At 44.4% G+C, this 125,840-nt stretch overlaps 7 protein-coding genes across 11 annotated transcripts; 4 read left to right on the forward strand and 3 right to left on the reverse strand.

Moving 5' to 3' along the window:
• The first annotated feature begins 14,392 nt into the window (after positions 1-14,392).
• LOC106652492 (protocadherin-like wing polarity protein stan) lies at positions 14,393-36,912 on the forward strand. The gene is made up of 21 exons (XM_014371484.1): positions 14,393-14,408; positions 23,302-23,557; positions 23,947-24,221; positions 24,707-25,046; positions 25,128-25,517; positions 25,609-26,103; positions 26,173-27,244; positions 27,322-27,813; positions 27,886-30,412; positions 30,509-30,833; positions 30,910-31,484; positions 32,575-32,938; positions 33,023-33,238; positions 33,310-33,882; positions 33,962-34,391; positions 34,467-34,677; positions 34,768-35,139; positions 35,218-35,547; positions 35,714-35,996; positions 36,146-36,152; positions 36,240-36,912. Exons 1-21 carry the CDS (start codon positions 14,393-14,395, stop codon positions 36,249-36,251), a joined length of 9,561 nt encoding a protein of 3,186 aa, XP_014226970.1. The 3' UTR covers positions 36,252-36,912.
• A 1,503-nt stretch (positions 36,913-38,415) lies between these two features.
• LOC106652596 (dedicator of cytokinesis protein 3) lies at positions 38,416-95,092 on the reverse strand. Its single transcript, XM_014371645.2, has 19 exons — positions 94,039-95,092; positions 82,523-82,606; positions 82,084-82,277; positions 81,687-81,835; positions 46,236-46,320; positions 45,275-45,736; positions 44,895-45,194; positions 44,579-44,783; positions 44,309-44,491; positions 43,959-44,224; positions 42,850-43,877; positions 42,302-42,724; positions 41,714-41,876; positions 40,698-41,135; positions 40,469-40,610; positions 40,063-40,397; positions 39,637-39,977; positions 38,745-39,558; positions 38,416-38,666 (listed from the first exon to the last, which is right to left on the reverse strand). The coding sequence occupies exons 1-19, from the start codon at positions 94,076-94,078 to the stop codon at positions 38,481-38,483; spliced, it is 5,838 nt and encodes a 1,945-aa protein (XP_014227131.1). The 5' UTR covers positions 94,079-95,092; the 3' UTR covers positions 38,416-38,480.
• LOC106652597 (innexin inx3) lies at positions 67,809-81,501 on the forward strand. 2 transcript variants are annotated; one of them, XM_014371647.2, is made up of 5 exons: positions 67,809-68,061; positions 77,097-77,277; positions 77,818-78,245; positions 78,504-78,899; positions 78,992-81,501. In XM_014371647.2, the coding sequence occupies exons 2-5, from the start codon at positions 77,115-77,117 to the stop codon at positions 79,214-79,216; spliced, it is 1,212 nt and encodes a 403-aa protein (XP_014227133.1). In that variant the 5' UTR covers positions 67,809-68,061; positions 77,097-77,114; the 3' UTR covers positions 79,217-81,501. The 2 variants fall into 2 exon arrangements, with proteins under 2 accessions (XP_014227133.1, XP_014227134.1); XM_014371648.2 differs by lacking the exon at positions 67,809-68,061 and adding an exon at positions 76,049-76,123.
• Positions 95,093-95,400: 308 nt separating the features above from the next.
• Positions 95,401-105,306, forward strand: LOC106652386 (flexible cuticle protein 12-like). Of its 4 annotated transcripts, none has more exons than XM_023459676.1 (3): positions 95,401-95,813; positions 104,528-104,780; positions 104,896-105,306. In XM_023459676.1, the coding sequence occupies exons 2-3, from the start codon at positions 104,772-104,774 to the stop codon at positions 105,304-105,306; spliced, it is 420 nt and encodes a 139-aa protein (XP_023315444.1). In that variant the 5' UTR covers positions 95,401-95,813; positions 104,528-104,771. The 4 variants fall into 4 exon arrangements, with proteins under 4 accessions (XP_023315444.1, XP_014226800.1, XP_023315445.1 ...); XM_014371314.1 differs by having other exon boundaries at positions 104,531-104,780; XM_023459677.1 differs by having other exon boundaries at positions 95,401-95,733; positions 104,531-104,780.
• LOC106652612 (dihydrolipoyl dehydrogenase, mitochondrial) lies at positions 95,935-99,348 on the reverse strand. Its single transcript, XM_014371672.2, has 7 exons — positions 99,077-99,348; positions 98,138-98,426; positions 97,691-98,057; positions 97,262-97,606; positions 97,069-97,160; positions 96,669-96,994; positions 95,935-96,573 (listed from the first exon to the last, which is right to left on the reverse strand). The coding sequence occupies exons 1-7, from the start codon at positions 99,116-99,118 to the stop codon at positions 96,508-96,510; spliced, it is 1,527 nt and encodes a 508-aa protein (XP_014227158.1). The 5' UTR covers positions 99,119-99,348; the 3' UTR covers positions 95,935-96,507.
• Positions 99,739-101,291, reverse strand: LOC106652385 (guanine nucleotide-binding protein-like 3 homolog). The gene is made up of 4 exons (XM_014371313.2): positions 101,273-101,291; positions 101,076-101,174; positions 100,400-100,993; positions 99,739-100,311 (listed from the first exon to the last, which is right to left on the reverse strand). The coding sequence occupies exons 1-4, from the start codon at positions 101,289-101,291 to the stop codon at positions 99,806-99,808; spliced, it is 1,218 nt and encodes a 405-aa protein (XP_014226799.1). The 3' UTR covers positions 99,739-99,805.
• A 2,086-nt stretch (positions 105,307-107,392) lies between the features above and the next one.
• LOC106652613 (chymotrypsin-2-like) lies at positions 107,393-108,937 on the forward strand. Its single transcript, XM_014371673.1, has 7 exons — positions 107,393-107,485; positions 107,574-107,629; positions 107,739-107,830; positions 107,902-108,043; positions 108,108-108,224; positions 108,302-108,451; positions 108,533-108,937. The coding sequence occupies exons 1-7, from the start codon at positions 107,425-107,427 to the stop codon at positions 108,686-108,688; spliced, it is 774 nt and encodes a 257-aa protein (XP_014227159.1). The 5' UTR covers positions 107,393-107,424; the 3' UTR covers positions 108,689-108,937.
• The last annotated feature ends 16,903 nt before the right edge of the window (positions 108,938-125,840 follow it).

The raw sequence follows: 125,840 nt of genomic DNA on the forward strand, positions 1-125,840 counted from the left end.
GCGCAGTATATACCTTAGACTTCCGGCGTCGCTCGTATATAGACTCGGCATGGAGCAGAGGCGGCAGCATGGCTCGCAGCAGCAGCAGCATAGCGTGTATATACGCGCGGCGAATCAATATTTGGAGGGTAAAAGCGGCAGCAGCACACCCCCACGATACATGAGTCACTCACCCCTGCACGATGTCGTGTCCCCCGCTCACATGTATACGGACAGCGTCTAGCTGTGTGTACGTGTATAGAGTGTATGTGCGTGCCGCCACCATTGCACACACGCTGCTATACATGTACTATATAGTCCCATACGCTTCCCCTCTATTGTTCTTCGCGCTCTAATGCGCGCAACGTAGCGTTTCTTCTTGCCGCCGACGCCGTCGCCGTGGCTGCTATTGCTGCTGCTGCTGCTGCTACTTCTCTGTGTACTCTGCAATTTGCCGGGAAAGAACGAGAGAGATAGAGAGAGATGGAAAGAGAGAGCGCAAGTGAATACGGGATGCTGGGTTGTTACATGCTTTTTTCGCGCGCCTTGTACTCGTCTAAAAACGAGAAAAACAAAAATAGTCGCAGCTAGACGACTCTCAAGACTACTCTGCAACGCCAGAGTCAACGCATTTCTCTCTATTTTTCGAGTAAACCAACGTATTTCACGACGACTCCACCGCGCGCCTTTATTATAATACTACTTTTTTCTTCAAAAGATATACGTACATTCAGCCCCGACTCGGGCTCGCGGGCGAACGAACAAAAAGTAAATTTGAAAATTGCCAGCTCCGTTGAGCAAAAGCGACGAGCCTCGGAGCACTTTGTACGTCGTACTCGAGTAGCTCGTATACTAGGATTTGTTTAGCGTAGGTAAGAGCATTAGCGGAAGACCCGCGCGCGGTGCGCCAAGCTGAAGAAGTGCGGGCGATGAGCCGGCGAACGAGGCGTCTGCTCGTTCCAAGTTCAAGTAGTCGTGCGATATATATAATTCGAAGCGATTGCGCCGCCCTTGCTCGAGCTCGAGCGCAACGCACAACGTCTTAGCGGTCACGCCATCGAGCAAAATCCCCATCTTAGCTTAATTGCTCGCTAACAAGATGTGTGTAAGTGTTTGTGCGCGCGCGCCACGTGCAACAGCCGAGCCGCGACAATCTTGCAACTTTGCTCGAGTGTGCAAAACGATCGCTTCGAAGCTTTAATAGTACCTCGTGTGTGCGATCGAGGCCGAAAGTCGAAGAGTTTTCGATGGCATCTCTCAAGATGTTGGCAGCTTTTTGTGCCAAGCTCGAATGACTGCTCGAAGGCTCCCTTTTTCACCGAGACACGGCAGTCCTGTATCCAGGTGAGCTGCAAATTCCTTGCAAAATTATTCCTTGCTCTGTGCAACGGCAGCAGCATCAACAGCACCGAGCTTCGACGTTAATGCCTCTGACGGTCATGATTTATGCATAAGCGCGCCTTTTTTCGCAGCAACGCTCCAATGCAAGCGAAAAAAATTTGTTGCTTTTCGAGTCTGGCTTCGAGCTGAGAACGAAGAGGATAAGGACTAAATGAGAACGTATATCGCAGACTCGCAGCCGTACGCACGAGAAAGAGAGTGAGAGGAAGCAAGAAAAGCTGTATATTATTTGAAAAGTTTCTTCCATTGGGAGGGCAGAAAAACTTGTTCGTGTCTACGATTCACGTACCTATTGCTGAAAGTTCAATCGACGAGCTATTTCTTCGGTCCGTCAGAAAAGCCTGTTTAGTTTACGAGGATATTTAATGAATACACAAGCGACTAAAATTAACGCGCGCATCTGTTGTATACGAAGCAAAGCAAAGTGTATGGTGTGCAACTTCGCTTACATAGACTACATGCAGGTTTTTACTATATGCTATTTCTGTGCACTCGTCGTAAAACTTTGCTTTATTGTGTATGGACTATAACCATAGGTGACCGCTTCAAATAATGTAGCCATTGACCTATCGATTATCAACAAGTCTAGTTTAATCTTGGCGCATTTGTATGAATAATAAAGCAAACGCATCTTTTATCGACCCATAGAGCTTTGCTGATAGACAAAAAGCTCACTATTGCTACGTATCGAGTAATGAAGCTACGTCGATAAAAATTATGTGCTCGCTTGAAAAAGCACATCTGACAACTAACTCGAAATATTGCAGATTTGTTTAAACCTCGAAGAATAATCCTGGCAAGTTTCGTAAAAACGAAAGTTTTCGCACTCGGTACGCGGAACCCCAGCTCGAACGATGTGTCATGTTTCGCAATTGTTTTTACAAGTAACCAAATCGTTAGCTTTTATGAAAGGAGAGATGGCATATACGCGTAGCTTTTTTTCTCCACTCGTGCAGATACATTTATTAGGGCTCGGTAGGAGTTCGCGCATGCTTATATTATGTGACGCAATTTTCAGGGGCACAAAGCTCTCCATGGAGATAAGTCTGTTTGCTTTTACGGCGCGCGGGGTTGCGTTATCGCGCACCATTGGCTGTTGCCGAAGAGAAGTTTTTTTTCATCCTCTTCCTCAACATCTCAACACTTTTCATATCTCGCGTCGTATACAAATTATTGATCATTAAAAGTGAAGATCGAGGTGAAAATGGGTAATGCACGGCGGGCGCAGCTTTGGCCTCGGGCCGAGGTCATCGCCGACAGGAGGGGACGATTTCTCTATCCTCCCGCGCTGACTATGGTATATAGCTCGGGAACGGATGATTCAACCAAACGCACGTATATAGAGGTATATATATAGTTAGTGTAGCGGCGAGTGCGCGGGCGGGGAGCGGCAAAGGGCTCGACGCGTGTGCGGTGAACGAACGGGTGAGTCACTCTAGCGCGTGCAGAAAGAGAGAGAGAGAGAGAAAGCTGAGTATCGAGGGTGAGCAGTGCAGGGGTTTCGCGCTCGAGCCCGAGGGAACAAGCAGTGATGCGGATTCATGGCACGAGGGTTGGTTTTGCCTTGCCACCATACTATACGCTACGCTATACTCTGCGTCGTGGCTATGTCGCTGTTGCTGCTGCCCGAGCTTATTCTGCGCTTGTGTATAACGTACGCAATGCAACTTATATACATGCGATTGATCACGCGACTACCTCTGCTGCTGCTGCAGCCCCACCGCGAGAGCTTCAATAACATCGTGTTTTTTCACCTCTCCGATTGATCCAACGAAAGATGAAATGACGTATACCTGCGACGAGATATTCTGCAACACGATAATGCGGTGTCCAACGGTGTATAAAAACATCGTTCGCCGCTGCAATATGTAACGTGTCGTGCCTCGAGGAACTTTATTAAAATTTTTCGCGATGAAGAGCTCTACTATACAAATATAGTGGCGCGGTGGATTAGAAGGGAAAAAAATGCAAATATGACGCGGTGGCACGCTTAGCCGAGCTCCGATATAGCTGCGCGAAAGATGCCTGCGGGCTCTCAAGGAGCCGCGCGTCTCGCGCGTGACGAGAATACTAATACATTTTTCTCACGCGCGTTTCCCTGCATCCAGCACATACGTGTGTGGCTATATATATATTCCAGAACCAGCGTATTTATGTGTCGTGTGTTTTTATTATATTGCACATATTCGGGCTTGTCTAGACGCGCGTCTAGATCTGCTCGTACGTACACGCGAGCTTTGAATGGGGCTTTAAGGGGAAAATAAATACTGCATTCTGTAAAGCTCGGGCTGTGTACAAATCTATATGGCTCGTAGCGATATTCCAGCCGTCCGCACGCATCGGAACGCGTCGAATTTATAGCGCAAACTCGTTTCGATGCTCGACTCATCACTCGGAACGCGCGAGCAGTGTTTGCTAATAGGTAAATTATCGTCTTGGAGAGAAAAAAAAGCTCTAATACGTCGGGTGTAGATACGCGCGGCTTAACTAGTTTTTACAGCCGCCGAGCGTATCAGCGTGTACGTTTATACGGGGCGCGCGAAACCCATGCAAATGGGTCACTTAACTGTTTTTACTGCTGCCTGCCACGAGAAATGCGCGCTGTATACGTATGCACTCACCACACAATATTTGCCAGCCATAATTGCTTGCTTTTACTTTTTTCGTCTTCGTCGTCGTTGTCGTCGTCGTCGTCGTCGTCGTCACCGCATCTGAGAGCGGGAGCTTAGCGGCAAAAATTTCATGGAAACGTTGCATACGTGTCTCGTTAATTGCTATATTATAATTTTGTCTAACGGACTTTGCGTTGACGTTTACACTAGTACACTGCCTGCCTGCCTGCCTATTCGACATGAATAACAACGATGATAATTTAAACGTAGCTATCATCAATATTCAAAACAAATCAGTTGGATGAGTTTACTTTTTTTTTTAATCATTTGTTCACCCTTGCAATGCAAACAAACTCGTAGCTGGAAAGGACTCGCGCGCGTAAACACCAAAGAATCGACTCATGCTTCGCAGTCAATAGCTACACGCCTAACAAATCAAGCTGCACCGACTAAATTCGCGTTAATTAAAAGCTCGCTTATTTGAATAACGGTGAAAAAGGGAAAAGGGACGAAAGAGAAAAAGAGAGAGAGAAAAAAAAGGGAAGAGAAACAGAACGATGTACCTTGCTACATCTGCTATTGCCTGGCCGCTATCGTGTCCAAGCACGAACATAATTAATCAAGCAATTACTATGGCCTAAAAAGTATCTCTCGCGTTAATTAACCTTACGGAGAAACAGAGAAGAAGGTAGACTGACTGAAGGGAGCAAGGACATCGCGCGTACCCGATCTGAGCTCAGCTGCAACGCCTCCTTTTTTTCACCTTGTCAATTTCAGAGATCTCTACGATCAATTGTTATTATTGTGTTTGTCTCGACTTTTTTCCTCTTCAATGGGTATCTCGTTTCCTTTCGAATGGCAACTTCATTCACTTCGATAAAACTTTAGAAAAGTTTAAGTGAATCAAGAGATACGGTAGCCCTTTGTTATTCGCTCATCTTAGATTAAGCGCGGTGGTAACTTGAGAGTTACATTTCATGATGTACTTTGTTTATCATTCAAATCAATTTAATAACTTACTCAAAAATGAATTTATTTTCTTTGTTGCAGGTGGGTTCAAAGTTATAATTCAACTTCTGGCGAGTTAATGTAGGCAACAATATGCGAGTGTAAGCGTAGATAAAAAAATGTTTTGCTTGCAAATGCGATTATTTTGTAATTTATTGGACAGCAGCCCCTCTCAATATATAATAATTATCTTTCTTGAGTTCCTCTTGAGTCAGACACAAGGGTATACCGTAAAGGGGATGCTTGCTGTTTGCAGTGGTGGTAAGACCCCACCTAAGATCAGAATAAATCTTCATGTCTATGCATGTTTAACCGTAATGGTTATTTATTTGCGTTTTAGAATTCTGCCTTGGATTGCAAAAATATATAATTAATCTTGATGATGTTTTTATGTATAAAGCATTTTAATAACTTTACTTTTACGCCAGTTATAAAAAGTTTCATCATGATCAAGTAAATGAACTTTCTTCGAGTCATCTTTTCATTTAGATTTTATATTCTTATTGTTTAAACCAACTTTTTGAAAAATATACGCATTTTTTATGTGCTCGTAAATCAAATGAAAATGTAGTAGCAATTCAGAAAAAGATAATGTTTACAAGTTGCTTCACTCAGACAAATTGCAGAATGCCGCCTCGTACTTCATTTAATTTGATAACTCGCGCAATCAAATATATCTTGCGAAAAGGCCAACTTTTAATTCGCTGAATTAAAATTCGCCAGATCGCGATGTTTTTGCGTGTATAATACAATTGGCGCACTCGGAGATTAAAAAGTAAATTTTCAGCCTTTCTCGAGAGTCTCGCTCGCGATATGAGCTGCCGAAATGAAGAGATAAACACACGCGCGCGCGTCCAAGTGCATACCGTTGGCTCTTTCGCTCGGATAATTACTAAGAACGGGTTGAAAAGTATACGTACGGTTTCGCGATCTTTTTTTTCCATTTATTACTGCTTTTTTCGTAAAGCACAGGTGGGGATTATGTCATTTGCTTGGCTTCGATAAAAAAAGAGGAGAGAATATGGTGCTCCTGACGCGAGAATTCTAATTATTGCGTTCTTTCTTTTTTTTCTCTCGCTCGATCAATCAAAGTTATAGCGATGCGGCGACATTTTTTACCCTTCAGAGGGTAATAAATCAAGCTCGCGTATATGCAAGTATCAATTTTGTTTTTTCAATGGTCGGCTCTGACGATTGTCAAGTATTTCATAAACGAGAGAGAGAGAGAAAGAGAGAGAGAGTCGAGCAAGTTTAAGAGTATACTTTTCGTCCTCTGATTACATTATTATTAAAAGACTCGCGCGTCATTCGTCCCCATAGCGATCTCTAGTCTGCGGATTTATGATTTATGAAGCGCCGCGCGATGCAGTTCAGCGCAGCCGTGGCAAAAAAAGCATCAAACTGCGACGCGTATACGTAATGCGGTGAGTATATAAATGCCTGCGCGCGAGTATGCCGGTGTATCATCCCTGCTGTACGTGTATCGAGTGTAATAATCCAGTAAATTGCAAGAGCACAATCGGAGCAACTACGTACAGTTATAAACCTATTACACCTGTGAATTCGAAGTAGCAGCAGCGGCAGCAGCAACAGCGGAGTAATCGAGTTTCCAGCCTGGCTGTCCCGTGATTTATGACTCTCATGGTTCGCCGGCAGCAGATCGCAATTGTAGATTCGATATTTCAATCGTCATACACATCTCATTTTATTTTATTCAATCACAGCACTCGCTCTCGGCTCATCGTCTTACATACGTATATTTTCGAGCATATACTCCGCTCCAATGTGGCTAACGCGCAATTTTGTTCGAAATCTATTCTACTTTCTTATCTTCGTGGTTCGAGGCTTCCAGCTCGAAGCCTAGCACGAAATCCCCGGGAAAATGAATCAAAAGCTTCTTGTCTCCTTGTATACGCCCGCAGCTAATCCATTTATAGACCACCATTGGTCGCAATTTCCTTAAAAGCAGCAAACGTATGGGGACTGCGTACACATTGGCTCTAACTAAGTTTATACATGGCCGTATAGCCGCTCGCTCGAGTATTTCTTTGGCTATATCATACGGAAAATCAATAAGGTTGTGTGTTGGTAGCGTATGTAAATACAACCTCGAGCACCCCGCAAAGCTCGTGCCTCTCTTTTTTTTGGGAAATTTACATGGCACTCCGTCTTCAGACATCGAACAATGACTCATTTCGGCACAAACTTGGGTTATGATTCAACATATTTTATTCAAATTCACCCTCTTCCTTTGTGAGTGCCATTTATGCCTCGTCTTGTTTCTTGTTTTACGAAATGATATATTATCTCTGCGATGGTAAAAAATGAAATTGCTCGTTGATCGCTATGTTTGTATACAAGCAACGAAACATATGTACACTCTGGTATTTATATAATTATCGTAAAAAACATAGATTATCTCGTAGACACGTAAAATTTACATTGAGAAAAGAGTATAGTGTAATATTTTTCCATACTTCTTCGAGCAAGGAATGTTCAGAAAATTCATTTATTACCAATTTACTTTTTCATATTTGTTTTATTTGAACGCGTGCCATTGCAACAATCGATAAAATATTAGTCAATTTTATAAGATTGGCTGGAGTACGGTAAATAGGCAGACATGGGGTTTTAGCAGTTGAACGTTGCAATTAGTAAATGTATCTTGGCTTCTAAAAATAAATATCAGCGTGTAATTATCATCCTATCCAATCAATTCTCTGAGTTTAACGTAAGATTTATTTGCCGAGACGCGTAGACGCGCGCGAGCGATAATATAAATACGGCAAGCTGTGCGCGTAATTCGGTGGATAATAAATTTTATTAGAAATTTCCCGCTGATAAGGGACGCGGGAGAGAAAGAAGAGATTAAATTACGGCTGCTGCGGAAATCGGCACTTTCAAGTACACGCACGCGCATTAAGTACGGAAAAATATTGTGCATTTCGCTCTCGTCGGACGTATCGCTCGAGGATTAATTGCCAATTACACAAATCTCTCTCTCTCTCTCTCTCTCTCTCTCTTCTCGTGAAACGTGTATCGAAATTGACGGGAATGTTCGACTGGATGACATGACTCATCAGCATGCGCGGCCAAATGCAAACACCGTATAGAGTAGCTGTAACCGTTTACGCGTAAAAAAAAGCTGTTGATTTTAGCTTAGTTGGAAAAAATAAATGAGTTTCCATACTTTTTTGAGAAAAAATAATATTGATAAATGATACGGATAATTATGAATAAGGACTGCTCTTCTATCGTAAAGTATATTATGAACAGTGTACGATGGATATGAAAAGGTTCTTCCGCGAACTGTGCATTAAAATATTACTCAAAAACAGTTAGAGAATAAATTGACTTGATTGATTCCTGAAATTCTAGAAAGCAAAGAAATAAACTATCGCAGTAAATTGCGCTTGCAGAAATGAATTACACGAGAGGCAGCGAGTTTTTAATTCAATTGTCATGACTCGTGTAAGAAAATATGAAACGTACAGCATAGGAAGAAAATTCCTGCATTAAAGTTGCGGAGAATCTGCATATTAAAAATAATAAATGATTTACAGATGTAAACGAGCAGACGCAGGCGCGAGGAAATAAGTGAAAAGGTTTGCCGAGTCCGCGCGCGCGCGCGCGTAGAATATAAGCGAGCTGCGAATATGAGGACACCAACAGCGCGATTGCAGCCAGCTTCCAATTAAGATATCACACACCGACACACGAAACGACATTATATAGCTGTGTGTCGGCGGTGGCGTCGGCGTCGGGCGGCAGTATTTAGCAAATTCGATGGCGGCGTCGAAGGTTCGTACGTAGCGGCTCCAAAGGCGCGCGCGCGCGTAAACACGAAGAGAGCCGAGCCTGCCGAAGTGCCGATCCGTGCGCGAGGACAAGTCTCTCGAGCTCCATGCCCAGGCCAACATACGTGTGTGTAACGTACACTGTGTATAGCATCAACCTGCCGCAGATCTGCTTCCGTGGCTGCACACGGTTGCCCCTGTGGTGGGCAGTGGGCACACACATACCCACACACACAGAGGCCAGATCGGCAAACAAAAAGAGAGAAAACAAAAGAGCGCAACAACGTTAATTTACGCGAGTTGGAAAAAAAGGACGTCGCGATCGCGTCGAGCGTTAAATGCGTGTAGTTGTGTGTATATGTGGCGAGCGAGCTGCGGATGGCTGTGCGCGTGAGTGGCGGCGAGTCGCGCGCGCCTAAAACTCGTTTTGCCAAGTGCAGGCAGCAGCAGCAGCAGCTTATATGCAGAGCGCGAGAGGAGAGAGAGAGCCCGAGTGAGTGAGGGAGAAAGAGAGAAAGAGAGAGAAAGAGAGAGAGATGGAAGAGTTGGTAGCTGGAGGGAAAAACAGGTTCTATAAAATTGAGCGTTCTTCCGTGAAACTCTTATCTCTGGAGGAGCATCGCGGCCTGTGCACGCACTGCTCGAGTCTGCACCACTGCTGCTGCTGCGTGAGTTGTATGTATGTATGTATCGCTCGGTTTATATGCACAGAGGCGCGTATGTATGTATTATACACTACTCGACACTCGGCAGGAATGTACTTGACTTTGCGACTTTTTCCAACTCGATCTCGTGAGCAGTTCTCTCTCTCTCTCTCTTCCTCTGCAGCTCTATAATACGCAATGAGCGCGCGCGCCCGAGCTTTTTTAATGTTTACAAAGGTGCGATGGAGATTAATGTAGGTTTTGAATCCGCGCGCGCGTACTCCGTATCGCGGAGCTTATATATAAACATCCAACCGAGCGAGCGAGATGGAGCAAAGAGAGCTGAAAGAAGAGCCCCAGACGCGTATTACATACATACGTAATATATATCGCATACAGCAGTGCGAGCGAGCGCCTCCTTTGTGGGTGGGAAAGACCTAAATGCTTTCCTTCTTCCTTTGGCTTGTTCAAGCTCGATACAGTGCGCGTCCTATGCCGCATGGGTTTCCGGGCGAAGGATTTCTCTCTTTTTTTCTCTCATTCTCTCTCTCTCTCTCTCTTTCTACTCCGAGAGCACACGATGATGCCGTTTGTTATTGTAATGGGTAGGCTCGCTCTCGCTCTTTGATTCCGATCGCGATCGGGTCTTGCTGATTTTTTGCCTCGAGTCACGCTGCTGCTGCTCTTACTACGGCCACCGCCGCCGCCGCCTCGGCCCTCCTGCGCGCATCCACCACCAGACAACAAACACACATATATTAATGAATTGAATGCCTAAAAAAGACAGAACCGACTCATGCTGAAATATCATACTTATTCGATGAGCTTTTATGTTTTTTTGATTTATCGTCTCGCGGGAGTAGCTCGCATACATACATACAATATGTATACGCAGTCCTTCGTCTCTTAGTACTCTGCCGAAACTCCGCCGCGACTCGTAATAGCTACGACTAAAAATACGAAAATCCTTTCAAACGTTTAAAGTCAATTGCGTAATCGGTAGCTCGCTCGACGAAAAAACTCGTTTCAACCTCGGGCCCATTCCGGTCCCTCCTCCTTTTTTTTAGATCCAGTCGGCAGATTTTGTATACTCATATACTCGTCGAAACATCAAAACTTTGAAATCTCACATTTTTCATTCTCTTTATGCGACTGTTTAGCTATCCCTAATCTCGCGCAAAAGGAGAAATTTCGCGTTGACGAGTTTTTAAATGATGCGAATGGCATGTGTTAGCGATAAACGCGTTAAAATTAAATTTCAAAAAGGCCGTAAAATGAACCGGGTAAGAGTCGAAATATCCCAGGAAGCCTTTCAAGTAAGTAAAAGGCGCGCGCCCGATCGTATCGATATCACCTTTGGCACGCTCGAGCGGTTTCACCCAAAAGAGAGAGGTCGGAGCGAATATGAAATAAAAATTCGGAATCGCCTCCGACTGCATCAACGGCGGCGGCAGCTCGCGCGCGCGCACACACAAAATCGCTCGAGATCATGCGGCTGCGGGGTGAAACGAAATAATGACGCCCAAGCGCACGGTGAGTTAGTTTCGGTGGGCGAGGGGGGCGCAGTTTTGTCTAATAACATATTAGCACCGGCGGGCTATACGAAACATTTTAAAAGCTTCTTCATCCTCTCGATGCTCTGAGCTGAATAGATTGTGCCAACCTATAATTTTACATATATATCCTAAGAGGATTAATTGCACTGGCTCGACCTTCGTCTGGGGCCACGTATATGAAAGATCGCTTCATACGGCGCTGCGGCTAAATTATCTCAATAGCGTGACATAGCAGCTTGCAGCGGGTGTACTGCAACTATTATCCGATCGAAGCTGCTTGTATATAAACAACACACAAGACTTGTGATAAGTCGCGCTTATACATATTACGGCCGTCGGAAATGATTCAAGCGTAGTAGCTGTAGCAATGATTATTTTAGTAAATTAATTCATCCGCGAAAGTCAAATTCGCGTGTAGGAAAATGTTGGCTCATCGGTAGGGAAAAACACGAGCGTTGAAAATAAATCATCGGGAGAGCTTTATCCCTTGTAACTCGGCGAGCTGCGACCGATCGTTCGAAATGCAATATTATTGCAGTGTAGCCGAGCCGCAGCGTTGCATTGCACATGTAGCATGGGTTTTCACCATCATTAATTATGTGGTGCTCGCGGACACCCACCGCGTCGAGTCGCGTCTATGCCATGACCAAGCTCGATTGCCAATAAAATCGATCTTCACAATTATCACGATTGATTGCGGTAACGTCTGCTGCAGAGTAAATCCGATATACTCTCTTCTCGCTCATAAGCTATATAATAATTATAACCTTTGAGCGTGAAAAATGCGCAAACTTCGTGACATTACACAAGGCGTACACGCTCTCGAATCATTTAAATGTATATTTTCAAAGAGAAACGATTGGAGCATCGGAGTTGAAAATAAAACGGCGATAGAGGCACGAAGAAGAAAAAAAGTTGGCGCATCGATGCGAGCCCTAGAGCTGCTCGCGCCAAGTCACTATATATGTATAAAAGGCAATTTACATATCTCGCTGGCTATGCACATTTCCCTTCGGCAGGCTGAGCAGCGCGAGGGTAATCCACCTTTTTTCCGCGTGCAGCTTCCATCGAGAGAGAGACGATCGTCCTCTTCTTGGCGTACAGATATGTATACTCGGCGTGTCTGAAAATCCTACAGCCACTCTTATACCGAACGCGTTGCGAACGATATCGAGAAAGCCGACGGGCGGCAGCCCGAATAGATACAAGAGATCCGACTAATTTTTTCCCCGTGCGTTTTTTTTTCGCTCCATTCCATTTGACTCTGTCGGAGTGCGTGGGTGTGCGCGCATTGTCGAGGGGATACAAAAAGTTGGCTCAATCTTCATCAGGTTTCTCGGTGGTGGCACATAGGCGCGAGAGCCAAGAGAGAAGAGAGAGAGGAGGAAAGTCAAGACCCGTGTCAACTCCTGCTGTTCTCTCGACACCGAGACGTGAAACTGAAGACGAGCTTACGTACGGGATATATACGGCGCGCGCTTTTCGCTGCCTACGTGCGCTCTCGAGTGCGTCGTGTATCTCTCGTGCCAGAAGCGAAAAAAAAGCGAATCGAGACAGGGTGAAAGGGTTACACGCGCAGCTGGCATATTTAATTTCGCCGCGTTACTCAGACGCTAAACCTGGACTGGAATTCCTCTTTATTAAATAGGCTCTTATTAAGCTGTTAGCGTAATTGAGGCTACGTGAAAACTTGCATATGGAAATTGACCATCGAGAAAGCCGTGCGGAGCCCGAATACCTTATAGTCCTGGCCTAATCCGCGTACAGTTAGTATAACAAGTTTTATCGCACCGAGAGATCGTAAAAACGCTCGCTAGTCACTTACACTGGTAGAATTCATAAATTCGAATGGCATTCCGGATCGTGGCAGTAGCAGCAGCAGCAGCAGCTGCATCAAACTGCATCAAACACGTGCTCTATGCGCAACAGCTAGCAACCATATGCACACGCGCGTTTATAATACGATCGGCACGTATATCCTGCGCGAAATATTATCATCCGGCGTCCGAGTCTGCTCTCGGTCTGCAATTAAGTCATAAATGCGTTTACGCGAAACTTCTGCAGCTCGTAAAGCGCCCACCGTGTGCTGCTAGTTGTAGTAGTAGTAGTAGTTGGCTTACGCGTACTGCGCTGCAACACGTAGCGCAGTGGGCCGCTCCGCGTCCGCGATAAATAACATATTCTCCGTTACGTAAGAAGTGCGCACGGCCACGAGGAATCTTCTCCTGCCTGCACCGAGATCGGCCACGATCCGACAGATCATCGCGCGGTGAGCTGCTCTTTCCTCTCGTTAGATACAGCCCGAGACTCCCCTTCCTGGACAATAGCCTGTTTATCGGGAATTTTCTGCCCTATCATCAAGTACGGGCTCGCGCGCGCCCGCCTATACGTACAGCTCGATACCTGCGCAAATCCTACACGCTAAACCTATATAAGCTCGTGCACGCGCCTATATAACTGATTTTTCCTCCTGCGAGCCGAGGTATATACTTATACGTATCCGTATACCTACGTATATGTTGAGGATTTCGCTGCTTCTCTCTTTCTCTCTCTCTGATCTCCACGCTCGACGTCAGACGTCCCTCTTTTTCAGCCCAGAAGAAAATTGATTTTCTTTTTTCAATGCTCGCACACACAACACGCGCCAGTAGAGCTTTTATTTTCATTGCCGAGCGAAACCTCGCGCGACTAGACAATTTCGAGTCGTAAAGTAAATTGTAAAGAAGCGTGAGTAACCGTAAGGAATAAAATGCCAGAGCCAATAAACTTTTACGTCTTAATAATTTAATTACGCGCCAACTTGTACATGAATCCTCAATAATAATATCATTGCAAGCGACGCTGGTGGGTAATATCAATATTCGTTTGGCACGGCCGATCGCGTGAATAAATGAACGAACGGAGTCGTTGGAAAGTACTCTAATGGCTCACTCCTCTGCGATTGGTTTTTTTCGCCCCCTGACTCGACAGAGGAAAAGCGAATAATCGGTTATTTATGACGCGATGGGAAAGCATTTGACGCTTTTCTCCATTTCGCCCGATGGGACACGGCTCCATTAATCTTCACACGCGTGCGGTATATAAATGCGCTATATAGGTATGCTATGTAGGTACGCGTGGTTTAGAGTCCTGGGAACATGCCACGGTGTAGCACGAAGCGGCGGCGTTGGTAATGGGAAAGAAAAATTGTGTCTCCGCAAAAACACGCGTCTTGGCGTACACGAAGAAACATACCGCAGCAGCGCCGGCCGGCTTCGAAGTTGGGCTCTCTTTTTCTCTCTCTTTCTCTTTCTCTCTCCGGGCTGAGTCGCATCTAATCCAGCCTCCGTTCAATTCCACCGCAACACCCACCACGATATCCATTATTAAAGCGACTCTCGAGGTCCCTCGCTTCGATGGTATATACGTTATGTATACCCATGAGCGCCGCGAGACTCGAAGGATGCCCGAGCTCCAGCAGCAGCTTATGTGCCTCGGCCATATAGATGTGTACCTCTATGTATGTTGCTCGTGCAGTCTGCATTTCAAATAAGTACGTTGCGAGGCGGCCTCTTGCGCTCGGCTCTCTTTTCGCATATAATAGCCAAACAGTGCGCGCGCGCGCGAGTCGGGACCGGAGGGCAAGAAGCAGCAGCAGCAACGTACACAACACAACGCACACGCTATACACTGCACATTATATAGCCGAACGCAGCGGGCATTAAAGTTGCAACGGACGGACGTTGCCTTTCTTCCTTCGTTCGTTCGCTCGGCTCGGCTCATCCTTTTTTCCCTGCGCGTCTTTTTTGCACGCGAAAAGTAACTCCCTTTGTTCGGAGCGAATTTCGGGGCCCTTGCCGAGGAACGAGGAGCATCCAGAGCGCACGAGTCGCGCGATATAGCCCAAGGAACACGACGTATAATGCACTCTGCGGCCGACTCGCGCAGCTCGCGTAGAGAATACGAGGCGCAAAGTTTTATTTACGAGGCTCGCTCGCTTACCGTTGCGTTTCTTTCGCGAAGGGCCCGCGTTCAAAAAGTCCGCGAGTCCAGAAAGTGCACCGCAGCGCCGATCCAGACCAACCCGCGAGGCTTTATTTACGATAATTACGATTCGTTACGACTCTAAGCTTCGGCTGTGCTTCCTATACCTCGTCTATACACACAGAATCGCGATAGTGCAAAAATATGGCTTCGTTTTTCGAAGGTGCACAGCGATACTTTAGCGTTTCGCCAGTACGACGGTGTAATATACTTGGCTATTTGATAGTTGCTATCGCAAAACTGCCAAGAGATTCGAATGTTGGTACACTCGAAAAATATCGTACATATACTTTTTTGAGAAAGCTTAGTTGATATATTAAACGATACAAAAAATGATTATCGAATAAGCTGTATGTAGCAGATATTTCCGTTTAACATGTGTTTCCTCCACATGTTTTTTTATGCGCGACGGCCGTGCACAACGAACGTCTCCATGCGAGCCCTTCGAGCGGGAACACTTGTTCGTCTCGAACGCGTAGAACACTATTGTGTGCAACATTTTCAGTCGTGGGCAAGTTTCGAATATGTATATGAAAGGGAAAAAATTATGAAAGCCATAATGCGGGCGAAAAGGGAGAGAGAGAGAGAGAGAGAGAAAGAGAGGGAAAAAGGTGGCCGAGGATCGACCGCCTAAAAAGCCGACTACCAAAGCTATATAGATAATTGGTAGGACCGGATTCCTTACAACTTGTTGTTCCTCGCGTAATTCTTGGTCGCCGGCCCGCCGCATTCGTAATTAATAGTTTCGTATAAGTTCTCTTCTCTCTGTCTCTCCCTCTGTCTCTCTGCCTCTCTCTCTCTCTCTCTCTTTCGTCGATCCGCATAATATAGGCTATATAGCTCAAGCTCAGAGGGTATTCGCTCCGTCCCGCTTCATATCCACGCTTTAGTTTCTCTCTCTTATACTCTTTTTTCCTCCGCAGCATCTCCTTTGGCATTATTTTTCGCTCTCGTTCTTTTGCCAAGGCTGCTCTGCTCTTCTCTCTCGGCTCTGCTATTCCCCTCTGCCTCTTGCGTTTGTCCAGCTCTTACGTCGGCCGAGTCTGCTTTTTGTTTTTTCGTTTCACTTTTGCCGTGTGCTCTTGCTTTCAGCGATCAACCTGCGCGCACACACGAGCATAGCTGCACCGATCTCGTTTTTTTCCCGTCGATCTGCGGATCGCCGCGATCGTTCACGGATGACTGAATGGTTCGGCTCGCAACTTTGAGAAGGGCTCGAAAATAAGCCGCTTCTGCCGCGCTGCGCACCGGTATGAGATGTTCCGATGAGAGCTCCGCGCGGAGGTGTCAAAAATGCCGATCGGTCTCGATGTTATGATCGCAACGTGTCGTGTAAAGATTTACACGCTCCGTTACTTTCGTGCGACCTTTCGCATTTTTTTGTTTTTCATCGCCCATCCATCGGTGCTACTGCGCGCTGTTTCCCAATCACGCGGTACATTAGTCGGTATTCACCGATGCGTTGCGAGTACAATGTACCGAACATCGTAGCACATGTTACCTTAATAGCAGCACCTATGATCATAATTGCGATATCGGCGCGGCATACACGCTAGAAATAGTTATTGTCCTTCTAACGTCTTCATGTACTTATTGAGTCGCGTCGCCGCCGTCGCCGCCGCGATTAAAGCTGCATACGAGCTGTGTACGCAGCAATGCGGTGCGACGGCTCTTTCTTCCGGTCTTGCTGCAATTATCTCGCAGGCGCGCAGCAGCCCATATTGGTTCCAACATTTTCAACAGTCATTATATCATATACGCAGGCCGATTAAAGGATACATAAGCGCGTGCGCGGGCAAAAAGTAGCCTCATCATATCGATTAATCGTCATATTTTCTTTTTGTAAAGTCGCACTCTATACTTGATCGGCTTTCAACGTGTATAAATGCGCGGCTGCGTTTCTCTTGGCCGCTCTTCGACCATACTCTTTCATTTACTTTCTTTATCGTGCTTACTCTGGCGCGTAATGGCCTTCGGAATAATCATAACTTCTATCTATACACACGTAATGTTGGTACTGAATTTTCTCGTCGACTGGCTAAGAAACCGAGAAATAGGATGAGAAGGCCTGGATGAACACGAGGGATGATGCCTGGCAATCGATAAAATTTTCCTATTCAATGACTAGCTAAAGATAATTCGACGTTAAGGGCAGAACAACGGATTGACAAAAAGCCGTTGACGACCGGTGTAAATATTTACAATTTCGGCTCGTTACAATGCTATTAACAATTTTTCATGTTAATTTTTCAAATAACTGGGCAAGAAAAATATTATAGGCATAATAATGGATTTATCAATTTAATCAAATGATTGTAAAAGACTAAAAATTTGGATTGACTATATTCAGAATTTAATGTCCATAAAAGATTTTAGATTCCCAAGCAAAATCTATGAAAAATTGCGTATATTCCCGTCATTTAATCTAGGATAGTTGACAAGCGTACGGCCAAATGCCCCAGGTAGAAATTAAAGAACTGTGAAACAAGCTATATAGCAACTGCTCAATGAAATTCCTATTCCGAGCGACGTAAAGCCAGGTACGTGTTTCAACCACAGCGTATCGAGGAAGATAAAACTGCTGTTAAGCCTCGAGTTTACACTTCATCGAAGCGGCAATTTTCTTATCTGAATAATCCGGTAAACAGTCCATATTGCACAAGTTCGGGCGCCGACGACCATATTCTCGTTTTTAAGCATTACGCTATTTCGAAGCCGACATGTACATGGCTCGCTTGGCCCTTTAATCCCGTCGTTGAAATGACCTTATGGGGGGAGCAACAAACGTACACGCACTCACACGCTCACGCAGATAACATAAATGAGTTTTGAGCCTACCGAGGGGTGCGTTTTCTATGACAAGCGAATGGCAATATCGATGCGACCAGTCGCACAGCTTCATAATGTTTTCTATGGTTTCGGAATATTATATGGCCAAGCTTTCGTGCGTCCCTTTGATATATAACAACCTTTCTGCTGCCTGTTTAAATAAATTAATCATTTCATCTCTCAATTCACGCATTGAGTTATCAGACTTGACCCAGACAACATATTCACTTAGCATCGCTTATTGATAATGGTAAATTTACGACTCTTTATGCCCATAAAACTGTACACGTGTAAGTTGCTATGATTTATTGAGATATGTAAGTAGTTCCATCTAAATTTAGCACGCCAAAGTTTGCCGCACAACATACAGGTAGTACACACAGGAGTACGTTTCAAGCTGTGAACGCATCGAGCAGCGGGCCGTTACCCGCTTACACACATTATATGCATCTATGGCGATAGACAAAGCGAACGATGTTGTAGAGGCTGCTCTTTCATAATTATCATATTATTCGCAGACGCGAGCAAGCCACGACGTTGTTTTTGTGAAAAGAAGAACAAGTCGCGGAATATGTTAAGCCCCCCGAGGCACATTAAGCTTATAATAATATCTCCCACGCATGCGGCTTGTCCCGGGCTTTAATAATGCTCGCTGCACACCTCGTGTGTGTGTGTGTGTATCTTCTCCATTTTCCACAATTAAGACATAAAGAGCGCGATTTACGAGCGGAGGCTACTACTTCGGGCTGACGCCGAGAAAGAGCTCGACGTACGTATAGTAGCGTACGTGTTCCGTTAAAATCCCCTTTCGCGCGCACAACTCGCAGCAGCCGCAGCAGCAATAAAATGCACAATATAGTAATATTAAGGAAATCAAAAATGAAAAACTCGTCGCGCGCCTTTCCGTGAAGTCGGCTTACAAACGCTATACATAGCACACCGGTGCTCGCGCCTGTACACTTGCGTATATATTCTCTGCATACATATTGCCAAGAAATTCTTTGTTTTCATAACACGTTGTTTGCTCGCGCACACGTATAGTTTTCTTCTACTTCGCACCCCATGGTAAAAAACAACATCTCGTATATATACATGCAGAACCTGGCAGATAAATATTACTTAGCCGCGAATGTAATATGTATCGCGGTGTAATGTACTGGCGTACACGCGCAATATAGATATAACGTATGTGTATAAACGGAATCTAATGCGTGAAAGACTAAAAAGGAGTTTAAAATAGCACTAGGTGTTGTGCTGCTGCTGCTGCTATGCTCTCTTGCGAGAGACTTGAGCAAAGAAAGAGAGGCAGAAAGAGGCCGTAGATAAGGGCGAGTCACGATGGCCTAACGGTATCGTAAAACAGAGCGGTATACAGCAGACCGACGAGAGAGAGACAGAGTTGCTATAGGTACATCGCTGAGGGTGGGACGCAAAGCAGATATAATTAAAGCGGCGCAAGGATATTCAGAAGCGAAGCAAGAGAGAGAGAATGAGAAGCTCATCGGGTTTGCATGTGTATATAATACAGAGCTCGAGCGTACATATACACATAAGCGGAGGAATGCGACGTGCACATTGCGAACCGTGGCGTGTGTATAGCTCGTAATTAATGTAAGGGCGAAAAAGAATACGCTCGAGCTTTTCGAGCTGCGGAAAATGCGAACGGGAGGCTGCGCGCAGCAATTGATGTAATCAAGCTATCCAGAGGATTACCCATTCAGAAATTTCATTCCAGCCTCGTTACAAGATCAATGACAAGATTACATTTAAATGTGTAATCAAATAAGATAATTAATCACACAAAGCAACTGCTGTCAATCCATGGAAATTCCTGTACAATAACCCGGAGAAAAATAAGAAACTTTCAAGCTTCACCACTAGGTGCCAGTCGATTTTCATTTGCGCCATTGACGTTTTGCAAAATAGAAATAAAGTACTCGAGCTATGCGCGTAAACTCAATTATTCCTGCCGCGGCTCGATTTAATTCGATTCAAACTGGTTGCTATTCTTCTACACATAGCAATATGGAACTTATGAAATGCGACATGATGGAATGAAAATAACGAAGACCAAAAACTTAATTGTATCTATCGGGAACTGCCCCTTTGATACGCGATGAAAAAAAAGACGAAGCTTCAGAAACAACATTCCAAAATTTAATCCATCAAGATATAGCCGAGCAGCAGCATCAGAGAGTAAACTACGGAAGACGGCGAACATTCAACTCGTTAAGATAGTAATAGAGACTACAATTAAAGAAAAGAAATCGAGAGATACGTGTGTGCTCGCGTATCTATGCGCGTATATTTATACACACGATGCGGGGCAAAAAGGAAAGGGAGTAGATTGCAGATTTAGTTGCAGCCGCAGCCTAGTAGCAGTAGCACCAGAACCGGATACCCCGTCCGCGTGACGTCATAAAGAGCTCGATGCGCTGCTACCGCTCGCTCTCTCGTATTGGAGCGATGCGTCGACCAACGACGAAAAAAAAACAACAACAGAGTACAGGATATATTATAATACATAGGAAGAGGCCGATCTCTCGAAAAATGAGAGCAATCGCGCGTAATGACAGTATAGATTGATTATTTAAATTCTAGGTAATTACAAACTTATACGCAATAACAGAGCACGACGTTTAATCAACGTCTATATAGGTGCGCGGACGCACATGCAAGCGCCCGAGCGAGCGACAGCAGAGCCGAGCGCGAAAATCTTCGAATCAATCAGACTCGATACAATCGGTAATTTTCTTCAAAAATCTTCGCTCGGCCTTATTGGTCGAACGTACAACCTCGTACCTACAAGGCGAACGACAAGAGAGAGAGAGAGAAGAGGTCTCGTACAGCAGAAGCCGAGTAATAACGAAACTTGATTGATTTACTCGAGCCCGTGTATGAAGCATCGATGAAGTGAAAATTATCAATTCCTTCGTTTAATAATTCATCGGGCAGCGATGCAGTACCCGCAATTATTACTCCAGGCACACCAAGTATTCGCGTATACATACGAAGAGGCATGTGAACAGCCGCAGCTTCTCGGTTCATTCCAACGTCGCCACTTTGACTCTGTGCACAGCTTCGACGGTCTCGCGGTTTCTTTCATTTCTCCATGATGACGACGGTGACGGTGTGGTTTTGTCGGTGCCAAATGACACTAATTCAACGCCGGGCGCAATCTCACACTTTATGCCCGGCGATCTAATTGATAAACAGCGCTGGCAAAATGAAAGAAACATTTTACTCTTGTGAAAAAATACTGCACCCATGTTGATGCTGCTGATGCTGCCGTTGGTTGCCACCACGGCTCATGATGTTGCCCCGAGGGCCTTCGGGGGTATATACTGTATAGGACGTCGGTGTACTTTGCGGAGCGAGTAAATGGTGTAATACAGTCTGTATTGTATATAAGAAGAAAAAAATGTTAATTTGCATTTGCGATTTATCGCGTGTATTTTTCTTCTTGCGTATGCATGCCATACAGGCGGCACGCGGGAGCGAAGAAAGAAAGAGCTCCAAGAGAGAGAGAGAGAGAAAGAGAGAACACGGAACCGCGAGCTCCCGCGTATAATGCCCATGTGTGTATGTGTACGCCCGCGTGCATACGTCGTCTAGATACTCTATAATATTTTAAGCTACTGCCACATTAGATTTTTCTTTATGTACGCACCCGAGTATATATGCATATACTCGTTCAATATGTATACTTGACCATATAGCTTATCTCATCCGCGTAAGAGGGACGTATACGCGTGTGTGTATATATTTAAAGCGTATAACATACAAGGTAAAAAAGCTACTACGGCAGAAAACAAGTCTTTCGTTTTTTACGCGTCCGCTCGCGAGTCACATTTCATGCGCTCTCGTTGTTTTTCAGTCACGCGAGAGCATATAATATCGAAAGTCTTGTGTTTACTTGTCGAGCGCTGCGCGCACATATAAAGAAACGCTTTATGACAAAAAATTGTGTAAAGCAACGTCGGCAGTTGGGCCGTCGCTTTATAATCGTCGATAAATTTTGAAAAATGAATTTTCAGCTCGGCTAAACGTTATCATTATCTAACACGCGAGCCTCATTAAGTACTCTCTCGGTCTCTCGTTCGCCTGCTCTCTCGATACAATATTGTTTCCACCGCGAAACGTTTTTTGCAACGCGCACATAGTTGGAAAGCCATACACGTCCATCGTAAATTAAAGTATTACGACCATAATTATTCAGGGGAAATGGATAGGAGCATACGGACGGGCTATGGCGCAATATATTTATAGTAAACGTGCGTGTTTGACGCTTCTCTACGTTCATTGATGGTTGCACAAACGACGCGATTGTTATATTCATAATTTGTCCGTAGTTAAATTTATTAAATCGAAGCGGCTGGAAGCTCGTTCGTCTACTTCACTCTCCTCTCTCTCTTTTCTCTCTCGGCTGCACTGCGCATATCTGCTCGTTAAAAGCAGTTGTTCGTCTCCCTTTTTCCGTGCGATCTTTGAGCACATGGCTCGCGGCGAAACTGCACTTTTATTCGAGCTTTTTATCCTGGGGAGGGAGAGCAGCAACGTTTCGATTCGACGAGAGGAGCGAGTGAGAGAGAGGCTATAAGCGTTTGGCATTGAAGCAGCTTTGAGCTTTTGACGAATGAAAATACTGCGCGCGGGTTGTTTGAGCGAAGCTTTTTTAATTACGCCACATGCTTGTCTCGGCAAAGCACCGGCGTTAATTGCTTTTAGCCCAAGCTGCAAGCTCGCGAGCTTAAGCGGGTGCATCGCGTTACGATTGAAATGTCGGCACGAGTGCAACCTGCTGTCAATGGAATTCGACCCAATGGACAAATTTTTTCCTATCGTTATGACATAACTGTTTAGTTAAAAAAAAAGTAAAGAAGCCTTTTGACCGATGCATGTACTTATCGCGTGGTTTATATCGAAAATTACATAGAGAAACAAAGTTGCCTGCGGAGACTTGGCACATGAAATTACCACTAATTATATCGTGTACGGTTGTTCAGGGCGAAAAATAAAATATAACTCGGCGTGTAAAGTCTACATGACACTGCACGCACGCGCACGCGCGCGGTATGCCGTGAATAGCAATTTTTCCTTCGCACGCTCGGACATTTTCCACTAATGCTGGCGAGCAAAGATTAAAGGCCTATAGGTAGATGCATACACAGATGTAACATATGCAATGTATGCAAAAAGTACACAGCTCCGTGCTCTAATCGCAACTATAATGGCTCCTCCTTCTTTGATTTCAGGGCGTAGCGCACAAGCCGAGTGCCACACACCACGTGCAGAGCGCGAGTCTCGGTGCGCACGTATCTCGATGGCCCCGAGGGTCGAGTCGACGTCGTTGCTGAACAGCAGCAGCAGCAGCGGTAGAAGAAACGCAACGAGGACGAGGCTGCACCGCTGCTGAGTCCGATGGGCTCGTGGTGCCCAGGATGCCCGCGAGTCCTGCTGCTGCTTACGTTGCTGCTGCTGGGACTCGCGGGCTTGGCCTCTGCTTACTTGGCCGTGCTCTCGTCCGACCTGCCGCCCGGCACCGTCGTGTTCGAGGCCGGCGTGCCGCATCTCGGCGGCAAGAGGAGATACAGCGCGTCCCAGGACAGGACGGCGTGGTTCGCGCTCAGACTGCTCAAGGTTCATCCGCACACCGGTCGAGTTACCTTGGCCAAGAGTCTCAACTGCGATGGGCTCCAATATCCCAGGTAAGTGGCGCTAACTGATTGAGATGTTCGTCCAAAATTATAGCTATCTATTATTTTTTTTTCGAACAAAGCTCGATGATTTGAACATTTTAATTGAAAAATATCATAAGCTCGTTGCGAGATCAATTTTGATTCGATAGAAAAATGTCCAGTCATCCAGAGCGTCTTTGAGTAAAGTAGATTCGTGACTAAACAATAGCGCGAACGGGCATTCGTAATAGATGCAATAAATTTCTCCGCGCGATCGGCAAAAAACACACGAGCGAGATGCGCTTGCGCGGGCGCGCGCAAGTCATGCAACGTAAAGCGCGCGCACTTATCGTCCTTCCAAGATCTCGCTGCGCGGCCGCGTAATTATGATTGCACGTACATTACCAACTGTCCTGCAGGCTGTTCACGTTCTACATCGACTCGACGAGTACGCGGCTGGGCCGAGTGACCATCGACTATTACAGTCTGCCGCTGCGCATCCTCGTCACCGGCTGCGGAGGCGAGAACGTCGATCTGGCCGCCACCAAGGGATGGATGGCCGAGACCCTGGCCTCCTACGCCATGCCCAGCACCGACAAGTTCACCCAGGTCTGTCTCAGGACGTCGCAGCTGGTAGCCGCGCTCAGGGACTTTCTGCCCCACACGGCCCTCGAGCAGTGCGAGACTAGATGGGGTCAGTATACTCGCGGCATAATGCACAGCACGTGTATACACTCACACACACACACATATATTTATGTATAGTACTATACACAACGCGCGCACATGCTACAGTAAAGTAATAATATAGTTCTGCAGCATGAGACTTTTACGTCGTTTCCGGGTTCAGTATTCTCTATACGATATAATTTGCTCTCATACAGGCCGCGTGACTCTTTACGTCCGATGATGTGTAGCTTATCCAAGTGCACGCAAGTAGTATATGGCTCGAGGCCTTTACTATTTTATCAGCGCGCTTATGCCTCTTATGGCCCCGCAGCCGAGTCATTCTAGCATTCACCTTTAGAGCACAAAGACAATTGTACGACGGGCCAATTTAAATTATTTTTTCTTCAACGTCTAAAAGTAGTCTTTGCGGAGGTTACACACGCTCACATGAATAAAACTAGCGAGCCAACGTCGATACGAATTGTACATTCATTTTTCACGCTATTGCAGGAGGAGTCGCGGATCCGCGTTTTTTGATCGAAGGTGCCGCGGGAGACTTGGTCTCGGCCTCGGAACAATGCCTGGTCGATCCTTTGTGGAAGATATCGGTATCGATGCAGCTGCGATGCGCCACGACGTACTTGGCCGACGCGGAGCATCGCCTGAAGATCGTTTTCCATCACCAGCAACTCGACGACTCGGATCTGGGCCGCAGAGTCAGACGCGAGCTTCGAAATCAGTCGCCGTTTTTCGAGCAAGCGCTCTACGTCGCAGCGGTGGAAGAAGAGAGGGAACCAGGAATCGGAGTGACCACGGTCAGAGCGAGAGATCCGGAAGGTGGCGTCGTTCGGTTAGTTACAATTTTTCAAGCGATATTTCTCAGTTTCAACGGGCAAGTGATTAACAACGAATCGTTGACGTTTTTTGTCAGGTACACGATGAGCTCTCTATTGGACTCGCGATCGCAGAATCTCTTCAATCTGGATTCGGCGAGCGGCAAAGTCAGCACGACGGCTCGGCTCGATCGCGAGAACGTGGACGTTCATTACTTTCGAGTTCTCGCGGTGGACGACTCGTTTCCGCCTCGGACCGGAACGACGACGCTTCAGATCAACGTCCTCGACGCCAACGATCACGCGCCGAATTTCGAGTCGCCCGAGTACGAGGCGTCGGTCCACGAGAGCGTGCCTCTGGGCTCGAGCGTGATATCGATCAAGGCCACCGATCAGGACATGGGAAAGAACGCCGAGGTCGAGTACTCGATCGTCTCGACCACCGGTGGCGGTACGACGACCATGCTTGAGGATCAATCTACTTTCAGGTACGCACGGAAAAGCCATGTGGATGCTCGCGACCTAGCTTGATTCTTCGCTGAAGATGTATATTTCAATGCTTGATTGGTTCTTTTTCAGAATCGATACCCGAAGCGGCATAGTAACGACCAGAACGACCCTCGACCGAGAAAAGACGGAAGTGTACACGGTGATAGTCCAGGCGACGGATCTCGCGACTCCCTCGACGAATCGTCAGAGCTCCTCGGCTACGCTGGTCATTCACGTGCTCGACGACAACGACAATTATCCGCAGTTCTCCGAGCGCACCTACACCGTCAACGTGCCCGAGGATCTCGATTACACGATCAATCCGGTGATCGCCGAGATTCGCGCCACCGACGCCGACACCGGCAGCAATTCCGCCATCCGCTACGCCATCATCGGCGGCAACACGCAGAACACCTTTCAGATCGATTCGACGAGCGGAGACGTGATTCTGGTCAAGCCACTGGATTACGAGACCGTGAAGAATTACAAGATCATCGTCAGGGCGCAGGACGGTGGAATGCCGGCCAAGTCAAATACGACGCAACTATTGGTCCGGGTCAAAGACGTCAACGACAACGTGCCTAGGTAAGTAGAGAAATAGTGTTTTACTCGTACGTCAGCGATAGATGTTTAACGATGTAATATCCATTTCAGATTCCACACGTCGCAATTTCAAGAGGCCGTTTCGGAATCGGTGTCCGTGGGTTACTCCGTGCTGCGGGTACAGGCGTACGACGCCGACGAAGGTCCCAACGCACTGATAAGATACAGCATCGGATCTCGCGATCTCAGCGGAGGTTCCACCGAAGACTATCCCGTCGTGGTGAACAACGAAACTGGATGGATTTACACGGTCAGACAACTCGATCGCGAGCAGTGCTCCAAGTACCAATTTATCGTCATAGCCAGCGATTCCGGGGAACCGCCGAAATCCGCCAGTGCCACTGTTCTGCTGACGGTCACGGACGTCAACGACAACGATCCGTACTTCGATCCCAAGAACTACGAGGTGGTCATCGGCGAAGATAATCCGCCAGGCACTCCGGTCACGACGGTTACGGCCACCGATCCCGACGAGGACGCCAGAATACATTACGAAATTTCATCCGGCAACACCAGAGGTCGTTTCTCCATAACGTCGCAAAACGGCCGTGGACTGATCACGATAACTCAGCCGCTGGATTACAAGCAGGAGAAACGATTCGTTCTGACGATAACGGCCTCGGATTCGGGTGGCAGAAGCGATACCGCTTTCGTCTACGTCAACGTGTCCGACGCCAACAACTTCGCGCCTGTGTTCGAGAACGCCCCGTACTCCGTGTCGGTCTTCGAAGACGCTCCCATCGGCACGACGGTTCTGGTCGTTAGCGCCACCGACTCCGACGTCGGTCAAAACGCCCAGATCCTGTACAGTCTGGGCAGCGAGGAGGGCGGCCTGGAAGCCACCGAGTTCGCCATCAATTCGCAAACCGGCGCCATCACGACGACCAAGTTGTTGGACAGAGAGACCATGTCGGGATATCTGCTGACGGTCACGGCCAAGGACGGAGGTGTGCCGCCATTGAGCGACACGACCGACGTCGAGATCTCCGTGACGGACGTCAACGACAATGCGCCGGAATTCGACGCGATGCAGTATCAAGGTTCCGTTAGAGAAGACGTGTTGATTGGCACCAGTGTTCTGCAGATCACGGCTTCGGACGTTGACGTTGGTCTCAATGGAAGAGTGAGTTTCTAACTTTGTCGTTGATTCTCTTTCAGTTTCAAGCGATGCTTATATTTTTATTTATGTGTAATTTGCAGGTTAAATATATGTTGGAAAACGATGGCGACAGCTCGTTCACGATCGACCCAACGACCGGGATAATTCGGACTCATAAGGCGCTCGATCGAGAATCCACCGCGAGATACAATCTCACAGCCTTGGCCATTGACCGTGGATCTCCGGCTCTATCGAGTACCGTTTCCGTCATCATCAAACTCGAGGACGTCAACGACTCACCTCCTGCATTCGAAAAAGATAAAATAACCCTCTATATACCGGAAAACTCTCCGATCGGCTCTACCGTCGGAGAAATTTACGCACACGACCCCGACGAGGGGCCCAATGCGATTGTACAGTATTCTATAATTGGTGGAGACGATGCAAGTAGTTTTCAATTGAACACCCGTCCCGGAGCAGACCGGGCTGAGCTGATATCTCTCGTTGAACTGGATTACGAGTCAACGAAGAAGAAATTTGAACTGGTGGTAAGAGCTACGTCTCCGCCATTGCGTTCAGATGCTATAGTTCAGGTAACGTCTCATTTCTCTAATTCCTTTAGCTTGTTTATCGGAGTAAATGACAATAATCTTGATTTATTGCAGGTTCTTGTTACCGATGTTAATGATAATGCACCAAAGTTGGAAGATTTTCAGATAATCTTTAATAATTATAAAGACTATTTTCCTACCACTGCCATTGGTCGAATACCTGCCTTTGATGCCGATGTAACGGATAAGCTCATTTACACAATATTATCCGGGAACAATGCCAATTTAGTTCACTTGAACAAATCTACGGGAGAAATAACTTTGTCTCCGCAATTGAACACAAATGTGCCTCGAATAGCTACGATGGATGTGTCCGTGACTGATGGAATTAACGAAGTTAAAGCGACCATGACTTTGATGGTCCGATTAGTGACTAATAAAATGTTGTTTAATTCCATAACGGTGAGATTAGATGAAATGACGTTAGATGCCTTCTTGAGTCCACTTTTAGGATACTTTTTGGACGGACTGGCCGCTATCATTCCGTGCCCCAAAGAAAATATTTTCATTTTTAGTATTCAAGAAGATACGGATGTTCAAAGTAAAATTCTAAACGTGAGTTTTTCAGCCCGGCGAGTCGAGCCAGGTTTGCACGACGAGTTTTACAGTTCGCAATTTCTTCAAGAACGAGTTTATTTGAATCGCGGCATTCTTGCTCGATTAGCCAACGTCAAAGTTCTCTCGTTCGAAGACAATCTGTGTGTCAGCGAACCTTGCCTCAATTACGAAGAATGCGTCACCGTTCTGAAGTTTGGAAACGCCTCGGGTTTCGCAAGTAGTAGTAGTGTACTTTTTAGACCAATTTACCCCTTGACAACCTTCACTTGTCAATGCTCGAAAGGATTCACAGGCAGCAGAGAGGCTTACATGTGCGATACCGAAGTCAATTTGTGCTACTCGAATCCGTGTAAAAATGGAGGAACGTGCAGAAGGCGCGAGGGCGATTACACGTGCGAGTGCCTCAGTACCTTTATGGGTAAAAACTGCGAGATATCAATGAAAAAGGATGCCTGCTACGCGAACGTATGCAAAGGAGGATCCACCTGCATCAACAAAGTCAACGGCGGCTTCTTCTGTGAAAATTGCCCAGTGACACCTTTGGAAAACGTCACACCTCTGTGTCAATTAAAGTCGCGCAGTTTCGGACCCATGACGTTCCTTACGTTTCCTTCGCTGAGGCAACGGCATCGGTTCCACCTCAAACTGAAATTCGCCACGGAGTCGTCGGAAGGCTTGCTTCTGTACAACGGACGATACAACGAGAAGCACGACTTCATCGCCCTGGAAATCGTCGAGTCCAAAGTGCAGTTCAGCTTCTCGCTCGGGGACGAGATAACGTCGGCGACCGCCGAAATACCCGGCGGCGTGTCCGACGGCAAGTGGCACGAGGTGCAGGTGTCTTACGTCAATCGATCTGTGATAGTCTCTCTCGACAACTGCGATATCGCGCTGGCTCTGAAGCACGGCGAGCGTCTGGGAGAGAAGTGGTCTTGCGCGAGCAGAAGCGAGCACATTCTGCCGGAGCGTTGCGGCGACATCACCGAGACCTGCCATCGCTTCCTCGACCTGACGGGACCTCTGCAGCTGGGAGGACTACCCTCGATCCCGGCCAACTTTCAAATGCGCAATCGAGACTTTATCGGCTGCATCAGTGATTTTCACGTGGATCACCAATTCGTCGACTTGAATTCCTTCGTGGCCGACAACGGAACTACCTCTGGTTGTCCCGAAAAACGGCCTTTTTGCGCATCCAATCCGTGCCACAACGACGGCATCTGCAGAGAAGTTTACGCTGGCTTCATCTGCGAATGCGTCGAGGGCTTCGGCGGGCCACAATGCGACGACGAAGTGGCCAAACCCTGGCACTTCCGAGGAAACGGTGTGCTCAGCTTCAATCCGTTGCTCAAACCTATACAGCTACCCTGGCTCACCGGATTTAGCGTGAGAACGAGAGATCAATACGCTTTCATCATGACCATTCAAATAGGCCAGAACAGTTCGATCTTGTTCGAAGTCATCGGAGGTAAATTATCGGTGTTGCTGGACGGAGCCGATGTCATAAAATCCTGGGTCGAGATCGCCGATGGAGAATGGCACAGAATCGAGGTGCGCTGGCAGACGGGACAAGTCGAACTCGATATCGACTACAGAAACAGACCGGTCGTTTTGTCGTTGCCGGAAAAGCTACAGGGATTGTACGTCGGCAGAACGCTAATCGGTGGTCCGGATAAATCGTTCATTACCGAACTGCCGTTGTACAGCGGCTGTTTGCAAGACGTGAGAATTGGAAATAATCACACGATTCTTCAACGTCCCATAATCCAGGAAAATGTAGCCTCTGGCTGCTTGAACGATGGAGTATGTCGAACTCAGTGTCCCGATGACTCGACTTGTTTGAAAAAATGGGAATCGAGCGACTGTGTCTGCGATGAAGGTCGAGTCGGCATAGGCTGTGAAAAAATCTGCGACATCAATCCCTGCAGCGAAGCTGGTAAATGCGTCGCTAATGTCAATAGTCCAAAGGGATACGACTGTCAGTGCAAAGCTCCAGAATACTCGGGAGAATACTGCGAAGTCAAAGGTAAATTTGCAGCTTTATATTAGCATAGCTTATGATTCGTATCTATTGTTAATTTTACCTAATTTTTCATTTTTCTTTTTCCCAAAAAATTTGCAGCCGAACAACCATGTCCAGCCACTTGGTGGGGCTCTCCGGTGTGCGGCCCATGTCACTGCGACGAATCGCAAGGATACGATCCGGCGTGTAACAAGACCACCGGCGAGTGCTACTGCAAGGAAAATCATTACCGACCAGTCGGGAGAAACGAGTGCATACCTTGCGAATGCTACTCGACGGGTAGTTACGGGCTCAGATGCGACACTCTCACTGGACAATGTCGATGTAGGGCTGGAGTCATAGGCAGGCAATGCACCGCTTGCCCGAATCCCTACGCCGAAGTGACTCTCAAAGGGTGCGAAGTTGTTTACGATGGATGTCCGAGGTAAAGTTTCGAAATAATACGTGATTTTTCATTTCGCTTCGAGAAATTGCATTTTGTAACGATTATGTTTGTTTAGATCTTATGCCGAAGGACTTTGGTGGCCTCGCACCAAGTTCGGTCAAGTGGCGATAGAACACTGTCCAGGAAGCGCCGAAGGCAAGGCGTCGCGAATGTGCTCCGACAAGCTCAACGGCTGGCAGGACGCCGATCTGTTCAATTGCACGTCGGAGGCATTCATCGATCAGCGATATCAGCTGGCAGCTCTGGAAACGAACGACCTGACGCTGAACACCTACCTGGCCGTAAAAACGGCCATGGAATTGCACCGCGCGGTCAACGCGACTCGCACCATGTACGGCGCTGATCTGCTCGTCGCCGAGTCTTTGCTCACGGCGCTGCTGCGTTACGAGGAGAGCTTGGCCGGTTTGAATCTCACGCACAGCCAAGACAAGGATTACGTGGAGCATCTTGTGGGTATTACGGGCGCCGTTTTGCAAACTAAGTACGCCAGTAATTGGTTGAGAATCGAGAAGCTCACTGGCGATGGCTCCGAAAAAATTATGATGGCCATGGCTGAGTACTTGAAGACGTTGGCGGTTTCCCAGCACGACACTTATACGAGTCCTTTTGAAGTCGTTGATCCAAGAGTTGGTAAGTTTAAATCGATTATTACTTATTTCTCAACCCTGGAAATAATGTTCAACATTTTGTGGCTGGTTTTTGACCAACGAAAAAGAACTTGTTGGATATAAATAAACCATTAAAACTGGACTTATAATTATCAAAAAGTGTAAAGCTTTTTTAAACATTTATGGTTTTATCCTCTACGTTTTTTTCTGTTGTTAATGAGCAAAATAGGATCATTTGAAAATTTTCTTTAACATTAATTGACTTGTTATTGGCGATTGTTCAAATTTTCTTGCAAAAATTGAGTGCGTTACAAATAAGTAGCCCGAAAACGGTAATTCAACTTTTTCAAAAAATTTTGACCAGAATACTTTAAGCTTTCACCGCTAGATGGCGAGTACTTTTATCAGTAAATCTGCAAGCGTCAAAATAAAATAATTGTATAAATCAAAGCACTGTTTCATCATGCACTACAAACCGCACTATGCCTTTGTTACTAACTTTGTTATTTTAAAAGTTGTGGGTATTGGAAAATGGTAAAAAATGTGCATTTTTTCCTCTTTAAGTCTCAATATCTCGGTAAATAATCATTTTACGAAAATTTTACACGAGACACTTTTTGCTTAAAATTGCCCAATGAACACAAACATTAAAATGGGTTTGAAATTTAGAAAAATTTAATTTTCTTCATTTTGCAATATATTTGTTTATAACAAATTTTTGGGTAGTCTGAGCGACTTCCCACCGTGATATTCGGTTTCAGCGGGAAAAAATACATAATAATAACATGGTTTCATCTATCTTTTTCACGTGGCCGATCCGACACCCCGTGGGCTCCAGGGCTAATGAGCATTCTGCATTCATGTATAAGATAAATTCACTAACTTTGTTGGTATTGTGTTGATTGTAATTAGATTCATTCTTAAGTACAAGCATTGATAGTAATGTGGGGATGATGAAACCATCATGAAAATTACAATTTTAATACTATACAGTTTTCTGAAATTTCTTCGGGATATTTCTCCAAAAAGCTCGATGGCGACTTTGTATTTAATTCTCTTAAGGCGTCAGACGAAATTTACTATTAAAATTGAGTATACTATTAAAATTTCAGTGTTAGGCTTGGATATCGTAACTACGGAAAGCTTGTTTGGATATGAAACTGCTGAATACAAAGAAGTGAATAACTTTACCCCGAGACCAACGGCTGCCGATCAAAGAGTCATCTTACCAGACACCTCGAGTTTTCTAGTTTCTCCGCAGCACATGGGTCTTTCGATAAGTTTTCCAAAATACAACAACTACATGCTCGACCCAAGCAAATTCGACCCGTACTCGAAAATTCAAGTGCCTCTCAGTCTGCTTGGAATAAACCCCGTAGATCAGGGTGATCTTAACGTAAAAAACAGTCTAGGAAATCGCAAAGCTGTACTAAGCTACGTGCAATATAAAGAACTTGGACACATATTACCCAAAAGGTTTGTTTGCATCAACTTTGAAAGCTCAACGTTATCTACAACCGGATAGAAGTAAAACTTTTTCAACCATTTTCTTATTCATAGATTCGATGAGTCTGTTACAATACGGTGGGGAGTTGAAGTTGGAATTGCATCGCCAATCGTTACCGTATCTGTCTTAGTGCCATCAGAAACTGGCTACGAAACAATGACAGGAATACCTCTCAAATCACCAGTTCGAGTGCAACTTTGGTTGAGCGAAGACGATGGCTTCAAAACGCGAATAAATCCTCAGTGCGTTCATTGGAGTACGGCTAGAGGGTAAGCCTTCGATCAAATTTTTACCGTAATCTTAACAAATCAACAAAGACTTAAACTTTTGATTATTTCAGAATCGGAGAATGGAGTCGAATAGGATGCACGACGGAAGTGGACGAGGGCGTGACGAATCTTGGAATGATGGTCAACTGCTCTTGCATAAAATTGTCGACTTTTGCCGTACTCACCGACATCATGGATCTGGAATACGTGCCGGAACCGTCGCTGCTCGAGGACGTGACGTCCTACAGCGCCTTCGTCGTGGCGTTGCCATTGCTACTGACGACGATTCTAATATTGGGCTCGATTCGCGGTGGCGAGACCAATTCCAACAACATCCACAAGAACCTGATACTCTGCGTTTTCATGGCTGAGACGTTTTATTTCGTAGCTTTAAAAGCTCGCCATCAGCTGGTTGGAAACGAGTTTCCTTGCAAAATTATAGCAATAGGATTGCACTACTCGTGGTTGAGTACCTTCGCTTGGACTCTGGTGGACTCGATTCACCTCTACCGAATGCTGACCGAGATGAGGGATATCAATCACGGACAGATGGGCTTTTACTATACCATGGGCTATGGAATTCCAGCAATCATCGTCGGACTGACTGTCGGTGTTAGGGCAGATCAGTACGGCAATTTTTACTTGTGAGTACAGTCGCTGTCTATTTTTAGCTAAATCAAAGTTATGACAATCGTGATTGAATTTTCCTAACATTTATTCTAGCTGCTGGTTATCGATTTACGAAAATGTGATATGGGCTCTCATCGGGCCGATCTGTGCAATGGTGTTCGTAAACTTTAGCGTGCTGATATTGTCGGTGCGAGTGGCTTTCACCCTGAAAGATCACGTTATGGGTTTCGGAAATTTGAGGACCCTCCTGTGGTTGGCGGTAGCTTCGTTGCCGCTGCTTGGGACAACTTGGACTTTAGCCGTACTATCTGCGTCGGAAAACTCGCCGACGCTGTCCTACATGCTGAGCATCGCCGTAGTCGTTCACGCGACCTTCAGTCTCGTTGGCTACTGCTTCATCAACGGCAGAGTCCGAAGAAATTTGTACTTGAGTTTGCTCAAGTGCATCGGCAAGAAAGCACCGTTGCTCGATGTCAGCATGGTCAACGGGAGTAGTAGTCAAAATGTCACGAGCGGCATTACTGTAAGTACTGTTTGCCATCAGCGAGTCTCACTCGATGATTCAAAAATCGTTAATTGTGGATACTCGTGATTTCAGCAACGGTCTGGGATTGCGTACTCGTCGACATACGGAGGGACCGACGGAAACTCAAAAAGAGCCAACGTCGGTGTGTCGACGAGCAGCACCACGTCTCGGAGTACCAACAAAACAAGCTCAAGTCCCTACAGAAGTGACAATCAACTGCGCAACACCTCAACCTCGACCAGCAATTACAACAGCGATCGTGGAGCTTTCATGTCTAAGCGAGGCAATAATTCAACTAAGCTCCAACGCTTTGGTACGTCTTTGCTCGATTAAAAAGTAAAATTAGTTTGTACAATTTATCGCTATAACGTAGGATTTCTATACGCAGAAACCACGCAACAGAATCAAAATGAAGAGAGGCAGGAAACGGAATCGGACTCGGACACGACTCCACCAGACGGTAGAATGCGTACTATAGAACTGACCAATTCGCACAGCTCGGACGAAGAAGCCGGCGCGAAGGCCCTGAAAAATGCCGGCGTCAGTACGCAGCAGCAGAAACACATACAGTATCAACCCAACATCCCCGAGGAAGCATCCGGTGAATCCAATAATGCCGCGATAACTACCGAAACCCTCAACGTCTTGCACTGCTCCACTACCGATCTCTTTCCCAATATCAAGCCCATCTATGCGCCCAGATGGAGCTCTCAATTACCGGAAGCCTACTTGCCAGGAAGTAATTGTAAGTTCTCTACTGCAGGCCAAGAATTAATTTAGGAATCAATGTACACAAACTAATAATTATTTTTATCTTCTGCAGTGGACGCTCGAGGTAGCCAATGGTCGGGCGGTACGATGTCGGATAACGAGTTGGCTTCGCAAAAGACAGCCAGTCCGAACCCTCTGACCTACGCCGAACTGAACCTGCAAACGAAATTGCACGGCGACGATAATTTTGCCGAGCAGGACGAAAAGTACGGCGTGGTCGACAAATACATGTACCCGTACTCGCCGCCGGACGAGCTGCCGCCTCCAGTGCCTACGACGATGTCGCCGACCCCCTACATCCTGTCGGATCCCTCGCGGATCTTGAATTCGAGTTTAAGCCATCATTCGCAGATGTCGAATCTCGACGGCTACGGCAGCACCGGCAACGGTTACGGAAGCGGCAGTGGTTACGAGAGATACGGTAGTCTTAAGAGGGGCCAGATGCATAAAATAAATCAAGCCAGTATTGAATACGATAGGTAAGACTATACTTTGATTGCTAAGGAATTGTTTGACGTTTCGCTAATTAATAAATCGCGACGTTACGAACAGGTACGGTAGTCTGAAGCGCGGAGGCAGTCTGCACGGCTCGTATCACGACAGTCTGAACAACGGCCTGGACAGGTTCGGCAGCATAAAGCGCGGCGGGGGCAAAATGACGCCGACGCTGCTCGACGACTGCGCGACCGATTACATAATGCCGATCAGCAGTCGGACTCTCACCGAGTCCCTGAGTCACGATCTTCAGCAGCACAGCAACGAGCTCGCGGCGCTGAGGCAGCTTCAGCTGCAGCAACAGCTGCAGTATGAACACACAATCGACGAGACTGAGTTAGTATGATTCAAATTTAATTTTTACGATGCGAAAATCTCTCGATTTTTTTAACAAATATCATAAATGGTGTTGGTTTGCTAACTGGTTATGACTTTCTTTCTATTCTTGCTTTTGATCTTTCTTTTGGGAATCAAACGACTAACAGGGAAGAGGTAACCATTTTTGCTTAAATTTTTAAACCTTTTATTTGTTACGTTTTTTTGGAATATTAAATAAAACTACGCTCGTTTTCGTTACAGGAAGGATACTAGCAACGCAGAAACGTCCGTATGACAATCTTGTCCTAAATAACAAACAAGCAGAATCAAAGTAACAAAATTTCGTACAAAGTTTTCAAAATGAGATATAGAGAATAAAGAATATTTTAGTAATAGTCATTTTTACACGCAATGATTAGATTATAAGCGTAAGTCAGAAAAGAAACGGTTAGTTAATTAAGATAGCCATGACCGCAATGAGATATATAGTAGCCATATATTGAATCGCAAGTTTGCGTGAGAGTGCCTGTTTACAAATTATATGTGCATGCTATTAAATGTGTTTTCCCACTCTAGTTATTAATACGAAAATGTTTGTAATTATTTGTTGAATAATTTATTATACCCACAGGATATTGTGTCTTAGTCAGTTTAGATGGCAAACATCGAACCTCTCAGACGTCGAACCTAAAGTATATATTATTATGTATGATCTCTTCATTGCTATATTATAACTTCATCTATTGTACTCATGCGTATGATATTGAAAACAATTGTCGTTACTTGTAATTTATGTACTTAACCAGCGCTAGATATCTCTAGACATTTCATACATTCCAGTATGTATTTCATGCATTGTTTTCACCTTATTTTTTTCATCATTATGTAAGTAAAATACGTGTCATTTTCACGTTCTGTGAAAGTATAAAATGCAAATACAAAGAAAATCGTAATAGAGTTTACTGTAATTTACTGTCTAAATAATTTGTATATATATTTATAAAAAATACTTGATAAAATATAAATAATAATTTATACACTCTGATAATTGAAATTGGTTTTATTTTTTATTCAAATATTATCATATAAAGAATATAAAATAGAATTCCTTACGTACGAATGATCAAATCCTCTCATCAAACATCTTGCAAAAAGTTGAATAAGTGGAATTACTCAATCATTTCCTCACCCTTTGATGTTTTGCCTTACTAAGTAAATAGCTGTCTTTTTGATTTGTGCAAATGAGTAAAAACTGTTATTACATTTGTATTGCGTTTAAGGTGCAAAACCATAAATATCATGCACACAACATCATATTATAATTACAATTAGGACTTTTGTCGAACATAAATTTACAATAATTTTACAATTATAATTCATTTAAAAATATCTGGTACACTTAATTCATTCCATTAAAGAAGGAACATTTACATCTACTTTGAGTCGAAATTTGCGTTGAGCTTAACACAATAAAATTAAATTACTTAGTTTTGATCAATAATCGCTACATTTATAGATAGTTGCCAGTATAGAAATTAATTAATTCCTGTACGCTGAAATCAATGATTATCAACAGACCGTTATTTAGTGCGTTTTGATTAATTTCTCTTCACTTTATTCAAAAGTATTTAATCCACGATGAAAAAAAGTGAAATTTTTAAAATCTTCTCACACTCAGTTAAACTAATAGTTATTTTAACTGAAATAATTAAAATTTTTAAAGATTTTACCTTAAAAATATTTTTTAGTTAGTTACTTGATCAGTTTAAAGATGCCTTACAGTTGCCCTGAATTTATGCGTGAATAAATCTTTTTCGCTTAAACAATTTCCATTAAAATTGTTGAGGAACCGATTCACTTAGTCGTATGCTTAATTTTTTTTAAATAAAATTTCAAATTGAATAATATAGTTGTGTAATTCACAATTATAATAATATTAATTATAGGTAAAGATCGAAAATTTTTAACTGTACATGCATTTCGCTTCATCGCGTATTAATACGCGAATCAATCATTGAGACACTTACAAATTCTAAAATACAGTAATATCTGTGACTAGATTAAATGCCAAATATAGCCTCGTCTTATTTTTTACAATTTTATGGAGAATTATCTTGACTCCATCTCACCAATCGCTTACATAAATACTGTTCCAAAGTGGGTCATTGTCATAGCGAAACTCTCAATGCTTTTGATTAGTACAAATTTTAGCGATTAAACTACGAGTAATACAAATTAAGCTCATAGTGGAATGATTGCATTGTTTGGACTCAAAACAAGTATTTAAAATACTTTAAAGAACATTGTTTCCATTTTTTTTTAGTAAAGAAATAACGATAAAGCTCTACCGGAACTTTTAAAAAATATACTTCTGTTCTGATTCGACTTTGAAAAATCATATCATATACAACTTAAATTAATGAAACTGCATCGGTCGCTTAATGTGTAAAAATAAAATTATTTTCTTTCAGACTAGGTTAGAGATGGGAAATAAATTTAAATTTATAAATTTCCATCGGCGTCGGAGCCTATGCTGAGCGACTGCAACTTTGGCACTGAGTAATTATCCGTATGGTGATTAGAATTGTTCGAGGCATTGTGATTCAGCCGATTGGTAACGCGCTCCAATGTCGAGGTAGCTGACTGGCCGTCTTGGTGAGCTTTCGGAGGAATCGGCGGTGGGGTGGTCTGAAAAACAAATTTCAAAATAACGTTTTTGATAATCCTTGACTAGCCACACAAACTGAGCGCGCGTGGGTAACGTACCTCGGATCCAAGCAGTTGATGAGAATTTTGAAAATTATTGGTAATGGTAACGCTGGAAAAGCTCACAGTTGACATACTCATCTGGGAATGGTTGATGAGATTGGAGGGGGAAATGTTCAAAACGTCATTGGATCTGTTACGTGGTTCGAAATCTTCGTAATTGAGATTATTGAGATTCAGCAGATGCGACTGAAAATCCGAAAGGCTGGACAGGGTAGATATGCCGCTGTCCCGAGGATCATGGGATTCGGTCGAGCTCCGATGCTCGTCCTCGCTTCCATTCCACTCTTGGTTTCTTTTTTGGTAGGGCCGTTTTGGTGGTGCGGGTGGTGGTACGATTCCATCACGTTTGTCCGGTGCTGAATAGGCAATCGTCGTGGTAAAAGTACAGCGATGTAAATAATTCACGATAAACCATCGATAATACATACCTCTAGGTGGCAAGGGTGGTGCTGGCTCGTTGCTCGGTTCGCTCCAGGAACTTCTCATGTTGACCGGCTCGGCACCGTCGGCGGTCGGAGTCGACAACGACGTTCGAAGCTGCATCTTCGGGCTCAACGGCTTGCTGTGAGATCTCTGATGAGTCGGTCGAGGAGGAGTGACCGTCGAGCCATTGGTATTGGCGGCGTAGCCGATGGACTTGGGTCGCGACTCGCGTTGCGGTATGGGCGGTGGTGGCTCGCCCTCGAGACGAGTGTAGAAGCAATCGTCGTCGAGGTTTCCGTCGCTCTCGGCTCTGCCCAGACGACTGAAAACTGACTCCAACGTGGAGGGTCGAGGCTTGTCGTGCACCGGAACGGGTGGTAACGGTGAGCTGCGAAGATAAGAATTGCAATGTTACCGATGGATAAACCATCTATATAAAAGGTTCGCGGTTATTATCACAACTCACTTTATAATACTGTCTTGATGAACCAGTCGTTGTCGACTGATGGGTCCGAGACTCTGTTTCAACTGAGTAAATCTTTCAATGAGACGCTTGTGCAGTGGCTGCACTCCTGGCGGGGCTATTCTACCGTGAACCTGAAGGCCGCTCTCCAAAACGTTCATCTGGTCGAAAATGAGATTTTTCAAACGAACGACGTGTGGAATCATCTCTGGATTCTGTCGTGCAAACTCAAGCGTGAGAAAAGCTTCCTGATACTTCGTAATGCCGCCTTGAACATTGGCGTCGATCACGCCCTGCAGTCGCATACTGAATGGATTGATGTTTCGGTGGGGGTCCGCGTCGTACTGAAACGACATAGAAGGGGGTGATGAATTCAAATTACGATTCCGCAACGAGGAAATGCGATGATCCAGTGTCGAGGCAGCTTACCTGAGCGATTAGTCGCCTGAGCTCGCGCTCGACCGTCTGCATAGTCTCGCAGGCGTACTGAACGGGGGCAAGCAGCTCCGAGCGCTTCTCCACCACCTCGAACCATCTGAGGATGCCCGGCAATTTGGACTCGGTCGTCAAGATGGTGCGCTCGATCCACAGGGACTTGAACTCGTTGTCGCGGTCCACTTGGCCTCGGTGCAGCGGTCGATCGAATACGAAACATCGCACGTCATTCACCAGGTAATACGAAACGACTCGTTCGGGAATTTCGAATTGCGCCGAGGCTAAGCTCGAATCCTCGGGGATTGGCTTGACGTTGCAAATCTGAATGTCTGCAATGGTGATGATTAATGAGTTTTTCAAGTGATTGCATACAGACGATCTAAATAAACATGAACTTTACATTGGCCCTCGGAAGAAATGATGCTCTCGTCAGGCGGCGAGTTCTTAGTCAATATTTGAGCACTCGGGAATTCGGTTTGCAAACGTTGAGTAAATGCTCCGATCCTCTCGTACTCCAAGCCCCGATAAATGAATAATTTATTCTGATGAAAAGAAAGCCAATTAAGTTGTCGTAAGGTCAAAGTAATGCACGAGAAAATGATCGATAAAAAACGTCGCATATACAGTACCCTGACGAAAAGCGGAAAACTGAGGCCGTAAAAGCCGACGCGGAAGTACTCGGGCTCGGGGCGCAGCTGCGTGAGTATGTTGTCGAGGAACTTGGCCTGCTCCTTGAGGACGTCGCGCAGCTTGGCGTAGTCGTAGAGCCTCGACTCGTAGAGGACGGCGAGCTCCTTGCACAGGGGTATGCCCTTCTCCCAGCACTTGCCGCGATCGAAGTACTTGATGATCTGGTGGTAGAGTATCTCCTTGCGCTTCCACTCGGGTTGCTGGTCGTGGCCGTACTCGGCCGGAAGGACGTTGGAACTCCAGTTCAGCTGATCCGCGTACAACTTCATCGTGAAGCCCGCCTCGGTGTAATTCTCCGCGGCCAGATGCAGGTCGTGCAGTTTGTAGATGTATCGCAGGTACATCTCCTTGCGGTTGAACTCGTTCTTGTAGAAATTCTGCGGCGAGCAAAACGAAACGATCGTAGAGACAAGAGGAAAAATGGCAAAATTTTATAGAAAAACATTAAGTACGACGAGTTAGCCGATCGGGGATTATAAAGAAGCTAGTTACATCATAGCGCCCAGCCGATTTGAAATCGTAGAAAGTATCTTTGTAGTACTTTTGCACGTAGATTAGAACGATTCCGAAATCCTTGTCCAAAATTTTCTCGCGACTCTCCGTCGACTCGGCCGAGTCTTTTCTGGCGCAGCTGCTGCTGCCATGGCGATTGAGCCGAAGTCTGCGTCTGATCGCGATCTCGCGGGACTTTTTAACGAGGCGCACGCAGAGACTATCCATCGGTGACTATTTCGCACGCATGCACGAGTCGTCGTCGTGACACGAGAGAAAAAAAAGCGAGCGACGTGTAACACAATTTGCGGACGCTGCACAGAGGCTCGGGGGGGTGCTAAACAGCGCGTTTATTTTCCAGTGCTAATTGGGCTTGACGCGCGAGATAGAGGCACGAGCGAGCGGCGTGACACGTGTCGAAATTACTCGAGCGAACGATCGTCGGAAATGAAAATAAACTCACCAGCAGATTGACCGTGCAGGACATGCGTTTGTCTCGGTTTTCATCCCCCTGAATGACGCTTCTGTAATCGAGCAATCTTTCGAGAAGGCGAGTGACTGACGTAATAAACGCTGTACCGCTATCCTTCCAGGTTGGATCTTCCGATTGGACACGATCCAGCAATCTGATTCACACAGTTCGTTAGAATTGCATTATTACTTTTTATCGTGACGTGTACTTTGGTGAAATGTTCAATTACTCATGTTTAGGATTAAATAATAATTTTTAATTCAATTACGTAACTAATTGCATGTATATAAATCTTTTGATACGTGTGTGCTGTGAATTGTGTACGGGGAACTACTTGTAATAATACAAAGGAAACTCAGTCATGTATAGCAATTTTATGAAAAGTACTGTGCATCTAGATTATATCATTAAGTCGTGAGACTTACACGGCGCTGAGGTGTTCCCTAATGAAGCATGAAACAACATATAAAATATACATTTCTAGAGTAACTTGGCTAAACCTTAACACCACCTTACGTCGTTCAATCGTATACAACTATATGATACGCTATACGAAGATTTACGAGCGGAAAAACTTACATCGTGTTGAAGAGCTGCCTGTACTCGTCGTCACCTTTATTCTCGCTAATGAGTATGTCCAGTTTGTCGATGAGCTCGGACTCGACGGACTTGAAGCTGCCCCGGGCCTTCTGCTCGCACTCCATCATGTCGAAGAAGATGTGCAGGGTGGCCTTGCGCAGCTCGCTCTCGGGCACGAGGGTGACCTCGAGGAAGGGCCCGACCATGCTCGGGATGAACTCGAGCTTGCGCTCCTTCAGATGCGACCACATGGACAGTATCTGGAATCCCATGAGCACGCGCATGTCCCCGTACTTCTCCATGATCTTTTCGCGCTTGACCTCGGAAAATTGCTCGAGCTGCAGCGAGGGCTGGGTGAGATAGGCCACGGCCAGATTGAAGTAAGTCGACCAGAGCTGAGAGTCGAAGCTGCCGTGCAGAAATCTGAGAGAAAGAAAAGAGCGGATCGTTTAGCGAGGCGCGAAGCACGCAAGCGGTTCTAACCGGTCGAAATATAGCTTCCGCGTTATCGAACTACGCGATAACACTTACCACACTCGCTCGCTTACCTGAACGCCAGAGGTTGCGCAAGCTCTTGGAGAGCTTTCAAGATGATGTTGTTCGACTGCATCCTAAGAACGAGCCAATCGGGCGGGAAAATCTCCTGGCGAACGAGCTCCCTCAGCACCAGGAACACCCGCAGCAAAAAGTCCTTGAGGGGCTTCCTCTCGCCGCCGATAGTGAGCTCGTCCCAGAGCCTCGTGTAGTGGTACTCGTCGAGCAGCTGCAGCAGTCCCATGAGGCAGGCGACGAGGCAGTTGAGAATCGAGCCGCCGGTATTGATGATGATGAGGATCGACTGGACGAGCACGTCGATTATGGTCAGGCAGAGGGTCTCGACGTCGTGGTGCAGGCAGTTGTTGACCTTGTTGTCGCTGCGCTTGTACATGAAGCTCAGTATCTCGCCGAGTATGTCGGTGCAGGTGCGCAGCTCCTCCCTGCGGGCCAGGTGGATGCGCAGATGCCGGCAGATCATGGTCAGCAGCATGTTGCGGCTCTCGTCGTCCTTGAAGAGCTCGGTGGTCGAGAGACGCTTGATGGCCTCGAGCTTGGCCTGGATGACCTGCGAGGCGGCCTCCCGGGGCACGGCGTCGATCAGCGAGCAGGCCAGGGTCGTCACCTCGATGATGGACAGCACGTCGACGAGCTGCTCGAAGACCGCCGAGATCGAGTGGAGGAGGGCCACCTGGAGCGACAGCACCAGCTCGTAGGGCAGCCCAAGCAGGCCGTTGAGCGCCGCGAACACGCAGTAGATATCCTTGCGGAAGCTGTCCTCGTACTGGCCCGCGGTGGCACGGGCGTACAGCAGACGGCTCTGTATGATGAACTTGAAGATGTACTCGAGGGTGCGGAAGCACTTGAGGATGAACTCCTGCTTCTCCGGGGCCGAGGCCCACTCGATGCAATGCTGGACGCTACTTATCAAGCCCTTGTAGACCAGAGCTGCCGCGAAGTGGTCCGATATGTACGCGTTCATGACCGGCTTGAAGTGCTCGAATTTCGAGTCTTCCAAGTGGATAAATATCGAGATAAGCACCTGCAAAATCATTTCGTCCTTCGTTAAACTAGCGAGTCGCGCTCGAGACTATAGCGTCCCGATCGATTCGATCTTACGCACTTGGAATACGAGACCCGAATGCGCCGTCGAGTTTCCGTCCTCGGTATGAAACATCGCAAAGAGGGCGTCCAGAATGTCTTGCAAGAACTTGACGACTTCCTCGCCGTCTAGCCTCAGCGCCCTGCCCAGGGCCTCGGAAATTTTCTCCGGGTGGGCTTTCCATTGGAGGAGACTCAGAAGATCGACGTTCTGAGTGAGCTTCGTGCTGCAGAGCAGAGTTTGAACGAAGACCGCCTCCTTCGCTGAACGCGTGAACGGCCCCACCCCTGTCGACGCAATTTGCGATGCTCGCTTTACTTTTTATACCACTCGCGACGTAAATTCTATCTATTAGAGAATCAAGAGCCCACCTGGATAATTCGGTTCGCGAGCATTGCTCGGCAGTCCGAGGTAACTGAACGTGTCCAGCTTGCTTCGATCCTCACATTTGTAGATGTAGAGCTCGTGCATGCCGTCCTGGAGGGTAGCGCCCCCAGCCTCCATCAGTCTCACGAAAGCGAAAGCGAATAGCTTCTTGTCGTTCTTTTCTCGTGCTGTCGATTACGAGATGAGTACACAATCATCAGACATACGTGATTTGATTTTCTTTTTAAATATAGAAAAGAAGAGGCGATTCTTACTAGAACAGTGTCGAAATTCGAATCTAATGTGACTGCCGTAAAATTTTTCGATCGGTACGGCCAGCCTGAGAGTTTCGGCCCAAGACGGGCTGTTGTGATGATAAATCACTAGACTTTGATACTCGGAGCTACCCTCGGCCCCTGCGGCTCCAAACAGACATCCTTCCAATGGCGTTCCTTCGGCATCCAGCACAGTCAGGGTTACCTACAAGAGTAGCATAATTATTTATAATCTTACTCACAAAAGAATAAAAGTGGATAGTAAAGTTGAACGCAAAATAGTGTATGAATAGTACAAGACAACACACAGCATTACCTCGATATTTTTACCCGTTGACTTGCCACCACGTTCGAAGTCGCCGCGCTCGAGCTTGAGATACAGGTCGTTGCGAACGTCGCCAGGCATGATGACATCGGAAAAGCCGAGCTTCTTCGTCAAGCAAATGTTCTTGAATAGCAACGGATGATCGCCGTGCACCTGATTGAGCTCGCCGTGCAAAAATTTCAGCGACAGCACGATTCCGTAATTCGGTTGGCCGGGCAACGGCGAGCACTTCTGGCCGCGGATAAGCATCTCGTGTAGTTGGTGGAACTCTTTTTCGTCGCCTTGGCAAACCTGCAAAATTACGAGTAGAATTTGGAGCTCGTCCAGTCCGCTCGATACGTGTCTCACACGACAAAATATATAAAACTCACTTTGAAGGTATACTCCTGATCGTCCGATCGATCTGGCAGCAGAGCCTCCGCCAGCGGCAGTATGCCGACTCCGTGAGGTCGCCTGTAGACGATGCCGCCGCTCTTGTTCTTGCCCGAGTCCGAGTAGAGCATGCGGCCGCAGCGCATCACGTGCACGACCAGGAAGAGGTCCTTGCTGAGGTCGGCGTTGCCCAGATCGGTGAAGATGGTGCAGTTGCTGTGCATCTTCTCGACGTAATTCGAGAAGCCGTCCTTGGAGATGCGCACGAGGAATCGCTCGCTGATGAACTGGCAGCGGCGCGAGTCGTAGAGCGAGAAGTAGCACTCGTTCTCCTCGTTGATGGCGTGGCCGAAGTCGCGCATGCAGAAGTACAGATGATGGGTGAGGATCTTTTTCGGCTCCTTGCGGCGCAGCGTGCCGCGGGCCGACGAGCTCTGGGAGTTTTCCGCGCTCTCGACGTGCTGCAAAAACGTCGCGCGGACAATCGTTTTATTATATCGCTAGCAAAAACTCGATCGAGAGTTGCGCGCCAACTCTATAAAGTAGAAATCATATTTTTCGTGTTTGCGTGTAATATTCGAATTCTAGATCCTGTCAAAGTCACTGAAAAAATCTCATGGTAAATATAAGTCCATCGCCAAAAGTCGCTAAGGTAGCAAACGCTTCTAGCTTTTACCGATCGGTGGTGTCATGCGACAACGATGTCTGATTGAAATTTTCGTTTGTACCCACCACTTACTTGCCTTTTCAAAATGTTCCTATATAGTTTAAATTTAAATATTTTTGACAATATTTTGAAAACATGAAGAATAAATATTTAAATGAACAAAATTAACTCTGATTGATATTGTAAACGCTAGTACAGTATGTAGACAACCTGTCCGTGATGTTCTTTATTACTACACACCAAATATAGTAATTGTGCAGAAAAAAATGTTGAATAATTAAGTTATTACGTACCACTTGATACAAATCAACGACCGACATGGACTCAGGATCAACCATTTGCGCGCCACGGCGAGGCACCAAGTCGAGGCCCAATTTTCTGTAAAAGCACAAAGCAAAACAGTCGGTCAGTTACTGAGATTTAAATTTGCCAAAATTATGAGATTTTTCAAAGGTACATAAAATTCGTATGGCAATAAAAAGTCGGGCAAGCATATCGATAACGGTATTTGGCAAGTTTGTGCTGCGCCCGCATACATATTTCGTGCCTTAGCATAAATGACTTGGAGCGTGGCATTGGCTATTTCATTATCCTGTAAAAACGAGGCGCATACAAGGCGAGAACATGGCATAAAACCAACACACATACACACGCAAACGGCAGGGACTCCCACTCGCGATTGCCGACAGAAATAAAAATCCAAAATGCGATCGCAAAGCAGGAATTTCAGGACGCACGGGGACTGTGTGCGCTCTGCTGGCTGCCTTTTTTTTCTTCTTCTCATTTTTTTTCTCTGTCCAATGTATATAAGCCCGTATGTGTGTTGTGTGTGTGTGTGTGTGCACGCGCTCGCGCATGCCATTTCACATTCAGTTCTCGCGCTCTGAGCGCACGAGGGAACGAATAAATTCTTGCAGGCTCTCGAGAGCTGCGCGACCGAAGGGACGAAGAGGAAGAAGTAAGAAGGAGAAGAAGAAGAGGAAAAAGAAGAAGAAGAAGCCTGAATCATCCGAATGGAAGTCGAGGAGCAAAAAAGGAGTCGTATACCTACGTGTATGCCGCTGCTGCTGCTGCTTCGCTTTACCTCGAATCTTGCGCACATACAATTAAGACGTAATCAGCGCTATGCCATCACTTTTGCCTCTCTCTCCCGTTCTCTCTTTCTCTCTCTCTCTCTCTCTACATCCTGGCCACCGCTGCTCGGACACATTATCCTGCGATTATATTCTCGATATTGTATGCATACTTATGCGTGTATATGTTCTGGGCTAAAGTTAGCTCGGCGCGATGCTGGGCTACCAGCTTGGCTTGTATATGCCTCGGCCGAATGCTCTTGCGCCGCGCGACCCGCAGCCATCTGATGAAATTTCACTCGCTCGAATCATAATACACGAATTATACTTGAAACCTCGACGATTCTTTGATTCGTTCTTTTTTCTTTTTTATTTTAGCATCGATGAAAACCGAGAAGCCATCGTTCATTTTATATTCAATCAATTTCAGCGTCCTATTTGAAATATTACATAAGTCGACTGGCTATTTTTAGCTCCATTCAAAGTCATCCGAAGAAAGTTGAAATACATTTTTCTTTGTAACCAATTGTTGACCCTGCGCTCGAGCAAGCCGAGGATACGAAAAAGGATACTCGTTCTTTTTCAGCTTTAGCCCGTACTTCGTTGCTCGCTCGCGTGCGTATGCATTCAAATGAGTCCGATATAACTCGCTCATTTGAAGCCGGAGAGCACACATAAGCCAGCAAAGAGAGAAGCGGACAAAAAAGTTCTCAAAGAGAAGGAGCAAGTTTCTTTTAAAGGGCCCGTGCGCCTCGTGCGTTGCTGCCCGAGGCTTCGATATATCGGAATGTAGCAGGTGAGTACGTACGGCCAAAGCCGGAGAGCATATTACATCGTATACGTATACGCACCCACACAATGAGTCTACCCCTGTATATAAGTGTGTACAAGGAAAATAATCGATTGAAAGAAAGAGAGACGAGAAAGAGAGGCGAAAAAATTAAAAAAGTGCTCGCGCGCATGTCTGCACGCGAGTTTTTTAATTGACGCGAAGAACCTGAATCGCCGCAGCCGCCACTGTAGCCACCAGCTGGTCGACGGAGCGGCACGAGTTTTTTTCTTCATATTTTCGGCTCCTCGCGCGTGTGCGAGCCTCGGTTCCATCAGCTTCAACCGGAAACAATGGACTGCGCGAAACGTACATGTGCGCCTAAGAAGATGAGATGATGGCGACGAGCCATGCAGTGATTAAATACTCCGATCGTGTGCAACTATATACTCGGTAAGAACAAAAAAGGCAGCAAAGTAGAGGGAAAGATGGACGACTGGATGTTCGTAGCGGCACGTCCTGGACACGATCAGCGACTCAATTTTTTTCCTCGTACGTACTGGCCTTTTTCCAGTTTATACTCGTGCACACTGCCAGCGAAGCCGACTTTAGCTGCGATGACAAAAATCTCTTTATACCTTGAGCTTCCATTGGCAAAATTTCAGCTTACCAAGAGATTATTGAGGACGATACGATTTATCGAAGACTTTGAGCCAAAATAAAAGCAATCGTCAAGCGTTTCGTTCCTTCAATATCGTAATGTATTTATTTCAAATTGTAGCACAATAAACATTTCTCTCGGTAACCTTGAAAAGCTCAAATTGAAATTTCGAGGGGAAAAAATTCCTGCGAATAAATTGTTGATCCTTAGGGCTTGAACGAAGCTGCAATTTTAACGTTTCGAGCTCTCGACGAGAGAGAGAGAGAGAGAGAGAGAGATAATAAAAGCCAGTAAAGATTTAAGCTACCGTCGTTTCACGTGCTTAATCCTCTTTGAGCATCTTACGGCTGCTACCTGTTGTGTGCGTATATTTCTGCGCTATGTGCTGAAAAATACCTAATGGTCTAGAGACTTCCGGTGTTACGAGCCACTGATGCTGCCGCTCTAGGAAAAGATTTCTGAGGACACGTGAGTCAGCTGTGCGAGTATGCGTGAATATAATGAATTTTCGCCATTTAATTTGTCGTTAATTGCAAATAGAATAAGTATAAACAAGCCTCGGACTCGGTGATTCAATTATTCAGCGAATTCATTTGCAGTGAGTTATATGTTTTCAACGACGGCGCATTTTAAAAGGCTTCGAGCATTCTATACCAGTTAAAACTTGAAAAAATATTATAGCTCTGCCGAAGCGAGTCTCCAATAAGCCGAAAAAATTATGGACAGTTTGAAAAATATTTCAACTTCATCGATAATCGATGAACAGGTTAGTACCTGAAAAATTGAAAGAGAAGACTGCACAGCGCATTAGCCGAACAAAAAAAAAGTGAAATTCCCTTTATGGAGAAAAAATAAAAGAAGAAGGAACGCATAACATTGCCTATTCTCTCTTTGACTAAAAGAACCTTCTCTAATTTAAAGCATTGAAAGCAAAGACGAGAGCATTAAAAATGAAAAAAAAAATTAGCGACTCCCACTGGTAAAAAAGTTGAAAATACAAAAGACTTTTTCGTAAGTTTTAAAATATAAAAATAACGCCGATGCACATTGCACGTGTAATATTATTAAAAATTGGAGCAGATCGTTTAAAATTCCAACGGCAGTGCGTTCGAAATTGTGTATAGTTAAATATACATAAGCTCGCGGTGCGAATATGCATCAGGTCGTAGCGGAGAGAAAAATGTGCATCGAAGAGCACGGCAGTCGCACACTCACAAAGAGAGGAACGAGCTTATAATAATGCAAATACAGTCCAGGGCCCAAAGCAGAAAACGTTCGATCCTGGCTCGGCGCAACAAGAGGGAGGGCTGTGTGTAAGCTCGATCTTCTCTCTCAGGCTTCCCACTCTCTCTCTCTCTCTCTCTCTCCACTCCGTATACATGGCATGGGAGGATAAAAGCGGAGTGGGGCGCAGTCAAGCTATATACTTGATGGAATGCAGGTGAGTCCCCTCTCGCGTGCGGTGCGCCTCACACCGCAGCACGCGGAGACAGGTTCAGGCCCCAACTTTTCTCTCTCTCTCTCTCTCATTCTTTCTTACTCTCTATAAGCTCTCATATACTCACACACACTCGTACGATAAGTATTATGTGATCCACTCCTAAGATATTGGAACACGAGTTAAGCGCAGATAAAAAATTAGATTTACTGGGACGATGAGGTGTTCGACTCTGAAGGAATTCCCCATAAACACACTCATATCTAGTATTCGTATAATACAGCTTTCGAAAATCCAAATAATCTTAATAATTCGTTTTGACAACAGCTAAACCAGTTGATGGTATTCAACTGGAATCCGTTAACTGTCGATGTACGAACCATAAAAGTCTCATATAAACCACCGATGTATACGTTTCCGAGCAAAATCGACACCGGCTGAGCTCCCGCTCGATGCATTAATTAATTAATTATTTTTCATCTCGTTTTGTACGAACACAACTTTTCGCAATCGAACGAAATCGCGCACGAATGTCCTCGCGAAAGAATGAACATTCAATTAGCCGCAGAAAACGGCTCGAGTGCGGCAGCGACGATGGCTCAGCCGCGGCGGGATGAAATTTTACGGCTGATCTATCAAAGTCGTGTGCTCGGGTGCGCTCACATACTTCGAGGCCGATGCTCGCGGTGCCAACGGCTTAATTAATGCCCAGGCTTTGGCCGAGTGTGTAATTTTCGTTGATTTTGCGTATGCGCGGGGTCGCCCCGTTGTACAAGCCAAGAGAGCTGCTGCAGTCGAGATGAAAAATTGGCCGAGCTGCCAGGATCACACACAAGCGCAGGCGTCAGCGATTATCGCGGGTCCTATAACGATTCGTATATAAATGATCTCGAGGCTATTGGTCGGGGAGGGCATCGCGATCACGATCCTCGTTGCGAGATAGTTGGCTCGGTAGGTTGGCACTCTTTGGTATATATTATACAGCTCTCGTGCCGACGAGCTCTCTCTCTCTCTCTCCTCGACGCGTACATATAAAAAAATGGAAAATAAGGCGTCGCGAGCTTATTACGTAGGCTATAAGCAGCAGCAGCAGCAGCAAGAGATCGCGGTGAAAAAAGCCATAATCTGCAGGGAGAATGAAACCTGCACGCACACATACGAGATTCAGAAGCTAAAAGAGTGGCGAGTGGAAGAGGAGCTGCTGCAAGTGGTGGTGTCGCGCGGAGAGGAGAGAGTGGGGGCGCATGATCCTCGAGCAGGAGCAATAGCCTCCGCGTAGCAGCCTCCATATAACAACTGTGCACAGGCGGAGGAGCCGAGGAAACTACTGGTCTTACCGTGGCTCTCTCCCTCTCCCTCTTCTTCTTCTTCTGCTTCTTCTTCTTCTTCCTCTGCTTCTTCTTCCTCGCCGCCGTCGTCTCTTGGTTCTTTACTTTAGCCTCGTCGTCATCGTCGTCGGGCAAAAGTATAGAGCGTATAAGGCATATTCGCTGTTGGCGCGCGCGCACGGCCACCAGTCGCGATCCCACGCGCGCCCGTAAGCCAAGTCCGCGCATGCATGTGTGTGCGTGCGCGACGCGAGACAGAGAGAAAGAACGTAATACATGCAAGTGTATACCTATATACAGTCGCATGTACTGCACTCTTTGACTGGGCGCAAGAAAGAGCCTCAGGAGCGGAGGTAGTCGAGTATCAAGTACTTTGTATATTAAGAGTCAATGACATTAAGGGGCGCCCGCGCACCGTACGTGTATATAATATACCCGCGCCAGATAAACATGCAGTGTGCGTCGAGGTGTATATACCTTCCTTGTACGCAGGTATAGAGTCGCTCGAGCCGTGCGCGACTCTTTTTCTCTTTCTCTCTCTTTGGTGGCTCGAGACTCACGCCTTTGGAATTCGGAGCTGCGGAGCCGAGCAAATATAAAAGAGAGGAACCTTTTCGGAGCTTGCTCGGTTGCTGTATAAAGAGGACCGAGCAAAGCGTACATAATAAGTTCGTAACAGGTCTCTATACGACACGATCGTCGACTAGAATCATGCGGCCAATTCGACTTATTCTACTTTCTCCGCTAGCCATCTCTCTCTCTCGCGTATGGGGTCCAGAAATCACGCGGCTTGCCTGTGCGAATTCCTTTCGACCGCTGCCCGAGACACAACAGAACGCGACTGTTAAGATACACGTCACGTCGTCTCTTGCTCAATTAGCCGCAACCGTTCGTACGTTGTAGCAATGTAACTCACGCTCGAGTCTTTTCATTCAATGATCTCGATAATTTGATTAGTATGAGGTAGCTGCGCAATGAGCCAGACGCTACGTTCCAATAAATCTCTTATATACGCTGGTAATTTTTTGTAGTACAAATTTTTGCTGCTTTCTGCACCGTTGCAAGAACAAAGTACGACGAGCGATCGATCGCGCGTAATTTACAACTTTTTTTCAAGTACATATTATAAAAACTTTCTGATAATGAGCCGCTTCGTTGTCTGCGCGATCGATCTCTCTCTTTCTGCATATTATAACAGTGCAACTTGTCGAGCGTAGCAGCAGCCCACAATAGAGCCACTACCGCGCCGATATAACAAGACCGTACTTATAATACCCGCGGAGAAAAGATTACAGTCATAAAGTTCAAAGCTCGAACATATGGTAGGCTACGTGTATCGTAGCGCGACCGCACGTAGGGCTCTGAGCAAGGGCGAAAAACGTAGAGCTTAAAAGCAAAAAAGATGAGAAGCTGCCGTGGTAGTTGGTCTGTGTATACCGATAAAGCACTGCACTGCTCGCTCAGCCGCGGCTCGGCTGACAGTGAAAGGAAAGCTAGACTGCGAGACTCGAGACGGGGCCCCGGTGCACGATTTTATCGACGCGTAATTTTCGCTCAGCTCCGATCGATGAGCGCCTTGTGTATGTGTGTAGCGGAGGAGAGACTAGTTGTATACAGCGATCGCCGCGAGGATTTATTGCTCGGCTAATTGCGAGTCACTTTAAAAGCTCGATAAAGACGATGATCGAAGCGAGTACTTTAATCATCGGGGCATCGATCTTTCAATAAGTTATAACGTGAGAAATTCGTGAGGGAGAGAACGACTTTGACGAGTGACGAGCTTTTTTTATAGTTAAGATTACGAATATTTCATAAATGCGATTAGTTAAAGACTCTCAATTAACAACACGTCAAATCTCGACGCGTTTCAAAACATATGATGGCGAGCGGGGGCCTAGAGTATCTCTATACTCGACGCGCGATCGCGTCGATAAAAGCTCGGCTCGTAAACCCACATTTTTCAAGCTATATAATACGCACAGCAGATGTCTCGACGCATAAAGCTCGCGAGCTAATATGTTTATGGCTTATACGGATTCCCATAAATTAATCGCGCGTTGAGCTTGTTAGAGAGAAGAAGGCACGAGGCACGGTATCGAATACGCGCAAGCTTGCGTGCGTACGCACCTCGTGTACATCTCGCGTGACCGCAGTTGACGATATAACTCGGCTCGACTAAAGCGCAGGCAGATGTGCGCGTCGTTAAATCACTCCTGGTGCTCCGCAGAGAAATATGAGCTTTTGTCCGTTATCGAGACAAAAAAAGCTGAAGAAATAACTAGTCACCCGCGTTCGAGACACTCGAACATCTTGATAACTAATCTTCGTAAGTATAAAACCTGTTCCTATTTCTATCGTTTTTCCAGCTGATTTTTGTTCTGCATTGTCATACAATTAGGAAGTATTGCAATTGCTTTACTTTTCTTTCGCAGTTTCAGTTGATTCATATGAATCTTTTTCAATTTTTATCGAGAATTCTCGATTACACGATGCACCTTTACTTTCGATACCTTCCTCGACAAAACATTTTGACGAGTCCTCTGCGCCGTATCTCCGTTAATGAAAAATTTCTCTTTTTCGGATTCCAAACAGCCATTGACAGAGCCGTACGCGGAGGAGAGCACGTATAAACATGAGCGGAGAATATGTTTTCTCTGTATACATCACATATCTATACACAAACACACACACGCACTATGTAGAATAGAGCTGGAGAGTGGCGAGAGCCGGGGTCATCGACACTCTCTATTCTTGTATCCCTAGCCTTCGCGTACACTATAATATCTGCTTCTTTCTATGCTCTGCCTACTTGCATCACGCCTCTTTGAGTTTTGATTTTCCAGCGAGGGTGATGCTCTGTGTACAAGCTCTGCGGTCGCAGGCCTTTTTTCTCTCTCGCTTTCTGCTTACTTTTTACCTTTTTTTTCCTCTGCACGGGAGCAGTCGGTGGATTTTTGTTCTCCGCCAGCTGCAAGCTGAGCGAGGGAGTATAAATGGACGAGGAGTCATAGATGCGGAAACGAGCCTGTGTGTATCCAAGGCTCGAGAGAATAAGGGTTGCTGTAATGGGAAGCTACCTCTAGTCATTCTGAAAACTCTTTTATGCTTGCAGGATAATTCTGAGCCGGCGAGCATCGAAAATGCGAGTCTTTGTACTTCTCTTAAAAACCCTTACCATGCGCTTACGGCGAGTTTATACAAACTAAGTGAATTTATCGAGTCAGGGTAAACCTTCGTTCGGTGCGAATTCACCTTTTTCTCGGAATAAGCTAAACGGTCGTGACGTCAGCTCTGGGGTTTTCGACGCGTTTGTTAGTAAACTTGATAAGAGCAATCAGACGCACAGGGGATAATTGCGTAAAAAGATTTGCGGCCTCAGTGACGTGCAGCGATATTCAATTATTTGCTTTCTTGCGTATACTCCAGTGACACGGTGCAAGTCTATACGCACGTGCGCGCGATGACGAATAACGCGGTGTACTATCTATTGTGAGTACAGCAGTTCGTACGTATGCGCCTATCTTCGGAAAGCAAGACAGAGAGCCGATATAAAAATCGAGAGCGCAAAGTCGAGCCTCGAGTTCGAGTATATAGAGAGAGAGTAGTACACACGAGTATACAGTCAAAAGCCGCAAATAAAACAAATAAGAGCCACACGGCATACACACATCTTTTATACGTATATATGCAGGAGGAAAGAACGCGAAACCCTTGTCAAGTGATTTACATTCTGTGCTCGGGCTCTAGGTCCCCGCATGCAGTGTATATGCTGGTATATACGTGCGCGAGCGATAGGGAGAAGCCGCCGCGCAACTCTTTCCTTTCTTTCTTTCTTCTTTCTCTCGTTCTCTCTTTCTCATCTCTTTTTCTTGCTTATATATCTGTGTGCGTACTTTTACCACGCATCGATGTCCCGCATCGGTCCGTTGTCGAACAAAAAAAATATATCAAAGTGTAGGTGTTGTATAAAAATATAGGTATATACAGCTGCTCCACGGAACTTTCGGAGAGCGACCGCGTGATTAATGGATCTGCAGAATTGAGATCGTGGCAGCGCGACGACCTATCTCTCTCGTCGGCTGCAGCAGCAGCAGCAGCACCTCTGCCCGCGCGCGCACGAGCTCAGCTAAAAAAAATATATATAACGAATTCGGTAATGTAAAAATCTTTTGTGGGCCGAGGAGCAGCTCGCTCGCTCTCGGATCGTATGACAAAAAAAATACAGCGACATTGCTTTGACGATAATGCGCCGCTGAATTTTTCAGCTTAATTCATTGCATTTTTTGTTGTTTTATTTTCAAACATATCTCTAGTACTTTGACGCAATGTTGGCCTTTTTTCGCTTCGATTAAATGCATTTAAATAAGAATACTTATTTATTCGCTGTATGGGATAGCCTGCTTTGGGTCGCTAACTCATTTTTTATGTCCCTAGATACGTAAATGTCAAGTATTATGACCCAACTTTCGATTAGTGTTGGTTGCAGGTTCAAATTTTACATTTTAGCTATGCAGCGATAATTATTCTATTGGAAAATTCACGTGTGTCAAAAAAACTGTCACCTCCGTGGAATTGAATATCTCGAGCTATGATCATTCTTTTTAACCGCTCGCCCCGTCAAAAGACTCGTTTTTCATGACCAAATTTCGGGTTGCACGGAAAATTTTGTGCGTTTCTTATTTTTCATACTTAGTTGATCAAAGCAGCGATTTGTCACCTCCGTGTGTGTTACCTCCCTAACCGAAAATAGTTAATTTTAAGCATAAAATCGGACATAGTTTTCATAAAACGAAGTCTCAAGGCCCCAGATTCAATGATTATGCATATTTTATGGTTTAAAAAAGGGTAAACTAGTTCACGCCGTTCAATGTGACAAAAAAATTTTCACCATTTTTTCATTTTCTATCTCCAAAAAAGCAGACTTCGGGAGAATCAACCATATATTTCATACTCGCTGCGTGCAGTCCAGTCGTTGCTGCTGCTGACAGGTAAGCGTCTGGAAAAATTTTCAAGTTTCCGATGGAAATGCTCGAGCGTTTCAATGCTCATTTTTGGTCCAAAAAGTTCTTGGGACATAAAAAGACCATATTAGAACTTAACAATGTCATTATATCTATATGACATTTCAATGTAGGAAAGCTGAAGTTATTTCCGATCGAAGTGATGTAATATTTTTTTTCTTTTAGATGCATTTAGATACTTTTACAGGGAGTTGATAATTGGGCGCTTTCGCCTAATAACGGAAAGGCACGTTATCAAAACCACGTTTCAACTTATATACGATTATGTTTACTTTGCCACTTGCAGATTTACAGAAAACGGGTAGTCGCCATCTGGTGGCTGAAATGAGGTATTATCGTATTCCCCTGAACTGATTTTAAAATCTTGAAGAAGCTCAATATTTTTAATCATATCATTGTAACGGAAATTGTTAACAATTTTAAATGTTTCTGGTCATTGGGTCAATATCGATAATCAGAATTTCTATCGGGGGCGTTATTCCGATAATTCAAACGAGAGTGTCGTCGTAAAAGGAATCAAGGAAAATTAAATTTTAATATCTATAACACGAGTACTCGAATTCGGAGGATTACTCCGTCACTTGAAAAAAAGTTATTTTCCGCGTAGTCCACTAATTTTGCGGGATTTGCAGCGTTGTTATTTCCGTCGAGCATTATATTTAATCAGCTCATTCAATAGATCAATCGACGAGTATATTAATTTCAAGCGCAAGTTCAAAAATGTCGATACACCCCGACGCCGTATAACGCTGCATAATCATGAAAATCAATGCCAAATCAACCACATGTTTTTTTTTTTGGAATCTCATTTTGAAGATGTAACAAATCGATTGATATAAGTTTTATGTTGTTCGATGATCTTTTATATTATGTGTAGAGCCTCCTTAAACACATTCCACCATTCTGTTGGACCGCAGACAGAATCGATGTGAACCCAGTATACAGTCAGCAGCGTCGCGATCAAACTTTTGAAAGGCCAGCGTAGTATGGGGGCGTTGCCTTAAATGTGCTTCCTGTGCGCTATTGTAGTGCGACGGGGCCTCCGATTTCACTATGGGACATTTCACTTTTAAGTCGTCTCTGTGCATGGCTCGTGTAGCTTCGACCATGTGTTGTCTAATTTCTGTATAGAGATCTCAGTACGCGTTTCGACCTCGTGGTGTAAGCAGCAAAACTGTCTCATTGATTTTGAAAAGAAAAACAAATATATATTTTTTAAATAATCGGTGCTTGTGTGTCGTGTGTTACGGCGTTCAAAATAATATAATGTCTTCGTCAAGTGGCAAATCCGACGAACAACACGTGGATCATCCAAAATTAGCCGAATTGAAGAGGTTGCGAGAAATGTTCTACTTGAGGGTGAAAAGTCATCGATACCTATTTCTCGATGAATTGCTAATCTCAATAAAAAATTGGACGGAACAACTTCCAAATCTGCGCGACATCTTTACAAAGCAAGAGATGGATTGGCTTCTCGAGGCGAGCATCGATTCGTTTGACCAGCGTCGAGAAATAGTTGACTTCTTCATTCGTTGCGGCTACAAAGACGAGCCCAACTTGGACGAGGACGGTAAGCCAATGCTGCGTCGCACCACGCCAGTACATCAGATAGATCAATACAATATCAAGGTGGCCAATACAAAAATAGTAGCGTTGAAAAATCTTTTCAAAATTTACGACAAATTTGACGTAAATTATATCGACGAGTCGGGCTACAGTCATTTCCATGTGGCCTGCAAGTATGGACTGACCGACGTTGCGAGGAAATTCATCGAGCTCTGTCAGATTGATCTCAATTGCTTCGTAGCGAAAACGGGTGATTTGACGCTGCACGTGGCACTGAAGCACAATCGAACCTATGTAATCGGATTGCTGCTGAGAAGTGGCGCCGATCCGAATCTGGCCAACAGGCTCGGATCGACTGCTTTGCACGTCATTTGTTGGCAAGATACCGGTCATAGTTACTCTATGATGAAGATGTTGTTGGAGATCTGCAACGAAAAACATCTGCCAGTAAAAATCGACGCCCGGGACAATGAGGGCAACACACCGTTGCATTTGGCTCTGTTGCATGGCAGCGGCGGACAGCTGTTAGCTAACTTGCTACTGGAACGTGGCGCCGATCCGAACTCGGTCAACGATAAAGGAGAGACTCCTCTACACATCATTGCCAAGCAAGGCCGCGGAGGAGAGCGATTTTTCCGTGCAATCGGAGACACGCAGAAGGTGCGGATCGACACCCGCGACAATTCGGGTCGAACAGCGCTGGAATGGGCCGCGGCGAGTTGCTGTCCACTGGCCGTTGTGAGTCTTCTGGAGCGTGGCGCCGACGTGTCCTGCTTCGTTTTTCCGACCCCGAGTGACTCTGATAGCTACAGGGACATCAATCGTAGTAGATTACTTGCTGATATTTCTGACTTTAATTCCTACGATCTTTTCTTCAATTCACTTCATGCTCTCGACCGTGGCTGTTCTGTAACTAAACTGGCTGCTACGACTGGCCTGCTGGCCATCGTCGAACTGCTCGAGCCAAGAGTAGGTCACGAACTGGACCTCGGCGACGCCCTGAAAGTCATGGGATTTTTCGACAAGTACAAATTATTTTACGAAAGTGCGGATTTTTCGACCACTGAGGATGTCGACGATTTGGTCGATTCAATATTCGAAGAGATGCCGAAAAAATCCACGTATACGGATTACTTCAAGTTCGCGAGCTCGTACACGTTGAGCCTCGACTACAAGTCTAAGGATGCTTGTGATTTGCGTCTGTGCGAGAAAGTAACGAGAAAATTTTTTCACGACTGGGCTGTGGACTGTTTTATGGAATTGATACACTATCGGCTGCCGTTTGAGTGCTGCGAAAAAATCTTTGAGAATCTGACGAATAAAGATTTATATAATATTTGCTTGGCGGCTAAAGGTCAAACTGATGAGCAAGATAAAATAAATGTAATAAAAAATGCATAAAACGTAATAACGGAAGACCTGTTAGAGCTGGAAAGGCTCCAAAAAGTCTAAAAATTAAATGTTGATATGATAATATAAAATGTAAAAGGAGTGAAAAAGATGATCGGGTATTTGCTTGGCGGCTGCGGGTTAAAACTCGTGATGATGGCAAGAATTATACTTCGAATAATTTTATTTATGTATATGATGTTGCTTCAATGAATAAATAAATAACTGTTCAATGACTTATAAATAAGTTTGAATCCCGGCAAAGTATTATTTTTTCTGATTATAACTATGATACACTTTTTTATCTGCTATTCTTCCAATTGTAATAGATAACCATTATCTAACTTTAATTGAAATAGTTTATGCAATCACGAACTCAGTCAGAGTTACGGTTAACGATTTAAACGAAGTATTTGATAATGTTGATCAATAATATCTTTATTTGCATGATCGGTCTTGGCTAATATTACATTTTAAACTACTTATAAATAAGTTTGAATTCCGGCAATATATATTTTTATTAACAACAATAGAGTTTTAATAGCAACGTTACCGATAAAATATTTATTATAATTTTTCACAAATCAATTATAATTAATATATTGGAATATCGAAATAATCGTCAAAGATGTACTTCTAATTATTTGATACAGTGTGACCTTTATAGATTTTTTAAGTGTTATTTACAACGGCTATGAAGATAATTCATTAAAATCGTCACTACATCTATTGGAGTCGTATGAATAATTTCGCTCGCAGTCTACCAATAATCAACATCGAAGTGTAGTCAAAACGAGTATGGATTTCAAGTCAAACGACGATACAGTCAAGAAGAATACCCAGACCAGCCTTAGGCCATTTGAAGGAACTACAAGCCGATAAAAAAGTAAAACGCAGGGCCTATTACGTACACGACGAAGCCGTACACTCTTATCTCCTTGGGCCCTTATCTCTCTTACTGTGTACATGCACACGCGACGCTGTTATCTCCGTATTCCTCCGCACGGCAGCTGTTCCTATCCTTTGCTCCGAGGCTACGTACGTAAGCGACACCGACGTCGATGAATAGTCGATCGTTTTGACGAGTGCGACTCTATCTATCTATTGCTTATACCATATACTACGTATACGTACGTAAGTACGCCTCGCAGTCGATTATACGCGTATCGCGCGGAATTCCGTCGAGCGTAGCTGCGAAGCTTTCGCCATAGGCGGCGCTAAAGCAAGGGAGCTTTCATGCGGAACTCGACGTATACTCGTCGGCGTTATATACGATACGGCTCGGGCTTCGTTGCCGATACGCTAGGATGAAAACACTCGGCTCGTATTTATGAGACTGTGGCGCGCGACTATGAATATTGCTTATATATGAATTGTATTATATAGTCGCTCCGAACGTATTATTGGAAAAGCGAGTGATATGTGTGCTAGGGGACATAGCTACGAGATCACTTCCTCAATACGTTCGAATGTCCGTGTGTCCGGGTGCGACGTTACATACATATAATAAATAGTTATATTCGCGCGTATACATCGTTGTACGTGCAAACGGCTCTCGACGTGCCGTTGCGTAGCATCCCAAAAGCTTCGAGCCAAATTTTAATTAAGCTCGAATAGCCGGCACATGTTTGAGCCATAAATATATAGCTATACAGAGATGCGTGTATTAATGCAGCTGGATCGTGAATATGTGTACACGTAGTCGAGTATTTATACACATATAAAAGGTCTGCGGGTACTGTCATCGTCGTCGTGCTGCTGCTGCTGCTTTGGTCTGTCGCGCGGACATGGTACATGCGTGCGCGCGCGCCTGGCCCGTAATAGATGTCAGGGTCACTCCTATACACTGCACACGCACACGCACAGCTCGCAGTCAGTCAGCACGCAGTGGCATACATATATGTTTAATACGCACCAGCCACCGACTGCAGCTCGTGCGGCACGTTTATATTATAATACGCGGCACTTGCCGCACGACTCGTCCTCAATTAGGCCGAATAGAAGGCGATTAGACGCGCGCGATTGGGCGCGTTCGCGTACTACGCCGACTTGACGCGGGCGGCTTTTTCTCCATACAATGATCGCGACGATTGCAGCTGCGCGTCGCGGTTTCCGCTCGATTGTTTTTATTCGCGAGCTTTTTTTGTATCGCCCGGATGTACTCGCGATCGACACTATTTTAAGCTCTACACGTAGACTCGTACGTTACGCGATCAAAAAGTGTACATCGGTATTTGTTCGCGAGTAAAGTAATATAACTGAAAAATAACCGAGTTGGCTCTTTTTAAAGTAATATTAAAAAATGCCAGAGAATAATGGAAAAAATTGCTTCGCTCGGTGGCTCGCAGCCCGAGGCGGGGGCTCTATTTAAGCTGCAACGCAAGTAGCGCGCACCACAGAGCAAGAGTACAGCGTTTCGTTTCTTCTGCTGCGACTACGCGTTGAGGCCAATTGCTACGTACAATATACGCTCTCTAGGTACGTAGGTACGGCTCGGGCTGCATTGTAAACAGAGAGCTTTTCTTGACTCATTCTTCTCGACTCTCGGCGTAAAGCAGCAGCGCCACTCGAAATTCTATATTCCCCCTGTTTTTTCGTTTTTTCTTTCTGTCTTGAAAGCCATCCGTCTCCGGCAAGTTAACAAGAGTTAGAGCGTGGCTATGGCCTCAGCCACGTAGTAGTGGTAGTAGTCAAGCTCGAGCTGTACAGAAAGCCGCATCGCTAACATCTCAACTGCGAAGCTGCTCGCGCTACTCGTTTCTGACGAAATTTCGTCTCGCGCCGAGCTCCAGGCGTTAAGCAAGGCGTTAATGATTTCCGACTCGAGTAATGAATTCCCGAGATAAGCTCCATTATGTATCGCGAACAGCTGAGAATCGCTGAATTTAACGCAAAGCTTTGGCTTACATACATGTGAGCCTTGTTCGATCGCGCGTAAATGTATAAATAATGGCAAGTCAATTACGAGTCTCAGCTGCGCCGGTGAACCGCGTCGAGCATGCGGCACACAGGACCCAGACTACGCGCAAATTTGCGCGGCGCAGAATATTTCGCGCGCTCGATCAGGAGCAAGTCTCGATGGATGATTATACGAGTCTTATATACAAACACGATCGAGTGCACGATAAGCCAAAGCCATAGCTGCTTATACACATATAGCCGAGGAGAGATAAAGAGAATGAGAGAGCTGGCGAGAGTGGCCGGATAAAGTCGAATATAAGTACACAGATTGTCGGGAGAATTTCCGATAAAGTGTTCGGAGCTTATATTGGATCCACCGAAAATTGCAGCCTCCCAGATTGGCCGCATTCGGCATTCGCTTCTCTTTTTCTCTCTCTCTCCTTCGCAGCGATCCCTCATGTGTAAGCAACGAATACCAACCCAAGCCAGCGCACACATACAGACACCTTATTATTATAAGCGTCCTAATGTGTCTTCAATAAAATTGCAAATACCGAGCACTTGAGAAAATGGTGAGCTGCTGCTGCTGCTGCTGTTGCTGCGCGTTTATATATAAGTCGAGCTCGAGCTCGAAGGGCGAGCAAGTGCAGTTGCTGTTGCCGCCGCAACATCAATGGTACTGCACTGCTGCAGTTCGCCTCAGCTCGAGGGGATATACAAAAGGTAAAAGCCAAATTGACTTAAAGGCCTGCCGCGTCAAGAGAGTAGCAACTGCTCGGCGATTTGTGAGAGAAAGAGAGAGAGCGAGCAAGAGAACTCATTGCCGAGCTGTATATAGACGCTGCAAAAAGCAATCATGAACAAAAAATCCTCGGGGATGATGTCGGTCGATGTTGGCAGCTGTTGAGACTATAAGCCAGTCGCAGTAGCAATTCCGAAGGAGCCACGAGAGATTTACCAAGATAGAGAGATTAATATACGAAATGCTAGAAACAACATCTGCGGCTCGTGGCTAATTATTCGATGAGGGGGGGAACGAGACAATGTGCGAACGAACTGGAATCGGTGATCGGGACCGGTCTCTCGCGCGCGGCTACGTGACTTTTGCGGCGTCATCGCGGCAGCAGCCCATCTCCTCCTCCTCCACGAGCGATCGCGACAGACAATTTTCGGTTTTTTGAACTTGCGGTCTCGCGTAAGTAGCACATTGTCACGGTGTTTACCGCTACTCGAGCGCGCGAGTATCGCAGGACGTGCGTGGCGAGTTATACGATGCTCGATACAGCATCGATCGGCCCAATCTTCATAATTCAATCGAATGGCTTTTGCACCTTCGGTATACATACATTTTCAAACTGCCCAAAAAGGCAGATCCTCCGAGCGGTGTATAGTATCCCGGTCGTGGCTTTCTTACGTATACTGGCTTTGCTCGTGTGCGTGTGTGTGTATGTGTGTATGTATATGCGTGCGTGCAAGAACTCTTAGAGAAAGAGAGAGAGCTCGAAAGAAGAAAGACGATATGAGTCGTGTATAGTCGTCGTCGTCGTCTTAGCGGTGGCTGTGCGCCGCATGGAACAGGTTCCCCGGCTATATTCACCGAGCTGAAAACCTTGGCTCCTCCAAGACTATACGCATACACACACACACACGTAGAATGTATATTCTCACTGCGGCTCACATACTCCCCCTACTCGGCATGCGAGAACTCGCGAGCTCTCAGCTATACATATATAATACACATGTACAAGTTCTCCGAGCAAACGATCAACTTTGTGCCCCGACACACGACTATTCGTGTACCGTCGACTCGCGTGCGTGTATTTATTATAGCTCTGTCGATAGACATAAAGGAGCGTAAAAGCTGCTGCCGATGCAGTTACTGCCTTTTTACACTAGCTGCTAGTTGTATACCTACTTGCGCACTCCTATCAGTAGCTGCGAGCCACGACTTAAACTTTTCCACAAGGTAACAATGAGAAAGAGAGAGCCAAAAGCTCCTACGGCAAATGCACTACAAACAGTTCTTCTATTGAACTTAATATCGATGCTCGAATAACTATTTTATAGGTCGCGAAGTATGATTATTCTGTAAACAATTTCATCCGAGTCTCAGCATCTCGCATTTCATTATTCCAAACGCAAATCATACGGCTAAACTAAAATACGTCAAAAAACAATTGAATTTCGAAGAACAACGTGAGCTGAGCAAATGCTGAATATGGAATTTCGAAAAACGAAGGGAGAAGACTATATTCGGACGTTAGCAACTCTTTATTTTCTTTTTTTTGTGTCAGCACCACTACGCCCATTGAAAAAGCTAATTTACAAGTAGTAAAAGCTGATGTTGTACTTGAAAATGAAAAAATAATGGCGCTGATAATTGCAGGAGAAAAAAGTGAATTTACGGATTTGTACGCGCGAGTAAACCTGCAAATGCCAGAACGTGTAAATAAGTTTACGACTTGCACAACAAACGTCTGTTCATTGTTCGAAAAGCCATTACGAGCACGCATATTGTGTGTGTGCGTGTGCTTTGGAGACAATTGTTTATCAAATGTAACGAATGGGTGTACGGTGCATCTTTGCCTTCAGGGCCGTAGAGCTCCCTGTCTTGCAAATGAGACGAGCTTCGAGCCATGTTTTTCCCTCGCTTCTTTTTTTGCTCCGAAACTTTTTCACTTGGCTCGCGTGTTATAAGCATCTATCACTTGGCGAGCGGAGCGAGTCTGACAGACGCGAGAGACCGATATATCATGTGAGCTCGCTGAACTCTATACGCGAAGACGCTTTGGTTAATGAGCTGCCAATGTACCGATATACATTGCGGATTGGGACTTTACATCCGAACAAAGTACACACGAAGTAATTGAAGAACGTTTGGGCACACGGCTCGAGAAAAATCAAATTATGCAAAGCCAAGTCAAATTAAATACTCAAACTAAAAGCTTTTTATATGTATTTGATTCTCGGTTGATAATAATCATCGAGTGTAATCGAAAAATGAAGAAAACATCATTGCTAACGATAGTGAGTAATGGGAGAATTATGGAGGTAATTAGAAAATAAACTTAATGAGGTAATGAATCAACATAAATTTCCAGTTTTGGATTCGTTCATCGTTGTTAGGCGGGTCAACGGAGGGACAGTTTCATCGAAGCGGCGCTTAGTCAACCCCGATAACGAATCCCTCTATCTTATCGGTGTCGGGCAAAAAATATAATTAGTACATAATAATTTATAAATACATTTATAAAAATATAGAACTTTTGGAAAGAATATGATAGTGATTAGCTTCGGAGCCTGAATGATCATAAACGTGAAATTACAACTAGCGTGTAAATAGCACACGATCGCGCTCGTTCGCGCGGTGCGTTAGAATTAAAACAACGGTAGTCATCCAGGAGAAAAATAATAAGAGTCGAGGCGCGCAGTGGCTGCTGTGCTTCGTGCTATACACGAATCGCGAGAGTGCGTCAGAAAAAGAGAGAATTAATTGATCATGGGGACAAATCTCGCGGCGTAAGTTTCAATCTGGGTCAGGCGCGCGCCGCGTTCTAAAGCTTACATAATATAATGTTTACGAGTCTCGTTGGTGCGCGCACACGAGCGAGCCTCGTGCATTATTATGTAGGCGCGCTTTATGTCGTATCGGCATGTGTTCGCTGCTGCAGGCGTACGGGCCGAAGAAAATTAACGCACGCGAAGGAGCGCGAAACGATTTTATTATTGTTGTGCTGTTGCAGCAGGGCGTAGCGCAGCAGTCACCGAAGCCAAGCGGATAACCCATTCGACAACTAAGGCGCGAATTTCGAAAAAGAGCCTCGACGCCCTCCTTTTTACTCGAACATGGATAAGTTGGCGGTGCAATCGCTGAAGTTTGCGTGATCGTATGGTCGCAGTTTTGTTACTTTTTACCGCGCTAATTCATATATATGCGGCAGATCGCGTGCAACGAGTCGCTGACTCGTCAACCGCTGTTATCGCTAACAACTTGCCTCTCTCTGTACTCTTTTGAGTACTTTTTATCGTATACCGATCGTTGCCAGCGTTATGGCTAGCAGCAGCAATAACAATTGCACTCACTTAATGTCCCAATATAACGAGATCCACGTGAGCTATCGGGAACAAAGCAGTGCGCGCAAATACAAATTGCACTTGGCTACGCGTCTACACGATCTTAATGTTGACATGTGGACATCATACGCAGAAAACCGCAACAATCGATCGACTCGAGCAGTGACGTTAACGAGGAAAAAGAATATTGCTACTGATCGTTGTTCGCGCCCCGAAAACCAGCGATAACAAATTAATAAAAAGATTGATGCGTCGGTGCATCCGATCTCTTGCCGAACAAGAGAAGCTGCAAAGCTGATATAGAAATCGTTAGGAGAAATTACGTCAGAGGATCGCTCGCGATGTGTATACAGTTTACAGATAGCCGTAGCTTTCTCATGACTCGATGACGACAATGCCCAAGGTATTTAAAATGCTTATCTAATTTTAGATATGTGTACGATCGATGACTTCAATCAAATCAAACAAATTATATGAAGCAATCAAGAAAGCTCGAATCCCCGATGAGATGACTCTCAGTCGTGCCTACTATTGATACAGTCGAAGCCAGCTGCAACGATTTTCCGCGTGGGGAAAAGGACCCACGCGTATAAACGGCGGTAGCGGCTTCCGCGCGAGCCGAAAAAGCCAGGAGCGCTCGAGAAAAGCCGCAGACTGCATCTCGTGCCCCTATATAATATACCATGGTCGCGAACGCGAATCACACGACCGTCGCTGCTGTCGAGCGAAAGGCCGAGACTCGAGTGCAGAAATCGCTGCTCGAGTCCCGTACCTATATAGCCACGGGATAAGCAGAGAGAGACGGGGAAATTGCAGCAGCAGCCGCGAGCTCCTGTGCAGCTGCTATGCGGCTCGCGAGTCCTCGATCATACGTGCTATACTGCACAAAATACCTCGTGTACAGAAAGCAAAGGCGCGGTTGTACGTACACTCGATCGCGAGTCTGTCTGCGTGTGTGTGCAGCCTCGTATACACTCGGGTATTATATTATCTAGCAGCTACGTATCGCGAGATAGGTATAATATCCACGTACTCCTGTCTCGCGTATATAGACGCACACACGGCATATTATATAGTGTGTAGTGTGTACGGCACGCGGAGAGATATGTAGTAGCTCGATACGCCAGTGTATATGTAGTACGGAGCTGCTGCCAGTATAGTAGTAGGCAAAAAGTGGGGCCTTGCGCTCGTGACAGCGCAACAGCAGCAGCTTCGTACGTACGCACTCGCACACATGTGCACGACTCCAGATATGCACACACACATGCAAGCCAAGTAGGGGCAAGCGAGTAGGGGAAGGCGGACCTCGGCAGGCACATAGCCTCGCTGCAGAGCGAGCAACAGGAGTTAGGCCAGCCATAGCCGTAGCATTTCTTCGGGGCCCGTGTGGCAGCACTCGCTTAGATAATACCAAAGTGCCCCTTTTAACCGTATAGTCTCTCTCTCTCTCTCTCTCGCTCTCGCAGGCCTTTCAGCTGCCTGTCTCCTTTTCTATATTTATTCTCTTTCCTTTTCTCACTCGCTCTTGCTCGCTGTCTCTCCCCCTCCCCCCACTTTCCCCCGCTCCGAGTTGTGAGTCCCCTTCTCGAGGCTCCGCGACGGGTTTCCGCCGTCCGATGAAAAGCGCGACTCCGAGCCGAGCAGACAAGCCTGCACATAGAGTCAGTCGTTGAGCAACAGTGTCCGTGAGAGATCATCCTCGATCTTTTTTTTTTTTTTTATCGTCTATTCGTGGTGCGTGTGCGTAAGTTGTCAGTGTGCAGTGTGCGGAGTATCGCAGCGGCAACAGTGGCCTAGCCAAAGAAGTGGCTCGAGGCCCCGCATTCGACGACGTGTTTTTTCACGCGAGAGACGCCGCTAGCTAGCGCGAGCTCTTCGGATTTGATTAGGTTTCAACAGGTAGGCATCGCATCTTCCTCGCCATCTTCACCGCATCATCGTCTCTTACCATTTACACTAAAGACACCACCACAAGCAGAATTCGATAGTCGCGTGTGAACAACAAACTTATCTCTTTCTGTTATATTCGTGCGCGCGAGTTTGTATTATTATCCTCTATGCGATACTGTGTGCACTCCGTAAACAAGGGGCTACCAGGCAGCAGCTAACGCCGATCTCCGTGCAGCTATTTTGGCCGCCGCGCTACGCGTAGGTTAGGGGCACTACGACGCCGCCACGATGCGAGGCAGCAAAAAAAAAAAAAAAAACAAAAAGGAGCAACAGCCGCCTGCAGCTGCCGCATGCAACCGAGCGAAATTACGCTCGATTCGTGGTATACAATACTCAGTGTGCAAGCGACAGCATTTTGTTTACCAATATTGGCGCTTGTCGCGAGCTCAAGGATTCGGATCCGATCGTCGACGCGACTCTCTAGATAAATGAAAATAGAACGAAAAAAAAAGCAACGCCAAAAGTGCCGCGTGTATGTTCGCGCGCGAGAGAGTCGCTCTGTGTGTGCGGCAGTTGTAGGCACTGTGTTTATTGGATAGTCAGGAGCAGATGCGCGCATATGGGTTCGAACGCCGTCTTTCTCTCGGCAGCACACATATATACGCGCTCGATGTGTGTTGCTACTTTGTGGGTGTGTGAGTGTACCTATATACGTAGTGCGTGCCCTGCGCTCTGCACAACCATCGACGTATGTGTGTGTGCATCTGTGTACGGCTGCGCGTGCACGAATGAGTTCGGTATATCGAGATGTCGAGTCCGTTGGAATTTGTGAAAGGCAGCAGCAACAACGGGTGGTCGCTGCTTTGCTCCACGCTCTGCTCTGCTCTGGCCTCTCCGCTCTCACACAACACACACTTCTCTAAGGCATTAAAACCTTCTATACGTTTTGAAATCTAACGGCTGCAAGCACGAGAGAATGATGCAATATAAGCGGCGCGCGTAGAAATATCGATTTTTCGGGACAGGACTTGTTGCGCGAATCGTCACGAGCACGTGTTATCGTCTCGTTGCTACCGTACAGACTCGGATCGATAGCCGACAAGTCAAATTTTGCGCCACAGTAGCCGGTGTATCGTGTACGACATATCGGCTCGTTCCGGTTGAGAAGCTCGATTTTCACAGGCGCTCTTCCGTAAAGACAATGAAACGTAGGTGTCGACGCGTCGAGCTGCGACACAGACTCGAATCGACTCAGATTATAGCACATATCCTCCACAATGCCGTGGCGCGAGTTTCTTACATCGATCGCGGAGTCATCGTCTCGCGCATCCGGTCTCTTAACGAGAAGGAAGGACTCGCGCGCTCCGCAGGATACAGTGCGTCGACCTCGCGGTCAAGTCGACTCGTGCGTACGTTGGCTTATATATATTATATACATGGCATCACGAGCGCATGCATGCGTTTAAATTCAGCGATGCGCGTGGCATCATCGCGAAGCGGTGGTGCGGGTCCAACGCGGCCGATGATAATTTCCAAGCGGAGGCCCTGGCTCGCGCGCCGCGTTCTCGTTTTCTCACGGTCCGATCGTAGCCCGCAGGGCGCGACAGCGCGCACACACAGAACTGCAGAGGAGAGAGAATGAAGCAAAGCTCGCAGCAGAGCATGAACCCGCGTGCTCTTTCTCTTTCTCATTCTCTCTCTCTCTCTCGTTCTCGCTCGCACATACACACGTACACACTCGCCCACTGCAAGGTAAATCCAGCCGCAGCGATGGTAAACAGTGCAGAGGGAGGAGTGAGTGAGCGAGCGAGCGAGAGAGAGAGAAAAAAGAGCGTCCCGATAGGAAAATTGCCTGGGAGAGTGCCTACGTGCGCGCCGCGGAGCAACGGACTCGAGCGTACGCCTACGCCCGCGCCGCCGTCTTTATGCCGATCATTGGTCGGATGCACGCCGAGCGCAGGAGCAGTTATACTTTCTCGAATTTGTCCTTCTCAATGATCGTCATTCAAGTCTATAAAATAGTTCGAGGAATCGACGAATTTCAATTGGCCGACTGACTCTCTCTCTCTCTTTCTTCTCTCGTGCACTACTTAATAATAAAAGCAGCAGCCGAGAATCAGTTGCTCGCCGCCGATTCGATAGCCTTCAATTATCGAGACAATTATTCAGTCGCGCCCATCGCGTTGCGCACGGCATACTTCGCCGCGCGCGCACTTGTGATATGTATAGCTGGAGGAGCTCGCGGCCAGTGCACAGCATATTACAAGGAGTCTGCGTCGTCTCGATTCCCAGATGAGATTCGGAGGCGTTCGATAAGAGCGAGTTTGCCCGTACACATTCATCTTGATTATTATACGTGAAAAAAGCAGCAAGCGAGAGACGGCCTTACGCAGCGATACTCGCTCCCAGTGGATTACTAAATACTCTCGGCGATCGATGCGATGCTGCTCCACGCGCCGCAGACGCTTCTAATCCCGATATACGTGCTTACGCGGACCGTACGTAACGCGTCGGGCTTTATTATATATCCTCGTCGTCGTTTGCATTATGATTGAATAATCACTGGCGAACGCACGAAACGCGATAGTTTCCGCTCGCAGCTCGAAGGGCAAAATCATCTCTCTCGTCATCCCGCTCAGCTGCTGCGGGACAAAGCCGTATTAATATGTAATATAGTGCACGGAATACCCACGTACAATTTGGAGCTCCTTCCTAATCCACACGAATCTATTCAACGCCAGCTGACTAGACTATAATGTACCGCGTTTTTGTATAATAATAAAGACGAAAGCAACAACGGACGAAAGTTCGATAACGAAGCCCGCCTTGTTTGCTATTCGGTGAATGACACCGCGGAGTGACACGCACGATCGGACACGTGTTTATTCCACATGTATCTATTTATTATACGATCATCGCCGTGTGTGTTCTATTCGCGGATCGGCGTTGGGACCCTTCGCCTATATGTACAGCCGAAATATCTGCTGGTAATGCCGAATAAAAATAAACCACCGGACAAAGGAAGACGAACTTTTTAATGGCTATATAGTCGAGTGTGATTAATGTACACAATAATAATGCGATACTACATTATACCTTGCATTAGGCCCGGATGATTGCTGAACGCTTTTTCGGAGTCTTCTCCATAAAAAGCGATAAGTACATCGATTAGAGGCATCTGCCTCGTTCTAAGTGACTCTCTGATATATATTTTCGGAGAGTGGCGAAGCGTGGCGCCGATATCCGCTTATAATGGGGAAAATCTAACGATAGTGTCGTGCTTCTGACGAAAAAGCGAGGAAAAAGTGAAAAAAAGAAAAAGGGCTCCCCGATAAAACAACAACGGCGAGCGAAACACCTTCTTATCTCGCCTCCCGTAGCATCTCGAGACACTTCCAAAGCCCATTATCTTTCCGCTACGTCGAGTTTTCTTCGAAACGGCACCGTATAAATAAAACGATGGCTATATGTGATGCTGCTCTGCTGCGATCGCGAGACATGTACGCGAGGATCGGCTCGGTAATAGAGAGTTGATCGTTGCTTTTATAACGCACAAACGCGTATACAATATATCAACTTGCACATCGCGCGTACTTGCTGCTGCGTTCGGCGCGTTGACATAGTTACTACTTGCAACTGCTTCTTCTGCAGCACTGGCAGCAAGAGTTTTTTCTCTCTATTTCTCTCTCTCTCTCTCTCTCTCTCTCTCTCTCTCTCTCTCTTCAATTACGTAATTTTTCATTGTAAAGTCTGCATTGAGATGCAGTCGATGTATATAAATCTAAAGCCGTGCATTGCATCGTTCCGATGGCATTTTCTCGTTTATTTTCAGTGATTCAACGCTCGAAACGTTTCTCTATTATACGCGGCGGCTCGTTTTTGAAATTCAATGTTTTATCGATGGCTGCTGCCGTTGCCTCGGGATGGCTTCAGTTTCCATAAACCACTTTTTAGTAGGTCATCGTGCTTCGCGCAGTTGGCAGTCCGAGCCGAGGCTCTCTCTCTCGAGTTGTCGTCGGTAGAAAATCATACGTACGCACGCATCTATACATACACTCGTTCTTGCGCGCGTAATTGCAAAGTTGAAAATAATCGTTCTCAATGTCACGAAGATCAGCTTTCAGTCTGCGTGGAAATGAATTTCCATCGCGGACGGATTTTCATATCCCTGCGCGTGTGCAGCTGCGATAATAACGTATCGTGTTTGCCTGTTCTCCGACAGCAGCAGCAGCAGCAGCAGTAGCAGCAGCAGCAGGAGAATATGTATTTATAGCGCACAAACTTCCCTCGCATCTCGAATGATATTACAAAAAACGGAGTTTCTGTACGCTTTTTTTGAATAAATTCGACTACAGTTTTATCTGTACGCGAGTATTGACGTTTGCGATAGTTGAAAGTTGATTTTGTAAGCATGAATATGTGAGAATATTTGAATAACTTATCTAGCTTCTTATTTATAACACCTCTGAACTATCTTTCCCGAGAAAGCAATAACAGTGGTCTATTTATTTTGCTATGTGTATAAAAAACTGTAAAGTAAATACAAAATCTTCTTGGTAGCGCCAATTAGATTAAAACGTATACGTAATGGTTTCTACACGTGAGATCTCGAGAACTTTATTTCGTGAATTCTATTGTACTGAAATTTGGAAACTGCCAACTTTCTATCCACTGTAGGCAAATGTTTCTTCACTCAATTCTTCATTTGAATATATTTCGTATGATGAAATGAATAGCGGTTACTCTTCATTTTTGTGTGAGAAAATGAACCTGATCGAGCTTATTCAAATTTATCAAAAATTTGAATAAGAGAGTATAATAAATTCTACACTCATAGACAAAATTCAAAGTTTTGAGCCTGTATGTATACGAGCTGTTATTTATTTGTTTCGTCTGACTCGAAAATAAGGCTATTCCCCCGCATGCCTGAGCGTCCGTGTATAATTAGGTGTGGTCCTCGAAAAATATTTTGCCCTCGCGCAACGCGTGTGCACGTGCGTGCGGTTTGCAAGGTATACTGCACGTACACACGCAGGCAGGCACGACTGCGGCAATGCTGCTCCGGCTCTTCGACCTTGAAAAGTGCACGCCGCCGCCGTGGCTGTCAAGCGAGAAGGTAGTAGGTATAGGCACACGCTTGGGCTCCCTCGGCCGTCGACTACGTTGCACAGAGCTCTTCCCCTCGTTTTCACGAGAGATTTGTGGGCTTCCGAGCTCGCTGCAGCCCAAGCGTATCTTCATTAGCTCGCTTGGCTTTGAAATTGAACGGGCGATAGCTTTAGACGCGAGCAATTGTTCCTCCTAAACGCGCGCGACTGTTACGCGCATACCGTTCCGCAGCATCATCATCGCATCGAGACGCGCTCGCTTATTTGCGCAATCGATCAAACGCTCGGATTCTTGGAATAATTGCATCAGTCGGAGGATGCTTCCTTGCGGGCTGCATTGCTGCTTTGTACCCGAACTTAGTCACTTTTCTGTTGCATCGTTTACAGGTAAATCTTTGTAACGCGCGCATGACTCGCTATGACAGATGCGTGATTCATCGCGACAGCTCGAGATCGGGATTAGCCCAAAATTCGAGCGCGATACTTTGCCGCTGGCAACATGGAGGGTATGAAAAGACTTTGAGGAGTATCCATCAAAGCGTGCTACGAGCCTTCATGTTTCCTTGTGACGAGCAGCCGAGCATGGCATCGCGCACACACACACTCGCGTGTACCTAAAATACGTGAAAATTTGATGCTATGCGCAAAGGAAGGTGTGCCACGTGATAACTGTAAACTATCCGTTTATAAGATGCAGCCGCTGCATATATGCAAGCAGCATACGTTGAAGCAACACGAGGAGAAGCATTGCAGCGCACACTTTTTAATATTGTATGTATACGTACGGTCTCGCACGTATACGCCACGAATCTCACCTGCGCGAGGAAAAAATCACCTCGCAAAGCTGAGACGTTGAATTATTCATGAAAGCAAGAGTGAGAAAGAGAATTGAGCCAGTACAAAAATGTATACACGTACGACTAATATGATAAAAAAACGGAGCGAGTCGAGGCTCGTTTTTCTCATATAATATCTTGTTGTGTCACAAATACTCTCGAACGAACCATAACGAATTGAATTTTAAGCACGAATAATGGGAGCGAAAACAACAAGTGCGTGCAGTAATTGATGAAATGCTCGAGAGTCAGCTCGCCATGAGTATTGTTAGTAGCCGCAGGATTGATCGGCCTGAAAAAGTAACGCGACACTGAGGCTCCGAGCGTGCGTCCATGTGTGCGCGTATACATATGTGTTGGTGGCACGCAAATACGAGAGAGAGAGACAGCTCGTAGAAATCATCGTCAATATAATATCGTAGCAAAGCACGAGAGGCGCGTCCTCGTACGTCCATGTCTCGTATATAATACATCGACGCGCGCGAGAAACCTCGCTCGGGATGTATAACGGCAATATTAAACTTGTGGCATTCGATTTGTATATAAAACCAGTTGGAGCCGCGATGATGATCGTGGAAACGGAGGAGAACGGAGTTTCATGTGTGTATGCGTGTCTCGTCGACGCGCGGCGCCAATATGTAGTCGAGATCGCTGTAACGCTGCAAACCATGAATATATTAGTTGTATTAGTTATAGCGGGCATCGCGATCTCTCGACGCGAGTATAGGGGCGTCCTTTTTTTATGCTCTTTATATACGCCGAAACGCATATTCGGCGAACTGACAGAAACGTCAGCGAGTCGCGCGAGCGCGGGTAAAATAAAAGAAAAATCCCTTTCCGATGAAAAAATAACTTGGCGTACTGTGTGCGCAGTTTGCAGAAAGAGAAATCTACGCAATGTAACGGGGACAATGGCTATACGAAGCAGCAGTAGCAGCAGTAGCATCTCGCGTTGTGGAGTTTGACCCCGCTTCTTCTCTGCGCGCAGCCACTTCAATTAATCAAGTCGTCGCTCGTACGACGCTCTCTCGGGCTACTCTCTCTCTACTCGCCATGTAGTAGTTGTAGTATATACCTCGTGCACAGCAGCAGAAGCTATATACAGTTGCAAACATGCAGAGACGGGGCAGACGAGCGCGCGCATTGCTCCGAGTTGTCGGACGATCCGACGAGGCGCGAGCTCTACTACTATACTCTCGGCACTGCAGGCTCTCCGTACTTTAACTCCTATACACTTCAGGGTCTTATCGTTTAACGCGGCGACGAAACGCTTAAGTGCCATTTCGTTTGGGGCTCTTGTTGGAACGTCGAGTTATATGGCCGATGCGATCGTCTCGACGCTCTCATAAGAACCGCCGAAAACTGCACTCGGATGTTTTGGAGTAAAAAGAGAGAGAGAGAGACAATTTTTTGCTATACTATGCAGACTCCCTCGCACCGCTGTATATCGATAAAAAATTACCGATGTTTTTGGAGCGTGACTTACAGTATTCCTCGCGTGCTCCGGCGAACGCGTGCGAAAACGAAGCCCGAGCCGAGAGATCAGCTCTTTTGTCGGCGCGAGCCACACCGATACGGCTCGCCGATCTTTGTTGACGTAGTGTCTCAGTCACTCAACGCTTCTCCGATTTTACGCGACCGTCTCCGCACCCACACACGTGTGCCGCCGCTGTTACTATTACAATACGTTGAACTAGTACTCGCGCAGCTCGATGTGTACGATCGCTGCTACTATATTTATGTATATACACTTCTCTAGTATAAACGTTGTATATAGACGCTCTCGTTTTGTCATTCGTACGTTTTGAATAGCAAACAATGAGAGAAAAGAGAGAGAGAAAAAGAAAGTCGCAGCAGCAGCAGCACATGTGCCGCGTATACGATGACGCATTGAAGGCCGGAAACGAAGCGCTGTACGTCGCTTAACGCTTGGGTCTCTCGCGCGCGCGGATGGACCTGCGATGTACATGTATACATACACACGCAGCAACGAACCACAGCACGCAGGCGGCCTCATAGGCCGGTTCGTGCGGCGTAGCGACAGTTTCTGCCCGACACTCGACAACGCGTCGTGTTCACGCCCGCTTCCTATATACAGAAAACTAGCTGCCCTACGACTCGATCTGCGTACGTCTGTTTATCTTATGTATCTGGGATATACTCTCCTTTGCTCTGTGCGCTTTTGTGCTTATGCTCAGCGAGTGTGTGTGTGTGTGTAAACTCGTGCTTTTTAGTGCTCCCGTTCGAGACTTTGTTTTCGGCCTAAAGTGTTATATGCCGTGCCTCGAATGTTCCTGACACTGACGGCAGCTGACTCGATAACATGAGCTGACGTCGTTCCAGTCCATGTCAGACAGCTGCGCACTAGACCGAGCGATCGTTGCCTCTGCGTTTGTGCTTTGTACTCCGATTTTCCAAGTGCACATGTAATTTTTCTCGATGAACACCTTCCCCGCGATATGAAGCTCTTTGTATTCGCGACGATGATCCAACGCGCAGTCCAGAGACCTTCTCCGCGCTCATGCCTCGTCAGCATTTATCGGATTTTAAAATCGCCACTACTTAACACGCCTACTTAACGATGCGGCGCGTTCAAAGTTTGTTTATTGACTGTGCGACTATTTGTCCCAGTTTAATCGTGGAATAACTAGTTTCACGCGCGTACATACATACTCGATCCTCGATCGACTAGCGATTGCGTACACACCGCGAGCTATTATTACGAGCGTTTTTAAATAATCGCAAATGGATAATTACGCGCGCTCCATCGATATTATTATTGTACATAATGAATACAGAAAAAGAGAGAGAGAGAGGCACACGAAGAACTTGACAGTCGCCTGTAGATTTCGCAATCGTGCATAATATAGCCTATGGGAATTTTGCGCGCACGCTCGACGGATCGTGTAACGCACAAAATATGCAGATTTTTCTAATCGCGATCTCTATGAAAAGTGAATGCCTTGAATCCTGTATGATACACACACGCGCGCGTGCACACACAGACATTGTCGCGCATTTATCACGTGTACTGCATATATGCACACGATTACAAGTGTGAACGATACGATGACTAAATTCATTTTTTTGGTTTTTCCAGATTTAAAAGAAATCAACAATGGCGATCTTTGGTTTGGTGTCGGCTGTGACCGGCTTCGTGAAGGTTCGGTACCTGATCGACAAAGCCGTCATCGATAACATGATCTTCCGGGCACATTACAGAATCACCTCAGCCATACTCTTCGCCTGCTGCATCATTGTTACGGCCAACAATTTGATAGGTAAGTGTTTTTTTTCTTCTTTCTTCTCATCAAAAACTATATGCTCGTGCGTCACTCTGCTGATATCGTTGAACTCTCTCCCGCGTGCTTATTTTTCATCGAAATGAATTCGTCGCTCGAAATCAACCACTTGTGCAGTTGCAAGCACTTTCGTATATAGACGCGATCGTCGTATTACTACTTGAATTTCAACGAGTTTGCAGCGGCGAGGCGCGAGAGCCACGCGATCGCGTCCTTCAATTACCCGTGCGCGCGCGCGCGCGGAGTGTAATAACTCGCGAATCGCGCGCTGCAGTTTTTGCCGACTAAGCGAAAGATTATCGAGCCGATAAATATTCCGCAAGCTTGATACTGTATAGCTCGCTCGGAACTTTTGATCGATGTTTGATCGATCGTCGAGTCGCGCGAGCCTTCGATAGGCAGCAATAATAAAGTCGCGCTGATTCTTGGAAGCTCGCTCGCGAGCATCGCGCATTACTCGAATTCCTGCCTGCGCTATCCAACATATAGTCATGGTATCGTTTTTTATTATTATAACAGGCGACCCGATCAACTGCATAACGGACAACGGCGTTCCCGGCCACGTGATCAACACCTACTGCTGGATCACGTACACGTTCACGATGCCGACCGACCAATTCAAACAGGTGGGCGTCCAGGTGCCCCATCCCGCCATCGGCAACGAGAACAACGGCGAGAAGAAGTACCACTCGTACTACCAGTGGGTGCCGTTCATGCTCTTCTTCCAGGGCGTCATGTTCTACGCGCCCCACTGGATCTGGAAGCAGTGGGAGAACGGCACGATGCGCAGCATCTCCGACGGTATGCGCGGCGCCATCATGGACACCAAGGCCGAGCGCCAGGCGCGCTTGCAGCGGCTCGTCCAGTACATCACCGACACCATGCACATGCACAACATGTACGCCTTCGTCTACTTCCTCACCGAGGTTCTCAACTTCGTCAATGTGGTGAGTAAAGCTCTCGTATCCTCGTAGCGGCTGTCCCTCGGCTCGTACGAGCCTTGCACTTGGGACGATAATATTATGGTCTCGCTGTTTTTCCGGGTGTATATACTAGACGCGGGTGTTGCGCATCCGCCGGATTTCCGGTGACATCCGCGGGAACTATGTAAAAACGAAAGCTAATTCTTTCTGTGCTTCTATCTCTGCATTATGTCATTTCGTTTGACTTTCATCTAACAACAGACAATTTTGTATCTCCTTTAGATTGTCAACATGTTTATGGTTGACAAATTCCTCGGAGGAGCCTTCTTGCAGTACGGCTGGGATGTGGTCAAATTCAGTCAGATGGATCAAGAATTCCGCAGAGATCCTATGATCGAGGTCTTTCCACGAGTCACCAAATGTACCTTCCACAAGTATGGTGCTTCCGGTACGATTCAGACGCACGACGCCCTCTGCGTTCTCGCTCTCAACATCCTCAACGAGAAGATCTACGTCTTTCTCTGGTTCTGGTTCATCATCCTGGCTTGCATGTCTGGAGCGGCCATTGTTTACAGCGCTGCCATTGTTCTGTTGCCCAGCACTCGCGAGTACATCTTGAGGAGGAGATTCAAGTTCTTTGACCAAAATGCCGTCACCGCCCTTGTCCGCAAAACTCAGGTAATTATTTGTTTTGGCTATTCAGTTTGGCACTTGCCATTATTCACACACTGCTTCATTTTTTTCATTGACATTTTTTCCGTACTTTTTAGATCGGTGATTTCCTCATGCTTCACTTGCTTGGTCAAAACATGAACATGATGATGTTCAACGAAGTCCTCGAGGTGCTTTGCCGCAGATTACATATGGGCTCGAGTGGAGCTTCGCCATCGTCGAACTTGCCATCAGCGCCTAGCACACTCGAAATGAATCCCATATACCCAGCAATTGACAAAGCATTCAGCAAAGACGAATTCAGCAAAGACGCTGACATGTAGAATTAAGTTCTACTCTTCCTTTGACGCTGGTTTTTCACTATCACCAGAATCTTTCGAGACAAATATGAAAATTGTGATATAGCATGGAAAACGACAATATGAGGGGCCAATTTTGATACTGTAGCATTAAGAAGATAACAAAACCTCGTCAACGAACGATCAAAGCGGCTATTTCCACGAGACAAATGAAAATGTGCGCTCGTGCGGGAGAAGCGATGGGCTGTGAGAGCGTATGTATAAGGTTGTGTGTATGAAAAATTCATCGTTTGGTTGATTAGCCACCGAACGATGAATTTTTTCCTAATCCGCCCCTGTAAACTTTGATATTTTCGTTTGAAGGAGTAAATCCCCGTCGACGTTGTCATAATGCCGCGAGATCTTCGCATAATATATTATGTTAATATTATTTAAATTATTACGATTATCATTACTATAACTATTTCATTTCTGCATTGATTGTTTTTTTTTTTTTCATTTATTATTTTATTTTGATTCTGCTTTCGCTCTAAGCAGGCAGTATTTCAAATGGATCACGTTTAACAGCACTAATTCGAGTGTTGAAATGTTAACGTGTATATGATCAGCTTTTGCTTCACAAAAGAACTTATGACATCACGAAACTTCAAAAATAAAATTATTAAAACATGTTTTTTACGTTATCGATAATTGTATCTATTGTTATAAGTAGCATTTATTAGTACGTAGGGTTTTCAATATTTCGTATCACGTAGAGGTCGTGGTTAATTCATGAAAAAAAATTTGTAAAATATAGATATATTTTTACCAAAATTATGAGGTACTACAGATAATGAAAAAGTACGCGCGATATTTCACAGCTGCATGTAAATTATTAAGCGTTCTTCATTGACTTACTGCCTGATCAAAATAATTATAATCTGCTGAAGTCGACAATTTTTGTACAAACGTACAAGGCTTCGTATATTACCAAGCAATCTTACTAGCCACTGAAAATTCATGTTTTATTTTAAAAAAATAAGATATATTTGACTTTATGAATTATTCTATTAATCGCTAGTACTGACTTCATTAATACGAGCAAGGCAATTGAAAGTCATTTGTTGTTTATAGTGGTAAACCGAATAATTGCAATAGTACGTTTAAGAGAAGTAACAAATGTTACTGAAAAATTTAAATAAATTTTAAACATTTTACTCATTACAATAAGATTGAAAATGAGCCAAACTCTTCTTACTGCAAATACGTAAGTAAAAATACGTATACTGTAAGACTGAATATGAAATTTGACCAATCTTATTAATAATGATGTAATGATTTTATGGCATGTCTTTCACACTTATTTGTCTCTTAGAACAAAATTGTTCATTTTAAAGTAAATCATCTTTATAATTTTCTACTTTAACGAATACGATTAAAGAGTTGTTCATGACAATTTTTCAGCCCTATCATCGTAATCATAAAAAAATACTTCATTACTTTCGAGTTGATCGTAGTATCTTAATTGTTCGTTTTACATAATTTATTATTCTAGAAACTCATCTTATGATTGATGTCAAATTCCAATAAAATAAGATAGTTGTTTTTTTTTCTTAACAATTCCATGTGCTTACAATATTTAAGCACATATAAAACGTGTATTTAAATTATAGTTCATCATTTTTGTATAAATTAAAAATTCATATTAAGTGCCTTTTTAAATCAAAAAGTATTTATAAACTTGGTCACGTTTGACCATTGCGTCGCATTAAAACAAATTTGAGCAATTGTTGTATTTCTGAGTCAATCATGTTAGTTGACTTAAAAAATACCGCATGTAAGATGAAAAATGAAAGAATTAAGCATTATTGAAAGAACCATAAGATTCAACTATGCTTATTTAGAGCTTAACAGAAATTAATGCTGCTACTCATAATAATTCACTGAGTTCAATTACTCCATATAATTATAGGTATATAGTTTAATAAGAAATATTAATAGACCATAGTCTATTAATATGGAGTGAGGAAGTAATTGTGAACCTTGTGAGGAAAGTGAAAAAGAGAAATGCGATAAAGAGATTTGGTATAGGATTTATCAAAATGACAAAAAACTTAGATATAAATATTTGTATTTTTTCACGATGTGCCTCCAGTAGGGTTTATGATAATATTATAAAAAAAATTATACGATTTATAAAAAAGAAGGAAAGAAACTAAATGAATGGCCATTCATTTTGTAATGTATGTTTGCATCACGATACCAAGTAATAAAAGACTGCTAATCGTGTGCAAATTGTCAAGCGTATGAAAGTGAATGTAAATTTAACAGTGAAAACAAAATAAAGTAAATTTAAAAAATACATGGTTATGCTTTTTTAATGTATATATTAGCCCGTAAATTGACTGTACTTTGGTTTTAATAACTCGCCTATCACTAGTACCGCTAATTAACAGGAGCGAATTCGATGCAAAAATATATGTAATACTAGACGGTTTAGAGAAAAGTAACTTACCGATTTCCCCAATCTATTTTGCCAATAATGTGTAATTTGAGTGTGCGCGTTTCTTCGGTGGTGAGGGTGCCGGACAGCAGCTGCCTCCTCCAATTCAGCAGCTCGCACATTACTTTCATTACCGCATTGAATTTGTAATCGTTTCTTTCCTGTAGAAAATAACACAAAAGCAAGTAGTATCGTAGTCGTGTGGGCCATAATCGTGCGTACTATTGTACGGATCTCGTTCTCGTCTGATTGATTAATTGAATTCAATTCGCATACATAAAGGAGCATTGATTAAAAAGTGCAAAGACATTTTCAACGATCGTCAGTGTCAAAGGAGTATCGAAGATGCGAGCGACGAGCATAGAGTACGGGTACATTATACAGTGTACTGTCATGAATGTATACAAACCACGTATAGCCTCTTCCATATAATGCCCCATTCCCGTAGAACCAAGCTGACCTCTCGAACGACCGGATCCTCGAGCGGAATGACTGATTCGAAGAGTCCCTCGTTCTCGATTCTGCAGGATTTGAGGTGAACGTAGGTGCTCGGAAATATTCCCTTGATGGCGCGATTTTTTATCGAGAAGCCTCTGTACCAGCCTGTAAATGATAAAATATATATTTTCGCTCGAATCGTTGCTCTCATTTATTACTTTTTCAATTGAAAATTTACACGCAGCTGGTAAAGTTTCACGACTCTCGCTACGTTCGTCTGTGACCGCATTTATAATAAATAGTCAACCGATCAAAGCTGCGAACGAAGCGAGAGACGGGGAGAAAAAATGAAAGAGCTATTTTCGGTAAAAGTTCAATAGACGATGATTTCGGTGCGTTGTGTGGCATACCTGCGCATTCTTCGAGGATCTGGACGGTCTCTCCGATTTCGAGAGGCAGTCCGTAGCGCGTGTCGCCCCGCCAGTTGTAGATGGCTGCAAAAGAAAGAAAACGGGCATTATGTAGACAAAAGCCGCAAGCATCGATTAGCAGAGAAATGAAACTTGTATCATTATATTAGGTGGCTAGATCGGCTTGGGAGCTCTGACTCTGGAAGAGGGACTGCACTACAATAGCGAGTACGAAGCGTAATATATCTCGCCCGCACATGCAAAATAATGAACCTATTGGCGTTTCCGGGGACGGGAATTGTAATAAATTGGAGTTACGTCAAACGATCCCTCTCGTTCAGTTACATCGCTATCCTCGTGAAAGTCGCTGCAACGATAGACACGGAGGAGCAATTATTAGGCATAATTTCGTTAGAACTCTTGCATTTTCACCGATAAATAATTATTAATTGAGCAGTAAAATTTGAGTTAAAAAGCCGTCAAAATACATCGATCGTAACGCGCTCGAGTATCGAGTGTCAATGGCCATTATCCCCTAAGTATCAAGATCCATGTACGCACGATGCACGATCGCGATTCTGTCGCGTAAAAGTGCGCAGCAGTGCACTCGATTTCACGATGCACGCGCGACACTCGCGAGAGAGAGCGCATAATAATACGTCAGTCTCGACGCGACAAGAAGCTGCAAAGGAGCCATACGACGCATGGAAAAAAGAAACAAGCGCCGATGAGTGTCACATATTGAATGTTTAACGAAGCGCAGAGCCTCGACATTGGACCTTGCGAGCAATTTGCGCGTCGAGTCGAGATTTATGCGGACGGATCGCGAGTGCACACATAGGTGTGTGTGTGTACGTTCAGGCATTACTATCTCGATTCGCACGTATTAAGGCGCGTCAACGCGAAACAAAGCGAGCAGTCTCGCGAGCGCTCGGACTGCAGATATCTCGAGAGAAAGCTGCGCACGATGTACGCGAGCCAAGTCGTGCGTATTATATAGATGTACGCGTGTGTAAAAGTAGCGGCGGTCGCAGAGAGCCATAACACAGTAGCTGCAGCAGCTGAGGCCTATACCAGAGTCGCTCCGAAAGAGAGAATATAAGAAAAAAGACCACCGCACGAGTCGCGTATCGAGGCTGCTGTTGCTGCTGCGCGTAAGAAATCCGCAGCTATACGAGGCGCAGAACGAGACAAGAGCACGTATATATAATACAGGCAGCTGCGCAAGCGAGTTTACGATCGTTCCGTGTCCCGCGTGTATATATACGTTTGTGCGTATTGCATTCGTATACGCGGTCGGAATGAGACGACGAACTGCCTGCGTATGTGTGCGCGCACGACGTGTCTGGAGACCGGAAACGCGCGACAATATGCGGACATCCTGCCGCGCGCGTGTGTGTGTGTGCGCCACCGCACCATTGCGAGAGACTCTAAATATGTGCGACGACTTATACTCGGGCTGCTACTTGCGCGCGAATTACTGCATCGTGTCGCGTCGGCGCGCGAGCTTACGATCGTCGCGCTCCTATTTGTTATAAAATAGGATTACGCGAGACGAAAACTTGAAGCCGAGATCCTGAAAGCTCGGTAGCGTCGCGCCCGACTGATTCGTAGGCCTAATTGTAACGAGACATTTGCATCGATTCGGGATAGCGTGCGCGTAACGGTGCACATGTCTGCTCCTCCCTCGACGTCAGCTAAACCGCGTGTTATGTGTAGTATATGTTGTCACGCTAAACTCAAAACACGTGTGTCGATCTCTTCTCTATTCTGGCGCGCTTTTGCGTGTCCTTGTAAGCTCGCTCGAAATCTCTGCCCAACGACTCGAGCATTAAAATATTTTCCTAAATATCTCTACATATAGAAGAGTTGATATCCAACTGTCGAGTACTCAAAGTACGAGTACAAAACGCGATGACGTTTATCGCGATCTGGACGAGCAGTCATGAAAGTGCTTGAATAAAAGCTCCTGCGTATAAAGGTAGTCAGGTGAATAAAAAAGCGTACAGCGCGTAAGCGTCTACTCGCTGTAAACGCACGTCCGAGAGCATTATCTTTTAACGGTATAAAGACGCTCGCTAACCGTTTGCACTCGCTGCAGCAGCAGCAGCAGCAGCAGTACAGGTCGATGCGCGCGTAGATCGCGTATACGTGTGGACTTTTCACGCCGCGCGACCGAAGCGAGACAGGATTTTCCGCTCGGTCGAATCTATGATGCGCGAGAGACGACGATTTTCACTCCGACGTCGCGAGAGTCGTATGTGACTGCAGCCAGCCGAGTGTACACCTGTCTAGTCGGCCACTCGATCGTCTAACTCGTGCCGCTGCTGCTACTTTTACGGATCTCTCTCTCTCTCTCTAATGCGCTATGACGTTTCTTCTTTGCCCCCGAGCGATCGCAACTCGCTACGTCTTACATGGTACACAAGCTCGAAATCCGAAAGTAGCCTACGCAACAGTCTCGGAGGAATTTTCATCGATAAAAACAGCTGGAGCTATAAACTGTCGACGAAGAAACATTTCGCGCGCGGCCTTTCGATCCTTTTCCATTCCGACGCCGTCTTCGTGACCCTCATCGTGCTTATATTATTCATGTACAAAAGTCTCGTACATGATGCATCTATCCATTCATTGCGTGCACATCGCAAATATAATTAATTTCTCAAAAATTTTCAAGTCGATTACTTTTCCCAACAGTTATTTCCCAGCCCTCAAATTATTTGACTCGTAAATACTTTCAATTAAATCCATTAATACTTCGTCGTACACAGGTCGTTTTGAAAACGTGCTTCAAAGCAAATTCGTAAGTAATCCGATGTTCTCAATAGAATCGATTCTCTCTCTCGTCCAAAATATATGCCGAAGCACGAAAACTATCCTCGCAATGAGTAACGTGTGCAGTGCTGCTCCAGTCCGGATATATACGTTTAACATATGAGAAATTCTACAATTTATCGACAAAATTCGAGACTGAAATTGATATACAAATCCAAAACCCAAAAAATTAGATCAGTTTTGATTGAATGAATATCGAAAGCGGAATAAGTATAGTAATATTTAGAAAAACATTTTTCTTGTTTAAGAACTAAACGACGACAGGGAACATTTTTTCCAAAATGTCGATATAGTTCTTGGATTATACGTATGTCTGTAATCACAAAAGTTCAATCATCATTTCAGCCTCGAATTGTCCCGATAATTTATAGAATCATTCATATACTTTTGGCTCTTGGAATACTATTCCGGAGTCGAGTCGATTCAACTAATGCTCAAATCGATACGTCAGCGGCAACTGCGCTTACGCACGTATATTTTATACGTATACGTCGCGTGTGGTCTCGGCCCGGGCGTCACGCATATGTACAACACGTATTCATAGCTACACCCCTTTACCCGAGCGATATCGAGGCATTCATCGTCTTCTACTCGGCTAGTTTGTTTACATTTGCCTGTGCACGCATAGTGCAGTATATACGAAATCGATTGAAGAGTCGTTGGAGCGTCGAGTTCAGAGTAGACATCGTGTGTCATTTAATGCTCGCAAAGACTTCGTCGATGACTAATGATACGCTTCAGAGAGCACATGTCGATATCGTTCTCGACGATAGGCAAGCATTAAATTCACTTTGGGCGATCATGAAAGCTCGCGCAGCCATTTAAATTTCAGCGTGACGATTTGATAAAATCATTGAATTCGTTTGTACGGCTTCTGTCATTCGTGCGTCGGTCTTTAAAAAAAAGTCCGAAAAGCAGCCGGCAAATAGTCAATTTTTTGAAGATTCGTGAAGAGCTCGATCGATGGTACAAGGCTCGGCCAGTATTATACACTACAATATGCAGCCGCCACGCACTCTGGGGTTCGGCTCGTAGTAAACGAGTGTGTGCGTATATCTCGTGAAGCACTTCCCCTCGTAGTCGAGAAACGAGAGAGAATACCACACATTATCGTGTTCTATACGCTCCTGAGTCAGTTCTGAGCTTTTTCCCCGCGCTGCCTCGCACGTGTATGTGTGCGCCTATACGTGTGTGTGTGTGTGATCGTTGCGTGGGTTCGCATGGGGCTCCCAATGGGTTTAGCTCTATATAGCTGTGTTCTCGGCGCGGGAGTGGCAGCGTCGGCGGCGCACCCCAACGCAGTCGTGCCAGAGAATTACGCGTGCTATATACAGGCCGAAAAAAGGGTCAGCGTCGGTGTGCCGGCACACAATGCTCCGCGCGCGCACATCTCTTTGGGCTTTCATTTAGGCGAAATTCAGCTCGATATAATGCATGCGAGGACGCGATTCGATTATAACGAGAACGTTTCATCGCGATTTTTTTTAGTTAGAAGAAAACCTTAGGATATATATAAGCGAGCGCAGAACACGATTCTTCATTCACGAGCCTTTTTTAGAGAGAGAGAGAGAGAAGAAAAAACGAATGAAAAAAGCAGAATCGAAGCTAGAAAGCAGTGGCCAATTTAATGCCTCTAACAAAGAGCACAGAAACGACTGACATTCAAAGAGCAGTCAGCAGCAGCAGCACCCTAAAGTTCGCGCGCGCATCGCACTGAAAATGCTATATATCCTCTCTTTTTCTCTCTCTCTCTCTCTAACTTTCTCATCTTTTCTCTCCCCTTTGCCTTTCTCTCGTCGTCCCCGACTTTTGTCATCGTCGTCGTCGTCGTCGTAGTACGTTCGGCAGCCGTACCGCGAGAGCCCCTGCGAAGGAGAGACTTATTGATTCGATATCCTGGGAAACTCTCAGGGAAACTCGAGACACGACGACGTCGTCAAAGTCACCGAAGCAGACATCTTTTCACGAGCTGATTTTCGCATTTTTTCAGCAATTCCATATCTATTTGCTCGGCTCTTTATGATCCCAATCGTGTTTTCGGTAGGCGAAAAAACAAATAAAACATTTATGGATAACCATAAGATGGAAATGTCAATATTTTTCCAAGTATCTGCCGACGTTACGTAAGTGTGGCTGCGTTATACGAGGTATTCATTTATCATATGCTAGTTTGTATACTTTGTCACTCGTCATTGAAATCTCCCTTGATGGCTCATTCTGATACACCGTACAACTGCCAGCAAAAGTAACAATAAAATTGCCCCGCACGTTTAATATCCTCCCTTTGATACATTATACAGCCTCATTATAATTGAATGAGATGTATTATTTACCTCTTCGTTGCGCGAAAAATTGAATAATAACAACTTTCTCGGGTATACAATAACAAGTCAGCTGTGCATGGTGTACGTACCCTAAAAATTGAAAATAATAAGCGTGGGTCAAATGTCTTACCATGGCATTAGCGACTGTTTCATAAAAATATAAAGGCGTGCATCGCACGTTTGCATCGCCGTACGAAACGAATGTATACGAGCCGCTCGACGTAGTAGAGAAAATAACACAATAACTTAGAATTGCAAATGACGTTTTCATATACGTGCGTACTTGATACGCGTGTGCGGCGAACGACGCGTATACACACATGTCGAGCGTAGACGCAACGTTGCACGCATGTGTCATCCCATTGTTTTTTTTTTTTTTTTAACTTTACTCGGCGAGGCAAAATATTTATGCACGAGAGCAAGTTGCGGTTGTGACGCGTTGCACGTCGAGCCGTCTGCGTGTGTATGTGTTTAGCGCCGCTTTTTCAGGCGCTCGTAATTTACTCGCGCGCTGTATGCTTTGGCTCGTGCGCTCGGCCAAAGCTCGTTTGGACATTATCGCGTGTATAGCCGACCGGCAACAGCAGCCATTTCAAAATAAATAAATGCCACACATGGCCGTGAAAATTACATTTCGAGGAGATGTTTTTTCCTTCCTCGGATGTCGGAGCAGCGCTGCGACATATTTCGAAAAGGTGAAAATCAGCCGTGAAGCAGTTGTGAGCGATAAGCTTTATTCCGAAGAATCTCAGCTCAAAGTACAAAAGCAATCAGTTCAATTACCATTTCGTTGGAGAAGTCTCGAGCGAGCTCTCGAGATGCGATCACAATCATTGTACACTAATGAGTCCGTGGTCTTATCTTAATTACCGCACTGATTGTTTGTAATCGTATGTATGTACTCGCATATATAGCTCGGCACGTCGTTGACTCACCGAAAGGCCGAAGATTTTAATGAGATTATTACTGTCACGATTGCGGTGCGCAATCGTGTTCACGGTGTCCGCTCGCGCGCGATACGTACATCTCTCGCTCGCGGCGCGTCCATCTCTCAAAAAGCTCCCCCGCGAATCGATTTCTACTGGAGGCAAAGAGCTTTTCATTAGGCGAGCAGAAGAGCTTAGCGCATGCACACGATATATAGCTCTCGGGCGTGCTCGAAAATTTCGATCCATTTGCGTCTTGCCTCATATATATGCGTACGTCTGGATTATACAGTACGTACGGGACTTTTACGACGCGCAGGGGTGGCACGAACCGAATCGAGCAGATTATATACATTGCGGGGCACAGCTACGGCGAGACAAGATGAAAATGCGTGCTGCCGAGTGCTCGCGCGCGCCAAGGACGAGGGTGTAAGGCAGCTGTTGCTATATAGCACGCGGCGCGTTACTTCAATATTACATTTCTTTTGAGCCGATGTATTGAACCTTCGGCTCGAGATATATATACTCGATGCGCCGCGCAGCTACCGCCTGCCTGCCTGCCTCTTCTGGACGCGTAAATGCAAAGCTGATGAATGTAATGGCATCGTGTCACAACATCCGCGATTCTTTGGCACTCGACAATTTTACGATTCATCTTGGGCGTTGCAGTTATATAATTGGAAATCGATTGTCGACGAATCATCGTGTTTTCATTGAGCTTCTCGTTATTGAACGAAAGCATTAAAGTCGAGCTTTTTTGGAGCAAATTTGAATCGAATCTTGCGTATTGATTTTTATTAATGATTTTAGTGGTGTCATTAATATCCATTTTTAGAAATAATAAAGTTTCATTTCAAACAAGTTTCTTCATGCTAAAATGACCTGAAATTTTATTAGCTGCAGACGTTGTTAGTTATTTTAAATTGAAATTAATGTCATTTGGAGCGCGAGGCACGCTCCTCGATGAAGAATGAATGAAACGCGGAAAAAATATCAATAAAAAACAATAACAATTATGCCATATACCAACAAACGCAAGCCAAAAACGGAAGATTATAAAGAGGCGCAAGAGCGAATTCAATAGCACAAGTCATGGGTTGCAAGTTAGGCTGCTGCTGGCGCATAAATACATCCGTTGACGCGCGCGAATTCCATTTATTATTACTGCCAGTGCGATCTTATGTGACTGGCTTAGCTGATAAAAGCTGCGGCGGCCATGAACGCGTGTAAGTACCGCCAAGCTCTTTGGCTTATGCAATCGATCGAGCGTGTCCGAAAGCGTGTGTATATACCGTTGCTTGGCGCGCTCATGCTCTTTCGTCGATTATTTTCGAGTGTTTCGGCGCGGAAGAAATTTAGAAATTCCCCACAAATTGCTATTTTCGTTTGTGTTTACGATCGCTCGACGAGCCAGCAACTGACCGCGCGAAATTTTCGAAGCTCGAGAAAGCCGCATTGGGAATGAGCAATGAAAAGAATGTCGTCGAGGCCCGCGATCGAACCGATCATCGGCCGCAGTCGCGACTCTCCAGAATCGAGCTGGACCCGTCAGACTCGCACTGTTTTCTACACCCAAGCGCATATACGATATAGAGCTACGTGCTGTTAGCTCGCTCACGGCGTGGAAAAAGCATTTCGTTTGTTTTACATGCCAGTACCGGGTCTATATATATTGACTCGCGAGCCTTTACCAAAGTTGCAACAGCAGCAGCAGCTGCTCGAGCGAAACAAAATTCTCGCAACTGCCTCTTGGACGTTCCCGTTTCACGCGCTTCTCGGTTTCCGCATTGTGCGCACACATACACGTATAGGACGCGCGTAAGCATTATACCGATATGCCTCCTTCTGCATCGCTCAATTTTCTCAAAGAATACATATATACGTATGCCGTATAAATGCGGAGCAATTGTCGAAGCGAAAAAGAAACTCGCGTACTATAAACTGCGGGAGCTGATGCCGTTGTACTGATGCCTGCGATCCAGATATATGTGACTGTGCCGCGCGTGTATGTGCGTGCATGGGATCTCTTGAACGACGACAATGCGCCAGAGTCCAATGACTATATGTATAGGTATAGGCGTAATATAGTCGTTGACAGACGAGGAGATGCACTTTTCGTCAAGGGGGGACGACAACAATCAACTCGCAGCTCGTTTGGATCAAATTTAAATGCTCGCGCGATTCGCTCGAGAAATACCGAAAGTGCTCGACGAGTCCTTTGACTTGGAAAAGACGTGAAAAATTATTTAGTTCCCTCGATACCTCTCGTTTTGAGCGTCTATCGACTCTGCACCGTTTATCAATTTGAAAGCTTGCTGCGACAGGCTTGCTTTTACTTGGCAGTGTATTTTTTTCAAAGAAAATGCAAAGCTGCTGCAGCGTGGCACATAAATTGAGTTTATCTTCCAAGGCAACGTCCGAAGTAATCAGCAGCTCAGCCGCATGCACGTTTAGGGCTGTTACGTGCTCCCGTATAATATAAATAGTGCAGCTCTCTTCTGTCTTTAGAGGAACACGTGCATATTATACGAGTTCAACGATACTTTCGCGTGTGCATGGGCATCGCGTCACGACCTATTATATAGTCGGCCCGTAACAGCGAGGGCGAGTTGGGACGACGAGCTCGACTATTAAAGCGAAGAGAGAGAGAGAGAGAGAGAAAGAGAGAGAGCTTAATCAGCAGGACCCATCTTTTGGTGTAGGCTCGATCGCCAACAATGGAGTCAAGAGTTGCCACCGAATTGGCTGTTTAAATACAAGTATCTCGCGGCTATAGGAGAGTGAGAATAAACAACCGTTAAAGTTCAAACTGCTGGGTCTGCCTGACTGAGAATACGCAAAGAAACAAATATTTGGATTTGTCAATCATCGAGTAAGAATTTACAACTTCGATACAGTGAACTGAATAATTGAGTTACTAATCATCGATCTTTGTAAAAAAAACATAATTCCTTCCGAAAGCGTCTACCGAATTGGAGCTTTTTACTCACACAATTACATATCGAAGCTGCGGATAACAGAGTCGAGTCTCGCGCACAGACAGAGCCCAAACATCGGAGTGTATATAGCAAAGTTAAATGTCTGCGGCGTCGATCTTGACGCAGGAAATGACTATACACAACGAGAACGAGCAGTAGCAGCGGAGAAAGCGCTGCTCTGGGAAAGGAGCCGAGCAAAGGGAATCGTCAAGGGCTTCCAAAAGCGAAACGCGCAAACGAGCTCGTCTTACGACCACCACCACCACCACTGACTACTCTCTTATACACTCGTGGCAGCCAAGTAATTAAAAACAATTGCGGGGAGTGTGTAATAAAGTCGCGTATTATACAACGAGCGCAGGGTTAAGAAGAAGAGTCTCTCCTCGGATACGACGCGTAACTAAACGTTTGTCGTCATGACTCTCGAAGCTCGTCGTCAAGACGCTGTAATGTATACAACGGTCGATGCCGAATACACTTATGAATGGGCCGGGCCGCGTACATAAACTGATCTCGCGCAGCAGACGAGTGCGTGGGTGGACTGAATTTATTGCGTGCATTATACATGGCGGACTCGGTGACTTGTGCGGGAGCACGAGGGACGCACGCGCCCTCCGATATACAGATATAGACGCCGCTGGGTCATGCCGCAAGCTAAAGCCATGGCTTGTAGCAGCGGCGGACAATTCGCAGGACGGCAAACGAGCTGTAACCTTGCCGGCACTCCGCCGTGTATGCTATACGCGTTACGACACAATGCTACTACGCCCTTCCGAGCTGGCTGGCAGGCAGGCAGGCAGGCAGGCAGCGGCATCGATTTTCCCTCCAAGCGCACCTGCACACGCCGCACAGCACGACTTTTTCCTCGCTCTCTTTCTCTCTTTTTCGCTCTCGTCACGAGCGAAATAATCGCAGCCTCGGAATCAACGACGCGAACGTATGAATATACAAAGTTGCGCGAGCGAGGAATCCTCCGACTCGCCGAGCTTTGTGTATCGCGGCTGCAGATCGATGCTCCGTGTGCAGCAGTGCCCCGACAACGGCGACGAGCGAGAGCCTATAGTACGTATATAGGAGAGAGAGCCCCTCCAGTCAATTGTTATCCGCGCCAAAGTTCAGCGAGATAACGCGCCCGTAATGCATAGAAATGTGTGTAGACCGTTCGCTCGCGTATATATCGATATGAATTGCAGTCGAGGCACTTTTATACACGTATTCGTATGAACTTTATCGCGGAAGAGTCGGCCGAGCTCCGCACAGATGTACATAAATATTTTGTATTCGCGGAAACGCATCGGCGCAAAGAAATAAATAATCATCGGAGAGCTGTTGCAAAGCACCGTTATATGTACCACTGCTGCACTGCTGCTATTGCTGCTGCTGCTCGGTGGCACGTGGTTTAAGCGCACTGCGCTCTCTCGCTCGTCAGCTGCGTTATATACACTACTGCTGCTGTAGCTACTGCTGCGGCCAACAATGACAGCGAATAAGAAAAACAAAACAAAGAGTCTCGACAGGCCGACTGAACTAAATGCCAGTGGGCTTAGAGAGAAACTGCTACCGCTGCAAAAACGCCGCTACGTATGGGGAATATACGGCAGTCGTCGTCGCGGTTTATCTCGTGCGAACCATGGGCCTACTTCGCTGATGCGGAGCAGAGCAGAGAGCAGCGGGATGGCGAATTAACGAGGCGGCTCTCTCGCTACTGCTCGGCGCAACTTTTTTGCCGACCGACCGATTAAACACACACAACCTGTCCAATTAAATGCAAATAACGAGCGTCGACACGAGTTCATCCGAGAGCTGGACTGCCTGCCGCGTGCTTGCCATTCGAAAGAGAGAGAGAGAGAGGAAAAGATTTGAAAAAAGCTCGAGAAGCCGCGTAGGCTTTTTTGGTCAGCTCGGTGTTCCTATCGAAAAATAATTTAAAAAAAGAGCGAATACATGTGAGACGCGCCGGCTATACAAATGCCCCAGCCGAATACACATACAGCTTATACTCGTCTCGCGCGTATATGAATGACGCTGCTCTCTTGAGGCGCTCTGTATGTATAATATTGCGCAGCGGCGACTCTGCGGACACGACGAGCTTTTCATCGTAATACACGCTAAACGCGCAGCAGCGGCGGCGGCCACGGGGCACACAGAGACGTGCCTTTGACGTATTCACGGGCATAGCTCGTGTCGCAAGCTCTGGCGCACGACTCATTGTGCGGCTCTATTCCTCGAGTACAAGTAGTGAATGCGGCCAGAGCTGCTGCCGGCGATTTAATGCCGCAGCTTACTCGACGCCAAAGGCAGCGGATTAAACCGAGCCGGCCCTTCAATGGGCGTACTGTTATCGAAAGAGAGAGAGCATAAGCTCGCGACGAGTCTATGGGGTGAGCTTTCGACGCTAACGGGACAAACAGGAGGACAAACCAGACTCGTGTAAATATCATCGCGACACTCACCGACGGCGTACTTGGTCGTTCTCGTAGTGGTCCACATCATTTTGATTGCCGGCAAAGAAGCTGGACTGCGTGTCTGATACGTGTATAACTACTCCGAGACTACGCAGGCTGTGTGACTCCAGCACACGCAGCGACGCACTACTTGCACAGCGAACTCCCGCTCGCTCGCTCGCTCACTGCTTATTAGATATTTATTTATACATCGCAAGCGAGCAGCGGCCTGCGAATATGTCGGTGTACGCGAACGCACCGAGCTCATACACACTGAGATATCGTCGGCACAAAACGCACACGGCTCATAAACACACAGCACCGTACACGAAAAATGATAAATCTGTCAGGAAAACGCAACGAGAAGCACAGGCACAAGGCACCACTGCGAAATTTCTCTCGACTCTTCTCTCGTCGATCTACACTCGTGTATATTGTATCACGTACGATATTTTCCGGTATAAAGCACACGCGCTCGCCGATTCACGTGGAATTATACTTTTTTCTTCTTTCGCATTTAATCGATGCGTATAGGCGGGAGACGAACCGCACACTGCGCGATGCACTCGTTTACTTTATTCCAATGCACTTGAAAAACACGGGCGTAAGCGCGCACTGCACCCTATAAGACCATCCTGTGGCGATCTCTCGACTCTATCTCCTGTATACGAATTATTTCCTACTTGTTGTAATGCTGCTATTATACGATACACAAACGAGCCTCTCTCAAGCTGATCGCCTCTATTTACTTTGCTCCCAAACGTATACGACGGCGAGCGCGAAAGTAACAACTCGTCTCGCGATTACGCAGGCATCGGGTCGTCGGTCTGTGCGTGCGCGCAATTCGAGTAAATATTTATAATAATATGGAGCAGCAGCCGATGTTGTTGAATTTCTATTTGTCTCGTTCGATCGTGTCTTTTTTTGTTGTTGGCTGTCGCCGTCGAATAATATAACGTGTATATAAACGCGGCCGAGTCTCTCGCCGAGCGCACGCGACGACGACGACGACGACACGAGAGCTCGAGTCGCGACACACGCGTCGTCCCGGCGTTGTTTGCCGGGGATCTGCTCGCTCGCTCGGCTGCCGGGTTTCGCTTCGGCTGGCCTTTGCTCGCCGCTGCCGCTTGCATATATACACATATACACATTAGTTCTTCGCCGAATGTATTCGCACAGTGTGCAGACTTTCTCTCCACCGGCGAGCGCCTGCGCGCTACGCAGAAGGGGGAGAAAAAGACTGAGAGAGAGAGAGAGACGACAACTATCGTGCATGTATTGCTAATAAACTGCCTGTATATGTGCGCGATCCTGCCAACTACGCAAAAGCATCGAACTTGCAAGTATAATATGCTTTTGGGGCTCGCTCTTTGTATTTCGTAGCTCCCAATAATTTTTCTGATAATTTAATAGCACTGGAACGTGAGCTCAAACGTGTGCAAAGACTCGTATATTATGTTAAACGAAATTTTCAAAAGGATTCAACAGCGATTCAAATTCAAAAGATAATTCATAATTTTTAAATTATATATGAATACAAGGGATGTGCACTTACGGAGGACTGATATATAAAAAAAATTATTTATTGTAATAGAGAACACTTCGTGATTTAAGACTCGTTGCGATAAATTGAGCCAAAAGTAAAATTTGGACGAAAGAAAATAATAATTTCGGAATATCATGCAAACAACGTGGAATATTTGTGTAATTAACAAATTTATTCTTTACCACTAGATTGAGTACCGATTGATACTCGCTAACCATAAACACAAATTTTTATAACGGTGAGTTTCTTTAATAATATCTACATAGTACTTTTCAGTGCTTCTGTATTACAGTGCCCATTTTCTCTCACAGCGTGAATTAATGCTAGTACATGAATTTGATTCTACATGAATGTATGACTTTATTTTTAGTAACATTTACATTAAAGCATTAATTTGTTCAATTGGAACTGAAATGAGTGCTCTAAATTTTTGCATAACAATAATCGAAAGCAAATATAATGGACATTGAATAATGATATTTGAATTAAAAATGCATATCGAACGAGATCGAACGCCATGAACTAAAAACAATGAATTATCCATGTTAGAGAATCAGTTTCATTATGGAGAGGATCGTCAAGAAACTTGATTTCAACGTTTTACAGTTTGCACGTCTTCAAGACGTGGTACCTAACGATTTATTCTCAAGAAATGTCAGGCTCATTTGACAATAAACCCGTTTGAGAAACAAGCGTTCTTTAAGTTGTGTGTCATAGATTTAAATATCTTATTTACAAAGTATCTAGTTTGGTTTTGATGATTTCCCATTGAGTCTCGTTCGTAGTAAATTTCTGAAGTTGCGATCAACATAGATGATTGAACTTCAACTTAGTTAATCTCAAATTTCAGCGCTTCACAATGCAAACTAGATAACAAAGCCGCATCGTTAGCCTGAGATTTATGGCGTGCTCACAAGTTGAGATGGAATATCTTAGAAATTAATTGGTTTGCCGCAGTACGCCGACAAGTGTGCTTCTCTCAATGCTTCAGCGCAAGTCTGTATAATTTTTAAAAGATATTATTAGTATTGAACGGTTTATTATGAAAATAATTTCAATTTTTACGTTTGAATGTAAATGAATGAAAACCTACCGGGTGAGCGTGACAAACTCGTGCAACATCCTCAGCACTTGCACCATATTCCATAGCAAGAACTGCCTCGTTGATAAGTTCGCCAGCGGCTGGTCCAATCATATGAACACCAAGAATTTTATCGGTGTTTTTGTCAGCTAAGACTTTAGCGAAACCGTCGGTTTCCAAATTCGTCTTTGCTCTTGAATTGGCCATGAAGGGGAATTTACCAACTTTGTAGTCAATTCCTTCCTTCTTCAAGTCTTCCTCTGATTTTCCAACCCAAGCTACTTCTGGGTGGGTGTAAATTACACTTGGTACGCAGTTGTAGTCAATGTGTACAGCACCTTTAAAAATAGATTTTAGAATTTTTGCATTTTGCATAAGGTCTAATAGAAATATAAAGAATATTTTTTATTACCTCCTGCAATGCCTTCAACAGTTATGATACCTTCATCTTCTGCTTTGTGTGCCAACATAGGTCCATGAATACAATCTCCAATAGCATAGATACTAGAATTAAATTATATTTTTATATTAGAATTTAATATCTGAGTAAAATAATTATCCTAAAATTTCTTTGTTGAATTCAATATGTATGAAATTCTACAAACCTTGGGATAACAGTTTGGAATCGGCTGTTGACTGGAATTCTTCCTTTTTCGTCCCTTTCGATTCCTATTTCTTCTAAACCAAGATTTTGGGTGTATGGTCTTCTACCGATGCATACTAAAAGAACATTGCAGCTTACATTTTCCTTCTTGCTAGGGTCTTTAGCATCTTCAAGAGCTACTTGAATATCGCCATTGGTTTTAGCAGCTGCTGTTACTTTAGTTCCCAACTTGAATTTGAGACCTTGTTTGGTCATGATTTTCTGCATGGTTTTACTTACTTCAGCATCTATGCCCACTCCACCAATGGCAGGCATAAATTCAACCAGCGTAACATCAGAGCCTAACCTGAAAGATTTAAATTCTTGAATAAATACATTTTGATAAAACTAAATTTATATAGAATTAAAAAAATTGGATTGTATCATTTACCTTTGCCATACAGATCCCAATTCCAGACCAATCACACCAGCACCAATGACAATCATTTTCTTTGGAACTTCTGCAAGAGAAAGTGCTCCAGTAGAAGAAACAATTTGTTTCTCATCAACTGGAACTCCTTGAAATGGTGTAACTTCACTGCCAGTAGCGATAAGAATGTTTTTAGTATTGATTGTAGCTACTGTTGAACCATCTGGACCTAATGCTGTGACTTGATTTTTTCCAGTAATTTTTCCATGACCAGTAACTAATTCTATTTTGTTCTTTTTGAATAATCCAGCAATTCCTCCAGTCAGAGCTTTTACAACATTTGTCTTTTGTTGCATAAGTTTGGGCAAGTCAAGAGTTACTCCAGAAACTGTACAATTTTAAGTATATTGTAGTAGTATAAAAATTAGATGCACGATAATAAATTAAAAATTTAATCAACTCAAATACCTTTGATTCCTCTGTCATCCAAATCTCCACTGTGTGCCATATGATAATAATGTGAGTTGTTTAAAAGGGACTTTGATGGAATACATCCTACATTTAGACAAGTTCCTCCCAAAGTTGGATCCTTCTCAACACAAACTGTTTTCATACCTAATTGAGCAGCTTTGATAGAGGCTACATAGCCACCAGGGCCAGAGCCAATCACAACAATGTCAGCATCAAGTGTGCTAGCATATCTCCGCTGCTGCATAGCTGCTAGAATGGGATTTGCGGCCCGTTTCATACATATTGGCTGTAATAATGAAAATACTTTAAAAAGACATTCTTGAGTGGTGATGGTTTATTAAGTAATTCATTAACCTCAAGGGAAAGATATTTCAGGAATCTCTATTGTTATGATAAATTAGGATGATTGTTGTATAGCAATATGGGACAGTGCACATTGTGTGCAAGTTGTGAAAGAGTTTTAAAAATTTGTTCATTTAAATTCAGCTCAAGTAAATACATATTAATATACTCTGTTTGAAAAATGACAACATTGGTAAAACTGATAAATAGGTAAAAATATCAACTGAGCGTAGTGTGAGGCATGAGAGAGCGAGATAAAATCGTCAAGGTCTTGTGTCACGCGAGAACATTAGCAGACGCCTATTCTGTGTAGGTAAGTATATGTTCCAAAAAAAGTGACATAACATAACCAATGCTCGAGCAAAGGGAGCCCAGTTGCAGAATGACACACATCTCTTTCCAATTACTCATTTGGATGACATTAGCTTAGCCCAATGTCATTATAAAAATTTGATAGAGAGAGCTGGTATTGCATTAACTAACGATATGACGCGCGACGTGGCTCATACGGGAAATTAAACGAAAGCCAGTGACACTCAGGCTAAATTTCCGAGATTCGAGAAAGAGCAGAGTGCAGCGATCGAGTGTACTCACCCTCATAGACACGGCCATAAGATTCACCAAGTTGGCTTGCATTTCGAGGAGTTATGGGCGGTACTGCCGGCGGGCAGCTCGTCGTGATTATGCTCGTTGAAAAAAAGTACCAGGAACCTTCTGTCACTGGCGATGTACAGCACCTGAGCGCGCGATAGCCCCAAGCGAGTTTCGTTCGACGACCTGATAAATCGCGCAAGTCTAGCAGTAGTACATTAGCTCGCCTGCAGTCTGTGTGTCGGTCGGTAATATACTCGAACTTGGCCGCGATTGCAATAGAAGCAACTCAATGGTCGTTGCTGCGCCGCGATCTATCGTTTGCGCGCTCAAATTTTCGACTCTCGACTCGTTCGCGCATCATTGGCGATGGTGGCGGGACGGATCAAAATAAGTAAAGATTGAAAACTTGAGTGACATTCATTGTTGTCATGAATTTAGTGATATAGATTACATTCTTCCAAAGGTTCAAATCAAATATCGCAGATATTTTATATATTTCTGCAAACATTTTACTTGAATTAAAATGGTTTCTATGAATGTAATTTGAAAACTAGAAGATATCAAAACAGAGGATGCAAATTATTTAGTTTAATGTAACAGCAATTAATATGGGTGTTGACCAAACAAGTACTGAATAAATTATTTTATTTACAAAAATATTTTCACTTAATACAAGATTATATTCAGAAAAATAATGAAATTTAACCACATTTTTATTAAGATACTAAACTACAATGTATCCATTTCATTACTGCCTGTCCCTGATATGCTGTCTAACACCATTTTTTCACTAGCCTCAAACATATCAATATTGAACTCTTCTTTGGATGTAGTCAGAATTGAAGCTGATATTTGAGAGTCTTTTTCTTCAGGAGGTATAGAACAATACTTGATTTTACCTGCATTCCAATCTGTCAGAATACTGCGAGCTGCAGCTTCTATGTCAGGAATACCGCCCTTCTTTAATTTACCCATTTTCATAGCCTTTTTAGCAAAAAATTCTTCTGGGCTTTTGAATTCATTAATATTATATAGTTCTGCCAATTGAGACATAGGTACTTTTTGTAATACAACAGTAGCAGGGGTAATTGGATCATCCAAAGTTTCTATTTTTACTGCATTTTTCAATGCAACATTTGCATTATTGGGGTCATTGTTCTCAAAGACTATTCCAGGACAATCCAATAATTTTATTTTTGAGTCGAGCTGAACAATTTGCATTGCTTTTGTAACTCCTGAAAATAAATAGGGGTTATTGAAATTATTCTGTAAGACATAATTAAAATTCAAAATCAAATAAAATAAAATATAACAATATATTACCAGGAGTATTTCCAGTACTGCAAGCTTTACTTCTTTTGAGTGAATTTATCACGCTAGATTTTCCAACATTGGGCAGACCAACAACACCAACATGAATACTTCCTTTAGTATTTCCAGCATTGCGACAGTAATTTCCAAGTAAATGCATAAGTAATTCTGCTCCAAAACAAGCGCTATTTTGTAAAATCTCTTGATTCATATTACTAAGTTTTTTCCGACCAAGTTTTTTTGACTGACTCTGAGTAGAACTCTTGAAGGGTACAGCTGGAATACTTCTTTTAAAATATTTCAACCAGCTGGCTAAATTTTCACGAGAAATTAAGTCTGCTTTATTTATAACGAGAACAAGTCGCTTATTCATTTGCGCAACTGTTTCTTGCACTTGGGAACATCGAGTTCCAAGAGGATCTCTAGCATCAACTACTTCTAACACTACGTCTGCTTCTTCAAGAACTTTTTTAAATTCTTTCATGAAGGATTTAGTATGTTTCAACCTTTTTCCTGCTATTGAAGACATGTCCATAGGTGCTTCCTGAATTCTATCCAGAATATCACCAGAAGAATTTGGCACCATCATTATGCCTTGTTTTTTTCCTGAAACAAGTAATAAAGATATTGAGTTCCAAACAAATACATTTAGGTTAATTAATTAATTCACAATAAACTTGCTACTTACTAGAGTCACTTCTTCTTTTTTTAATCTTTATGCTACTTTCATCCAAATGATTTTTTTTGTCATTTTTTGGTTTGCCATGGTTTCCTTTATTTGGTTTTTCTATAACAAATTATAATATTTGGATTATTTGAATTGTGAAAATGAAGACATTGAACAAACCAATGATTTAACTCTATTATTTGTGAATGATTACTCACTTGAACGAGCCTTTGCCATTTTGATTATTTTCAATCGAACTTTGAAAGTTGATTTATATTAATTTTAAACGTCACTTAAAAGTACTGAAAATACAATAATACGGTGTTTTGAAAAAGTTTTGTACTCAAAACACGTGTGTCACAGCACAGGTTGAGAATGCAGACGATATGACGACACCAGCGATTCAGCCACGAGGTGGCAAAACTTAGCAACACACATTAAAATTGGATAGTTGCATTTACGTGCTTGAAAGAAAAATAGGAAATACTTCATTGAATCATACTTACATGAAATATAGCTCCACTGAGTAAAAGAACATTCGAAAAAGTTGGCTCAAACTTCAAAGAAAAAAAAATTAATAAATTTAGTACAATTTTGACTGACCTTTTAGAGTTTCCAAAAAATTTCTTATGGTTTTGAAAGAAAAATTGTTGGAAGTAGTATCATTACTATAATATTATCTATACTATTATTTTAAAGTGTATCTATATGACCATACTTTTTTAAAGTATAGATACATAATTTAAATCCCTCGATGCTGTCTGGGTCGATAAGGTAGAACGAGCGACCGCATTCACGTGTTTTTGGATTGAAATTGAATTATTTTATAACGTAAAAGTTGAATGGTACAAATAATTACCTGATAATTATTATTTTTAGACCTGTAACCGAGAAAGTTTTTTTTGTACGACGCGTATAAAAGAATATCAAAGTACAAAAAGCTGTTTTCATCATTATGATACGAAATTTCAAATGAGCTTGTTATTTTTCAAATTGTTCAATATTGTATTATTGTATAAATATAAAATTTTCATCGATTTTTAGTAGTTATAAGGAAAGCGAGCTCAAAAAAGATCAAGTATTCATGGTATTTTTTACTTCGTTTTAAAACATGACGATTCACCTTTTGATTTGTACAAAAATATATTTTTTTCCGCGAAGAATTTTTAATTTTATCGCAAAAATAGTGTTTAATGGGTTCAAAAATGGGTGAAGTACGTACGATTTTTTACATGAATAGATATAAAGTGAGCATATTTTTTTCGTGAACGACGCGATTACGCTTGATATTTCTTATTTTTTAGTACTTTTGCACATTTTTCATTTGACCCCATAGATTTGAATCATGAACTTCTATATTTGATGATTAATGGCATTTGAAATGACGACATCGATACTTCTCGTCAAACTTAGAGGTAAAAATTAAAACAAACTGTTGAAACAAACTTTCATTCATAAGTTGAGACCTCATCTCGGGATCGATCGTATTTGTGTTTCGCGACAGTTCGTTCAGGCTTTTCCAGTTCGATCGAAGTTTCTTTTAGCTTTTGATTTTGCGACCTTATACGCTGGACTCTGAAATTCAACGATTCTAATGCAACATTTCACAATTGTTGAATTAAACTCGAACACGCTTAAAGGATTTCGACGAGTGACCTCACTAATTTTTTCACTTACTTGAACTTGCAGTCACCATTTTACCTTATAAATTTTTGAATAGTATCTAAAAGATAGGGAAACCATTTTTACTGTTTAAGTTATCAACAAAAAGAGTAGTAAATGTTTTATACGTCAATGAGGCGAGTAATTCAATCCCCATCGATTAATATAAATAGCCGTATACTTATGACTAAAAAAAATGTCAACTCGACCTGAGCTAAACTGATTATATAGACAAATCGCCTACGCAGTACTGACATGAGCGATGATTTATTTACCAACTTCTGACACCTAAGGTCCCCAAATATTAATGACAGAATTGTGTAACGATCACGTGCTCGCTGAGAACAACGCATATAATTAACATAATGATTTCTTTCTTTTTATCTGCAAGTTTATAAATACATTTTATTTTGTTCGTTACACTTTTTTTACATAGTTTTTATTTATTGAAACTTTTTTATTACTTTTTATAATTAGTACCCCGTTACGCATGGTAATTATCTATAAAAACCATGCAAAGAAGATGAGAAAAACCTAAGGGATTACAATTCGTCTTTATAAATTCGGAAATATATGTCACTCTCTTTGCAAGGAGTTTGCTTAGAAACACAGTGAAAACTCTTCTTTATATTATTATCCTTCAATAGTTTCTTCGTGTTTTTACTTTAAAATTAACGTTTTCAAAAGCAAAATTTATTTTTAAATTAATTTTTTCCTTGTTCCTATTTTTTAAAAAAGTTTCAATTTAATGAAAAATGTATCTTTTTATGTTTTCCAGATTAATGCTGAATTTTTTTCATTATTATCATCTTCTTATAATTATTCAGTTACAATACCTTCGAGAATCTTCTGATTAGCGGTCAATGTACCGACTTCTACTCCTACTATTGAAGTTCATCAGGCGATTTATTTTTCGAATTTCGTGCGATTATCTTTTTGTCTAATTTCTAATACAAAATATTCGCAAGACCTGTTTGGGTATTTGACTACTCCAATTGATTTAAATACTATGATAATAGTTACCAGCCACTGCTTTATGCGTAGCAGAAAAAAAAACTGATTTCGAAATCTCGCTCAAAAATATTATACCGTGCGAACAAGTTATTTAGCCGATTCGTTCAAACTTACAAACTTGTTCGTCTCGGAAATCATAATTTATGCTTTAGATACTGAAAACCACCAAGAATAGAGATACTTACATTATATTTAATTAAACAAATTAATAGCAACTAAACTCGATGGATTATAATTTACTACCTTGATCGGTTTATTTATTTTATTATTAATAAATCATATTTGTAAATTAAATTATAGGCGAAATATTTTTCTCAATGATTTGATAGCAATTTGTACAAAAAGGAAGAAAAAAATTTTTAATTGATACTTTAATAATTTATTTACATGATTTTCATAATCTACACTAAGAAGCACGAGTATGAATCAAATATTTTAAATTCATATGCGGACATTAGAATTATCAACAATTTTTGGCGAATATTTCATTTTTTAATTTATTTTTCTTCATTTATTATTGAACTCGTCCAAAATTAAAAAATTTTAACAGCCGAAATTGGATTCCAATTTCACTGAAGACCATACGACCTTGCGATATTACTATCAAAATTCGCAAAGCGAAAGTCACTTTGATTTCAAAACCAAATCCATATTTTTAAAAATAAAGCTTATTAATGAAAGCGAAATTGCGCGAAAATGCAGATGATGTTGTCGGCTAAAAACAAAGCTCTCGACAGAAGCTGCCTTCTTTCCAATTATGCACGGATATATATAATTCAAATTACACAACATTTCAGCAGAAGCTGCGATGTACGCGAGGCTAGCTCTCGTTACCTCGCCTCGGGCCAGTATACAGGTAATTTGGCTGATGAGCCATCCACCGCTACACACGGGAGCAACAAAGACGAGAGAGTATATCGAGTCCGGCAAATTTTTGGTATAAATAGGCAAGGAACCGAGCAAAAAGGCACAGTCAGTCTTCGACTTCTTAGCCTCTTGGATCATCTCCTCTGGTTTCGACCTCAAACCCACCAATCCAAAATGAAATCGGTAAGTCACTAAACTTGAAATTAGAATTCGCAATTAACAATTCCTACGAGTTGAAAAACATACATAGTACATATAGGGCATGAATTAATCAAACTAATTTGTGATAAATGTGCAGTTCGTCGTACTCGCCGCTTTGGTCGCCGTCGCTTCGGCCGGTCTGTTGCCCCAACAACGCCAATTCCAACCCATCATCGTCTCGGACTTTTCCGGCAATCGTCAGCAGCCCCAGCAGCAGACCTACCACCAGGTCAACCAACACAACAACAATGTTGTCCTCGTCCGTGAGACACCCAACAACAACATCGGTCTCGAGGGCTACAACTTCGCCTACGAACTCAGCGACGGCCAGAGCCGCCAAGAAGACTCTCGCATCCAAGTTTACGGACCAGAACAGGCTGCCAACCGCGTCAGCGGATCCTACAGCTACGTCGGTGACGACGGTGTCACCTACACCATCAGCTACGTCGCCGACGAGAACGGATACCGCGCAACCGGTGCCCATCTCCCAGTCGCTCCAGTAGCTTAAGTTTTCTTCTTGAGAGCTCGAACTTCTAAATTAGCGTTTAGATAATTCAAACTTTAGTCTTTAAGAATGAGAAATTATTTTTTAATAAACATTTTTTATATAAAATAATTCACTATCTTGTAAAATTTATGTTACCCTTCCTTCGATCTAAGTCCTAACATTTCTTTAATATTCGTGGATCATTAACGGATAATTACATCGATTTTAATCGACTCATTATCATAATGTGATGTGTGATTGACAAAATGAATTCATTATTAAATTAAATGATACATCACGCAAAAAAATGAAAAATGAAATCAATGATTGAGCTAAACATATAGGAAGTCTACTTTCTTAACTCTTATGAAGATTGTGTTGAAGAATAATATCCACTATTTATTCAAAAATTATATAAAGAAGTTTTAAGCCCACTGCAATTAGATGACCATTTCCATTGATTTGTTGAATCATTCTTCAAACTAATCTTCATACTTGTGTTTTATTTTTTAAATAGTTATTTCACTCAACACCAATCATTTTACGATTTATACGAAATACGCTACAGAAAAAATGGAGAACCCCGTCATATCATTATCAATGAGAAGTTTTGAGTCACGCTTCGGCAGTATACGAATATGCGTAGCGTTGACATGACATTAAAGACCAACTCAGTATGGAAAAGTCGTTCTTCGTACAACATTTGCATACGTGATACTATTACGCATCCCATTCATATGGATTCTGAGTTGGATTTTTAATACGAATGTCTTTATTTATCCGTTGTCTTATGAAAAATAATTATTTTTCAATCAATGATAAATTATTACGAATAAATTGGGAATTGAAAATGGTGCATTAAGGGCTCTGAGAAAGATCTAAGAGTAAGAGTAGGAATAAAAATGTAATTACCGAATAATTAGATTGAATCGCACGTATGTTCGCTAGAGTATTTGTAATTCGAAAAAGGTAACAAAAAAGGTCGCAGTTTAAAAATCGTTTAGACTTTCTGGGCTAGACACGCATTCCCTTTTTGGCTTCTCATTTTAATCTGCGGCTTTTACACAAGAAAAAGCAGCAGTAAATATAAACAGACGAGGCGCTCCGAGGCTTGGCGGGCGGAAAAGAGACACAAGCTCGAGGGTGGAAGCTCGAGTAATATGCATACACGCAGAGGCAACAGACACAGGCAGCAGCAGGAGAGAGAGATAGTTCGGTCGAAAAAGGGAGCGACAGATGTAAACGTATATAGCGGCAGCGGCATAACGTGGAGACATTTTAACTCGAGCCGGTCCCGTAACAATGTTTATAGCTGCTATATTACACGGCACCCATTCAACTCGCCCTTTGCATATTTGCACGGCGCGGCAGGGTCGAGGCTGCGTCTACATTGAGACTCCTCCGCCTTTCTCGTAATATGTATAAATGAATTTGCTCACAAGGTAACGCATTGCCAATCTTCGTAGCCTTGTGATAATCAAAGGTTGACTCAAAAACATTGTTTTTTAAAACTTGCGATCTGTTTTGATCCTGGCGAAGTTACCGATTTCTGTATGTCTGAATTGCACTATCAAATTGACTTAAACAGCATCGATTTATCAATTTTAATTTGCCAATAAAAAATATTAAACATGTAAACACCGTGCATGAGTAGATATAACATACATTTATATTAAATTGTTTCCGTTATTAGCTATTATTGACTCAAAATGTACGTCAATTAGTATTTTCCTCCTCGATCGCTAATTACACGTTTCCCGGTTGTAATAAATAATCCGATATAAAGCTCACCCAAAGCTGTCGCTAATAAAAAAAAAGTTGACTAACTTTTACACGATAGCTTTTTCATACTTTTGGATTTTGATGATTTTTACATGTAACGTCAAATTAATTTTAATGCAACTGAATAAAGGATGGGCCAGACAATCTTATATTATGCAGTTATTGATTCCTGAAAGAAGCTAAAAAAGCTAAAAAAGCCGAAACGCGTCAAAAGTTCAACAAAATAATTGCGCGATAGGCTATCGAGTTAATTTATTATTTTTCCGCCTTTTCATTATTGAGTCGAGTGTATATAAGTACGATTAACGACGAGCATTATGCGACACTTTACGCTCAACTAATAGACTGAAATAGAATATGAGAGGAGTTATTGTTTTTTTGTCGATTCTAGCTGTGGCTTTCAGCGATGAGATAGAACGTAAGAGTCGAGCGATAACACTTTGATCAAAATTAAAAATTGTAGCATAAATTAATCGATTGACCTTAGTATATTTGTTACTGTTTAGTTGAATCGAGGATCGTTAACGGGTACAATTCAAGACCGAACCAAAGACCATTTCAAGTACGTTTGCAAAATCAACAAGTTCAAATGCACAATATGTGTCTACAGTTCTGTGCACTTCTTTTTTCGTGCATTATCGTTTGAACCAACTTTTTAAACTTTGTCACAGGTATCTCTGCAAAATCTTCGGGGTAGTCACTTCTGCGGTGGAGCCATCGTATCTCGCTACTGGATCCTGACGGCTTCTCATTGCACCGATGGGTAAGAATTTGGCATTTCTCGCCTTAGTTATGTATAAGCAGAGTTAAGAATATTTTATCTTGAATCTACAGTAAACAAGCAAACCAAATACGAGTCGTGGCTGGAACCATCAACTACAAGAGGCCGGGTCAGGTCCGTCAGGCCACAAGGATCATCATGCACGAGAGATATAACAAGAGAGACTCGTTCAGAAACGATATCGCCTTGATAAGAGTACTTGATTGTCAACTTTAATCAGCTCACGCGCAATTTGTCCTTACGTAATCAAATTTTTTAGGTAAGTCAACCATGGGCATACTCGCAGTCGGTGCGGGCCGTCCCTCTACCAGTGGCTCGCCAGAGGACCCCCGGCGGTGCTAACGCCGTCCTCTCGGGCTGGGGCAAACTCAGCGTTGTGAGTACTCAAGCTCATTCTACCTGAATTCACCTCATTATGATCCACGAAACAAATTGATTTTCTTTTCGGTGTAGAATGGCCGAATACCCGATATTCTACAAGTGGTGTCGATCAAGGTCACCGATCAAAATACCTGCGCGCGGGCCATCAGGGCCACGGGAAGCAACGTTTACCCGACCAACATCTGCGCCAACAATCCTAGACGTAGACAAGGCCAGTGCAACGTAAGCTTAATACACATATATATGCATCGAGAAAATTTCCATGCAAAAACAAATGGCAAATCGTTCGTGTGATTGTTTCAGGGGGACTCCGGAGGCCCACTGACCGTCAACGGCGTGATTGTCGGCGTCGTCTCCTGGTCCATCAAAGACCCGGAATGCGCGAGTACGCGTTATCCCGGCCTTTTCACTCGTGTGTCCGAGTACATGGACTGGATTAGTCCGAAAATAAGGACTTGATTGAGTTAATTATTAAAACGGTAGGACTACAATGCATCGTAAAAAGTCTACGACAATCTGCTCGAATTTTGTGTAAAATAATAATTGTGTACACGTATAGCCTTTGAGACTGTACGTTAAAACACGTTTTTCATGTAGATACTTTGAGAGTTTCAAAAAATTCGATTTTACACTTGTTAATAGTAAATACTTTTAATTATTATTAAAATGATTCGTATGACTGGACCGAAATCAATGTTAACCACTAAATAATATCGCGAGATTTTTCAAACGCCATACAAGTTTTTACAAAATAAAAACTCGCCTCCCCTTTGCCTACCGGACGAAAAAAGATTATAAGTATATAGCTGCGTGTATCAGATGATAAATCGTTTCGACGAACGCAAATTCAGTCCGAGACCCGAGGCCTGCATTCGAGGGTGTGAAATAGGCATCGGAGGGGTTGCGAATGTAGAGAATACTTAAAGGGAACGTGCTTCATGCAATGGGGGGATTGGTCGGGCCGTCGCATGTGTGCGGGCGCCATCGGAAGCCGGCTCAGTCGCTACCGGCAAACAGTCGCTATATACACTGCCGTGCCTATATTACGTGTTGTTGTTGTTGTTGTTTTTGCTTTTTTTTTGGAGCAGTGTTGACATAACTATGACGAAGTTGACGTTGCGTCCTGCGTTGTAGCATCGATAGTGTAGCTTATTGCTGCAACGAGTTGGCCTCTCTAAGACGTTTGCGACTGATCTCTCTCAATTCGAGGGTATGGAAAATCATTGCTTTATTCGTTCATGTTTCTTTCTTCAAAGTTTTGAGCTTTCTCGTATTTATTGGAAATTTTTCAGTTACTTTACTCAGATCAATGTGCATTTATTTCTCTAAGATAATTGAATTATGAACTTAAACTGAATGAATGATTTTTTAAAAAAAATTCTTTGCATTTATCTGAGCTTTTAAATTCCATTTAAGGTATTTGTTTCCTCTTTGTTATACCATATTTATTTTATATTTTTATTTCATGTTTTATGTTTAACCTTTTATTTATCTTTTATCATTATTTGTAAAGTTAGATGCATTTAATTCCTTTTCATTCCCTTCAAAAAAAGAAAGAGAAACGACGATGAAAGTTCATAACTGCACTAAAGCGCATTAATTATCGCGTAAACAAAGGCTCATTTCAATCGAACAAACGCATACACACGACCAATGCAAGATAATACACGCAGTCGTGCTCGGCATAAAAATTGCCCGCGTGTAATTGATACAGTCGTTACAGGTCTGTAAAATTCGATCGCGTGAAAATTCGGGCTTGGCAATATCATCGTTCAACGCGGCCCGTCCGTGTGAGCTGGTGTGCGTGGGCAGCGATAGCTATTAGCACTCCGTTGTCCCCGAGTTTCTGTGTGTATTATGTACGTCAGGCAGCAGGAGCGATGCGTGCGAGCTGCGTGTATACGGTCTGCTGCTGGCGGCGTCATACGCACGTAACGCTGCATGTATACACGCACGGCAGAAGTCTTTGTCGACGAGGCACAGTCGGCATTTAAGCGGGGCCGCGCGCGGGTGGCGCAGGCAGTAGTCACGGCTCGGGCGAGGGAAAGGCGCTTTTACCGTATTGATTACCCCGAGAGGGGGAGTCTGGGGCAGTCGCCGCCGCCGCCGCCGTTGCTTTCTCGCCTTCTCCGAGCATGCATAAGCCGCGCCGCTACACGTGCAGATCAAGCTCTCTCTTTCTCTCTTTCTCTCATTTATGGCTTAAGCGCACCTATCCGTCTTCCGGCTTTGTTTACTATCTGCTGCGCCGCGCGCTAGTTTTCATGAATGAAAAGTCCGCACGAAGCTCGCGCGCGAACAAAAAAACAAAATGAAACCATAGAGCTCGAAATGCCGACGCCAGCGAGAGAGCTTGCACTGCTGTAGCATTCATATACATGTAGTAGCTGGTCGGCTTCGAGCGATTCGAGCTTTGAAAGAGAGAAAAAGGGACGAGCTGGGAGGAATATACATTTTCGGTGCTGCGCGCCCGAAGCAAAAGAATGGAATTGGGTTAATGGAAGATTGCAAAGTTTATTGGCATGACGCTGCATGATGAGCTATTTTACACGTACATAGCAGCTACTACCCCGTATGTACATAGAGCTACTCCGATTTCGCGCAAAGTCTGCTTTATTTGCAAGCTCCGCATGCCGGGCCTGTATACGGCTTCTAATTCATACACGAGCCGTGCTCGGAAGCGACGATGAAAGAGAGCTTTGTTCTTGATTACCCGCGGATACCATCGCCTGCGAAAGCTTAAAACGACGCAGTTCGTTGGGTCATCAGCTGGACGTCGTACATAAAGCACCCAGTACTTAAGCTGGAACATAGATTGAGTCGAGCTTTTTTCCATCGCGATGAGAACTCGTTATCGTTCGGGCAGCTCGTTACTCTGCAATTTTATTTTGACGAAATAACACATTTATTTGTAATTACTTAATACCCACGGGGGTCCGAGGCGCGCCCAATCGACCGTGCACTTACCACCATAATTAATCCAATCCTCGTAAACGCCTGGAACATCATCGACCGATAAATCGGGCATCCAAGCGAAAGTGAAATATCGATCCATGGCGCCTGCCCGAACGAAGTGAGAAAAAAAAGCTCCTCCGAGCGCGCGCCAAATTTCATCGAATTTCCTGCTTACAGTCGAGCTCGAGCAGCCTCGATGCCCGTGTAGACTGTAAACAACCTGTATACGGCGTAGAAACTGTTTGGCTCGAGCGACAGACTTGGATAATAATCGGCCGATCGTAACTGTGCGTGTAAAGCTCATTTCCTCCCTTTTAGCACCTCGTGATTTCAGAGATCGACGCCGTTATCGTCGACTTTTTGGCTTTCTTTCAATACTTTCGCAGATGTACATTTTTTTTACTGTTATATAAAGATTTTATGCGGAAGACTTGAGCTTTGATTCCTCTCGAAAGCATCGGTCAAAGCTCGTGAGTCAAATTATTTTATCGATTTTTAATGGGAAAATTTTTTGCTATCTGATGTTGAAATTTTCCCAGCGTCGTCGAATTTTCCAAGAACATTTGATACCGGTGTTGCTCATGTACGTAATATAGAAAATCGATTTTGCTGACGAGCAGCTTGCATTGTTTCCGGCCTGCGTCTTTGATTTTGACACGCGTGTGAGTTATGAAGGTTTTTTTCTTCGACCTTCCATTGTGTGGCTTTAGGACACAAGGGAGAGACCACGCGCTCATGTGGTTACGTTTTTCATGGGACAAGGGGGTGTCTTTGTCGATGCCCGCGGTGGTCGAAAATTCCCTTGACATGTCTCTTTCCACTCTTTCGGTATGAAAAAACCCAAACAACTCGGGTTTGTTCAACTTCATAGAATTATGATGTGATTTCTTTGTCAGTGTACTCGTAAGCCTGGCGTTTAAAAAATTACGGAAATTCACTATCAATTCATCCATACTTTTTCAACTGCATTAATTTCTTTTTTTTTACTTTTTTTTTACCTACATATTATCTCATTATTATAAACTCCAAATCTTGCTATACATACAATTGTCCTATATTTACAAATTGACTACAACAAATCGAAATTATTTACTGCTCCTCAGATTGGTCGACACAGAGTTGGACAGCAATTATGTGCGACGTTCAGGGGGAAACGAGGATTTTGCACCAATCCAATGGCAATCCAGGAGTGCCTGCACTAGCCCCGTCGCGCTCGACACCCAACACACCGACGAGTTTGCGTCGGGCCCCCAGCCTCGAAAAGTGCTTCCATGACTCGGAATTCTTCAAGTAAGCCATGCCCTATAAATATGATCCTGAACTAAATTTCACGCGAATGATAAAGATATTAATCGAGAAATACAGAATTGAAATTACGCTAATGTCAATAAAAATTGATCGCTATATATATGAAATTACATTCACGGCCTTCGCACGTGAAAAAAGTCACTCGGTCATTAAGGGGCACGGTCCGATTCGCGGGAGAGGCAACGTATTTCGGACGCGTTACGCAGACACACACGCGCTGTAATGTACAACACGATACAAAATAAATATATCGATTGGACTTATTAGGAAACAGCTCGAGCGTCAACATCGTCGGAACGGCGAGCTAAAAAACCATCGAGACCAACGGCGTTCGGCGAGCTCGAATCGTGGAGAAGCCCAGCAGCAACAGATAACGGAGTCGATAAACGAACAAGAGATCGACACGAAGCAACGAGAAAAACCACACGACTCGCATCTTTTCGACAATAAAAACGAGGTGGGTTTTTCTCGATTATTTCTTTATCTGAGCTATGATAAAATTTATCAAAATTCTGAGGTCTATTCGGGACCTTATAGTTCATTTAGATATCCAAATTATAGGCCATTTTACAGATTGTTTAACTACGATTCATGTATTAAAAACAATAATATGAACGCAGAATTCGATCGATTCGGTGAAAAATTAAGCTTTGAATTAAAAGAAAGCACAAAAATTATTTCGCTATAGACAAATGTTATCGGAGTTTCTATATTGGGACGTATATACCATATCACGTGCACAAAGTAGTATTTATAAATTTATAAGAAACAAAAAGTTCATGGTGGGTGCAATTTATGGTCTATATGTGTTATCGATCAGCAACAGTATACTGTATAAACTTGAGCTCGTGCAGAGAACTTACTTGATCGGAAACGAAAATATACGTGGAATCGAACGGCGCAAGTGAGATCTACCAGAAGTCTATTTTTACAACGTCCGACAATATACTTCATACCAGCACGCGCTCATTATGCTAGATCAAATTAATCATGCCCACAAGGTTATAGTCAACTCGAAGTATTTAAATACACTTAATGACGCGGACGAAAATTTTAATTTGACGATTAGACAGTGAAAACTGTGCCGTACTTGAAACCTCCAATGGCCCAATTAGAAAAAAAGACATAATCACCTAGAGATGACTGGTTTTTTTGTCAATCGAGCGATGCTGCTTGTGGGAATGCAGAAACTTTGATGCTCTGGTGGCAGCTACATGAATGTTTTTTTTACCCTAGTATACCGAGAGACCAAAATTTGATATTTGAATGCAGCTGCTGCGTGCACTGCAAGCATAATATACGCGATCAAATTTCGGTTCTTGGTTCATCATAAATCATGATGTATAAGTTTTCATCCCTCTCAACTCATATTGTTGCTTGTTTTATTTTGCTCAACAATAATATTATACTACTTTATGAATTTTATATGATTTTCAGATTTTCTTAAATTTCTTATTTAATCATTCATTCTTGTTTTAAATTTTGACCAATTATTTTACGTTATAGCAAGAACAGACTTATAATTTTGCATAATTATTATTTATTAAAAATAACGAGAGGAAAACAAAAAATTCGAGTATGAAAAGTCCAATTAGAGGCAGAGATTGGCTTAATTGCCAGCACATATATCCTCACCGCAGTACACACATAGTCTTAATCGAGATTATGTACAGGCGGGTAGGACTGTAATATTACGAGTTCAAAAAAATAAAAACATATGTACATCCTTGGCGCGAACGCGGTGTGGGATCCCATACAGTGTGCAGACTGCAGCAACACACACACACACACACAGCCGTACGCGTTGCCTCTTCTTGGTCTCTGAATTTTTTTTCGAGGCTTTGTATTCAAATTAGTAGATTGCGTAGCGGAGGAGCAGTAGTAGCAGCAGCAGCAACAGCAACAGTAGTAGAGGATACGTGTGAAACAGTAGACTCTGGGAATCCGAGAGACTCCTGAACGTCGAGAGCTCGTAGCGTAGGTACATTATACGGAAAAAGAGGCACGAAGCCGCGAGAGTCACGAGGGTGTGCAGCGCATACGAGAAGGGCCAAGATACACACACACCTAAACACACAAAAAGTAGCTCGTCGAGCCTTTGGAGTTTTAAAATCTTTCGAGGCGTATACAATATACACTTGCACTCGCTGAAAGTTCGAGGCATGAAATATTATCGCGGTCCATTTGAGCGAATGCAGAGAGAGGAGGCTGATTGACGCTTTCGAGTTTCGCGGACAGGTCGCGAGCGCGTGTACCATATAACGCGACGCATTGCATACCGGAGTGCATGCAATGCACCTCTCGAGGCTATCTCTCTCGAACTAGGGCAGTGAACTCGAGGGGACACGGGAACTCGTCGCGGCGCAACCTCGGCACTCACACACACGTACGTATATAAATGCAGCTGCGCGCAAAACAAAAAAAAAGTAAAATTTAGAGCTGTACGCGCGCGAGTTTCTTGCTATTCTCGCATTCTCCTCTGGGACCCGAGCTGGACTCGGGGAAATATATAAGCGACAATCGTGCGCGCGCGCGAGCCGCTTTCAATTTTCACGCGAACGAAAACACGCTAAGCGACGGCGGCAACAGCGGCGTCGCGCAAAAGTGCTGCTGCTGCTGTACGTAGTGTACATGTTTGCAGCGAAAAATAATTGCGACGAGTGCAGTGCCGCGCGAGATGCACCGTGCGCTGCACATGTATAAATATATCTATATAAATATGCGCCTTGACTGCAGCAGCAGCGTCGGCGGCGAGCGCGAAAAAGATAAAAAGTCAACGAAAAGAGAGAAAAAAAGGGAAAAGAAACAAAGTAATGAGCGAAACACATCGCGGATGGAAAGGGTTGCGCGCGTCGAGAGATGGGAAAGAGACCGAGAAAGCGAAATTCATTCGACCTCCGAGGCTCGCTGTGTTGTGCGCCTCTCTGATGCGCGATGTGTGCGTCGTAGGTCTATATAAATGTGTGTGCTCGAGTACCTTGTGCACGAAAAGTGAGCAAGAACTCGAGGTCCGCAGCACATAAACACACTCACGTACACACACGTACACACAGAGTGGAATCATGAAGAGAAGCTTGATGAAAAGGGAGCCGTAGAAAGATAGGAAAAGGAAGAGAGGCCAAGGCATGAGATATACACAATAACGCGCAGGTAGAGAGTGTGGGACAAAAATATATAAGAATGCCAGAGAGAGAGAGAGAAAGAGAGCCCAACAGCTCGCGAGTAGGGAAGGTGTTTCTTTGTTGCAGATTTTTTTTCATGTAGCTCATATACGTAGCTATACACTTTGAGAATAAAAAAATATATAGCTCGTAAATTCGAGCGATACAGCCAAGCGTTCGAATAATCCACGTTTCCCGGCGAAATATTCCATAAACTCGCTGAGCGACGAGGATCGGAGCATCAAAAATTGTAAAAATGGGGAAAAATTACGCGCAAAAGGCCAATTATCTCATTACGAAAGTAAACAAAGTCAGAAACGATCGAGATTATGGTAGCTATGAATCGCAGGTAGGTAAAGCATTGGAAATGGTTCGCTGGGTCGATCGAGATTGGCACGAGAGCCGTAGCTCGAGCATCGGCAATGTGAAGGGGGCTTGCGATGCGGGTCTGCCTGCCGCTCTGTTATTGCGGAGCGATGCGCGGCGGTAACGGCGGCGGCTCGAGACCAAGAAACGTCGTAGTGGTAGTAGTTGTAGTAGTAGTAGGTATATTACGTTGGTGCGCGCTGGGGAACCACGCGCGAGCCCGCAGACGTCAGTTTGTTGCCGACAGGCCGCTCACACTGACACAGTTGGTTGTGCTGCAGCAATTTCTCTGATTTATTATTATTATCGCAGCAATATTATTGTTCGCCGCTCGAGTGTGTGTTTGTGTTTTGTATCCGTGCGTTGACCACGTTCTTCTTCGTGTGGTACGTGTCGATTTTTTTTCTCGATCCTCTTTGCACCATCCAAACGTGCATCGGTTCGATTTGTCGCCATGGAATTTCAATGATCTTGTCGTTGTCGATGATTTTCATTTAAGACCGAGTGCAGGAATAAAAATCATCTCGATTCATCTTTGACACTGGCATTGAATCGAGCAGAGCTAATTGATACATTGTACGAGTAGGAATTCGTCAAACTTCCACGAGATTAAGATCTATACTGTGGTAGTCGTTTGTTTACCAATTGACGAGAGCGTGCGAAAATTGTCTGTCAGCAGTGCGAGAGTAGTGACATCATCGCTCGTTACGCATTGAATTCAGGCAGTAGCTCCGATTAAAATTTAGGGACACTTTGCGAGAGATAATTTTTATATGTGAGCGCGAGCAAGTTGGTCGGTGCGATATGTGCAGTGAAAAAATTACTCGAATCCCATGACTAATTTGAGATCGTTCGAGCGGATGTGAATCGCCAATGAAATGCTTGTTTTTTTTTCTCTTTTTTTTCGAGATATTGTAGTAAGCTCGCGATCATTTGCTGTTTCGAGCGCGATTGCGTTCTCGGACGGACAAACCAGCATCAAATGTATCATTCATGAATAACGACCCGTATACCAAGATTTCATAAAAATTTATGTGGACCCGTTGAAATAACACGAGATCATTGAAATTCCATTGCGACAAATCGCGAAAGGGCAGATTCAGCTCGAACAGTATCACTTCATTCTCGGCATTTTTCAGTTGGAGCTATTGGAAGCGAAAAGTACTATACGGAGTTATATCGGTGTGAACGAGAGATCGCAAACGTCGATCGGTGCGTACTTTTTCGTACTTTTCGGAGCAGTTCACACGTGCGGAGGCGCGCGAATTTCAACGCACCGAGTCGAATCGGCTTTATATAATAAAACGCATCGCCGGCATCTGAACTTGTGTGTGTGTTTTATACGTCGTTTGTCTGCTCTCCGCGGCGAATAGGATTTCCCACTTTTGTAACACGACACTCGCTAAGGTAAAGAAATATAAATGTTTTATTTTCATCTTATCGAAATATCATTTCTCGGCGAGGATCCTGGTAGAACCTGAAATTAAATTATTTGTTGTTTTTTTATCTTCAAATGAGTACTCCGATAATTTTACCGAGAATTGCGAGAATGACCTCGACACTTACTCGTAAGTTATTAAATTACATTGTAAAAATAATGTACGACGTACTCTTAAGAGAATTGCAGGACCCTCAATTCCAAGTTAAGTCGTAAATTGGCCCCACGATCGTATAGTTGGAAAAACCGCAGATCATTAGATTTGCCTTTCTTCTTTTCATCGGTATTAGAGACTTATATAACTTTCGATGAAACGTATATTTTTCTGACCCCCTCCCTGCAAGAACATAATCAAGCCTTCTATTCATTGTCTCTCTTTCGAAAAGAATGAAGTTGTAACGCGAAAAAATAGAATACGCCGCGACGAGTTGAAAAGCAGCGGAATGATGTAAGAAAGATACCGACTGCTTTTACGTACACGCAAGTTCCTTATACAATTTGCATCGGTGGAATCAACAGGTATACTCGCGCGCGCACACACAGCGACGCGAGGCAAAGCCGAGCGTGGCAGGATTTCGTGCAGTTACGTTCTGTTTACGGCGCAAAAGGCAAAGCGCGCAGTGAACGCGTTAAATCCGTCATTTGGCACGAGACGAGCTTATACATTACAAATTGCGAATATTAATCCGAAACGCAAAGAACTATTAGGGACGATCGGTATTAAATATTCGATGTAATATATGGAGCTGCATTTGCGGTGCTGTGCAGACGCGCGAGATGTAGGCATTGCGAACGTGACAGACAGACATTGGCGCGCGCGCACTGCAGCAAAGATTAGCCTGCGCGCGTAAGGGAACTTGTAAATAAATCAGTCGTCGTCGTCGTTGACAGGGACTCCGCACCCGTTCGGTAAATCACTTTCGTTACGACACCACAACTTTTAGCGTAAAATATGAAAACGAACGCATATTATATACGGAGCGCGCAGATGCCAAGGCTTCTAAGTGATTTTGAAAGATTTTAGCCGTGACAAATAAATAAATACGTCGTAAATCCAGGAAATTAATTGATCGCGCAGTAATTCGCACTCGGCGGAATAAAAATTGCACGACCGCTCGCACGAGCAGCAGCGACATATTTCGTGCGTGGGACTGCGCGTACACCACGTCTATTCGGTGCGTACGTAGCTGCGCACATGTATTCCTATATATATACATGAAATTTCTGAAGGCGACTGTGCATGTGGGTGCTGCGGTGTATTATACGCGATGCCCTAGAGCAGTGGAGCAGCTCTCGTATAGCTTACAAAAGCAAACAGCTGCGCGGACTACTGTGGGGCGCCGCCGCCCGTGTAAAAAAAAAAGTATGGCAAAAGTGCCGCAAAGGTCTGGCATAGATGTCTGGCCAAAGTCTCGCTTTGGCCACTATGCCATACTTCCATATAGACTTGGGGCGAATCAGAAAAAAAAATTTGGAAAAGTTTGGTGAGTTAGTAAAAACATTGGCAGACATTTTTCTCGTGAAAATCGCAGCTTTTCAGAAGTCTGGCAAAATTTGCCAGACTCACACCCTGACTAGTTGCCGTAAAAACTTTAAATTTTTTTTCACGTCGCGAATTTAAGGCAGTGTCAAAATTCAGTAGGCCCTGTCATTGGGACACAAACTTTTTCATACACGCACACACACACTTTTTCTTTTTCTAGCACATTCCTAGCACACTCATTCATGTCAAAGGGAACTTGGAAAAATCCCGGGAGCACCGGAAAACTGCACTTTTATTTTCACTGAAAATATAATTTTTTCATCACATTTTAATCATATCACCATTTCCAAGGCCGGATTTTTGCCTGCTAAAATTTCGTTCAACAACTTTTTAAAAACTTGAGCGGCATTATCAAACCTAGCCTTGCAAATACATGTCAGCTCTTTGTTTATTTTCTGGTTGTCAAGCAGCTTGCAAAACATAAACAACTTTAAAAATGAACAAAGAGCTGACATGCCTACCTTAGAAAGTTAACAAAATTTCGAAAGCAGGCAAAAATCCTGCCTTGAAAATGGTGATATAATGAAATTGTGACAAAAAAAGAATGTTTTCAGTGAAAATAAAATTGCAGTTTTCCGGTGCTCGCGGGATTTTTCCAAGTTCCCCTTGACATGAATGAGTGTGCTAGGAGTGTGCTAGAAAAAGAAAAAGTGTGTGTGTGCGTGTATGAAAAAGTTTGTGTCCCAATGACAGGGCCTACTGAATTTTGACACTGCCTTAAATTCGCGACGTGAAAAAAAATTTAAAGTTTTTACGGCAACTAGTCAGGATGTGAGTCTGGCAAATTTTGCCAGACTTCTGAAAAGCTGCGATTTTCACGAGAAAAATGTCTGCCAATGTTTTTACTAACTCACCAAACTTTTCCAAATTTTTTTTTTTGATTCGCCCCAAGTCTATATGGAAGTATGGCATAGTGGCCAAAGCGAGACTTTGGCCAGACATCTATGCCAGACCTTTGCGGCACTTTTGCCATACTTTTTTTTTTACACGGGGCGCCGCGTGCATCGGCTTATATATACTCGGTGTGCTTTTCGCTTACATTATATACACTGGCTCACCGAAATCTCGCGTTGTAAAGCCGCATGCCCCGGTGATATACATTTCCGTTAACACGAAAACGCGATCGCGGCAGAAAAAATCCGGTTTTCGTGCCTGCGAGTGCCTGCGATATATGTGGCTCTTCGTCGTCTCTGTGATGGCTCGGATGGAGCGAAAAAGAGTAGCACTGCCGCATCCAGGCGATCGGAATCGGGATCGTATCTGGGTATGTGTGCTACGATCGGAGACGCGAAAATGCATTCCAATGCGCTATATATATTAAATGCGTACACACATACGGGAGCGAATACCGTTGACCGTTACAGATTCGATTAGTCGACGTGCGATGCGATGCGATGCGATGCACCGGGGCCGGTTCACCTGCCACGCCGCGCGTATACATTTATTAGGTCGCGGCAATCCTCTGCGCACACAGTACTATATACGTATATAGATAGAGCAAAACAGTCGTAGATTATTAGCCGCGCGCGCCACAAAGCGACCGATCGTCGGATAAATAATTGCGCGTCTGGCCTCACCGCGTAGCTTCTTCGAAATCTCCCTCCACGCGGGCGCAGTGCAGTGCGGCGAGGCGTGTGCACACTGCACACTGCACAACGCAGCAGCAATCTCGGCTCTGTATATCGTGCGTAATAGCTCGCTCCCTACATCTCTACCAACTACAACTTGTGTCCGAAAACAGCTTCGGTGCGCACTCAATCTTGTTGTTGTATGGATTATCGCTCGTCGCGGGATATCTTGTAGGAGATCGTGGCGATATAAGCAGCGAGAAAGACGTTAACACGCAACGATCGGAAGAAGAGCAAAGCGCAACGATGAGCAGCGAGCAAACTCCAAATGTCTCCGTAGTTTTTACGAGTGCGTCGAAAAATCATCCGTCAAGTTCAACGCACTCGTAATTTTGCGTGGATCAACGAGCGAGCGACTGCCCAACATAATCTAACAAATTTGCGCCCTACCGACACAAAATCCCTCGGTGCATATTTCACCGCGGGTGCGAGAATCAGCCTGTAAGAAAGAGAGAGAGAGAAAGCGCACACAAGGCGTTTTGTGCGTGCGTGCATGTGCGGTCCGCGTGTCTATTATAGCTCTATATAAGCGAGCCTACCATACTCTCGTCTCTATACGGGCTGCGTGGAGCCCTCGAGCACGGCTGGCCAATTAAAGCTCGCTGCAGCTCGGCTTGCGCGCGGTCTTTTTGCGTGCCCGAGACGGCCGAGACCCGAGCACCGAGAGAGAGAAAGAAAGAGAGCCCTCGTCACGAGCAAAGCGGATCGTTGATAGAACGCGAGGCTCAAAGCTATATAATACCGTGCGTTAGCCCTTCGAGTTTCTTTAAAAGCTCCTTCTCCGTGCGCAGTGCACGAGCGTGCGTATACGAGTATACGTGCGCCGTGTTTTATTATATATACCGAGAGCTATTAACGAGAGGGACCGACGACGACTACTACTCGGGCTTCTAAATTTACGTCAATGAAAATCGCACGCGTGTTTCAAAATTATCCCAACTCTGAATTAATTTCGAATAAAAATGGTACGACAATGACGTGTAGAAAATTCAATGAAGTTGGAGTCTTCATTTGAAGCGCGCAACAGATCTTAATCAGCAAAAGATTGAAGCAAAACAAAGTAAAAATTCTAATGCTATACAAGTGACAGCCGAAACTCCAAAGCCGAATTTCAAAGATAAAACAAACGCAAAAAGTATATAATCTTAGCGGTATAAGTAGCTAGAGTCGGAAAATGACCAACTAGGCAGATAAGCAATTGCCTTTGTACCGATCGAGTGAAGCGCGAAGCGTAAACTGATCGAGTGCGCATATGCTAATGAGTTCGCGCGGATCAACTGGACGATCATCCTGCGTTGGTCTTTTCTTCCACGTACGCACACAATGCGCACATCAGTGGCAGATCTGCAACGCACATGAACACACACACACACACTCACACTGCAGCTGCCAAGTGCAAGTTTAACTATATACGCGTATACTCGAGAATTGCAGAAACTATACAACAGCTGTGTCCGCGCTCGAGAGAATGATCTAATGGATAGTTGCCTGCGCGAGCCGCAGTGCCCACTTGACGCGCGCAGCACAACGCATCGATCCTATATACTACTATTCGCCGGCCGAGGCACATTTTCTCGAGCACGGCCTTGGAACGGCCGGCCCAAGCTCCAGCGGATCGTGCGTACCTCAGCGCGAACCGATACGATCTGAAGCAACGCATAGGAGCGATGAGCGGAACGTACAGCAGCTTATATATGCGCTATATATTAGGCACTGCTCCGTTGTACCGGTACGTTCGCGATGAATTTGTACGAGCCCAAACTGGTGACTCGACTATACCTCGACTCATCGAGAAAAGTTCATTCGTCGCATAAAATCGATGATCGCGTCTATAGGTACGCTCGCGGTCCCGCTCGTCTCGGCAGCTCGTTAATACGAGCTCGTGCGCGAACGGCGCTACCGTCCCGTTAGCCCGTACGAATCGCTCTCGAACGAGCGAACCTTGTAAAATATTGCCCGAGACCCGCTGCCGAGCAATAAACTATTTACGCATACGTATACACGCATACGTGTAACTGCGCTGCGCACATGTGCTCGCCAATAATAAACGCGCGCGCGCGGCTATGGACGCCTCGCCGTTTGATAAAGCTCGTAACTCCGCCGCGTATATGATGCTTCAACTGCAGCTAATAAGTAGGCACGTATCGCCTGTAACTTGCGCGCACGTACTTTACTACGCCGCGCGATCCTAGTCGTCGTCGTCTACGTGTACAGTATGCACTTCTAGTTTTTGCGCGCGGCGATTTTCAAAAGCCGCCGCCACACCGCGACGATACGAGGCGCGCGCGTGAGAACGAGCGACGTTACCGCGCGCCTAGCTTAATAAGCCTATAGGACTCGTTAATTCTGCAGCCGCTGCATATTCATCCCAACTGACGAGTTAATTAAATGACGTTTCGCGTCTACTCTATTGCTGCGGTTATATACCGCAACCGATCTTCTATTTTCTAATTTCTCGCGCCCTTTTTCTCCGTCAATGTGATGGACGATCGCTGAACGTACGATTGCTCGCGATTCTAAACGTCGTTTCATCGAATGTGGAACGACAATAATTGTAAATCGTTTATTTGTTCATGTAAAACACGGCATGGAGAAAGCCCGGAAAACATCTTGTATCGGGGATCGTTAAAGATCAAATCACACCCCGCACTTTTTTTAGCGCGAGAAACGCACAGATTGTTATTGTATATTTACTCGAGCCACTGGAAATAGCTACTACCGGGTTTTGCTACTTCTCAAAGCGGCGCGAGGGCGCGAGTTCATTCAAGTTCACGGCAGCTTTGAATTTTATGCTCTTCTCGCTCCTCGCCCGACGATGCGTCAACGCTTCGAGTTGAAGAAACACTCACAACATACAGCTTATGCAATTAATGAGTTTCGCTACGTGCAGTCGATGAAGTACTAAAAGATCTGTCTCCCTCTCTCTCTATTGGTCATATAAACTTTTTTCAACGTAATATTTATAGCATCTGCATATGTTTTTTTTTGCAAATTAATGAGCCTATATACCTGGCACAAATACTCGACGAGAAATGTGGGTTGCAAGAATATACATGCAAGAAATTAGCTTAGTAAATATAAATCAAACGAATAATGAAAATAGTACGAATGGGTATATCTTCGGTACGATTCCTTCGGCATGAATTATATTCGTGCACTGTTTGTTGAGCATTTGCATAATTGATACGAGTACGGCGCGGTTGTCAAAACTCTGACTTTCTCTTTCGAGCAGTGTAATTGTTTCTTTTTCTCTCTTTTTTTGCGAGTGATCTACATAGATGAAAAAAAAATCGCAAGTTGGGTACTTTTGATGAACGACTCTGTATCGTATCTCTCGATTTCGTTATCGGCATGTTTTCGCTTTTATCAATCCGACATCGGATTAGTTGATTTTTTAACACGTACGTAAGGCGTGTGTGTAGGAGCCTTAAGTGCCTCTTTAAACGAGAAAACGTCTGGAGCGGATCGAAGCGTGTTAAGTAAAGAGAAAAACGCGATATGGCAGAAATAAAATTAGTGTGAAATGAAATCGCTATATATGTATCCTTTTTTTTGTCTGCTCGAGCTCGTTGCGGGCGAACGTTCAACGGTATATTATCCGCGCGGGGCGCGATTTATCTGAAAATTCAGTTAGCATAAGTCATTGAGTTTCGATCGATAAGCGCTTTGATCGTCGAACAAGAAAAAACAAAAAAAAAAAACAAAAAAAATGAAACGCGCGTCACGGAGACCGGCTACATGTACACTCGCAAAAGGACTGGAAATTTATGGCCACGAGGCTATAAATCGCCACGCGGAGTGCATATCTAGGCGCAGCCTATACGTATCGACGATTAATTCAAGGATCAACGCTCAAAGAACTCGAGTCGATCGTGGATGGACACGCGGGTACTATATTAAGCCTATCTCCTTGCTCGCCTTATGGGTGGCTATTTTTACAATGACCGGACTGTCGAGAGTACACATATAATAGAGGCTGAGCAAGGCTATGTACTTGAGCGAGGCCTTTTATATCTGTGTTTTTAATGTGTTTAATATAACAAGTGGCCCGCGCGCGCGAAATCCTTTTTTTTCCATGGCTCGCGAACTGTTGTTGGTTTGGAGTGGCCGTCAACTATACAAACGGATAAAATTTTATGTGTGGAAGCCAAGATCGCGCGGCGAGTGTCGAGGCTCTAGCTGCGGCGGCCGCTACTTTTCGCCGCGGAGGTACGAATCGTTTAATCGCTTTTAGAAAGTCTCGCGGACTCTGCGGTCGAGAAATCCCATGGTATACAGCATGTAGCGGGAGCAGCTCGCGGCAAACTCACATTCGTCTGTGTTTTTTTTTTCTTTTTTTTTTGTATCAATTGTCACTGCACGGCTTAGGACAGGCACTATACATCTCTCAGTGCGGTTGGCTGGGATAAAGATTACTCGTCAAAGCCATTGATTTTTACTGTATCGACTTGTTTTCTCGTACATGGTATTTTTGTCAAAAATTTGAAAAATAAACGCATCGCTCACGTAATTTTAAGCTGCATTAAACGAAAAATTGATATTTACACTTTTTTGCCTCGTGATCGGTGCATGTACTGCGCCGCTCGGCAACTTTCGTTATTTTATAACGTCACTTCATTCGATTTCACGCAAACGCGACATTGCAGTGCGTCTCGTGCTGCGGCATAAAAGCAATCTCATAAATTTTATATATATTTTTCTTGCAAAACGTCCACGTGGTTTTTCCTGCAACGCCCGTTGCGTACGCGACATCAATTATGTAAATGCATGGCTTCCACGTTTCTTTTCGACGAAGGCTAATTTTCATAAACGTATCCAGGAAAATAAGTATTCGACAAAGATTTATATTATATGGATCGAAGGTTTGTACGGATGAACGAGCACTTAACTCTCATAGACCGCAAAGTACGAGATGCTTAACTGGCCTTTTCAGGAGAGCGAGCTCTAGGGTTCACGTAATCCCTGCGGGTTTCGCAGCGCCAGGGACGTAAGACACAAAGCCACAGAGACCATCCGCAAGCTCGACTTAGGAAAAAAAGCTCGAATAGGCGAGCTTTCACCTTTGGGCGGCCCGAGATGTCGGCCGGCTTTTTACACACAAATGCTGTACATACATTTACGATGAGAAATGTCAACTGTGTTGTCAATCCAGAAAGAGAAAGGCGTCTGCTGGAGCGGTGTAAAATCTTGTGTGCACACGCAGAGACACACT

Source organism: Trichogramma pretiosum, unplaced genomic scaffold (genome assembly GCF_000599845.2).
Source record: "Trichogramma pretiosum strain Unisexual culture from Peru unplaced genomic scaffold, Tpre_2.0 scaffold32, whole genome shotgun sequence".
Lineage (NCBI taxonomy): Eukaryota > Metazoa > Arthropoda > Insecta > Hymenoptera > Trichogrammatidae > Trichogramma > Trichogramma pretiosum.

Bases quoted from the DNA above. Each gene is read 5' to 3' on its own strand.
- LOC106652492 (XM_014371484.1), top strand. The intron at 32,939-33,022 runs GTTTGTTTGCAT...TCTTATTCATAG, and splicing joins GGACACATATTACCCAAAAG to ATTCGATGAGTCTGTTACAA. The intron at 33,239-33,309 runs GTAAGCCTTCGA...TGATTATTTCAG, and splicing joins CATTGGAGTACGGCTAGAGG to AATCGGAGAATGGAGTCGAA.
- LOC106652597 (XM_014371647.2), top strand. From the start codon at position 77,115: ATGGCGATCTTTGGTTTGGTGTCGGCTGTGACCGGCTTCGTGAAGGTT. The intron at 78,246-78,503 runs GTGAGTAAAGCT...TATCTCCTTTAG, and splicing joins TTCTCAACTTCGTCAATGTG to ATTGTCAACATGTTTATGGT. The intron at 78,900-78,991 runs GTAATTATTTGT...CGTACTTTTTAG, and splicing joins CCCTTGTCCGCAAAACTCAG to ATCGGTGATTTCCTCATGCT.
- LOC106652613 (XM_014371673.1), top strand. From the start codon at position 107,425: ATGAGAGGAGTTATTGTTTTTTTGTCGATTCTAGCTGTGGCTTTCAGC. The intron at 107,831-107,901 runs GTAAGAATTTGG...TTGAATCTACAG, and splicing joins GCTTCTCATTGCACCGATGG to TAAACAAGCAAACCAAATAC. The intron at 108,225-108,301 runs GTGAGTACTCAA...TTTTCGGTGTAG, and splicing joins GCTGGGGCAAACTCAGCGTT to AATGGCCGAATACCCGATAT.
- LOC106652385 (XM_014371313.2), bottom strand. The intron at 100,994-101,075 runs GTAAGTAGCAAG...TACTTGTTTCAG, and splicing joins AAAAAGAAGAAGTGACTCTA to GAAAAAAACAAGGCATAATG. The intron at 100,312-100,399 runs GTAATATATTGT...ATTTATTTTCAG, and splicing joins CAGTACTGGAAATACTCCTG to GAGTTACAAAAGCAATGCAA.
- LOC106652596 (XM_014371645.2), bottom strand. From the start codon at position 94,078: ATGATGTGGACCACTACGAGAACGACCAAGTACGCCGTCG. The intron at 42,725-42,849 runs GTAAGCGAGCGA...TCTTTCTCTCAG, and splicing joins GCGCAACCTCTGGCGTTCAG to ATTTCTGCACGGCAGCTTCG. The intron at 39,559-39,636 runs GTGAGTTGTGAT...TTATCTTCGCAG, and splicing joins CATCAAGACAGTATTATAAA to CTCACCGTTACCACCCGTTC.
- LOC106652612 (XM_014371672.2), bottom strand. From the start codon at position 99,118: ATGCAAGCCAACTTGGTGAATCTTATGGCCGTGTCTATGAGG. The intron at 98,427-99,076 runs GTGAGTACACTC...TCATTATTACAG, and splicing joins TTATGGCCGTGTCTATGAGG to CCAATATGTATGAAACGGGC. The intron at 97,607-97,690 runs GTAAATGATACA...TAAATCTTTCAG, and splicing joins TTGGGATCTGTATGGCAAAG to GTTAGGCTCTGATGTTACGC.